Here is a 144,179-nt window from a genome sequence, read left to right on the forward strand (position 1 = left end):
CTTCACCCACAGTAACACAGGATACTTTTGGTTTATTTTTTTCTGAAAGTATTTTCTCTATATAATATTTGAGTATCATATACTTGCATAGTTACATCGCTTCTAAAAGGAGTTGTATATGCATCATCAGCCAGGTCTAATGCTCCCTCACCCCTCCTGTGCTTAATATGTGCCCCCATATCTGCTCACCCTCCCCACACCACAGCCCCCCATGCTCAACCATTGCATCAGGTCTTGTCTCTGTGAAAGCACAACATCTGTGCATCACAGCTAAAAATGAAACAAATAGGAAGAAAGAAGAGACCATCAACAATATTTTTAGAGCTAGAGAAGAAATTTGTATTGTGGAACAAGGGAGAACTATTTGAGCTTAGAGCAAATTCAGGTTGGGTCAAAGGTGGATCAACTGATCACATATTGCATTAAACCCTGGTTTGATCAACCAAAATTGAGGGCACAACCATCTCTGTCTGACATGAAAGCTCACAGTACAGTGAGTTCCTGGCCTGTGGCTTGCCGGAGGCTTCATCTGACTAGACAGTCTACAGTTGGATTTGGGGCTCCCACGGTCCTCCACAGCCTTCTACAAATTGGGTGTTCACAGTTTCAGCTCTGATACTTTTGCCCCCATCACATTTGGCCTTTAGGATTGTCATCTTTGGAAGAGACCCTATGGACACATATGGACACACCATATGGACTTAGTTGATGCCTCACTTAATGGCTCTTTGTTTGAATATTCCCCTAAGCAGTGTGCCCCAGAATTGCACCCATGCACCATGGCTCCTTATCCCCTCGCCCCCGGCTTGTCATTTCTTACAGGTGCCAATCCTTGTTTCTGAAATTAAAATCTGTCATTCTCAGTGAACCTGTAGGACATGGTAGACTGACACCTAGGGCTTCCAAGGCTTTGATCTTAATAAAAGTAGACAGCCGCATCTTTCCATGGGGAACAGTGGGTGGTCTTCAATCACCAAGCTTTGAGTCAGCAGTGTGTTCTTAGATGCCAAGCCACCAGGGCCCCTTCCTTCAGGACTTGGGTGGCTCTCTTGTCCCAGTATGAAGCAACCAGAAATTCCAACTCCCACCACTGACCACAGAGGGCTCTGAGTCAATAGCAGCCACCACAAGGTCCCCTACTGGAAACAGGGTTTGTGTGGGCTGTGGACCGAGTCCTTGTCCTACCAGACCTGAAGCTCTGGGACAAGGATTGGTGGGAGACTAGAATTCAGAAGTGTAGCTGGACCCGGAGAACAACTGGGAGAGTGCAGGAGGGATGGAGTGTGCCCTGACCCCTCATCATGTCGCCTCAATGGAGCTATGACTGGTTAAGGTCTAATGAGCAGAGTCCAGTTAGCTTTCGGTGTCAGATGGAGAGTGATTGCTTCTGATATATACTCTCTGAAGTTTGGCAACCTTGTTTTCTTCTTGTTCAAAGTCATCTGATACCATATGCACTGAATGCTGGTGCCCTATACGCTTCTCAGTGGCAGAGAATTTTTTTAGAATGAGTTTGCCAAACATTTCTTTGGAGGCTCCTCTGAGTGTATTTTTAACTGCCCTCTTCTGATTTGTGGCTGAGCACTTAACCAGTTGTACTACCTAGAGGCTCCAAGGAATATGCACTGTAGGTAAATCCATTTGGATATAGATGATTCTATTTTGTCACTTGGCAAACTGATAGCAAGTGAAATCCTGAATGTTCATTTTCACAGTAATCAAAAGATCTGGGGCCGCCTGGAAAAGGGCCAATAGTGCTTTTGGGTGCCACTCGAGGCACCGCAAGCTCCTTGCTTGGATTCTGCAGGGCCCTGGTCCTTGAGCACTAGGAGCAATCCATGCAAGTGACTGCCACCAGACCCTCCTGACACCTCAACTGTCAGAGCCTTGCAAGAAACACCATCGCAACCAGCGTGGCTGAGCCCACAACCTGCATGAGGTGCTACTGAGAAACTTGCTCTCCATCGTGCCTGACTGGATTCCTGGAGCCATTAGGGGAATAAGGTGCTCAAATATGTCTTTGTTTTGTAGCATAATTTTAGTTGTGGTTCTTGAGAATACACAGAGCAACGCACACGTGAATTCAGCGGCATCTCTGCATACAAAACAGTGAGGTTGATGGATGACATATTTTGAGTTAAGAGACCATCCTAAACCATTTAACAATATGATCCTCCCCCATTCACATAAACTCACTGTCCTTCATGTTTCTTGTGAAAAAATCCCCAGAGCTGCTCTTCTTAGTTTGATTCCATAGAGATTCTTCTAAGAGCACCGAGCCCCAGGCCACATGCTTGTCTAATTAACCTCAGGTGTTGCGAGCTTGTTTTTCAACCATGTTTTTACACAGAGGCCAGGTCTCAGATGTGGAGCCCCAGGGCAAGATGGGACCCAGGTGTTCTTACCCTCAGAAGTGACCATTTGGGACTGGCCAGAGGGAGCAAGAGAAAGAGCAGGACACGGCAGCTGGGGTCACAGTGGCACTGAGGGCAAATGAATATATATCTGGGGCTCTCTGCTTCCAGCACTGCCCTCCTGCTGAGCAACTTGCCAGTCTTGTCTCCGTGGCTGAGGGAGCAGGCAACCTCATCAGTCTCCTGCACAGCTACAGCTTTTCCCTGCAGCAGGCGGACTTGTCTGCTCTCCAGTTCTTCTCCCCGTTCACTAGGGACTCAGGGCTCTGCCTCAGGCTGGTGAGTTGTGGCTGGGATGCTCTCTCTGCTCTTTTTGATTCTGTTCTGCCAGATTCCGCCTAAGATACCCAGCATGAACGTTTTTGACTGCATCGATTACATTCAGCCCAGTGTCTACAGGGATGGGGATCTGGTGCTCGGGGGCTTTTTCCCCCTCTACACGCTGAAACACAACTCAGACGCAGAGTGGAAATTCTTTGTGACCAGTCCAAGACAAAATGTGACATTTAACCTGTAAGTCTCTGAGTGTCTATGTGTGAATGGGGAACTTGAAAGCTACATTGAGATTCTCCCCGAGCTGTGATTCATAAGTTCTTCCCTCTCCTTGCTTGGATGACTTTGAGTCTGTTCTGGCTTCAGGTGGCCGTATTTGCTGCAGAATGAAATGCGGGGGGACCTGCACCACATTCTTGGTCCTGGGTAGGTTTCTAGCCTTTGTTGCAGCCACTGTCTCTACCTGTCCCCTGGCCAATGGCCCTCATTTTCATGGATTCCCCTCGTGACCAAACCTGATGTTCTCTTTTTACTCTAATCACCATTTTGAATCTCCCCCCCCCCCTTTTCCTTTAGGTGTATTTTTCTTCAGAGTAGAAAATATTATGCCGCTGTAAAAAATGTAAACTTGCTGTTGTTGAAACAATTCTGACTTCTGAATCCCCATGTGTTACAGAGTAGAACCGACTCCTTGGGGTTTCCTTATTTGCCTTTTCCACAGAAGCATATCACCAGGCAGTCCTGCCATGCCTCTGTTTGGTTGATTTGAACCTTGAACTCTGCTTAGGCACCAAACACTAACCATGTGTGTCACTCAGAGACTTAACCTCCCAGACCCGTGACCCATATACCCTGTCCTATTCCTGACTTATGATGTGAGAGGTATGAGACTCTGGATTTAAACATAGTAAACTCTGGGCTGGCGTTTAGTGCTAAAGGAAAGTCATTGAAATACAGTTTTCAAATTAGGAGGAAGCCATCAAGTTGCCCTCTCAGGGCGATCACTGTGTTTGTCTCCGCAGCAAGGTCTTCATGTCCTTTGTAGAGCAGCCAGAAAGAATCAACGGACAAGGACTGAAGAGCACTGGTCGGCAGGTTTCTCTGTGTGAGTCAGACTGCTTTTCTCCACTAGGCCACGGACAGATTCCCTGACAAGCAGGGCCAGCCTAGGCTTTCTTATGCTTACTTACTAATCTGTAGTGAACAAATTCACATGGGTTTCCCTGCATGTGAAAATACAAGTGTCAGTGTGCCCTATAGATTAGGAAGGAAACATACGGAAGCCTGTGTTTTCCACTTATTGGGCAATGCCTCCCACCAGCGTTGGTAAACTTGAAGAGACCTAGCTCTGTAGGAGGATTCTGTGGGATTGGAAGAAAAGAGATGTCAGTTAAATGTAGAAGCAGAATCTGTGCTATGATGACATGCTTTCTTGTTCACTGTGTAATTACCACTGCCCAAGACTACATATGTCTTCAGGTGACATTTCTCAGCTGCTGGTGATCTGTCCCATAAAATTATGAGGCACACTGTATCAGAAGTGTACTTTTCAAAAATTCTGAGGATATTCTCTGGGGCCATGGAGGTGACGTGAGCCACCTCAACCTATTGTGTTGAGGAAATATTTACCTGTAAATCTTAAATCAAACTGTCCTCTGAATCATCATTAAATGCAATAAAAGAAAGAGAAATGGTTTATCTTTATAATTAAAGAAAGTCTGCCTTGAGCAATGTGCTCTTGTGAAGACCTCTTTGTGTGAAGTCAGAATGATAATGACAACTGGAAAGGTTAGTAGAGAAGCTTAGGGGGCACGGGGTTGAAGTGAAGAATGGGGGAATAATCTGTGAGAAAAACAGGGTGTGTGCACAAGGGGGAGAATACCATCAGAATCAAAGTGTTGTTTGTGTAGATCTCGCTCAACTGCTGTCTGACTGTGGGCTTCTTCACCAAGAAATGCTGATGATTCCATTGTGTCCTCAAGCTGTTCTTCCTCCAAGCTTTCTCTGTTGCCTTCCCTGTTCCTGCCTGGCTTCATTATGTGGATCACAATCATTTGCTTTATCGAGTTGTCTACTTCCCACGTTCTTAACGCACTGGCTTTTTTTGAGTCAACTCCAAAATTCAGCGTTTGACAAGTAAACATACATACAAGTGAAAGACTTCCTTTGTAATCCCTTCTCCTCAATGAACTCATGTGTTTTTAAAATTAACTCACTTTAGGAAATCTTTGTCTCTTCTCCCACTGTAGGATTTTAGGTGTGAACCTGCTGATGCTTTAGGAACAGCATGCACAAAAGCTGAGTACCCAAAGCTATAAACACAACATTTTCTGTGCACTAACATTTCAGTCAAAACCTCTCAATAGCTCCTCTTGGTTTGGGACAATCATGCCTTTTAAAAATTGCAGATTCTTAATCAGAACAGCTCCATACAGCAAGTCACAATATTGATTTTTCCTCGTACGTTGCACTGCATAACCAATTTGGGTTGACACTAGACTGTAGCCTACTAAGAATTGACCTCCAATGGTCACAGGTTAGATTACAGTGAGACTTAAGCACTGTGGCACAGAGACATGAAGGGAGCACACACTTTTGGAAAATCTTGTTGTTGGACCTGATCAATGCACACTTGCCACAAAGCTTCAATTTTGAAAAAACACAGAATATCTGTGTATCATAATTAAGAGAAGTCTGTGTAGGATTTTAAGTGTATCCTTTTTATTTCTAAAGTGCATTCATTTTTTGACCTTTTCCAGGTTGAATTTCCAAAATTATGGTTATGTTCTGATATTTCTTTTTGCCATTGAGGAGATTAACAAGAGTCACCTGGTACTCCCCAACATATCCCTGGGTTTCCGGCTTTACAATGCCTTTCCTAGTGTTTTCAGAACTCTGGAGAGCGTCCTCGGATGGCTGTCAGAAAACGAACCCCCCACCCCTAATTACACCTGCGAGACACACACCAAGAACATGGCGGTCATTGCAGGAATCCCCTCTGAGTTTTTTGTGCAAGCAGGGCCCCTGCTGGAACTCTACAGGACACCACAGGTATGAACACTGAGGAAGTGGACCTTTCCTTGCTTATTTTGCTTATTCTGGCACTTAAGTGGAAGAGAAGAGAGACAAACGTACTGCCCATTGCTTTTAAATGAGTTGTAAAAATTATTCTAGCTTGAAAATGAGACAGGTAGAAATGTACTGTTGCTTCTGGGCCAACCCAAAGTGTCTTCTTGAAATTCTGTTGCTCAGATCCTCTCTGACCTGCAAACTAGCTGTCTGGAATACGTTGAAGCATAAACACCCTAATGGAAGAATTAATTCCATGATCCTTCATTAAGTTATTTATTTCTTCTTCCACTTAAAATTGTTAGAACTAACTATGTGCTGTGTGGGCGTTGCCTTAGTTACTTAGTGCAGTGGTAACAAATACCACAAAGCAGTGGTTTTTAAAATGGGTTTTCATTTCTCACACTAGAGGCTAGTGTCTGAATTCAGGGCACTGAATTTAGAGGGAGGCTCATGATTTCTCACTCTGGGAGGTGATCTTTTTCTCTCTTCAGTGTTTGTTCCCTGATTCCTGAGCTATCCTCACATGGGATCATTTCCCCACATATGTGTTTGCGCATCCATGTCTGTGCTGCCCTTTACAACACTGAGCAGTGACAGGCTTAGGACAAGCCCTACAGATTTGGGTTCATTATAATAACAGACAAGCCGTTTCTTAAACGGATTGGGTCCACAGGTGTAAGTGTTAGGACACCCACATAAATTATGAGAGAATACAATGTTATCCTTAGCGCAATTTAAAATGCTTTTCATGGACTAACACACACAGCCCCAGTCATGAGGAAATGACAAGGCACGATGATTAGGACAGCGATTGGAAATGTGCAAACTATGATGTACAGTACTTATCTAACCTGCCTGAGGTCATTGAACTACACTCAATAGAGTCGGAAATTGAACCCGGTACATCTGATTCTCAATGTTGCTTCACACCCACAGGGTTCTATTCAGCAGTGTAAGGTTGGCTAAAGGAGCCCTGTTCATGCAGCTGCTGAGGGCTAAGCTGTTAACTGAAAGGTCAGCAGTTTCAACTCACCAGCTTCTCCATGGGAGAGAGACGTTGTCATCTGTTCCCACAGAGATCCAGCCTAGAAAACGCTGTGAGCAGTCCTGCTCTGTGTTACTCTGAGTCTAAGTTCACTGCCCCACTCACACACCACCTATGAGGTCCCTGACACTCTGCCTCCAGTGGTCACAGTGATGAAGTCAGTGGAGCACAGCTCTGCTTTGTACACATGACATCACTATGTGTCAGCATCACGTGAAACTACAGTTCTGTTTTTCACTTTGCTTCTGCGAATTCACATGGCATATTTCTCTCTTCTGATGCAGATATCCTATGACACTTTGGATCCTTTGTTGAAAACGAAGGACCAGTTTTCCTCTCTCTATCAAATTTCCCCCAAACACAGTTTTCTGGCGTCAGCCCTGGTCTCCTTATTGATCCATTTTGGATGGACATGGGTTGGCATCTTAGTGCCAGATGAAAAAAATGGTGAAGAGTTCATTGGGTACCTTATCAAAGAGATGACTATCAAAGGTGTGTGTGTGGCACTCATAGAAAAAGTTCCCGTGACCAAGATCATAAACTCACAAAGAGATGTGAACTACCTCCCCAGAGTCCTGAAATCAACAGCAAATGCATTCATCGTTTACTGTGAGACCAGTACATTAGTAAGTATGAGTTTCATCCATAACTATAATTTAATAACCCACAAGATATGGATCATTACATCCCAGTGGGATATTAGTCCCTTACCAATGACTAATTTATTAGATATTTTCCATGGGGCTCTTTTCTTTTCACACCAGAGCTCTGAGATACCTGGTTTCAAACACTTTCTCAGGACAGTGACTCCTTCCAAGTACCCAGAAGACTTCTTCTTTACCAAGTACTGGTTCTACACTTTTGAGTGCTCACTTGCAGGAACTGTATGTGGGGAAATTTCGGTGTGCCCACCCAATGCCTCCTTGGATCAATTGACTGAGGAAAAATTGGACACGACCATAATGAAATCCAGCAATGATCTCTATAATGCTGTCCACCTGGTGGCCCGTGCCCTGCACGACATGATTTTCATGGGCGAGGAAACCAGGTACCACATGGGCGCAGAATTCCCTGCGCTTCTCCCTTGGCAGGTAAAACTTCCTTTGCACGTGATTCTTATTAAGGGATTGTTAGTAGCTGAGATTTAATTTGTTGAGTAAAAAATTTATGATTCCACCTTGCTGGCATAGTGGTTACCATTGGGCTGTGAATCACATGGTCAGCAGTTTGAAACCAGCAGTAGGATAAAGACCGAGCTTTCTCCTCCTGTAAAGAGTAGAGTCGTTATGATTTAGCATTGACACGATGGCAGTGAGTTTTATTTTTGTAATCTAATGTAGTCTTCATATTAAGTGATGGTTAATATTTCCTAATTTCAAGTCATGCTAAAGAAGTATGGAAAATAAATCATGGGTTGTTGGAATCCAGGGGCTTAAGTGGAGTGCAAATGTTTTGAGAATGATGAGTGCAGGGAACGTACAAATGTTCTTTACACAATTGATATATGTATGGATTGTGATAAGACTTGTATGAGCCCCCAATAAAACGATTAAAAAAACATTCATAGGGACAATTCTACGCTGATCTCTAGGGTCATTATGAATCATAATCAATTTGACAACCCGGGATTTTCTGAGAATGCACTTGAGTCACTGGCTGGCAGTGAGTTTCTTTTCTGGTAGGTGGGAGAAAGCCTACTAGTCAAATAATCCACAGATCATTGTATGAGAGGGAAGCCAACACTTGTGATAATAGATATATCTCAGATTCACTACGATTAAGTCATTGCTGACTCAAGTGAACCTCTGTGGGCTTATGAAACTGTAACTATTTATGGAATTAGAAAGCCCTTAGAGTTGCTAGTGGTTTTGAGTGGCTGACCATGTGAACAGCAGGCTGATGCTTAACCATTACAGCACAGGGGACCATAGTAGACATATCCACCAAAGGAATTAAAACTCCAGAAAGGAATCCATCCATCTATGTTCAACTGTCTATTGACAAGGAATCTTTGTCTCTTCCTGAATGTGCTGAATCATCTGAGGAGCCCTGTGAAAGCCAATGGTTGGGGTTGACTATCTTGATTCCTAATACAGTCAGTAGCAGTGAAGTTTTCTAGAAATGTATAGGGATTATTCCCGAGGCACAGGTAGCACAAATTATTTTATTTTCTCTTGACTACTAGGCTAAATGTTGGTGATCCCAACTTACTCAACTTCACTACAGAAAGAACAAAAATCCCCAAATAGTCTGGCAAGTATGAAGAAGAAAACCAGATGTAGCAGTTCATTCTGTTAACAACTAGTGTTTTTGTGAAACACACTTGTTTAATTTTTATGGCTTGAAGTTTTCATTTCCCCGAGCTAGGCTAGAGTGCTCTTCCTGAACATGCAGAACAGTCGGTGAACATCCTGAAATGATACCTGTTCAGAAAGGGAGATAGACACACATGAAGAAAACCTGTGTAACTGCTTGGCAACTACACATCCCTTTAGTTCACACCGGAATGTTTTGTCTCTAATGTCCATGGTAATCTCCTTTGTTAATGATTTCTCTCCTTAGCTCCACCCATTCATAAGGACTACGCAGCTGGAAAACAGTGCTGGAGATCATGTCTCCCTGAATGAGAACAGAAACTGTGTGTCACGATATGATATTCTGAACTTTGTGAATTTTCCTGGTGATCTTGGCTTTCCCATCAAAGTCGGAGAGTTCATCGCCCAGGGTCTACGTGGGCAAAGTTTGGTGATCCAGGAAGAGCTGATAGAATGGGCTTTTGGGTTCACTGAGGTTTGGATGAATTCCTCATATATATCCCAAAGCAAAAACAATTCATGATAATAATCCTCTGGCCACGTAACCCATTACAAAATCACTATTGTTTAATGTGGTCTGGTGGGTTTTTTTTGAGGGGGGTTCTTGCTCTAAAGGATATGAGGGACCACCTTAACCTAGGCAATGCCATATGTTACAGAGTGGAATTTCTCCCTAGGATTTCTAGGCTGCAATGTTCACAGAGGCAGGTGGTCAAGCTTTCTTCTTTGCTATCTGTGTTTGTGTTAGTATTGAGTGCATGTGCCACCACTTGTCAGAATAAAGTTGAGGCATTTGTATATAACATAGAATATATAATACAAATAATATCAAAATATTTTATATACCAGACTAACACGACAATACTAATGATTCAGCAATATAAACTAATTTAAAAATTCAATTTACATCTTTCTCAGATAAGTTGAGAGAGTACTCACTGATTTTGGTTGAATTTATTGTTTGAAAGCCATGAACTCCAACACCAATTATAAAAAACAAACAAACCTCAAACCTATTTTTGTCCGTTAATCCTGATTTATGTGTTTTCTTATTGAGGTTCCTTGGCTCTAATCTTTACGGAAGTAGGTCTGCTTCATTCTGTGGTGTTTTGACGTGACTTCAGACAGCCCACCTTTCAGTTAGTAGTTGACCAAAAGTCCTTCATGTCCCATTGCCTTGTTGTTACTGACAGGTGCCATCGAGTCAGTTCCAGCCCATAGCAACCACGTGCACCATAGAAGCAAACACTGCTCTCTCAGCCCTGCTGCATCCTCACAATGGTTTCTACTCTTGAGCCCATTGTTTCTGGGTGACCTCCACTTATGATAGCACGCATGTACAAATCAAATCAAACTTCCTCATTTCCTTTTTTCTTGTAAAAATAAATTTTATTCTATTTAACTTGCATCCTCAGGATGGATCATTATTTTGCTTGACATCACTGTATGCACCCAGCAAGGTCAAAGTATGAGGGTATCTAAAAAACGCTTTTATACGTTATCAGACTGGTGGTGCAGCAGTTAACATCTTGGATACTAACTGGAAGGGTGGTGATGGGACCCTACATTGGCTCCAACAGAGGAAGTCCTGTTGATCCGCTTCCTGAAGAATACAGACTTGGATCCTGATGGGGCTGTTCTACTGTGTGTTATAGGAGTAGTATCGTTGTGAGGCAGGATTATTTGGGCCCTTATGAGTCAGGATCATTAAAGAAAACAAAACATCGTTATGCACGATGATCATATTCTATGGTAATATGATCGATTCATACAAGACAACTGGACTATTATCATTGACTTCTTTGTTACAGACTCCTCACTCTGTGTGTAGCAATAGCTGTGATGCAGGATTCATGAAAATCCCTCAGAAATGGAAGCCTATTTGCTGTTTTGATTGTATTTCATGTCCCGAGGGAGAAATATCTAATCAAACAGGTAAGAATTGACAAAACACCACAGTCAGCTTCTCTCACTTCTAACCAGCCTCCTGGAGTCCTGGGTGGCACAAACAGGTAAGCACTAAAGCACATTCTGAGTTTTCCGAAAGGGTATCTCAGAAGACAGATTCTCCTATCTATGTCCAGGAGATCAAAGTTACAGAAACAACCTGGAGTCCAGTTTTGTTCTGCCCTCATGGGCGCACTACGAGTGGAATACACACAAAAGTCACTAAGGAGGACTATTGTAAAATGTCACATAATTCTTCATAGACAGCTGATATGGGGTTTATAAAAAGAAATAGGAAGTTGCCAGATGAGGTAAAGATGAAAATTTCAAAACACAGTCCCTTCTGTCCAGCACAATCTACCCGTTGAAACACGGTTTTCCTTTCTCTCTTTACACTCCTTTCCAATTTTCTCACCAGATAGTGATACCTGTAAGGAGTGCCCTCAAAGTCAGTATCCCAACATGGAGAGGAACCGCTGTCTGCCCAGAATTGTGATCTTCCTGGCTTATGATGATCCCTTAGGGATGGCTCTGGCTTGTACAGCCCTGGGTTTCTCTCTCATCACTGCAGGGGTCTTGTGCATCTTCGTGAAGCATCGAGACTCCCCCATAGTCAAGGCCAACAACCGGACCCTCAGCTATGTCCTGCTCCTCTCCCTCCTCCTCTGCTTCCTCTGCTCCTTACTCTTCATTGGCCGTCCCGACACAGCCACCTGCATCCTCCGGCAAATCACCTTCGGAGTTGTGTTCACTGTGGCTGTTTCCACGGTTTTAGCCAAAACCATCACTGTGATTCTGGCATTCAAGGCCTTGACACCTGGAAGAACCATGAGGCGGTTGCTGCAGTCTGGGGCTTCTAATGCTGTGGTTCCCATCTGCTCCTTGATCCAACTCATAATCTGTGTTCTCTGGCTGGGCACCTCTCCCCCTTTTGTGGACATAGACACACACTCAGAGCCCAGAAACATCATCATTGTGTGTAACAAGGGGTCAGTCACTGCTTTCTACTGTGTCCTGGGATTCCTGGGCTTCTTGGCCCTGGGGACATTTTTCTTGGCTTACCAGGCCAGGAACCTGCCTGACACCTTCAATGAGGCCAAGTTCCTGACCTTCAGCATGCTGGTGTTCTGCAGTGTCTGGGTGACTTTCCTCCCTGTCTACCACAGCACCCAGGGCAAGGTCATGGTGGCTGTGGAGATCTTCTCCATCTTAGCCTCCAGTGTGGGGCTTCTAGGCTGCATCTTTGCCCCCAAGTGCTATGTCATCTTCCTACATCCAGATAGGAACACATCAAAAGGCTTAAGGAATAAAACATGCTTTGAGAAAAAGTGACCAAATATTACTTGTTTGCGTTTAGTTTCTGTACAGTTGGTTCCTGTTCCTAGCGACCCTTGGTGCAAAGGAACAGACCACTGCTCTGTCCTGCACCATCCGCAAAACTGTAGCAGCCACTGATTCATCTAATTCTGCGTCCCCCTCTATGTTGCAGACCTTTTGCTTTACAGAGTATTTACTCCTTCCCTAAAGACTGGTGCTTCTTCAAAAAAAAATCATTTTATTGGGGTCTCAGACAACTCTCATCACCATCCATATACACATGAATTGTATAAAGGACATTTGTGCATTCATTACTCTCACCATTCTCAAAACCTTTGCTCTCCACGTAGGCCCCTAGCATCGGCCCCTCATTTTCCCCCAAACTGCATATGCCACCCTCTCCCATGAACCCTTGATAATTTATAAATTATTTATTTGGTCATATTTTACACAGTATGACGTCTCCCTTTACCCACTTCTCTGTTGTCCGTCCCCCAGTGAGCAGGTTATATTTAGATCTCTGTAATCGGTTCCCCCTTTCGACCCCTCCCTTTGTCCACCCTCCTGGTATCGCCACTTTCACCACTGGTCCTGAAGGGATCATCCGTCCTGGATTTCATGTGTTTCCAGTTCCTATCTCTACCAGTGTACATCCTCTAGTCTACCCAGGTTTTTAAGGTCTAAAAGGGATCATGATAGTGGGTGGAAGGAAGCATTTAGGAACTAGAGGAAAGTTTTATATTTCGTCATTGCTACCCTGCACCCTGACTGGCTTGTCTCCTCCCAGTGACCTTCCATAAGGGGATGGCCAGTTGTCTACAGATGGGCTTCTGTCCCCACTCGGCACTTCCCCTCATTCACAATGACATGATTTTTGTTTTCTGATCACTGATACCTCATCCCTTCGACACCTCGTGATCACACAGGCTGCTGAGCTTCTCCCATGTGGACTTTGTTGCTACTGAGCTAGATGGTCGCTTGTGTACCTTCAAGCCTTTAAGACCCCAGGCGCTATATCTCTTGATAGCCATGCACCATAAGCTTTCTTCACCACATTTGCTTATGCACCCGCTTTGAAACTGGTACTTCTTGTTAACAAGTCCAAAGTACATGAGATAAAGGCTTTCCATGCTCACTTCTAAGAGCATTCTCACTGATCTTCTTTGAAATATTTTTTTTCTTTTCTATGGCTGTCCTTCGTTTATTTGCTTTTCTTCACCAACACTATCATTCACACGAATCAATGATTTCTACACTTTTTGATTTGCTCTCCAGTTCTGACATGTATATGAGGGGATTGAAAATACCATGGCTCCCATCAAGAGCATGGTAGTCCTCAGAATGAAACGTTTTCTCTTTCCCATTTTATTTATTTATTTTATTTTTTTTTTTGATATCAAATATTGGTTACATTTATTTACCAATTCAATGGTACATTAAAACTGTACATTGCAGTAGCTCTTTTTTTTTTAACAATTTATTGGGGCTGATACAATTCTTTACACAGTACATACATATACATACATCAATTGTATAAAGCACATCTGTACAGTCTTTGCCCTAATCATTTTTTTCTCTTTTCTTCTTTTACATTTTATTAGGGACTCCAACAACTCTTACCACAATCCATACATATACGTACATCAATTGTATAAAGCACATCCATACATTCCCTGCCCCAATCATTCTCAAGGCATTTGCTCTCCACTTAAGCCCCTTGCATCAGGTCCTCTTTTTTCCCCCCCCTCCCTCCCCTTTCCCCCCTCCCTCATATGCCCTTGGTAATTTATACCTCGTTATTTTGTCATATCTTGCCCTATTCGGGGTCTCCCTTCCCCCCTTCACTGCTCTCCCTCTCCCAGGGAAGAGGTCACATGTGGCTCCTTGTAATCAGTTCCCCCTTTCCAACCCACTCACCCTCCACTCTCCCAGCATCGTCCCTCACGCCCTTGGTCCTGAAGGTATCATCCACCCTGGATTCCCTGTACCTCCAACCCTCATATGTACCAGTGTACAGCCTCTGTCCTATCCAGCCCTGCAAGGTAGAATTCGGATCATGGTAGTTGGGGGGAGGAAGCATCCAGGATCTGGGGGAAAGCTGTGTTCTTCATCGATACTAACTCACACCCTAATTAACCCATCTCCTCTCCTAAGCCCCTCTATGAGGGGATCTCCATTGGCCGACACTTGGGCCTTGGGTCTCCACTCTGCACTTCCCCCTTCATTTAATATAATATATATATATACACATACATATACACATATATACACATACATACACACACTTATATCTTTTTTTTTTTTTTGCATGATGCCTTATATCTGGTCCCTTGGGCACCTCGTGATCGCACTGGCCGGTGTGCTTCTTCCATGTGGGCTTATTTGTTTCTGAGCGAGATGGCCGCTTGTTCACCTTCAAGCCTTTAAGACCCCAGACACTATCTCTTTTGATAGCCGGGCACCATCAGCTTTCTTCACCACATTTGCTTGTGCACCCATTTGTCTTCAGCGATCCTATCATGGAGGTGTGCAGTCAATGATATGATTTTTTGTTCTTTGATGCCTGGTAACTGATCCCTTCGGGACCACTCGATCACACAGGCTGGTGTGTTCTTCCATGTGGACTTTGTTGCTTCTGAGCTAGATGGCCGCTTGTTTATCTTCAAGCCTTTAAGACCCCAGTCACTATCTCTTTTGATAGCCGGGCACCATCAGCTTTCTTCACCACATTTACTTGTTCACCCACTTTGGCTCCAGTCGTTGTGTCGGGAGAGTGAGCATCATAGAGTTCCAATTTAATAAAAGAAGGTATTCATGCATAGAGGGAGTGTTTGAGTAGAGGCCCAAGGTCCTTCCGCCACCTTAATACTTGACCTATAAATATCGACACAAAGATCTATTTCCCCAACCTCCTATATATATTTGCATGTACATGTCTTTGTCTAGACCTGCATGAATGCCCTTTGACTCCTAGCTCTTTCCTCCATCTCCCTTGACCTTCCTCCTGCCCTACTACCATGCTTCATCGCCCCCTGGGCTAGAGTATACCTCTTCTCTAAGCAACCTTACCCTTGATCATTTCCCATCAGGCCTGCCACTCCCCCTTCTCTACCCTTTGGGGTCCCATGTTTTTCCCTTGTCCCTGGGTTTGTTAACACCACTTCCTTACCCCCCCTACCCCCCACCCCAAGTCCCCCCGGAACTGTCGGTCCCGTTGTTTTTCATCCAGATAGTTCATCCAGCCTGTCCTATTCAGACAGACCTGTGAAGTCACTAACATGCACGAAAACTAGACAGAGGAACACAAAGCAACAGTATACAACCAGACAACAAAACAACCAAAACAAACCACTGAAAAAGAACAGAACAAAACAGTTCACAAGAGAAAAGCTTGTAGTTAGTTCAGGGATCTTTGCTGGCCCTTAGGAGCGTTTTCCAGTCCAGTCTGTTGGGGCACCACGCCCTGGCCCCAAAGTCCACTTTCAGCATTCCCTGGGGACCTTGCCACTCCATTCCCTTGCTGTTCCGCTGCACTCCCCCAATGATTTGCCTCGGTGTGGTGGGATCAGGTCAGGTGCAATTCCCACACTGTGTCTCCGGTGCTGTCCCCTGTATCGCCCTTAGTCACTGAGGGGCATCATGTCTCATAGTAGGGCCAGCCATGTTGTTCTCTCTGTGGACTGGCTGCTCTACTCAGGAACACCATCATCACGGCCTGGTGGGCCAGGCTGTGCTCCACTCTCTCCTCCTGACCCTTCATCTGCTCCCGTGTGCTCTGATCAAATATGTCCATCTCCCATAGCTGCAGGGTCAATGTCGTCCTTTGGAACAAGTTCTTTTCGGGGGAGGGGCAGGAATCCACTTAATTTATGGTGCTGGGGCTAGCCTCCCAGACCTCTCCACCGGTTCCGTCCTCCACGCCGGGATATTGCATTCACACCTTGCGACACTGGGTTGAAGTCTGGTCCCACTTTCCCTGTGGAGATATAAACCATACCCTCCCCTTGGGTGGATTAATGCCCCATTTCTGTCATGCTGATTGTACTTACCTCAGGGGACTCATGTTGTACCTGTCCCTTTGGGTCTGGCTTACCTCGCTTAACATAATTCCTTCCAGCTCTTCCCATGAAATAACGTGTTTCATGTGCTCATCGGTGCTTTTTAGTGCTGCATAATACTCCATTGTGTGTATGTGCCAAAGTTTGCTAATCCACTCGTCTATCGATGGAAACTTAGGCTGTTTCCAAGTCTTTGCTATTGTGAATTGTGCCGCAATAAACATTGGAGCGCATATGACTGGTCGTGTTTTATTTGCTGCTTCAACCGGGTATATGCCCAGTAGAGGGATGGCTGGGTCGTAAGGTAGATCAATTTCCATTTTCTTTAGGTATCGCCAGATTGCTTTCCACAGTGTCTGTACAAATCTGCACGACCACCAGCAGTGGAGGAGGGTTCCTATTTCACCACAGCCCCTCCAACACTTGTTGCTCTCTGATTTACTGATCTGAGCTAGCCTGAGGGGTGTTAGGTGGTATCTCATGGTTGTTTTGATTTGCATTTCTCTTATGGCAAGGGACTTCGAGCACTTTCTCATATATTTATTGGCCATATTGATCTCCTCTCTAGTGAAAGTTCTTCTCATTTCTTTTGCCCACTTCCTTAGGGGGTTAACTGTTTTCCTCTTTTTGCAGGTCATGATGGTGTTGTAGATTTTAGTAATGAGCCCTTTGTCTGACGTGTCATTACTAAAAATCTTCTCCCAGTCTGTGGGTTGCCTTGTCACCCTCTTGGCAAAGTCTTTCGAGGTGCACAGGTGTTTTATTCTTATTAGATCCCATTTGTCGATTTCCAGATCACCTGTGTGTGTCCCCTTCCCTGTTGCAGTGAGCCTATGTGCTCCCTGGGCCAGTGCTCTGAGATTAGTCCCAATTCCCTCCTTAATGGTCCTGATGGTTTGGGGTTTGACTTCTAGATCTGTGATCCACCTTGAGTGTATTCTTGTGCATGGGGTGAGGTAGACGTCTTGTTTCAACTTTCTACATGTGGATATCCATTGTTTCCAGCACCACTTATTAAAGAGGGCATCTGCTTCCCACTTGACGTTTTTGGGACCCTTGTCGAAGATCAGTTGTCTATATGCTGATGATTTTACTCCTGGGCTTTCTATTCTTTTCCACTGGTCTGAGTGTCTATCATTGTGCCAGTACCATGCTGTTTTGACCACTGTAGCTGTGTAGTAGGCATTAAAATCAGGTAGGGCGAGTCCTCCAATTGTGTCCTTCTTCTTGAGGAGTTCTCTGCTAATTCTGGGTTTCTTCCCTCTCCATATGAAGTTGGTGGTCAGTTTTTCCAATTCTTTGAAGAAGGTTGATGGTAATTGGATTGGTATAGCATTGAACTTGTAGAGTGCTTTAGGAAGAACTGTCATCTTTACTATGTTCAGCCTACCTAACCATGAGCAGGGGAGCTTCATCCATTTGTGAAGGTCACTTTTGGTTTCCTGTAATAGGGTTTTATAATTATGCTTATATAGGTCTTTAGTATTTTTTGTTAAGTATATTCCTAGGTATTTCAGTTTGTTCTTGGCTACTGTGAAGGGTACTTCCCTCTTAATCGCCTCTTCCATGGCCCTGTCCGATGTTTATAGAAACCCTACCGACTTCTGTTTATTGATCTTGTATCCTGCTACTCTTCCGTATTCCTCTATTGCTGTAAGTATTCCAACTGTGGAGTTTTGGGGGTCTTCAATGTATAGGATCATGTCATCTGCAAATAACGATAGTTTCACCTCCTCCTCTCCCAACTGGATCCCTTTGATGTCCTTCCGCTGTCTTATGTTGTTAGCCAGAACCTCCAAAACGATATTGAATAGAAGAGGGGACAAGGGGCATCCTTGTCTTGTACCCTTTTTCAGTGGTATTGTTCTTGTCTTTTCTCCATTGACTATGATGTTGGCTGTTGGTCTTTCATAGATAGCTTGTATGAGCTTGAGGAACTTACCTTCCAATCCTATCTTCATGAGTGTTTTGATTAGGAATGGATGCTGGATGTTGTCAAATGCTTTTTCTGCATCTATGGATATTATCATATGGTTTTTATCCTTTTTCTTCTCGATGTGGTGAATGATATTGATGGATTTTCGGATGTTAAACCATCCCTGCATCGCTGGGATGAATCCTACTTGGTCGTGGTGAATGATATGTTTGATGTTCCTTTGTATTCTATTGGCCAATATTTTGTTAAGGATTTTTGCATCTATGTTCATTAGAGATATTGGTCTATAATTCTCTACGCTTGTGGGGTCTTTTCCCTGTTTGGGTATCAAAGTAATGCTGGCTTCGTAAAATGAGTTTGGGAGCTTGCCGTTCTTTTCTATGTTATGGAATACTTTGTGGAGGATCGGTGTCAGCTCTTCCCTGAATGTTTGGTAAAATTCTGCTGTGTAGCCATCTGGCCCTGGGGCCTTTTTCCTTGGTAGGTTTTTGATGACACTCTCTATTTCTTCCTTCGCTATGGGTTTGTTGAGGTTCTTGATCTCTGTCTCAGATAATCTAGGGATAGATTGTTTTTCTAAATATTTATCCATGTCTTCCAGGTTTCTGAATTCATTAGAATACAAACCTTCATAGTACTTTGTGATTATCCTTTTTATCTCATTGGGGTCTGTTGTTATTGCCCCCAATTCATCCCTCATCCTGGCTATTGATGATTGTTCCTTTCTATCTTTGGTAAGCTTTGCCAGGGGAGTGTCAATTTTATTAATTCGTTCATAAAACCAGCTTCTAGTTGCGTTAATCCTTTGCATTGTTCTTTTGTCTTCCCACTGGTTTAACTCCGCCCTGATTTTTATTATTTCTTTTCTCTTGCTATTGGAGGGGTAGTTCTGTTGACTCTGTTCTAGTTGTTGGAGGTTTTGTGTTAACATATCTGTCATACGCCTTTCTTCTTTTTTCATGTATGCATTCAGTGATATCAAGCTACCTCTGATAACTGCCTTTGCAGTGTCCCATAAGTTTTGATATGTTGTGTGCTCGTTCTCATTAGTTCCTAGAAATTTCCTGATATCCTCTCTGATCTGGACCTTAACCCATTCATGTCGCAGGAGATCGTTGTTTATTCTCCAATTGGTGGCCCTTGCTTTTCTGGGTGCCCTCCTATTAATCTCCAGCTTTATGGCATGGTGGTCTGAGAAAGACGTCTGGATAATATCTATGTGTTTGAATTTACTCAGGCTGGCCTTGTGCCCCAGCATGTGATCTATTCTTGAGAAAGATCCGTGTGGATTGGAGAAGAATGTGAAACCTTTTGCTTTTGGACGAAAGGCTCTATAGATGTCTATCAGGCCCTGTTGCCTAATTACATTGTTTAGCTCTCTGGCCTCTTTGCTGAGCTTCTTTCCCTGTGACCTGTCTTTCTCTGATAGTGGAGTGTTGAAGTCCCCCACTATTATTGTTGTTTCCGTGATTTCTTCTGTCATTTTTTTAATAGTTTGTTTGACGAAATTTGCCGCACCATTATTAGGTGCGTAAATATTCAGTATGCTTATTGCTTCCTGGTTTACTGAGCCTTTGAGCATTATGTAATGTCCCTCTTTGTCTCTTTTTATGTTTTGGATCTTGAGATCCATTTTGTCGGAGATTAAGATAGCCACTCCTGCCTTCTTGGAGTTACCATTTGCTTCGTAAACTTTCTGCCAGCCCTTTATTCTCAGCATATGCTTGTCTGCTTGCTTAAGGTGTGTCTCTTGCAGGCAGCAGATTGATGGGTTATGTTTTCTAATCCAATCCTCCAGCCTCTTTCTTTTAACATATGAATTGAGCCCATTTGTATTCAAAGTGATTATTACAATCTCTGGCTTCATGGTTGCCATATTCTGTTTTGTGTTTTGGGTCTTTGCCTATCTTCCTTCATATCAGTGTACTGCGTTTGAGTGGAGGGTTTCTATCCTGTCCTCTTTTCCATCTGAGACCGTGTTGTCCTGGTACGTGTTGCTGGCATGTTGGCTTCTAGATGGAGATGGGCTATATGGTGGTCTCCTGGTGGTTCTAGCTGGAGCTTGATCTTCTGGCCATAGTGAGTCAGCCAGTATGTTCTGCAGGGTTGGGTGACTTGCAGTATATTTTTTGAGTTCTTCCTTGTCCTGGAAGACCCTTATCTTACCCTCTATCTTAATGGATAACTTGGCAGGGTATAGGATTCTGGGGGAGGCATTTTCATCTTTCAGTTTTTGGAAGATGTTGCTCCATTCTCTCCTCCTCTTCATGGTTTCTGCTGATAAGTCTGAACATAACCTTACCCGCGCTCCTTTGTATGTGACTGTCTTCCTTTCTCTTGATGCTCGTAGAATTTTCTCTTTTTCCTCTAAGTTGGATAATTTTACAATTATATGCCTTGGCGTGTTCTTCTTGGTGTTTAGCTTAGCCGGCGTCCTCTCTGCTTCCTGTATGAGAGTCGGATTCTCCTTTGTTAGGTTGGGGAAATTTTCTTCCAGGAATTCCTTTGCTATCTTGGCGGTCGATTTGTGTGTTATGTTGTGTTCCGGTAGACCGATTATTCGAATATTATTCCTCTTCATAGCATCTGTCATTGATCTCAGGCTGTCTTCTGTTTCTTTAATTTTTCTATCTGATTGTTTTTCTCGCTTGCTTCGTTTGGTTTGAGCGTCCTCGAGTTCACTGATACGGTTCTCAGCCTCCTCAAGCCTAGATATAGCTTCTGTGACCTTTTGTGTGGCCTCTGCTACCTCCTCTGTTAGTTTCTGCAGTTCCTTTTGGTGGATAGTATTCATCCCCTCTATTGTGGACTTCATCCCCTCTATTGTGCATTTCATCCCTTCTATCGTTGCATCCTTATTTTGGTTTGCTTCTCTTAGCTCCTATATTACTGCAAGCAGAGTTCTGAAGATTTCCTTTTGTGGCTGATCTATATCTGTTTCTTCTATGAGTGACGTTAGGTCTGTTAAAGTGCCTCGTTTTTCTGATTTTTTTGTTGGGAGTGATGTGGTCTGTTGATTTTTCCTTGATCCTTTAATAGGCCCCATGCTTCTGGGAGACAGGAGTAACCTTACTGTGTGGAGGCTCAGGCCACTGTGCCGTCTCCTGTGGTGGCTGGGGCGGGCTGCGGCAGGCTTAGGGCTGGCACTGGGGACCCAACAGGGCCCCAGGTGGTGAGAGCTGGCTGGAGCTCACTGACGGCTCCTCAGGGACTGCAAAGCCGAGACCCAGGCTCCACTGCAGGTGGAGTGTTTGATCTGCCCGGGCTGTGAGCAGGCGCGGGGAGGCCCCTTGGATAGCTGCGCAGGCAGCTGCGGGACACTGCAGGGAACAATGGTGTTCGCTCTCCGCCCTTTTGGCGCGAAACCGCAGGGGGTAATGGCGCCGGCAAAGGAGGCTTGGCGTGAAACCGCAGGGGGCAATGGCGCCCTTCCTCTGCTCAGGCTCAGAGTCGCGGCCGCCGGGGTCCCCGCAGCACCCTGGGGAGGGCACCTACTCTTGTGCCTTGCGCAGGGGGGGGCCCTTGGTGGGCAGACTCAGCAGCGCGGGGCGCGGCGCTCCGCGGAAGCTCAGGGTCCGGGACAGGCGCGGGTTGGGCTATGGCTCCTGTTGGCGGGAAGTGCTCAGCACAGGGTCCCCGCCAGGAGTGGAGCTGGCGCTAGGCTGCCAGGGGCTGGCGGGGGTGGGCGGGGGTGGGAGGCCAGCGCACGGAGGGCAGGTGGAGAGGTCCGCGGCAGCGGTGCGGGTGGATGGTCCCCCGTGGGGGTCGCCGGACAACCCGCGGGTCCGCTCCCCTGAGCTTGGATGAATGGAGGGAGGGACGTGGGCCCGAGGGCAGATCGCTGCCCTGTGGGGAGAGGGGAACTGCGGGAGAGGAAAGCTTCTCTCCCAGTGGGGATCCGCGATAGGGAGTGGGGAGTGGGCCGCTGGAGTAGGCAGGGCAGGCAAGCGGCTCTGGGCTGGAGTCGGGTTTGGGGATGGAGCCTAAACCGGTCGCCAGTGAGCTCACGGCAGCTTAGTGGCCAGAGATGTCCCACTAGTCCGGTCCTCTTTCACCTAGACCCCTGCTCCGGACAAATACGTGGGGTAGGACTGGGGTGCTGACCAGGGGGATATTTCACTCACCAGACTCTTACTATTCAGCTACCTGGTCGCCAATCCCGCTTTGTTTGGAGGAGCTCTCAGAGTATGCGGGTGTCCCTGTCGGCCATCTTCCCCCTCCTCTCTTTCCCATTTTAAATGATCGTTTGGCAAATGTACTCTGTTCCATAGTATTGCTACGGGTCTGTATCCACTAGATGGCAGAACACTTTATTTATTTCTATGTTTTGCAAATTTGTCCCATGCAATGTGTCTTTTTGTTTCTTTTTCTGCAAATTTGCCTGTTTGTCACTAAATTCTCCAAGTCCTCTTTCGTTTTCCTGTTATTTTATGTTTCTCCCACTCAGACTATTATTGGAGTTTAAGGGACTAGGAAGCTGGTGGGATTTTTACAAATTAATCAATTATAGTTTCTTTTTTAAAATAGCACGTTGTTTCTATTTGCATGGCCCATCTCAAGAAATGAAATCAAAAGTTATTCTCTGTTAGCACTCTCCCTTCTTCCTCAGTATCCTATCCCACCCTTACCTCCTCTTTCTTGCCCCTTTTTCCTGGCCATCTTATAGCTTTCCAAGCCTTATCTTTTCTTGTATAATCCACATTTCTTTGTTTTTCCTTATATTAATGGTGTTATTAAATATTTACCTATGTAAAATTGGCCAAGTTAGCTCAGCATAATATTCTCTAGCTTTGTCCTTTGCAAGCAGTGTATAGAGTTGTTTTGTTTGTTTTTATAAACGTAATATTCCATTGTACATATGTAATCCCGTGTGTTCATCCATTCCTCTATAATAGGGGATTTTGGTTGTTTTTAGACTTAGATATTATGGAAACTGTTTCAATAAACATAGATGTGCATATGCCTGTTTATGTTGTATTCTTTATGCCTTTAAGGTATATACCCAGTAGAGAGATTGCTGGGTCATAAGACATTTGTATTGCATTTGTTTAAAGAAGTGTCGTACTGATTTCCTGCATGTTGGTACAATTCTACCGTCCTACTAGCAATGTGATCGCATTTTCATAACTCCACATTCCCTCCAGCACTTATTATTCCTTCTTTCATGGACTTTTGCTAAAAGTGTGCTTTTAATTTGTATTTCTCTTACTATGAATGAATGTGCATGTTTCTTCATGGGGTTGTTGGCCAGCTGGATGTCAAATTTTGTTAATTGTCTATTCATGTCATGTGTCCATTTTTGACTGTCTTATTTATATTTTTGTGTTTTAGATGTTGTAATTTTCTTTATATTTCAGAGATAATCCCTTCATCTGATGTGTTATAACTGAGTATTTTTTCCTATCTATGGGTCCTTTGTTGACTGTTTTCATGAAATCATTTGATGTGCATTCATAGTGCATTTTCAGTAGGTCCTCGTTTTTATTTTCAATTTCCATGTATTATGATTTTTGGAGTTTATCTCTCTGTGGTTGATTTCTAAATGTATGGCCTTGTGATCTCACATGACGGTTTGTCGTACATCAATGTTTTTTTAATTTACAGATGCTTCTTTTGTGATCTAAAATATGATTTGTTGTAGAATAGCTACCATAAGGAAGAGAAGGAATTTTGCTAGAGAAGGAAGAGAAAGGAATTTTGTTGGTGAGGTGTTCTATATCTATCTGAGAGCAAGTTGACTATTGTTTCTGTGTCCTTGTTGGTTTTCTTTAGAGTTGATGAATCTTTAGTTGAAAGTGATGTACTCAAGTCTCTCAGTCTTATATAATTTAATTTATTTTTCTCTTCATTTCTGTGAGAATTTGATTGATATGTTTTGATGCTTTTTCATTCGGTACATTGATATTAATGAAAGTAATGGTGTCTTGATAATTTAAGACTTCCATAATTATCTAGTGACCTTCTTTGCCAGTTATTATATCATTAAACTAGATGTCTATTTTGTCTGAGATTAATATTGCTACATCTTTCTTTTGATGACTAATAGGTTGGTATTTTTTCCATCCTTTCATTTTGAGTCTATGTTTACCTTTATTTCTAAGGCATGTTTCGGCTAAGCGGCATATTAAAGTCCCTTGTTTTTTTAAAATCCATTGTATTAGTCTATTTTTTAATCGTTTTATTAGGGGCACATATAACTCTTATCACAATCCATACATAACAGCAATTGTATAACACATATTTGTACATTCATTGGCCTCATCATTCTCAAAACACTTGCTCTCCACTTAAGCCCCTGGCATCAGGTCATCATTTTCCCCTCCTTCCCCAATCCCCATTCCCTCATGAACCCTTGATAATTTATAAATGATTACTTTGTCATATCTTGCCCTGTCCAGGGTCTCCCTTCACCAACTCTTCTGTTGTCAATCCCCAGGGAGGAGGTCACATGTAGATCCTTGTAATCGGTTCTCCCTTTCCAAATCACCCTCTCTCTACCCACCCAGTGTCGCCACTCACACTACTGGTCCTGAAGGGATCGTCCGCCATGGATTGTCTGCATTTCCAGTTTCTATCTGTACCAGTGTACATCCTCTGGTCTAGTCAGAGTTTCCAGGTAGAATTGGGATCATGATTGGGGAGGCGGGTAGGAGGCTGCATTTAGGAACTAGAGTAAAGTTGTATTTTTCATCGCTGCTACATCATATCCTGACTGGCTCGTCTCCTCCCCGAGACCCTTCTGTAAGGGGGTTTCCCGTGGCTTAGAAATGGGCTTTGGGTCTCCACTCTGCACTCCCCCATCATTCACTATAATAAGAATTTTTGTTTTGATAATGCCGGATACCTGATTCCTTCGATGCCTCGTGATCACACCCACTGGTGTGCTTCATCCATGTGGGCTTTGTTGCTTCTCAAATAGATGACCGCTTGTTTACCTTCAAGCCTTTAAGACCCCAGACGCTATATCTTTTGATAGCCAGGCACCATCAGCTTTCTTCGCCACAATTGCTTATGCAACCAAATGTTTTCAGTGATTGTATCATACAGGTGAGCACAGAATAATATGATTTTTTGTTCTTTGATGCCTGATAACTGATCCCTTCGACACCTCATGATCACACAGGCTGGTGTGCTTCTTCCATGTGGGCTTTGATGTCTTTCAATGATGATATTAGTCCATTTATATTCAGAATTGTGATTGATAAATATGAGTTTGTTGGTTTCATTCAATTATGTTTTTTATTGTGTGATCGGGTTCAGCTTTCGTGTTTTTTTGTGTGTGCTTCGTACCTTTCGTCTCTTGGTTGTCTAGTGGATTCTCTACTTTTTTGTTTTCTTATTGTTTGCCTTGCTTAGATGATTTTCCTTTTGTTAGTTTTATTGAGGTTTTAAAATCTTCTCTGAAAGTGATTTGTTCATGTGGTTGTCTTTTCAATTTCAAAATAGTTTCTTTATTTGGAGAATGGTTCAAAATCTTTTTTGACTATTTTTGTCTATGTCTATTCCCCCTGCTTCCGTGTGTTTACTTGTCTATTTATAACTCTATAGCAGAATGTTGCCTATGATTCCTTGATTCAATTTTTGTCTGCTTCACTTTTTTTTAAATTTTAACAATTTATTAGGGGCTCATACAATTCTTATCACAGTTCATACATATACTTACATCAATTGTATAAAGCACATCTGTATAGTCCCTGCCCTAATCATTTTTTTCTCCTCTTTTCTTTTTTTACATTTTATTAGGGACCCATACAACTCTTATCACCATCCATACATATACATACATCAATTGTATAAAGCACATCCATACATTCCCTGCCCCAATCATTCTCAAAGCATTTGCTCTCCACTTAAGCCCCTTGCATCAGGTCCTCTTTTTTTCCCCCTCCCTCCCCTTTCCCCCCTCCCTCATGTGTCCTTGGTAATTTATACCTCGTTATTTTGTCATATCTTGCCCTATCAGGAGTCTCCCTTCCCCCCTTCTCTGCTGTCCCTCTCCCAGGGAAGAGGTCACATGTGGATCCTTGCAATCAGTTCTCCCCTTCCAACACATTCACCCTCCACTCTCCCAGTATCGTCCCTCACACCCTTGGTCCTGAAGGTATCATCCACCCTGGATTCCCTGTACCTCCAGCCCTCATATGCACCAGTGTACAGCCTCTGTCCTATCCAGGCCTGCAAGGTAGAATTCGGATCATGGTAGTTGGGGGGAGGAAGCATCCAGGATCTGGGGGAAAGCTGTGTTCTTCATTGATACTACCTCGCACCCTAATTAACCCATCTCCTCTCCTAAACCCCTCTATGAGGGGCTCTCCATTGGCCGACACTTGGGCCTTGGGTCTCCACTCTGCACTTCCCCCTTCATTTAATATGGTATATATATGCATATACATATACGTATATATACACACACACTTATATCGTTGTTGTTTTTTTTTTGCATGATGCCTTATACCTGGTCCCTTGGCACCTCGTGATCGCCCTGGCCGGTGTGCTTCTTCCATGTGGGCTTTTTTGCTTCTGAGCTAGATGGCCGCTTGTTCACCTTCAAGCCTTTAAGACCCCAGACACTATCTCTTTTGATAGCCGGGCACCATCAGCTTTCTTCACCACATTTGCTTATGCACCCATTTGTCTTCAGCGATCCTATCATGGAGGTGTGCAGTCAATGATAAGATTTTTTGTTCTTTGATGCCTGGTAACTGATCCCCCTGGGACCACTCGATCACTTCCATGTGGACTTTGTTGCTTCTGAGCTAGATGGCCGCTTGTTTGTCTTCAAGCCTTTAAGACCCCAGTCACTATCTCTTTTGATAGCCGGGCACCATCAGCTTTCTTCACCACATTTACTTGTTCACCCACTTTGGCTCCAGCAGTTGTGTCGGGAGAGTGAGCATCATAGAGTTCCAATTTAATAAAAGAAGGTATTCATGCATTGAGGGAGTGTTTGAGTAGAGGCCCAAGGTCCTTCCGCCACCTTAATACTTGACCTATAAATATAGACACATAGATCTATTTCCCCATCCTCCTATATATATTTGCATGTACATGTCTTTGTCTAGACCTCCATGAATGCCCTTTGACTCCTAGCTCTTTCCTCCATCTCCCTTGACTTTCCTCCTGCCTTACTACCATGCTTCATCGCCACCTGGGCTAGTGTATACCTCTTCTCTAAGCAACCTTACCCTTGATCATTTCCCACCAGGCCTGCCACTCCCCCTTCTCTACCCTTTGGGGTCCCATGTTTTTCCCTTGTCCCTGGGTTTGTTAACACCACTTCCTTAACCCCCTAACCCCCCACCCCAAGTCCCCCCGGAAGTGTTGGTCCCGTTGTTTTTCCTCCAGATAGTTCATCCAGCCTGTCCTATTCAGACAGACCTGTGGAGTCACTAACATGCACGAAAACAAGACAGAGGAAAACAAAGCAACAGTATACAACCAGACAACAAAACAACAAAAACAAACCACTGACAAAGAACAGAACAAAACAGTTCACAAGAGAAAAGCTTGTAGTTAGTTCAGGGATCGTTTGCTGGCCCTTAGGAGCGTTTTCCAGTCCAATCTGTTGGGGCACCACGCCCTGGCCCCAAAGTCCACTTTCAGCATTCCCTGGGGACCTTGCCACTCCATTCCCTTGCTGTTCCGCTGCACTCCCCCAATGATTTGCCTCGGTGTGGTGGGATCTGGTCAGGTGCAATTCCCACACTGTGTCTCCAGTGCTGTCCCCTGTATCGCCCTTAGTCACTGAGGGGCATCATGTCTCATAGTAGGGCCAGCCATGTTGTTCTCTCTGTGGACTGGCTGCTCTACTCAGGAACATCATCATCACGGCCTGGTGGGCCAGGCTGTGCTCCACTCTCTCCTCCAGCCCCTTCATCTGCTCCCGTGTGCTCTGATCAGATATGTCCATCTCCCGGAGCTGCGGAGTCAATGTCCTTTGGAACAAATTCTTTTCGGGGGAGGGGCAGGAATCCACTTAATTTATGGTGCTGGGGCTAGCCTCCCAGACCTCTCCACTGGTTCCCTCCTCCACGCCGGGATATTGCATTCACACCTTGCGACACTGGGTTGAAGTCTGGTCCCACTCTTCCTGTGGAGATATAAACAATACCCTCCCCTTGGGTGGATTAATGCCCCATGACCCCACTACCCTTTTCTTCCTTGTATTCATCCTTTTGTTTTCCTTTCCCCACCTCCTCCACTATTGTCTACCATGTACATCCCTGGTTTTGGTCTGGTCTCTTCCATACTACACCGTCTTCACCCCTAAAATGTTTGTATACAGTAGCTTTTTTCCCTATGCCACTTTTGCTTTTAAAAAAAAATTTTTTTTTAATTCTTACCTCAGCGGACTCATGTTGTACTTGTCCTTTTGTGCCTGACTTACCTCGCTTAGCATGATTTTCTCCAGTTCTTCCCATGCCGCTATGTGCCTCATACGTTCATCACTGCTTTTTAGTGATGCGTAGTATTCCATTGTATGTATATACCACAGTTTTTTAATCCAATCGTCAGTTGATGGAAATTTGGGTTGCTTCCAACTCCTTGCAATTGTGAACTGTGCCGCAATGAACATTGGAGCACAGATGTCTGGTCTTGGTTTGTTTCTTGCCTCTTCTGGGTATATGCTCAGTAGGGGGATTGCTGGGTCATATGGTAACTCTATTTCCATCTGTTTTAGGTATCGCCAGATTGATTTCCATAGTGGCTGTACGTACTTACAGTCCCACCAGCAGTGGATGAGAGTTCCTGTCTCCCCACAGCCCCTCCAACACTTGTTGCTTTCTGATTTTTTGAATTGGGCTACCTTTGAGGGTGTCAGGTGGTACCTCATTGTTGTTTTAATTTGCATTCCTCTTATGGCTAAAGATCGGGAACATTTTCTCATATGTTTGTTGGCCATTCGGATTTCTGCCCCTGTGAAACTTCTGTTCAAGTCCTTTGCCCATCTTTCAAGTGGGCTATTGGTTTTTTTCTTTTTGGAAGCTAGCAAAGTACTGTAGATTTTAGTAATAAGGCCTTTGTCTGATGTGTCATTGCTAAAGATGTTTTCCCAGTCTGTGGACTCTCTTATTACTCTCTTGGTGAATTCTTTAGATGTACCCAAGTGTTTTATCTTCAGTATATCCCATTTGTCAATTTATGCCTCCTCTGTGTTTGTGTCCTTCCCTATTTCTGATAGCCTGTGTATTCCCTGCGCCAAAGTTCTCAAGTTGGTCCCAATTCCCTCATTGATGGCCCTAATAGTTTGGGGTTTAACTTCAAGGTCGTCTGCTTCACTTTTAGTATTGCATGTATAGAATTTTTTGTGACGCTTTCTTTTCTAATGTTTTTATAGGTTGCTCTCTATTGTTGTTAGATTTATCAACCCATCTAATTCCTTTTAATACATTAGTAAAGGTGATTCTATTTTCATAAAGTCCTTTCATTTTTACTCATCTGTAATTACTTTAATTTCTCTCTCATAATTTTGCTAAATATAGCATTTTTATTGAATAATTTTTTTCCTTCAAAATTTTGACAATATCATTCCATTGCCATCTTGCCTGAATGATCTAAGTGGAAAAATCTGCACATATCCTGATAGCATGGCCTTTCTTGATCACTGCTCTTGTTTTGTTGGATTGCTCTTGGGATTGGTTCCTTTTCTTTAACGTTGGAAAGTTTGATTATTATATGTCAACATGATTTCCTTTCAGGGCCAATTTTGTTTGGAGTTCTATGGAGTTTCTGCTTAGTTATTTTATGTTCCATTATGATGTTAAGGAAGTGCTAATTTCTTAGAAGCTCAGTATTTATTATCTCTTCTTTTCTTTTCTGGGACATTTATCAGAAGTATATTGTTCATTTTCATAGTGCCCCATTGTATTCTTAGGTTATTTTATATATATATATAATTTTTATAATTTGGGTCTTATAGTTTGTTCTCGAGCGATTTATCTTCCAGATCACTGATTATTGTTTCCAATGTTTCTGTCCTGTTGTTTTGTTTTCCACAATGCTGTTGAGTTACACTATTTTAACATCTGTCTATTGTGTTTCTGTTACAAGGTACATTATGATTGCTAACTTTTCTTTCCTTTTATCAGAATATTCCTTTAAAGAATTCACGAGTTACTGGATTAGGGCTTTTGTTTCTACTCCTTTCTCTCTATTTTTCCTCCATCCACTTAAAGTAACTGGAGATCGAATCTGTCATCTCCCTTGTGGGAAGCTCTGAGTCCTTTTCTCCTTCAGGAGCTCCTCCGGGTCAATCTCATATGCTGTAGATTGTTGTGCTGTTTTTCCTTTTTCCTCCAGTGTACAGAGATAGACTACTCCTTCCAAGACACGATCCTATTGATTGCCATTTGATTTATGTTTGACTAAATACACACAGCCCACAGACTCTTTGACATTGAGAATGGCAGGCAATTCTGCGCTAGCCCAGCCACAGTAGGGGCCAAACTCAGCAAACTATTCAACATGGGTTCCAACAAAGGCAGGGTGTGGATGCAGATCCCCATGTCTCCATTGGGTCTCTGACAATGATTGATCAAATCAGCATTTTGAGAGAGAAGCAACCAGTGAAAAATTAGTGTTCACCAAAATTATCTCCTGCAGCATCTGGACGAAGGTGTTGGGCCCAGCTTCTGTTTGGAGATGGACCCAAGGGCAGGCTGGTGTTAGCACTTGAGTTCTGGGCCCATGGAGAAATGCCCACCCACTACTGAGTCTGCTGCCTCCCCTAATAGGTATCCTATAGATTCTACACCTGCTTGGACACTGCCAGTCCCACTGATGATCTGGTGAAACTACCAAAATCCAAACACCAAGGTTCCATTCAGTCTACTGCAGCCTCAGGTTTCCCAAATCTGGCTCGCTTTCCATGAGCCAGTTGTTGGTGCTCTTCTGGTCTTGGGCCTAATAAGACTGTGTATCATCCTGGCCATGCTCCCACTCAACCTCTCTCAATGATGCTGTGGGAGTGTATTTGACCATTGGCAGGAGATGTGGAGGGGGCTATACACTCCCCCCTTTTGTCTGGAGCCACAGATTTCTCAGAAGCATCCTGCCCACGCTGAACATTACCCTTCGATTCTCCTCGGTTCCACTTTTGAGGATTCTTCTCGTTGGTTTCTCCTCTTGTCCCTTTATGGCAGTTGCTGGCTTTTCCCAGAGGGTGGTCTGGAAGTCAGGCTTCTACCGTTTTTCCCACAAGTTTTTCTGGAGAGAGGGGTGAAGAGCGGCTCTGTCCACTCATTCATGTTGTTTTCCATAGGCCTGTGTTGTTTGATCTCTTGACTGTTGTTTCCAAGACCCTTGATTGTGGATCCAAGCAAGATAACATCCTTGGGAAATTCATTTCCCCCCCTAAAGCCCATTGAAATCAGTGGAATCCTGCATCTTCACTTTGTAGAGTACACTTATCTATCAGCTTCCTACAAATTTTCCAAAAGGAAAACTTATCCATCAGCTTCCCACATAGTGACAGCCTGGTCATGCTCTCAGCCACATGGGAAGGTTGCCTGCAGCCTCTGAGAAGACCGAGCTTTACCAGGATGTGGAATGTCACACAGGGTGGAACACTGAGAAGAGGAGGAACAGAGATCTCTCTCATAAACCAAAACTGAGCAGTTGCCTCTACGTCAACTCGGACCTAAGACAACCCCAGATATGTCAGAGCAGGGCTGTGTTACACAGGGTGTTCAGTGGATGCTTTTAAAATATAGATTGTTAAGCCTCCCTTTCCCCATGACTGAGTGGAATTGAACATCCTAGAGTAAGGCTAGGACCTGAATGCTTAACCACAAGCACCTCAGAGTCTCTTGGTCAATCCCTTTGTCTCCCCGTTACAAGTGGTTCCCCTTTCCCTCTGCAGCATTATGCAGATGGTTCACATCTTGGAAGGAGAGCCAATTACTAGTGAAGCTTACACTATGAACACTGGTTTCCAGGGTCTAATAACTAACTAATGAAATATGCTGCTACCCAGTCAGCATTTACTCAACACTGACTGTTTAACAAAAGAACACTGAGATCTGTAATGTTTTCTTGACTGCAAATTTTGGGAAATTAGAATTTGTGGTAGTTGGATGCAGATGTGTTGGTTCTTCATGATAGCTACACAACACAAAACCGATGGATGCTGCACCATTTTCACATTTGTTGTATGTGAGTCAATGATTGGAGCCATTATGACAGTACATCTTGTGGTGGGGTCCCTCTTCTCCACTGTCCCTGTGCTTTACCAAGCAGGATGGTTTATTTGTTTTCCCCCAGAAACTGGTCTCCCCTGTTGACATGTCCAAAGTAGGTGAGACAGCATTTCCCCAATCTTTCATTGCTTCTAAGAAGGATTCGAGCTGTACTTCTTCCCAGACAGATATGTTCATTATTTAGACAGCTGTGTTAGGTTGGGCAGTCTATGGAAACAAACCAGTGTCCGTGCAGCTGCTCAGCCTGTCATCCACCCAGCTAGATCCAGAACAGGGGGAAATCGGTCCAGATAGTTGGTGGACTGTGCTCTGCTGGCTAATTCCAAGGGTGGATGACAATGGGGAATCTATCAGTATGCTTTGCTGCTCTATATTTTAATAAATTTATGTGTATTTAGCTTTAGGCTAAAAATCTGTAGGTCTGGAAGTATAAGATATTTCTCTCCGTGGCTTGCGGAGCTAGTCTCTGCGTGCACCCTCGTACATGTGCTACTCGGTGGTCATCTTGCTCCTTCTCTGTCTTTACTCTAATCTTTATGGAAGCAGATCTCCAGCGTCCCATGGCACCTTTTTATGCTTTTCACTTTATTATCATATTCTCCATGTTTCCATAAGCATTTATATATTTATTTTATTATTTGTAGTATTTCATACTTTCCATAAGCTTTTTAAAAGTTTCTCCAACAGTTTTATTGACATGTAATTTACATGCCATACAGAACAATGGTTTAAATATGTTAACAAGAGTTGTGTGATCATTAGCACAGTGGGTTTTAGAATATTTCTTTCTTTTTTTTCCCACATGGAGAATTTTTTTGAGTCTCTGGAATAGAAAGTGAGCTCCACTAGCTAGCATGGCTATGTCTGTGCCTCTCTCTCTGTACCAGCCACTGTGAAACTGTTTTGTTGTTGTTGTTATTTTATTCCATTGAAGGTGTCCAAATGATTATTTTTAAAGATAATTTTATTGGGGGCTCGTACAATTCTTATCATAATCCCCAGGACTCTTCTTGGTGATTGTTGACAGTCACTTTCCTGTTTGTAGTTCAGTGAAAACACCGTGTGCCATCCCGGTGTTCACGTGGGCAAAAGCCGTATGGAATATATTCTGGTGATCTATAGTTATGATCACATGCATGCACCATTCAAATCATGTTTGTTCATTTGCTTTTATGCCCGCAAAGTAATTTTATTCGCATTAACTTGTATGAAAAGGATAGATCCTAATTTGGTTTAGACCTATCTGGGTGAGTGCATCATGGTGAAATTTTCCAGGGGATGTGCTAATTAGTTTTTCTTCATTATAAACATGGTGTTGCCTACTACCCAAATGGTTCCTGTTAGTAACCTACGTGGGTTCCAACTGAAGAAGTTCTCTTGAACTGCTTCCTCTGGGGATGTTCTCCTTTGCTCTATAGGGTCATTATGAATTAGGATCACTTGGGGTCTTATGAGGCAGGATCTCTCAACAAAATCAAATGTGTTTTATCCAAAATTACTACTATGTAAGATAATGTGATTCATTCACACACCACAACTGAACTGTGATCAGTGATTCCCTTCTTACAGATTCCACACTCAGTGTGTAGCACAACCTGTGACACAGGATTTGTGTAAATCGGTCAGAAAGGGAAGTATATTTGCTGTTTTGATTGTATTTTGTTCTCAGTGAGGAAAGTCTCTAATCAAACAGGTACAAACTGCAAAAATGAGCTACTCTCACTTCTTATCAGGCTGAGCTATGTCCTGCTCTCTCCCTACTCCTCTGAATCCTCTCCCCATTACCCTTGCCAACAAAGCCACCTGCATCCTCAGACAAATCCCCTTCATTGTTGGGTTCACTGTGGCTGTTTCCACTGTGCTGGCCAAAACCATGAGTGTGATTCTGTTAGACAGGTTTCTCTAGAGAAAAAAGCCTGGACACTTGTGTATATATATATATATATATATATATATATATATATATATATATATATATATATATATATATATATATATATATAAAAGTAACAGCTAATTTGTCCACACAGCAGTACAGAGGGCTTAGTTCAACTCACTTCTGTAGAACAGTTAATATATTTGAAGAGCTACAACACACGAGGGCTGCTCGGTCCAAGGTCAAGGAAACAAACAACTGAGTCTTCTGTAGTACAATGCAGGCAGCCCAATGCCAAACAGCAAACAGGAGGGCAGATCAACAACAGTCAGCCAGACTACACGATCCCACAATCTCAAGCTCAAGTGATGCACACACCCGCAGAGGGGTAAAGCAGTTTTCGAAGGATCCTCAAGCTCTGGCAACAGGATCCATCGTATGGGTTTCCTACCGGCAGTGTAGCTCACAAGTGGAAGCAGCAAACCAGCTAAGGCAGGTGCAAACTAGTTTGCTCACCAGAGAGCTAGAGGGAGAGAGATGGGGCTTGCTGAGCCATTTATCTCTTTGTCCTCCAATCAACCTGTGACCTTATTAGTCCCACATGTTCTTATTGGCCAGGTTGGCCGAATAAACCTACCTATCATGGTAAGGCTGGCATTCATTGCCTTGAAACCTGGAATAAACCTGGTGGCAAATGTCTGGGGCTTCTACCTCTGTGGTTCCCGTCTGTCCACCCATCCAAGTGACACAAACGCAGAGTCCAAGAAAATCATCATTGTGTGCAAAACGGTTCTGTCTCTACCTTCTTCAGTGTCCTGGGATACCTGGGCTCCTTGGCCATGTGGATCTTTGCTTTGGCTACCTGGCCAAGAACCTGCCTGACACCTTCAATGAGTCCAAGTTCCTGATGGTCAGCATGCTGTGGTTCTCAAGTGTCTGGGTCACCTTCCACCCAAGGGAAGGTCATGGTTGTTGTGGAGATCTTCTCTATCTTGGCCTCCAGTGTGGAGCATCTAAGCTGCATCTTTGCATAAAAGTGCGATATTATCTTCCTAAGGGCAAATGGAAGCACATCAAATGGGGTAATGCATAAAATATGCTAGAGAAGAAAGTGATCATAAGGTCACATGTGTTTTTCATAGGTTTTACAAAAAATAAAAAGCCTAAGCCTAAATAGGAACGACTACTTTTTCAGTCAGCTTTTATATAGTGGAAGCATCAGATTACATCTCCCAGTGCTTGTTGTTCTGAAGTTCTGTGTAGTGAGTTGCAATTCAGAGCAATCTCGAATAAAAAAAAAACAAAACTGTAGCTGGTGAGATGCCATTCTCATAATGTTCGGTATACTTGATGGTTGCATTCATTTTGCCAGTCATCCAAGTGAGGGTCTTTCTATTTCTTGTTGATTTTTTCCCCCTATATCCAACATGTCATCCTTTGCCAGAAACTGGCCCCTCTCGGTAACACGTCCAAAGTAAATGAGATGAATCCTCACCATCCTCCCGTCTAAAGCGCATTCTCAACATGCTTCTTTCAAAACAGACTTTCTAGTTCTATTGACATTGAATATACTTCATTTTCAGAAAGTGTCTTTGGATACACTCAGGGATTCTGTTCGTGTTTTCATTGTTCCATCCTGGTTAAGAACTAGGGAATGTCTCTTTAATGCACTATCTTCTCCCTGTGAATCTGTGAGTGACAAAAATCATTAACACACTTGACTGGTAATTTTCAGTCGGGGAATTTTAATCTCACAAACGAAGATCCTCAGAAAGACCTGGAAATCTACTTCTGAATTATCACGCAGGCATGGGAACCCAGTGCAGCACCAATCTACTTGAGCACATGGAGGTATTTTGGTTGGAAGTCACCTTAATGGATGGTACATTTGTGTTTCATGATTTTCCGTATGTTCCACCGTGGATTTCTACAAATTTGAATTCTGTTCTTATAAAGATGACACCTCTGGGGAGATTCTTTTACACAGAGAGAACCACAAGAGGAGAAAAGAGTGTCCTTGCATCAGGAAGGAAAAGGACTCCTTTGGATTGTTTAATTTCCAGGGTGGGACGTTTTCCCATTTCTTTATTAGGAGCTCTCACAGAAACCATACCATTACCTAGATGAAACAAATGGAAATTGAGCTACTGTATGACCCAGCTATCTCTCTACTCGGCTTAAACCCAGAAGAAGTAAGAAATAGACCACGACGTCTATGTTCCAATATTTATTTATCATTTATTTCATTATTTTTTTAACCTTTTATGGTTTTATTTTTATTAACCATCTTATTGGGGGGCACTTACAAATCATATAACAATCCATCTTTCAATTTCAACATAACCTTTTGTACACTTCAATCCATAACAAGTAACATTAATCTACGAGGTTTAGATAAATATATTTACATATACCCTGAGGTAGGACATCTACCACAAATTAGATCGAAATATCATTATGAATATGCTCAAAGATCATTTTCTAGCTTATAAAGAGTATGGCAGTCTAGTTTAATTCCTATATTACAAACCTCTTGTGTATTTACTTTGTGTCTTCATGGTGCAAGCAATGAAAGTGTGTGTTTGCTAACTGAAAGCTTGGCATTTCGAATGCATCCAAAGGTACCTCAGGGGATAGTCATGGCAATCCAGTTCTGAAAATTAGTGACTGGAAGTCCCGTGGAACCCAGTTCTACTCTGAGGCAAATAGATTCTCTAAATGTCAGTGTCAACTCGGGAACAACTGGTTTGGTTAGTGTAAACCCCTCAGGAACAATAATGAGAGTAGCAACACCAAGAGAATAAGAGGATTATTGGGGGAGAAAAGGGGAACAGATCACAATGATTGACATGAAATCCCCTCCCAGGGGGATGAACAAGAGAAAAGTGAGCGAAGGGAAAGAGTGGGAGGGGTGTGTAAGACATGAAGAACCTAATTTATAAATTATCCAGTGTTATATCAGGAGGGCGGGATGGAGGGTGGGGAAATGAGCTCATACCAGTGACTCAAGTAGAAAGAAAATGTTTTGAAAATATCATTTATTTATTTATTGAAATTATTTTATTGGGGGCTCCTACCACTCTTATCAGCACAATCCATATATACATCCATTACGTCAAGCACATTTATCCATTTGTTGTCATCATCATTATCAAAATATTTGCTTTCAACTAGATCCCTTTGGTATCAGGTCCTCGTATTTCCCCTCCCTCCCTGTTGCCTCTCCCTCATAAACCCTTGACCATTTAAAATTATTTTAGCATATCTGAAACTGCCTAATGTCTCCTTTCACCCACTTTTCTGTTGTCCATCCCCCAGGGAGGAGGTTACATGTAGACCCTTCTAATAAATTCCCCCTTTCTTCCCCACCTTCGCTCCCAACTCCCGGTATCACAGGGTCTCAAAGGAATAAGGTATCAAGCACCAAAGATTTTAAAATCATATCACCGTGAATGAGGAGGAGTGTGTGGTGAAAACCAAGGCACATCTGTAGGCAACTGGACACCCCTTTGCGGAGGGTGCAAGGGGAGTAGATGAATGCAATGTAGCATCAATGAAACACACAATATTCCTCTAGTTCTTAAATGCTTCCCCCCCCCCCCCCACTACCATGATCCCAATTCTACCTTAAAGACCTGGCTATACCGCAGGATGTGCACTGGTGAAGATAGGAACTGGAAACACAGGGATTCCAGGACACATGAACCAGTCAAGACCAGTGGTGAGAGTGGCGATATGCTCCAATATATACTGCAGCAAATTGCACAATGACAAAGAATAGGAAACCATCTCAATTTCTATTGCTAGACAGTGGATTAGAAAACTCTGGCACATACACACAATGGAGTACTATGCATCACTAAAGAGCACTGATGATCGCATGAAGCACATTGCCTCATAGGAAGAGATGGAGGAAATTATGCAAAGTGAAGTGAGTCAATCACAAAAGAACAAGTACAACAAGAGTCCCTTGAGGTAAGTACAATCAGCACGGTAGGTATAGAAGAGAAGCCACTTCTCTCACACTATATGCCTTGAGGTACAGGCAGTTGGGTGGGGGAAAGACCAAACACAAGGAGGTTCATGTCTCTCCAGCACGAAGTAGGGACAAGGGGGGAAGAGAGATGGAGAAAAGAGAGTGGGATGGGAAAGAGGATAGCACTGGGAGAATAGGACACTAACCTGCTAAAGTGGAGAGTATTGATTATGTCTCTAAAGAATTGGGAATGTGTATGCAGACCACACCCTAGCGTGCCAAACCTTGAGGGCAACACAACCACATGCAGCTATTCATGAGCAGCGTGGGCTTCAGGGCTGCCCCAATCAGAGACAAAGTGACTTCCTCCCTAGAAGTGTGCTACGGAAGGCAACACACAAACTACCAGTTGCGGAGAAGGGCCGACCTGCCCTACCGACACCGAAGCAAACCAAGAAGGAAAAACAGAGAGTGAGGATCTAGATCCCATATTGGCACACCAAGTCCTGAGGATGATATCCCTTCACAGGGCTGCTAAGGCACAGAGAGGACATTAGGGCCGACAATATCTTAGACATCATGACCCCTTGCTGGAGCACATGGCAACACAGGGTAATACTGGGGACACAATGCAGGGAGGGACTCCGGTCTGAACCCCCCACAGCGGGGCAAACCAAGAAAAGAACATAATAGATCAGCAAGGGGAGCAAAGGCAAGCCAAAAAGCACCGTTGAACCCCCAGATAGACTTTAGGCTAGGAGAAGCATTGGAAGAGAAATCATAAAGGTGAATGGACAGACCTGGAAGTCTTTATTTTTATTAGTTATTATTTTTTTTCTCTTTTTATTCAATCTTTTGTCTTTGTTATTTTTGTTTTGCCTACCTATGTAAGATAGGCATTGGAAGGAAGGTCAAGGTGAAAGTAATGTGACCCTCGGTTCAGAGTAACATGTGAGGAGGAGGAGGCTGGGAAAGGGAGTGTTGAGCAAACAACGCCGTAGACAGGTGAACAACTACGGTATTAAAATCAACAATGAGTAGGATGTAGAGATCCTGGGTATGTTGGAGCAACAACAATCTAGCTGAGAGGGTTTAGTAAGAGGCTCCGGAGCGTGAACATGATGGTGAGTAAGGAGGATGCTCTAGGAAGCACAGCTATGGATAGAGGTGTTGACGTAGGTGCATATATGCATAATTACAGCAATTCGTGAAAATAGAGGCAGTGGTGTACATGTATATGTTTATATGGCAATACATTGAGGCAGTGGATGGACTTTAGGCCTATGCTCAAGCTCTGCCTCAACACAAGACTGCTTTGTTCTAACAACCTGGCATTCTACGATGCTCACCCTCCTCCCATGATCGCAGAAGACAAAAAGGGTGCTCAAGCAAATGTGGGGAAGAAAGCTGGAGGTGCTGCGCTATCAAAAGATATAGCATCGGGGGTTTTAAGACTTAAAGTTAAGCAGGCATGTAGCAAAAAAGCAACAACCCACGTGGAAGAAGCACACTAGTCAGTGCAATCACGAGGTGTCGACTGGATTGGGTAACAGCTTCAGAAAGTCCAAAACCAACCAACAAAAACATATTATTGAGAATGGGGGGAGGGGGGCATGGCGCAGAGAAGCAAAACCCATCCATAGACTGTTTGGGGCTGTAATCTCAGTGGTTCCCATCTGTTCCCTTATCCAATTGATTATTTGTGGCATCTGGCTGGGGCCCTCTCTACCATACATCGACAAGGACACATCCTCTGAACCCAGGAGCATCACCATTGAGTGCAACAAGGGTTCTTTCCCTGCCTTTTATCGTGTCCTGTGATACCTGGACTTCTTGGCTGTGGGAGCCTTTTCCTTGACTTATCTGGCCAGAAACCTGCCAGACACCTTCAATGAGGCCAAGTTGCTGACATTCAGCATGGTGGTGTTCTGCAATGTCTGAGTCACCTTCCTTCCTGACTACCACAGCTCTCGGGGCAAGGTCATGGTGGCTGTGGAGATCTTCCCCATTTTGGCCACCAGCATTGGACTTCTAGGCTGCATTTTTGCCTAAAGTGCTATGTTATCCTCCTGAGGCCAGGTGGAAACACATTAAAAGGGTTAAAGAGTAAAACACAGCTGAGGGGGAAATGATCAGGATCGGTTTTGTTTGTTTTCCTCATAATGTTCATGAGAAAGAATTCATGTAAGCCAGGAAACTACACTACCACGTGCTCAGAGCCAGATTTAAAGTCATTCTTGCATGTCTTTCCATGTCTCCAATTTTCGTTTTTTCATTGTTGTTAAAAGAAAACTACTAAGGTAGGATGAAAATGAGTGTTTCTTTTCCCATAAAGAATTATAGTCTTGGAAACACACAGAGACGACTTCTTTCAGTCCTTTAGAAACTTTATGAGCTTAATTGGGTGGCCGTGGATGAGTTGCTTTAGAGTCAGTTCCTACTCATGGCTGTCCTGTGTATGAAGAAACAATCAAACTAATTGGTCCTGTACCGGCCTCACGGTTATCGTCATATTGGAGCCCAAATTTGTAGCCGCTGTTTAGTCCATCCCATTGATGATCTTTCTTTTTCCCCTAACACTTTGCATTCCCAAACATGAAGTCTTCTCCAAAAGATGTGTTCCTATTGATAATAGGTCCAAAGTACGGTGAGATGATGTCTTTTCATCATCAGAGACTCTTTTAAAAAATCATTTTATTGGGGGCTCGTATACTTGGACATAACCGATGTCTTGTTGAAGATTAGGAATTCCCGTCTTGGCTTTCTCATGGGAGGAGGGTAGTAATCCAGACAAATCGTGAAGAGATTTTGTAAGCTTAACATTTTACCTTTTATGTGTTCCAGATTTGTCAGCTTAATTTTTGTATCTTGGATTTCAGCCTCTTGGGCAGCATCCCATGCTAAATCTGCAATGCCAAAAAGTGTCCCTGCCATCAAGCCTAGAGACAGGAGTTCTCTACATCCCCCCGGTACTGATTGGCGATTCCTGGTATTGGACGTTATTAGCATGTGGTGAACATCAGGGATATAATTTTTTAATCTTGAAATCCTCAATGTTTAATGTATATCGAATCCTAAGCAACTCAGGTTTGACATATATCAGCTTGGTCTGGTCAAAGATTGCCAGGGAAGCTGTTGCTGTAGACGTGGATGGCGGTGGAGCTGTATGGCCAGTAGTCCTTTCATTTCTGTAATGTTCAGTTATCAGGCAATGGGTTTACTTGAAACAGTCTCAATGTATTCTACATGGTCCAATGCTGTTGCTAGCACGTGTCCCATGAAATTGGCACAATCCAGATGGGTAATATCGGTTCCCTCTCTCCGAAGCTAGTGTGCTTATTTGTCCAGATTTCATTCATCCATCGTAATCCATCATAGAATAACAATGGGATATTTACATTATCATTAACCTTAAGTCTTTTAAAATTGGTTTCAAACCCCCAATTATTCCACCATTGATATGTTTGGTGTTTTAATCTGGAGCCATTATAAGATAAGTCAATCTTGTGATTTTCAGTATGGCAGCGTAAATTTGAGTTTTTCCTATAGGTTGATGCAAACTTGCTGTTTAATATGTCAGGGGTAGAATGAATTTCCTCAAAGGTTGCCCCACATATAAAGGTCCAATTGTGGGCCTGATTTTGAGAGGCGCAACTCTTATATGTTATACTATTCTGGCATTCATGGGATGGTAATTTGGAGACTACATTTATTAGGCCTACGAAAAATGAGGGTCAACAATCTCGAGTACCTTAATTTTTTCTTTTATATTTCCCCGATCTTCATCAGTGAGCATAATATAAAGCTGATTTCCAGACTGGGTTCCTTCCAAGAGTATTTCTATATTTGCTCCGGTGAGTGTAAATCTGACTTTTGTGTTATTTGGTCCCCAAGTATAATTTTTATTCCATTTTTCTTCCCAATTCTCTAGATCACCATATGCTATATACCGAGCAATTATATCTAGGGATATGTTGGGGGTTTCCAATTTTCAGGCAAAGGAGTTGTTTGCGGAAACCTTTGCCAATAATTATAGTGCCTTTCCATCAGCTTCAAACTTATTTTAGCCTTATTTACTGCTGCACATATTTTGATTTTATAGACTTTCAATTTGTCCCGGGGTGGGTCCCTCCATCTGTACTGGTGGTAATATTAAGTGCTCTCTTATTGATGATGGTGTCAGTACAGATGTGGCTGGGGTGAGCACACATTAACCTGCCACAGAGGGTAAAGTATTCTTCATCGGCTTCATGGGTGCTATGGTCGGGGTCATTGTAAATAATCATATGAGGTAAATTTTAAGTGGTCCAATTATAGTAGTATAGATATTCCTTATAATAGTTTCCAGATGTAAAGATATTTTCAGAATTCTGCTTGGATTCATACAGGATATGAGGGAAACAATACAGAAAAAGGATAAAATGATGGAGGAGAAAAAGGTCTTATACCAAAGGGAAATACAGGAGCTTAGGAATGAGATAATAAAAACCAGTAGCAGGAACGCGGACCCGGAGAATCGACTCAAGGAGGGAGAGAACCACATCACTGACTTGGAGGACAGCCAAGCAGACTTTACCAAATGTGAACAAAAATCTAATAAGATCATCAGAGATGTTGAAGAAAACCTAAGAGCTACGTCTGATGCTATGAAGGTGAAATAGTATTCAAATTATTGGCTTACCGGAGGAAGAGACAACAAAGAAATCATCTGAAACAATATTGATCGAATTCTTGGAGGAAGAATTTCCCAAGCTTAATGAATGAATACCCGGCAGCCATTTCAGGAGGCTGAAAGAACACCAACCAGACTGAATCAAAAGAAGAAGTCACCAAGGCACATAATAAACTATCCAATTTTGAGGAAAAGGAGAAAATCATGAGAGCACCTAAGGACAAACAAGCAAACACATATAAAGGTTCCTAAGTAAGGATGTGCTCGGGCCTATCAGGAGAAACTATGAAGAAGAGGAGAGAGTCTGGGACGATATTCCAAAAATTGAAGGAAAACAAAGCAATCCAAGAATAGTCTATCCAGCCAAATTATCTCTCAAGTTAGATGGCGAAGTATGAGTCTTCCCAGACAAGGAAAACTCAAAGAATACGTTAGAAGAAACCCAGACCTACAAAAGATCCTTCCTGACCCAATATGGACAGAACAAAAACACTCAACAAGCATAAAGTAGAGACCACCATATAGAACAACCTCGCCCAAAGGGCAACGAAGAGAAAATAGTCCTCAAGATTGGATTGGCTTAAGGATGGAAAGAGCTCAAGAATGATACATACATACACATGCACAACACACTAATAAGAAAGGGAAGTAGGAAAACACCCAATACAAAAGGTATAAGATGATATCATAGAGTGCACAGATGGAGATAATAACGCTGAATATCAATGGCCTGAACTCGGGCATTAAGACTGAGACTAGCAGATTGGCTTACAAAAGACAACCCATCAATCTGCTGCCTAGAGGAGACACATCTCAAGGCTACAGACAAAAAGAGGCTGAGAATCAAAGGATGGAGAAAGGTATATCAAGCAAACAATTCAAAAAGAGCAGGGGTTGAAATCGTAATCCCAGATAAAATTGACCGTAAAGTGAAAACCATAAAAGGAGATAAGGAGGGATACTATATAATGCTCAAGGGAAAGGTAGACAAAGAACCACTAAGCATTCTACACATATATTCCCTGAATGAGAGACTCGTTGAATACATCAACCAAACCGACAAAAGATCAAAAAAGAAATCACTGCATCAACAATTAGAGTGGGTGATTTCAACACACCACTCTCTGAGAAAGGTAGGTCACAGGAAATGAAACTCAACAAGGAGGCTAGAAATCTAAACACTACAATTAGACAATTTGACCTGATAGATATTTATATAGGTAGTCATCCAAATACCAAAAAACTCACATTCTTTGCAAGCTCACATGGCACATATTCGAAGATAGACCACATGCTGAGCGTAAGGTGAATCGAAATAAATATCCTACACATCTCTCTCTCTCTGTCCACTGTGCCATAAGGCTGGAAATCAACACAATGAAGACGAAGACAACAAGAGGAAACAATTGGAGGATGAATAACTCTCTACTGTAAAAGAAGTGCGTACTGGCACAGATCAGAGATGAAATTAGGAAATTTATAGAAACCAACAAGAATGAGCACACAATCTACCAAAGCTTATGGGACACAGCAAAGGCAGTTATCAGAGGAAGTTTCATAGCAATGCATGCACACCTGAGAATGTAAGAGAAAGTCGTGATTGATATTCTGGCACAAAATTTAGAACCACTAGAGCAGAGTCTGCAGAACAATCCTACTAATAGCAAAAGAAAAGCAATTATAAAAATCAGGGTTGAGATTAAGGAGAGGCAAAATAGGAAAATCATGGGAAAAAAATAATAGTGCTGAAAGTTGATTCCTTGAAAGGATAAACAGAATTGACAGAGTGCTGGCAAATCTACCCAAAGAAAGGAGGGAACCAATTTCAATAGCAAGGATAAGGGATGAAAGAGGGGACATTACAACAGATGTAATAAAATCAAAAGTATAATAGCACAGTACTATGAAGGATTATACTCCAATGAATTCAAAAATTTGGAAGACATGGACAATTTCTTGGAAAAACAATCCCTACATCGACTGTCTTCGAAGGTAGTCGAGAATTTCTACACACTCACAGCAATAGAAGAACTAGACAAGGTTATCAAGGGGTTACCAACAAAACTATCCCCTGGGTCAGAATGCTTCACTGGTGAATTCTATAAAGCATTTCGGGAAGAACTAACACCAGTCCTACACAAACTCATCCAGAACATAGAAAGAGATGGGAAACTCCCGAAATCCTTTTATGAAGCTAGTATAATTCTTATACCAAAACTGGGCAAGGATCCCACAAGAATTGAGACCTAAAGAGCAAAATCCCTAATGAACATCGATGCAAAATTCCTTGCCAAAATACTAGCCAACAGAATACAAAAGGATATAAGCCTAATAATTCACCATGACCAAGTGGGATTTAAACCAGGGATGCAGGGATTGTTCAACATATGAAAGATCATTAGTATTATTCATCACATTGACATGAAAAACTATAAGAACCACATGATAATATCGATAATGCAGAAAAAGCATTCAACAACATTCAAAACCAATTCCTGTTTGAGACACTTGAGAAGACAGTAATGGAAAAAAAGTTCCCCAAGACAATACAAACTCTATATAAAAAACCGACAGCCAACGTGGTAGTCAATGGAGAAAAGACTAACACAATCCCAATGAAAAGGGCACCAGACAAGGATGCTCCTTGTCCCCACTCTTATTTAATATCATGCTGCAAGTGTTAATTAGCAGCATAAGGCAAAGAAAAGACATCAAAGGTATTCATCTGGGGAAAGAAGAGGTGAAACTACGGTTGGTTGCCAATGATATGATTTTATATATGGAAAATCCCAAAAGTTCTACAAGGGGAATACTGGAAGCAATAGAGGAGTTTGGCAGAGTGGCAGGATACAACATCAACAAATAGAAGTCAATCAGACTGTTCTACACATCAGAAAAGACCACATAATATCCAAACACAAACTGAAATATCTAGGGATATATCTGACTAAAGGAACAAAAGATCTATATGGGGAAAATTACAGAACACTATTACAAGAAACTAAGAGCCAACTCAACAAATTGAAGAATATCCCATGCTTGTGGATGGAAGAATAAATATAGGCAAGATGTCAGTTCTACCCAAGGCACTATGTAAGTTTACTGCAATCCCAATACAATTACCCTCACTTTCTTCAAAGACAATGAAAAACTGATTGCCAACTTCATACGGAGCAGGAAGAAACCCAGGGTTAGCAGACAACTCCTTAAGAAGGACACAGTGGGAGGGCTTGCTTTACGTAACTTTAGCACATCCTATACAGCCACAGTTGTCAAAAACGCATGGTATTGGTACAATTACAGATACTCAGAACAATGGAAAAGAACTGAAAACTCAGATATAAAATCATCAACATACAGACAACTAATCTTTGTTAAGAGCCCAAAAAACATCCGATGGGAAGGAGATGCCCTCTTTAACAAGTGGTGCTGGAGAAAACGGATATGTACTTGCAGAAAAATGCAGCAAGAGCCTTATCTCATTCATTGCACAAGAATAAACTCAAGTTGGATCACAGACCTTGACGTTAGACCCCAAAATATTAGGGCCATCAATGAGAGAATTAGGACCAACTTGAGAACTTTGGCACAGGGAATACATAGGCTATCAGATATAAGGAAGGACAAAATCAGAGGAAGTACAAATTGACAAATGGGATATACTGAAGATAAAACACATGTGTACATCAAAGGAATTCACCAAGGGAGTAATAAGTGAGTCCACGAACTGGGAAAACATCTTTAGCAATGACACATCAGACAAAGGCCTTAATACTAAAATCTACAATACTCTGCTAGCTTTGAATAGAAAAAAAGTTAATTGCCCAATGAGGAGGTGGGCAAAGGACCTGAACAGAAACTTCATGGGGGCAGATATATGAATGGCCAACAAAAATGTGAGAAAGTGTTCCCCATCTTTAGCCATAAGAGAACTGCAAATTAATACAACAATGATGTACCAGGAAACACCCTATAGGTAGCCCAATTCAAAAAATCAGAAAGTAACAAGTGTTAGAGGGGATGTGGGGAGACAGGAACTCTCATCCACTGTTGGTGGACCTGTAAGTAGCTACAGCTACTATGGAAATCGATCTGGTGATATCTAAAACAGACAGAAATTGAGTTACCGTACGACCCAGCAATCCTGCTACTGGACATATACCCAGAAGAGGAAAGAAACAGACCACGGCCAGACATCTGTGCTCCAATGTTCATTGCGGCACAGTTCATAATTGCAACGATTTGGAAACAACCCAAATTTCCATCAACTGACGATTGGATTAAAAAGCTGTGGTACATACATAAAATGGAGTACCACGCATCGCTAAAAAGCAGTGATGAATGTATGAAGCACATCGCTGCATGGGAAGAACTGAGGAAATCATGCTAAGCGAAGCTAGCCAAGCACAAAAGGACAAGTACAACGTGAGTCCACTGAGGTAAGCTTTAAAAAATGCAAGAGGGGCACAGGGAATAAGCTACTGTACACAAATATTCCTGGGTTGAAGACCAGGTAATATGGCATGGACAAGAGCAAATTTAGGGATACATATGGTAGACAACTAAAAAGGGGTGAAGGGGCAGGTGTCCACTTAGTAGTTGGGATTGTCCCCCCACCCCCGACCTCTCCATGGTTCCCTACTAAACGCCGACATGTTGCATTCACAACTTGGAGCGCTGGGTTGACATCTGGTTCCCTCTTTCCCTGTAGAAATATAAACAATAAATACCCTCCCCTTGGCTGGTTAGTGCCCTGTGCCCCTGCTACCCATTTCTTGTAGCCAAAGCCATAAGTCCACATGAGACAGGTTGCTTTGATTACTACGGAAACCTTACTGTCTGTTATAACCACGTCCACCCTGTCTCTGTTGATTCAGTGCTGACACCTGCCTTCTACCATCATGGGGCCCAATCAGCCCCATTGTTGGTGAATGCCAGAGTTTGTTTAGGGCAGTTTCCACTGTTAATCCTGGTGCATATTAAATAGCAATGGCAGGAGTCTTCAGAGATGCTGGGGCCCACTTCACAAACTTGTTCCTTATGGTTGCGGTGAAGGGTATGTCCTCAGGACACCCTGTTTATGGGACTATGATTATATTCTGGTAGATGCATTCCAACAGACCAAGTTCCCTAAGATTTGGGATCCCTTCCTCAACAGTGTACCAAGTAGGTCAGGCACCTCAAGTTGGTCTAACCTAGGCTATCTGGTAGTCCATGCGTCAACGAGCCAACCAAATAAGGAATTAGATCCTCTCTTAGCCTCTCTCACTGAGACATTGAAAGAAATATCTGTGCTTAGGGGTCCCATATTCAGAAACTCAGACTGGTCTAATATTACATTTCTTGCACCAGTATCCCACAGCCTTAGAAACCATTCCCAGGGATATTTCCCAGGCTTCAGCTCGTACATATTTGAAAACTCGAGCAGATCTTTGTGAGTATGGTGCACTTCTTCTTGGGCAATCACCTCAACCTCATCTGTAGGACCTTTCTGAGCCTAAATTTTAGTTACAGGTCTAGAGGAAATAATGGGTGGTGAGGGTGTTTGGCGGGTGATCTCAGCAATATCTTGTAAGGCATCTCCCTCAAGCAATGCTACACATGCAGCCCAACCTTGCATTTCAGGTTGAACAGTTTGCTTAATCTGCTCAGGTGTGGGTTGTTCTGTTGACAGTGGATTAATACCTTCATCTGGGAGGGGTGGATCTATTGACTGGGGTGGCTCAATTGTTCCTAGGGACTCAATATCCTCCTCTTTTGGATCATCAGCCCATATGTTCCCATCCCATTTTTCAGGGACCCAACACTTTTCTATGAGTATCCTTACTTTGATATCAGACACTGCTCTAGATCTGCAATTCAGCTGACGTTGTAATTCAGCCACTCACATAATTAGACACTGGACCTGATTCTCAGCAATGTCAGCTCTATTGCTAGAGGAGAGAAGGCTCTCCTTTGTAGCACAGGTGGGAGCTTTTAAGTCTACAGGTTGGTGCCCGAGGAGCGCTTCTAAAGCCCTGAGACCACCCCTCTCCTTGATCACACTTTCCATTGTAAGAAGGACCAGCCAACCAGCTTCCCTATCCTTGCTATCCTGACAAAACAGCTGGAAAATGTCAAACGTAGGATCGCCCAGAGTCTCTTCTTTAACCGGCACCTCAATGATTGGTGGTGCGACTGTAGATATCAGCTTTGATATTTCAGACCATGTAAGAGTGGTAGATTTTCCATGCCTTTGGGTGTAGAAGTAGCATTACTAGTGCTGTTAAAACTAATCAGACTTGAGAGCCTATTTAAAAAGCTCATGTTTATGATTTTATATCTCTGGAAGCACTCCTGGTACCAAATAGGTTAGACAGGGTTCTCTAGAAAAACAAAATCCAGACACTAATAATTTTATTTATATTTATATAGATAGATAACATAATAACTAAACAACTAATCTAAAAAGCAGCATAAGTGGCTCAGTGCAACTCACTTCTGTGAGACAGCTAGAACACTGGCCATCATTCAAGTCTTGAGGGCCAGGGGGTAGTCCTCCGTAGAGCAATTCATGTCCTAAGGCCACAAGGTCACCAACAGTCAGTCAGATCACAGGTTCTGACAGTCCCCAGCTCAAGGGATATACATTCCAGTAGTGTGGTGAAGCGGGTCTTGAAAGAACCTCAAGTTACAGCGACACAGTCCTCAGGTTGCATGTCCCACGGGTAGTGTAGCTTGCAAATGGAGGCATAGAACAAGCAAGGCATCCACACACTGGTCTGATGATCAAAGAGCAAGAGAAGAGGTGAGGCTCAGCGAGCCGCTTATCTCTCAGCCCTTCAATTCATCCCACATGTGTTCATTGGCCATGTTGGCACAACGAACCTAACTATCACAAAAGGCTTATTAATAACACGCAGTATGCACGTGAAATAACATTGCCTGCTGAAACTGAGAATGGCTAGAGAAATTTCCTGGTGAAGATCAAGGATTGCAGCCTCAGTATGGATTACATTTACAATTCAATGTGAAGAAGACCAGATCATCAAACCAGGACAAATATATACCATCAAAATCAATGGAGAAACGGTTGAAGTTGTTAAAGATTTTGTCTTTTGTGGATCCACAATCAACACTCACGGAAGCAGTAGTCAGGAGATCCAATGCTGAGTTGCAATGGGTAAATCTGCTACACAAGACTTCTTTCGAGTATTGAAAATCAAGGATGTTATTTTGAGCACTAACATGTATCTGATCTTAACCATGGTATGTTCTCTTGCGCATACAAGGAATACTATGCATCATTAAAGAATAATGGCGAAAAGCCTCATGACCTGGATGTATTTGTAAGACATGAGTGGAGTGCAGTTATACAATTACAAAAGTACAAATGTTGTATGCCACGTTTGGAAAAAGTCAAGGCAAGTATATCCTACAAAATATGTTAGTCTGAGTTGACTACAAAAACAAATTCCTTGACAATCAAATATATATAAGACAGGGATTTATGTAAAAGAGCAATTGAATATTGAGAAAACATCCCAGCCCAGTCCAGATCGAATCCATAGTAAAGTACTAGTCCATAGGTTCGATACTAGTCTATAAATTCCTCTGTGGCTCACACAGCGCATGCAATGACAGGGAATGCAGGAGGATGTCAGGCCAGGGAGTGGAAAGTCTTGTGGAACCAGTGGCAGTGGAAGCAACTCCAGACCGGCATATGTCTCAGTGCGTCTCCTCCAGCTCTCTGAGTGATGCAACAGCAGAAAAGATAAGGCAGAGAGTGTGTGTCTCGCTTTCAGGGAGGAAGACAGGAGTCCCAAGATTTCTCAGGAGAAGGTCTTGCCCACACACAGGCATCATTGGCTATGAGCTGATGACAGGCTAGACGCCACCCCTTCGCTCACGTCAACAGGAGATTATGTAACTGCCAGAAACACAAAAGCAAACAAACAACGTTGATGGTTACAAAGGGATGGAGGAGAAGGGAGAGGAGATGAAGTAGTAGGTCAGAGGGTGGACAGGTGTTAACGTAGGGGAAGGGAGAGATAATTTACTACAAAAGGGAGGCAGGGGGGAAAGGAGAGGAAGGGAACAAGGCAAGATTTGAGAGGTTTGATATGTTGTGTAACCTGTTTGTGCAAAATAGGATGATATGGTATATAAACTCCATCTAATTCACACTTTAAAGTTTTATACAAGAATTAATGCATTTGAATGATGGGGTTAGAGAAGAGTACTGAGCAAATCATGAGCTGTCAGTAGAACTAGTTAAATCCAGGTTTGAATAATTACATTCATAAGACTCCATGAGTATGGGAAGACTTCATCTCATGTACTCGGAACCTGTAATCAAGAGGTACCCATCCTTTGGGGCAGACATCATGTTTGGTAAACCAAAGAGTCAGGAGAAAAGAGAAAGATCCTTAGAAAGATTGACTGAAACAGTGGCTACAAAAATGGTCTGGAATATTAAAACAACCGTGAGGATGGCCCAGGAGCAGTTCTCTTCATGTTTCCTTTCATAGACAGGACTGCCAAGAGCAGTTACTGACTCGGAATCAACTAAAGAACTGTCAGCTAATCAATTATCACTCAAAGAACCCCTAAAACACTGAGCAGAATAATCGCCTCTGTGGGTTCCCAAGACTGTAACTCTTTGTAGCCCACTATTCCACGAGGTGTCCTACTGTCACTCTCTATGGGAATAGAAACCCTCCTTTTTCTCCAACCAATCCTCCTTTTTCTCCAACCAATCCTCCTTTTTCTCCACCAATGAAGAAAAAAATACTCAACACATGCCATAAGGATTTTAAAACTGGATCTGAGCATGTGGTAGATTATTTTTCTAGCTTACACTAATTCTTTCTCACAAAATATATGCGGAAAACAAACAAATAAAGGAGATAATTTTCCCCCTCAAATATATTTTATTCTTTAACCCTTATAATGTGTTTCCACCTGGCCTTAGGAAGATATCATAGCACTTTGGGGCAAAGAGGCAGCCTAGAAGCCCATACTGGAGGCCAAGATGGGGAAGATCTCCGCAGCCACCATAACCTTCCCCCGAGAGCTGTGGTAGACAGGCTGGAAGGTGACGCAGACACTGCAGAACACCAGCATGCTGAAGGTCAGGAACTTGGTCTCATTGAAGGTGTCAGGCAGGTTTCTGGCCAGATAAGCCAAGGAAAAGGCTCCCAGGGCCAGGAATCCCAGGTATCCCAGGACACAGTAGAAGGCAGAGACAGAGTCCTTGTTGCACTCAATGATGATGCTCCTGGGTTCAGAGGATGAATCTATGTCAATGAAAGGGGGAGATGTTCCCAGACAGATGCCACAAACAACCCATTGGATAAGGGAACAGATGGGAACCACCGAGTTTACAACCCCAGACACCAGCAGCTGCCTCAGAATTCTTCCCAGTCTCAAGATCATGAAGGCCAGAATCACAATGATGGTTTTGGCCAAAACGGTGGATACCGACACAGAGAATATGACTGCGAAGGAGATATTGCTGAGGATGCAAGTGACTTGGGTTTGGACACCGATGAAGAGTAAGGAGCATTGGAAGCAAAAGAGGAGGGAGAGGAGGAGGACATAGCTGAGGGTGTGGTTGTTGGCCTTGACTATTGGAGAGCCTCTGTATTTCACAAAGACCCAGAAAACCATGGCAGAGATGAGAAGGAAGCACAGAGCTGTGCTGGCCAGAACCATCCTCAGGGGCGGTTGATAAGCCAGGAAGGTCACAGTCCTGGGTAGGCAGCGATTTCTCTCCATGTTGGGATACTGACTCTGGGGTCACACCGTATATTGATCGCTACCTAGAGAGGAAAGTGAGAGGGAATATGAGTCAGAACATAGAGCCACATCTTTCTCATTTCACTGTGGTCACGGAAAATTTTTAGTTTTGGTTTATTTTAATTTTCTCTACATCCACCTGACAACTCTGATTTTAACACCCCAATATCATCTGCCCATGATAAGTTATTTGACAGGTCAAAATAGTTTTGTGTTGCCTTTGAGTGAACTCCACCCATTCCATCCCCACAAGTGCAGGGCAGAACATTGCTCCATCGGATGTTCTGTGTCGTTGATCTCTAGAAGCAGATCAGTGGTCTTTTTTATCTGAGGCACCTCTGAGTGGGTTGAGAATATAGTTGAGTGCTTAATACTTTGTGCTCCGCAAGCTTCTTAAGTCTCATAAGATGTTACAGAAATTGCTCATGGAATTTTGTCAGTTCATACCTGTTTGAATACATATTCTTCTTTCTGGGCACAAAATACAATCAAAGCAGCAGCAAGGCTGCCCTTCTGAGGAATTTTCATGAATCTCAAGCCACAACTGTTGCTACACACAGTAGGGAGTCTGAAAGAAAAGATTCATTGATAATGGTTCGATAATATTGCATGAAAGGATAGTCTCTTACCATTTAATAGAATTGACTAATAATGTTTTGTTGTTACTGATATTGAATAATATTTTGTTGTCATCAGGGGATCCTGACTCGTGCTGTCTCTAGTGATCCCGACTGGTAATGACCCTAGTGATCCTGACTCAGTGGCCTTAGAAGACAAAGTCCAATTCCCCATTTGCATTCCAAGACTGTGATCTTTACATAAGCAAACCACAGCCTTTCTTCTCTTATAACTGCAATAGGTTCCAACTGTGAACCTTTCAGGTAGCAATCAATCCCTTAACTTGTGCATCCCCAGATCTCCTCAACACACCTTTCAATGCATCACAACTTACCTTTGAAATTTTACTGTAATGGATCCGCACAGGGAGGTAAAAGCTATACACGGATCCGTCCTGTTGGTTCAAGACAAATACAATACATTATCTGTGCTCGGGGAGCGGGATGGAAAGCCAGCTTCAAATGTATGTACAAGTCATCAGAATTCTACCTCACCAGATTATGTCCTGCCCGGTATCTGGACACAGTGGTCCCTGGGTGGTTTGTGCTCAACTATGGACTGAGCTTGGCTGTCTGTGCCCATCTAGAAGGAGCAGAGGGTGTGGGAAATCTGCTTCTAAAGATTGATCAACTCTAAAGAAAACCTATAAAGACACAGAGAAAGAAGTCCATGTGATCTCAGATATATACGGAACATCTTACCAACAAAAATTCCTTCCACTTATATTAGATCATAAAAAAGAAGCATGCGTAAAATTAAAAACATTGATATACTACCAAGCATCATGTCAGATCACAAGGCCATAAATTTAGAAATCAAACATAGAATGATCAACTCCAAAAATTATAATAAATGGAAACGGAAAACAAAAAAATAAGACCTACTGAAAATGCATTATGTATGCACATCCAAAGATCTCATGCAAACAGTCAACAGAGAACCCCTAGATTGGGAAAAATACTCAGTGATAATACATCAGATGAGGGCATTAGCTCGAAAATCTACAGAAAACTGCAACATCTTAACAATAAAAATATAAATAAGAGTCAAAAATGGACAAAAGACATGAATAGACAATTTACCAAATTTGACATCCAGGTAGCCAACAACTCTATGAGGAAACATTCCCATTCATTCGCAATAAGAGAAATACCAATTAAAAGCACACTTTTAGCAAAAGTCCATGAAAGAAGGTGTAATAAGTGTTGGAGAGAATGTGAAGAGATCAAATTGCAATCACATTACTGGTAGGACTGTAGTATTGTACCACCATTTTGGAAATCAGTATGGCACTTCTTTAAACCAATGCAAATACAAATATCTTATGACCCAGCAATCTCTCTACTGAGTATATACCTTAAAGAAATAAAGAATACAACATGAACAGGCATATGCACTTCTATGTTTATTGCAGCAATTTCCATAATGTCTAAGTCTCAAAAGAGCCAAAATCCCCTATTATACAGGAATGGATGAACAAACTGGGATACATACATAATGGAATATTATGCTTAAAAACAAACTGAAAACTCTTATACGCTGCATGAAAAGGACAAAGCTAGAGAACATTATTCTGAGCTAACTTGGCCAATTTTACACAGGTAAATATCTAATAACACCATTACTATAACGAAAAACAAAGAAATGTGGCTTTTACAAGAAAAGACAAGGCTTTGCTGACTATGAGATGGCCAGGGACAAGGGGCAAAGAAAGAGCAGGAAGAGAGTGGGAAAGGACACAGAAGAAAAAGAGAGAGGGCTAAGAGATTATTACTTTTTATTTCATTTCTGGATATGGGCCATGTAAACACAATGTGTGCTCTTTTGAAAAACAAAACATACTTAATTAATTTGCAAAAATCCCACCAGATTCCTGATCCCTTAAACTGCAATAATAGTCTCAGTGGGAAAATAAAAGGAAACCCAAAAAGGACTTGGAGTCTTTAATGATAACCAGGTTCATTTGCAGAAAAAGAAACAAAAAAAAAAACATATTGCATGGGGCAAATTTGCAAAATATAGAAAAAAATAGGGTGCTGTGCCATCTAATGGATTGAGACCCATAGCAACACTGTGGGAGAGAGTACATTTGCCAAACGATCTCTTTCAAATGTGAAAGAGAAAAAGTTTTATCTGAGCAATAAGATGCACTTGATGGGAGCCATGGTATTTTCAATCACCTTATATGCATGTCAGAACTGGAGAAGAATCGAAAAAAGCAGAAACCATTGATAGATGTGAATTATAGTGTTGGTGAAGAATAGCAATTAAAAAAGGACAGCCATAGAAAAGAGAAACTTATTTCAAAGAACTACATCCAGAATGCTCTTTAGAAGTGAGGATGGAAAGCCTTTATCTCATGTACTTTGGACTTGTGAACACGAAGTACCAGTGTCAAAGTGGGTGCATAAGCAAATGTGGTGAAGAAAGCTGATGGTGCCCAGCTATCAAAAGATATAGTGTCTGGGGTCTTAAAGGCTTGAAGGTAAACAAGTGGCCATCTAGCTCAGAAGCAACAAAGCCCACATGGAAGAAGCTCGGCAGACTGTTCAACCATGAGGTGTTGAAGGGATGAGGTATCAGGGATCAAAGAACAAAAATTCATATCATTGTGAATGAAGGGGAGTGTACAGTGCAGACGTAAAGCCCATCTGCAGGCAACTGGACATCCCCTTATGGAAGGGTCATGGGAGGAGGGTGCAGGGTAGCAATGATGAAACATACAACTCTCCTTTAGTTCCTAAATACCTCATCCTCACCCACTATCATGATCCCATTTTTACCTTATAAATCTGGCTACACCAGAGGATGTACACTGGTACAGATAAGAACTGGAAACACATGGAATACAGGATGACCATCCCTTCAGACCCAGTGGTGAGAAAGGCGATACCAGGAGCGTGGAGGGGGAGGGTAAAAAGGGGGGGAATCAATTACAAGGTGTACAGATACCCTGTTCACTGGGGGGATAGACCGCAGAAATGTGGGTGAAGGGAGAGTCACAGAGTGTGAGATATGATAAAATAATAATTTATAAATTATCAGAGATCGTGAAGGAGGATGCAGCACGGAGGGTTGGGCAAATATGGGGACCTGATGACAGGGGCTTACATGGAAAGCAAATATTTTGAGAACTACGAGGGTAATGAATCTACAAATGTGCTTTATACAATTGATGTATATGTGGATGGTAATAAGAGTGATCTGAGCCCCCAATAAAATGATTTTTTAAGAGGTACCAGTCTCTAGGGAAGGAGGAAATGTTCCGTAAAGAAAAAGGTTCACAACATAGAGGGGGACGCAGAATGAGATGAATCAGTGGCTGCTACAGGGAATGCTGCAGGATGCTACAGAATGAATCAGTGGCTGCTACAGAGGATGGTGCAGGACAGAGCAGTGCTCTCTTTTGTTTTACCAGGGGTCGCTGTGAATAGGAAGCAACCCCCCAGAAACTAAACACAAACAAGTAATATTTGGTCACTTTTCCTCAAACAAGTTTTATTCCTTAAAGCTTTTGAGGTGTTCCTATCTGGATGAAGGAAGATGACATAGCACTTGGGGGCAAAGATGCAGCCTAGAAGCCCCACACTGGAGGCTAAGATGGAGAAGATCTCCACAGCCACCATGACCTTGCCCTGGGTGCTGTGGTAGACAGGGAGGAAAGTCACCCAGACACTGCAGAACACCAGCATGCTGAAGGTCAGGAACTTGGCCTCGTTGAAGGTGTCAGGCAGGTTCCTGGCCTGGTAAGCCAAGAAAAATATCCCCAGGGCCAAGAAGTCCAGGAATCCCAGGACACAGTAGAAAGCAGTGACTGAGCCCTTGTTGCACACGATGATGATGTGTCTGGCCTCTGAGTGTGTGTCTTTGTCCACAAAAGTTGGAGAGGTCCCCAGCCAGACCCCACAGACCATCAGTTGGATCAAAGAGCAGATGGGCACCACAGCATTAGAAGCTCCAGACAGCAGCAACCGCCTCATGGTTCTTCCAGGTGTCAAGGCCTTGAATGCCAAAATCACAGTGATGGTTTTGGCTAAAACAGCGGAAATAGCTACAGTGAAAACAACTCCAAAGGTGATTTGCTGGAGGATGCAGGTGGCTGTGTTGGGACGGCCAATGAAGAGTAAGGAGCAGAGGAAGCAGAGGAGGAGGGAGAGGAGCAGGACAGAGCTGAGGGTCCGGTTGTTGGCCTTGACTATGGGGGAGTCTCGATGCTTCACAAAGACCCACAAGACCACTGCAGTGATGACAGAGAAGACCAGAGCTGTACAGGCCAGAGACATCCCCAAGGGATCGTCATGAGCAAGGAAGTTCGCAAATTTGGGCAGACAGCGGTTCCTCTCAATGTTGGGATACTGACTTTGAGGACACTGCATACACGTATCACTCTCTGGTGAGAAAAATGAAATGGAGTTTAAAGAAAGACAGGAATGACTTGTTTCAAAGATTGAAATGTGCTGGGTAGAAGGGGTTGGATTTAAAATTTTTCATCTTCGCCTTATCTAGGAACTTCCTATTTCTTTGTATAAACCGAGAGTCAGCTCTCTATGAATAAATATGTGACATTTTACAATCATCCTCATTGGTGGCTTTGAGTAGCCTCCACTCATGGTGTCCCCATGAGGGCAGAAAAAACTGGACTTCAGGCAGATTTCTGTAACTGTCATCTCCTGGAATTAGGTTGGGGAATCTGTGTTCTGAGCTACCTTTTGGAAAAACTCAGAACCTCCTTTGGTGCTTACCTCTTTGTTCTGCCCAGGAACTCCAGGAGGCTGGGTAGAAGTGAGAGAAGCTGACTGTGGTATTTTGTCAATTCCTACCTGTTTGATTAGATATTTCTCCCTCTGGACATGCAATACAATCAAAACAGCAAATAGGCTTCCATTTCTGAGGGATTTTCATGAATCCCGCATCACAGCTATTGCTACATACAGAGCAAGGAGTCTGTAAGAATGATATCAATGATAATACTTCAGTAGTCTTGTACAAATTGATCATATTACCTTAGAATGTGATCATAGGGCATAACAAGGTTTTGTTTTTATTTAATGATTCTGACGCAGAAGACCCGAATGATCCTATATCACAATGACACTACTCCTATAACCCAGAGTAGAACAGCCCCATCAGGATCCAAGTGTGTGTCCTTTAAGGAAGCTGATCAACAGGACTCCCTCTGTTGGAGCCAATGTAGGTTCCCATCACCATCCTTTCAGTTAGCATCCAAGATGTTAACTGCTGCACCACCAGTCTTATAACATATAAAAAGTTATTTTTGAGATACCCTGCCAACTTTGACCTTGCTGGGTACATACAGGGTGGTCAAGCAAAATCCCGATCCACCCTTAGGATGCAAGTTAAACAGAATACAGTTTAATTTTCCAAGAGACAAGGACATGAAGAAATTTAATTTGACTTGATTTTTGTATGCATGATATCATAAGTCATTGTCACCAGAATATACACTGTGCTAGTTATGTCCACGGAAGGCCCTGCAACAACGAGCTCAAACATCAAAATAACTGCGAGGATGGAGCAGGGCTGAGAGCAGTGTTTAATTCTAATGCACATGTGGTTGCTGTGGGATGAAACTTACACAACAGTCCCTGTCCACAACAACTAGGTCATGGGGAAACAAAGTATTTTTAGTAAACTACTAACTGAAAGTTGGGTATCTGAAGTCACCTAGAATCACCCCAGAGAGCAGCAGGTGTGCTTCCATAAAGATTAGAGCCAAGGAAACTACGGGATTCAGAAAATTAACTGGACAAAAAAGGGTTTGAGGTTTGTTTGTTTTAAAATTGGAGTCAGAAGACATGGTTTTTGAACAATAAACTCAACCAAAATTTTGAGCCCTCTCTCAACTTATCTGAGAAAAAGGTAAATTGAATTTAAAATCAGTTCATATTGTTGAATTAGTACCATCACTCTGTTACTTTGATATACAAATATTTCTATACTATATGGATTCTATAACCTATATTATATATTATATATATATATATCCCTCAACTTTATTCTGACAAGTGGTGGCACATGCACTCAATACTAACACAAACACTGATAGCAAAGAAGAAAGTTTCACCACCTGCCTCTGTTAACATTGCAGCCAAAAACCCAAGGAGAAATTCTACTCTGTAACACAGTGAGTTGTCTAATTCAAGGTGGTCCCTCATATCCTTTAGAGAGAGACCCCACCCCACAAAATACCATAATAATCAATAGAGATTTATTACTGAGTTATCTGGCCAGAGGATTATTCTCATGAATTGTTTCCACTTTCGGATATATATGAAAAATCCATCCACACCTCCGTGAATCCAAAAGCCCATTCTATCAGCTCCCCCTGGATCATCAAACTTTCTCCATGTAGACCCTGGGGGATAAACACTCCGACTTTGATGGGAAAGCCAAGATCACCAGGAAAATTCAGAAAGTTCAGAATCTCATATCGTGACACACAGTTTCTGTTCTCATCCAGGGAGACATGATCTCCAGCACTGTTTTCCAGCTGCGTAGTCCTTATGAATGGGTGGAGCTAAAGAGAGAAATCATTAAGAAAGGAGATTACATTGGACATTAGATACAAAAACTTCAAGTGTGAACTAAAGTTATGTGTAATTGCTAAGCAGTTACACAGGTTTTCTCCATATGTGTCTATCTCCCTTTCTGAACAGGTATCATTTCAGGATGTTCACCGACTGTTCTGCATGTTCAGGAAGAGCACTCTAGCCTATCCCAGAGAAATGAAAACTTCAAGCCATAACAATTAAGCAAGTGTGTTTCACAACACTAGGTGTCAAGAGAATCAACTGCTACATCTGGTTTTCTTCTTCATACTTGCCAGACTATTTGGGGATATTTTTGTTCCTTCCGTAGTCAGGGTGAGTAAGTTGGAATCACCAACATTGAGGCTAGTAATCTAGAGAACATCAAATAATTTGTGCTACCTGTGCCTCAGGAGTAATTCCTATACCTTTCTCAGAAATTTCACTTCCGGTGACTCTATTAGGAATCAAGATTGCCAACCCCAGTCATTAGTTTTCACAGGGCTCCTGAGGTGATTCATCAAATGCAGGAAGAGACAAAGATTCCTTGTCAATAGACAGTTGAGCGTAGATATTTGGATTCCTTTCTGGAGGTTTAATTCCTTTGGTCTATATGCCTATTATGGTCCCTGTGTGCTGTGATGGTTAAGCATCAGGTTGCTATCCACATGGTCGGCAGTTTGAAACCACCAGCAGATCTGAGGGAGAAAGACTGGGTTTTCTTCTTCCTTAAACAGTTATAGTTTCATAAACCCATAGTAGGTCACTTGGGTCAGCATTGACACAATGGTAGTGAGTTTGTGATAGATCTATTATCATATTTGTTGGCTTCAATCCCATCCCCTATATGCGGATTATTGGATTAACAGGCTTTCTTGCACCCACCAGAAAAGAAACTCACTGGCAGCTAGTGATTCAAGTGCATCCTCAGGAAATTCAGTGTTGCGATTTCGATTCCGACTCATAGTGACACTAGAGCTCAGCATAGAATTGCCTCTATGAATTTTTGGGACTATGACTGGTTACAGAAGTCCAAAGCTCATCTTTCTCCATTACAGAATCTAGTGGTTTCTATTACTGATCTTGTAGTTAACAGGGAAACACATAGCCCACTATGCCTCAGGGGTCCTGTTCAGATTCATAGCAATGCTATCTAGGGTTTGTGTAGTTGCAAATCTGAATAAGGATATATGCCTTTGCATTCCATCTGTTGAGGTACTTGTGGTTTTCAGCAACCCAAGTTTTAATGTATATACCTCTTTACCATGATTTGAAATTAGGAAATATTAAGGGACTGGCCCCTTGCAGCTCTCTGTGAAAGTATTAGGGTTCAGCTACATTGTTACTTTTTTCCCCAACACTTCCCTTTATCCCCCCCCCCCCCAACAGTTTTGGAGGGTTGCCAAGGGCCTTTTTCTCAACACAGCCACAATTTGTTGCAGCCTCATGGGGCAAACAAAACCCTTGCAAATCCATGGGCAGTGATTGAGACTCAGCTATATTGTTGCTTTTGTTTCCCTCTCTACACTATATTCCAGCGGAGTCTCAACAGGTTTACTTTTTAATTTTTGGCTCCTCTTTGTCTCTTTTCTGTTCTCTCACACTCCACTACTGAATGCCAGACCACTACCCTTAGTCTAGAGCATGTATTACTGTGCCACACTCAGCTATGTGAGCTCCACTCTGTGTAGATATCCCGAGGTTTCGGAAAGCCCGGCTTGTCTCCACCAGAAAATACTCTGCCCAAATTCTTTCCACAGAATTCCTGTCTGTGTGCATGGGGGCCGAAGGCAGCTCCACCAACACAAGTCAACATTTAAGTTGCTGCAGAAATCTGCACAAAATCTCCACAACACCAAAGCAGGCAACCCACCAGCCTTCTGGGGCACTCCCCTGAGAGCGAAGCCATAGGAGGATAAAGTGGTAGGTTATTCCATAGTGAAATTACCTGTGGACGGTTCGAAGAAGCATTCCAGAGTGAATTATTGCTCTTCAACTCCCTGGAATATGGCACCTGGATCATCTAAAACAAAGGAATGCAAACAGACATCAGCCCCAACACCTACAACGAAAAAACAGAAGAAAAAAAAGGCTATGGCAGAAGATCTCCTGAACATAATGACATGCATAAAAGCAGCAGACATGGAGCTGCCACAGAAAGATATTTTCAGAATTCTGCTTGGATTTAGACAGGATATGAGGAAACAATACAGAAAAAGGATGGAATGATAGAGTAGATAAAGGTCATACACCAAAGGGAAATACAGGAGCTTAGGAAGGTGATAATAAAAACCAGTAGCGGAAACACGGGTCTTGAGAATTGACTAGAGGAAGCAGAGAACTGCATCAGTGACTTGGAGGACAGCCAATAAAACTTTTAAAAAATGCGAACAAACATCTAATAAGATCATCAGAGAAGCCGAAGAAAACTTAAGAGCTATGTATGATACTATGAAATAGAACAGCATTCAAATGATTGCCTTACCGGAGGAAGAGACAACAAATAAGTCAACTGCAACAATTGTGGGAGAATTAGTGGAGGAAAGCTTCCCCAGCTTAATGAATGAAAACATGGCAACCATTAGGGAGCTTGAAAGAACACCAGGTAGACTGAATCCAAAGAAGAAGTCACCAAGGCACATAATAGTTAAACTTTCCAAGTTTGAGGAAAAGGAGAAAATCATGAGAGCAGCTAGAGAAAAGTAGTCAATCATACATGAAGTTTCCCAAGAAAGGATATGCCCAACCTATCAGCAGAAAATATGAAGTAGAGCAGAGAGTTGAGTACCATATTCCAAAAATGGAAGGAAAACATTCAAACCCAAGAACACTCTTCCCAGCCCAATTATCAATCAAGACAGATGGAGCAGTAAGAGTATTCCCAGACAAGGAAAAACTCAAAGAATACATTAGAAGAAACCCAGACCTACAAAAGGTCCTTCCCGACCCAATAAAGACAGAACAAAAACACTCAACAAGCACAAATAAGAGACCGCCACATAGAACAACCTCACCCAGAGGGCAACAAAGAGAAAACAGTCCTCAAGATTGGACTGGCCTAAGGATGGAAAGAAGTCAAGAATGATACACACGTGCACATGCACAACACACTAAAAAGAAAGGAAAGTAAAATATCACCTAACACAAAAGGTGTAAGATGACATCACAGAGACATCAGATGGAGATAATGACGCTAAATATCAATGGCCTGAACTCAGGCATTAAAAGACTGAGACTAACAGACTGGCTTAGAAAACACAACCCATCAATCTGCTGCCTACAGAAGACACATCTCAAAGCTACAGACAAAAATAGGCTGAGAATCAAAGGCTGGAGAAAGCTATGTGAAGCAGACAACAATTGAAAAAAAGCATGGGTTGAAATCATAATCTCGGATAAAATTGACCTCAAAGTGAAATCCATAAAAAGATATAAGGAGGGACACTATATAATGCTCAAGGGAATGGTAGACAAAGAACCACTAAGCATTCTAAACATATATTCCCTGAATGAGAGACCCGCTGAATACGTCAACAAAACACTACAAAAGATCAAAAAAGAAATCACAGCCTCAACCATTATAGTGGGTGACTTCAATACACCAGTCTCTGAGAAAGATAGGTCACGGGAAATGGAACACAACAAGGAGGCTAGAGATATAAACACTGCAATGAGACAATTTGACCTTATAGATATTTATCTAGCTAGTCATCCAAATACCTAATAAATTGACATTGTTTTCAAGTGTACATGGCACATATTCGAAGATAGGCCAAATGCTGGGGCATAAGGGAAATCTACACAAAGTTAAGCACATTGATATCCTACAGATCTCTCTCTCTGACCACTGTGCCATAAGGCTTGTAATCAACACAATGAAGACGAAGACAACAAGAGCAAACAATTGGAGGATGAATAACTCTCCACTCTAAAAGAAGTGCGTACTGGCACAGGTCAGAAATGAAATTAGGGAACTTACAGAAACCAATGAGAATAAGCACACGACGTACCAAAACTTATGGGCCACAGCAAAGGCAGTTATTTGAGGAAGTTTCATAGCAATGCATGCACACCTGAGAATGTAAGAGAGTCATGATTGATAAGCTGGCACAAAATTTAAAACAACCAGAGCAGAGGCTGCAGGACAATCCTACTAATAGCAAAAGAAAAGAAGTTACAAAGATCAGGGTTGAGATTCAGGAGAGGGAAAAGAAGAAAATCATTGAAAAATTTAATACTGCTGACTGTTGATTCCTTGAAAGGATAAACAGAATTGACAGACTGCTGGCAAACGTAACCAAAGAAAGGAGAGAACACATTTCAATAGCAAGGATAAGGGAAGACGGAGGGTACATTACAACAGACCCTAATAAAATCAAAAGTATAATTACACAATACTATGAAGGATTGTACTCCAATGAATTAAAAAAAATGGAAGACATATGCAAACAGTTGTAAAAATAATCCTTTGCTAGACTATTCGATGGAAATCAAGAATATCAACAGAACCCACAGCAATAGAAGAAATAGACAAGGATATCAAGGGATTACTAAGAAAAATATCCCCTGGGCAAGAGTGCTTCAATAGTGAATTCTATCAATCTTTTAGGGAAGAATTAACACCAATCCTACACAAACTCAGCCAAAACATAGAAAACGATGGCAAAACCCCAAACTCCTTCTATGAAGCTAGTATAACTCTGATACCAACACCGGTCAAGGATCCCACAAGGATTGAGACCCACAGAGCAAAATCCCTAATGAACATCGATGCAAAAATCCTTAACAAAATAGTAGCCAACAGAATACAAAAGGATATAAAACAAATAATTCACCATGACCAAGTGGGATTCGAATCAGGGATGCAGAGATTGTCCAACATATAAAAGACAGTTAGTGTTATTCATCACATTGACATGAAAAGAACCACATGATAATAATGATAGATGCAGAAAAAATATTCGACAACATCCAACACCAGTTCCTGTTTAAGACACTTGAGAAGATAGAAATGGAAGGGATTTTCCTTAACACAATACAAGCTATATGTGAAAAGCCAATAGCCAACGTGGTAGTCAATGAAATAAAGACTAATACAATCCCACTGAAAAAGGGGACCAGACAAGGATGCTCCTTGTCCCTATTCTTATTTAATATCATGCTGGAGGTTTTTGATAACAGCATAAGGCAAAGAAAAGACATCAAAGATATTCGTCTGGTGAAATAAGAGTTGGAACTATCGTTATTTGCAGATGATATGATTTTATATATGGAAAATACAAAAAGATCCACAAGGAGAGTGCTAGAAACAATAGAGGAGTTTGGCAGAGTGGCAGGATACAAGATCAACAAAAAGAAGTCCATCAGAGAGTTATACATATCAGAAAGGACCACATAATAGCCACACACAAATTGAAATATCTGGGGACATACCTGACTAAAAGAAAAAAAAAGATCTACATGGGGAAAACTACAGAACGCTATCACAAGAAACCAAGAGCCAACTAACAAAATGGAAGAATATCCTATGCTTGTGGATTAGAAGACTCATTATAGTCAAGATGTAATTTCTACCAAAGTCGCTATGTTAGTTTAATGCAATCCCGATACAATTACACTCATCTTTCTTCAAAGACATGGAAAAACTAATTACCAATATCATCTGGAGAGGGAAGAAACCCAGAATTAGCAGAGAACTCCTCAAGAAGGACACCATGGGAGGGCTTGCTTTACCTGACTTGAGCCCATACTATGCGACCACAGTTGACAAAAACGCATGGTATTGGTACAATTTCAGATACTCACAACAATGGAAAAGAACTGAAAACCAAGAAATAAAATCATCAGCATACAGACAACTGATCTTTGATAAGGGCCCAAAAAAATCCGATGGGAAGGAGATGCCCTCTTTAGCAAGTGGTGCTGAAGAAAATGGATATTTACTGCAGAAAATGCAGCAAGGGCCTTATCTCACACCTTGCATACGAATAAACTCAAGGTTGATCACAGACCTTGACGTTAAACCCCAAACTATTAGGGCCATCAATGAGGGAATTAGGACCAACTTGAGAACTTTGGCACAGGGAATACATAGGCTATCAGATATAAGGAAGGACACAAATACAGAGGAGGTTCAAATTGACAAATGGGATATACTGAAGATAAAACACAGGTGTACATCAAAGGAATTCACCAAGAGAGTAGTAAGTGAGTCCGCCATGACACATCAGACAAAGGCCTTAATCCTAAAATCTACAACACTATGATAGCTTTGAAAAGAAAAAAAGTTAATTGCCCAATGAGGAGGTGGGCAATGGACCTGAACAGAAGTTTCACAGGGGCAGATACCTGAATGGCCAACAAACATATGAGAAAATGTTCCTGATCTTTAGCCATATAGAGAAATTAAAATTAAAACAATAATTAGCTACCACCTAACACCCTCAAAGGTAGCCCAATTCAAAAATCAGAGAGCAACAATTATTGGAGGGGTTGTTGGAAGATAGAAACTCTCATCCACTGATGGTGGACCTGTAAGTAGGTACAGCCACTATGGAAATCATCTGGTGACATCTAAAACAGATGGAGATCAAGTTAACATAGGACCCAGCAATCCCCCTACTGGGCATCTACCCAGAAGAGGAAAGAAACAGACCACGGCCAGACATCTGTGCTCCAATGTTCATTGTGGCACAGTTCATAATTGCAAGGATTTGGAAACAACCCAAATTTCCATCCACTGACATTGGATTAAAAAGCTGTGGGACATACATATAATGGAGTGCTGTGCATCGCTGAAAAGCAGTGATGAATGTATGAAGCATACATATCGCTTCATAGGAAGAACTGGAGGAAATCATGCTAAGTGAGCTACGTCAAGCACAAAAGGACAAGTACAACACGAGTCCACTGAGGTAAGCTTTAAAAAAAAATGCAAAACGGGCACAGGGAAAAGCTATTGTACACAAACATTCCTGGGGTGAGGACCAGGTAATATGTCAGGGACCAGATGAAATACAGGGATATACATGGTAGACAACTAAAATGGAGGTGGGGAAAGAAACAAATAATAAAAAGAAATAAGTAGTGGGGGGGGGCACATGGCACTAACCCACCCAAGGGGCGAGTATTGTTTATAACTCCACCGGGAAAGAGGTACCCAATTTCAACCCAGTTCTCCAAGATGTGAATGCTACATGGCAGTGTGGGGTAGGGAACCAGTGGAGAGGTCGGGTGGTGGGGGGAGAAGGCGCGGCTCCAATCCCAACTACTACGTGGACACCTGCTGCTCCACCCAGAAAAATTTATTTCAAATGATAGCATTGAATCTGCAGCTCTGGTTGAGGGCCCTATCTGATTGGAGAACACGGGAGCAGATGAAGGGGGAGGAGGAGACCGTGGAGTACATACTGGCCCACCACCGGTGAGGACGATGTTCCCAATTAGAGCAGCCAGTCCACAGAGAGGACCATATCGCCGGCCCCGCTATGAGATAAGACGCCCCTCACTGACCCATTGCCCTACAGGGAACAACACGTGAGACATAGTGTGGAAATTACACCCGATCTGATCCCACTACACTTAGGCAAAACACTAACGGGGTGCAACATTACTGCAAGGGAATGGAGCAGCGAGGTCTCCATGGAATGCTGAAGGTGGACTTTGCGGCCAGGGCATGGTGCCCCAACAGACTGGACTGGAAAACACTCCTAAAGGCCAACAAACAGTCTTTGAAGTAACTACATGCTTTTCTTCCTTATTGTGTTTTTTGTCTTTGGTTTATTGTATATTGTTGCTTGGTTTTGGTCTGTCTTGTTTTTGTGCATGTTATTATCTCCGCATGTCTGTCTAAATAAAATAGATTGGATGAAGAATCTGGAGGAGAAAATATCAGGACCGACAGTTCTGGGGGGACATGGGAGAGGGGGAGGTGGGACGAAAGGTGTTAACAAATCCAGGGACAAGGGAACAACAAGTGATCCAAATTGGTGGTGAGGAGGGTGTAGGAGGCCTGGTAGGGCATGATTGAGGGTAATGCACCCAAGAGCAATTGCTGAAACCCTGGTGAAGACTAATCATGATAATGGGCAGGAGGAAACTCAAAGGAAATACAGGAAAGATCTGGGAGGAAAAGGGCATATATAGAGCTCCAGAAAACGACATGGACAAATTCAAATATATTTCTATATGAGATGGGGTAATATATCTATGTGCATATATTTGTAGGTGTAGTATTAAGGTACAGATGGACATTGGGCCTCCACTCAAGTACCCTGTTTCCCCAAAAGTAAGACATCCCCCAAAAATAAGACCCACTTACAGTTTGGCCTCTTGCTGAAATATCAGGCATTCCCCAAAAATAAGACCTCCCTCAAAATAAGGTCCCCCGACTCTACCGTAACTCTGAACTCTGGACTCTAGTGGCGGACACCACTGCACAGGTCACTGTTGGACACAGCACAGTGGGAGTAGACAGGAAGTGTGAGTTCCCTTTAATAAAACAATAGACAATAAATGTGTATTGTATTCTTCTTCATGGAAAAATAAGACAAACCCTGAAAATAAGACCTATTACATCTTTGGGATCAAAAATTAATATGACACTGTCTTATTTTCAGTGAAACAGAGTATTCCCTCAGTGCAAGAATACTTTCTTCTATTAAATTGGCATTCTATGATGCTCACCTTCCCTACACAACCGCTGAAGACAAAGCAGGTGAATAAGCAAATATAGTGAAGAAAGCTGATGGCGCTGGCTTTGAAAAGAGATAGCGTCTGGTGTCTTAAAGGCTTTAAGGTAAACCAACGGCCATCTAGCCCAGAAGCAATGAAGGCCACATTGAAGAAGCACACCAGCCTGTGCAATCATGACATGTCAAAGGGATCAGGTAGCAGGCATCATCAGAACAAAAAATCTTACCATAGTGAATGAGGGTTGCAGGGAGTGCGGTGTGTAGACCGAAAGCCTATTTGTAGGACACTGGATATCCCATTACAGAAGAGTCTCATGTCGGAGATGAGCCAGTCAGGGTGTGATGTAGCAATGATGAAAAAGACAACTTTCTTCAAATTCCTAAATGGTACTCCCTCACCCCCCCCCCCCACTATCATGATCCCAATTCGACCTTGCAAGTCTGGCTAGACCAGAGGATGTACACTGGTACAGACAGGAACTGAAAACACAGGGAATCCAGGGTGGATGATCCCTTCTGGACCAGTGATGTGAGTTGTGATACTGGGAGGGTAGAGGGAGGGTGGGTTTGAAAGGGGGAACCAATTCCAAGGATCTACATGTGACCTCCTCCCTGGAGGATGTACAACAGAAAAGTGGGTTAAGGGGGATGTCAGACAGGGCAAGTTATGACAAAATAATAATTTATAAATTATCAAGGTTTCATGTGGGAGGGGGGAGCAGGAAGGAAGGGGGAAAATGAGGACCTGATGCCAGGGTCTTAATTGGAGAGCAAATGTTTTCAGAATGATGAGGGCAATGAATGTACAAATGTGTACACAATTGATGTACGCATGGATTGTGATAAGACTTGTATGTGCCCCTAATTAAATGATTCAAAAAAACAAAAAGATACCTACTGTGCATTAAAGATTGCACAGTTCTAATAGCTGTACTAATCATCATGCCTTGTCATTTCCTTAGGATTGGGACTGATTGTGTTAGTACGTGAAAATCATTCAAAAGTGTGCTAAGGATCGCATTATATTCTCTCATAATATGTGTGAGTGGGCGAACCTACACCTGTGGACCCAATCCGTTTTAGGAATTGGGTTGTCTGTTATGTCAATGAGCCTCCATCTGTAGGCCGTGTCCCAAGCCTGTCAATGCTCAGTGTTGTAAAGAGCAGCATAGACACAGATGCGCAAACGCAAATGTGGGGAAATGATCCCATGTGAGGATAGCCCAGGAATCAGGGAACAAACAGTGAAGAAGGACAAGGATGACCCCCCAGAGATGGCAGAGCATGTGCCTCCCTCTAGATTCTGTGCCCTGAATTCAGAGTCTAGCCTCTAGTGTGAGAAATAAACATCTATTTTTGAAAACCATCACTTTGTTGTATTTGCTACCCCAGCACTAAATAACTATGGCAATACCCATACACCACAGCACACAGTTAGATATAACAATTTTAAGTGGAAGATAAAATAATTAACTTAGTGAAGGGGTCATGGAATTAAATCTTCCATTAGCGTGTTTACACTTCAACCTATTCCAGACAGCTAGTTTGCAGGTTTGAGGATCTGAGATACAGAATTTCTAGAAGCCAGTTTGGGCTGGCCCAGAAGAAATAGCAGTCTTTAGCAGATTCCTTACTGTCCCAGTTTCAACCCAGTAAAATTATTCCCTGTTCTCTTCCACTTAAGTGGCCGGAGAAGCAAACTCAGGTAGGAAAGGTCCACTCTCCCAGCACCCGTGCCTGTGGCGTCCTATAGAGCTCCAGCAGTGCCCCAACTTACTCCAAGAACTCAGAAGGGTTTCCTGCAATGATAGCCATGTTCTTGGTGTGTGTCTGGCAGGTCTAATTAGGGATGGGGGGTCTCCATTTCTGACAGCCATCTGAGGACGTTCTCCAGAGTTCTGAAAACACTAGGTAAGGCATTGTAGAGCCTGAAACCCAGGGATATGTTGCGGAGGACGAGGGGACACCTGTTAATCTCCTCAATCGCAAAAAGAAATGTCAGAACATAACCATAATTTTGGAAGTTCAACCTGGAAATGGTCAAAAAATAAATACACTTTAGAAATTAAAGGGATACACTTCAACTCATAAACAGGATTCTGTTTGTTATGCTGCACAGATATGCTGTGTTTTTTCAAAATTGAAGCTTTGTGGCAAGTCTGCATTGATCAAGTCCAATAACAAGATTTTCCAAAAGTGTGTGCTCCCTTCTTGTCTCTGTGCCACGTTGTTGTAAGTCTCACCACAATCTAACCTGTTCCCGTTGGCATCACATTCTTAGTAGGCTACAGTCTAGCATCAACACAAATTGGTTATGCACTGGGAATCAAAAAGGAAAAACAAAATATTGTGCCTCGCTGTATTGAGGTGTTTTGATTATGAATCTGCAATATTTACAAGGCATGATAGTGCTAATTCAAGAGGAGTTTTTGAGAGGTTTTTGACTGAGATGTTATTGCACAGAAAATGATGTGCATCAGCAGGTTCACACCTAAAATCCCAGATTGGGAGAAGAGAGAAAGATTTCCTAAAGCGAGTTAATATTAAAAACACACGAGTTAATTGAGGAGAAGAGATTGCAAAGGAATTATTTAACTTGTACTTATTTTTACTTGTCAAACGATGATTTTTTTTTAATGGACTGAAAAAAAACAGTGCGTTAGGAACATGGGAAGTAGACAACTCGGTGAAGCAAATATTTGGGATCCACACAATGAAGTCAGGCAGGACAGGGAAGCCAACAGAGAAAGCTTGGAGGAAGAACAGCTTGAGGACACAATGGAATCATCAGGAGTTTTTGGTGAAGAAGTCCACAGTCAGTCAGCATTTGAACGAGCTCTACATAAACAACGCTTTGATTCTGATGGTATTCTCCCCCTGTGCAAACACCCTGTTTTTCTCACAGATGATCCCCCCATTCTTCACTTAAACTCTGTGCCCCCTAAGCTTCACAGCTAACCTTTCCAATTGCCAATATCAATCTGACTTCACACACATAGTTATTTACAAGAGCACGTTGCTCAAGACAGACTTTTTAAAAATTATAAACATTAATCATTTCTTTTTCTTATATTGCATTTAATGAAGATCCAGAGGGCAATTTTGGTTTAAGATTCAAAAGCAAAGATTATCTCAAGACAATACGTTGAGGGGTTCATCTCGCCTCCATGGCTCCAGAGAGTATCTGCAGAATTTTTGACAAGTACACTTCGGATACAGGACACAGCAGCTGGGGTCACAGGGGCACAGAGGGCAAATGAATATGTATCTGGGGCTCTCTCCTTCCAGCACTGCCCTCCTGCTGAGCAGCTGCCAGTCTTGTCTCCGTGGCTCAGGGAGCGGGCAATCTCATCAGTGTCCTGCACAGCTACAGCTTTTCCCTGCAGCAGGCGGACTTGTCCAGTCTCCACTTCTTCTCCCCGTTCACTAGGGACTCAGGGCTCTGCCTCAGGCTGGTGTGTTGTGGCTGGGATGCTCTCCCTGCTCTTTTGGTTTCTGCTTTGCCAGCTCCCTTCTCAAGAACCCACCATGACTATTTCTGACTGTATCGAATAGATTAAGCCCAGTGTCTACAGGGATGGAGATCTGGTGCTCGGGGGCTTTTCCCCTCTCTACACGCTGACACACAACTCAGAAGCACAGTGGAAATTCTTTGTGACCAGTCCAAGACAAAATGTGACATTTAACCTGTAAGTCTCTGAGTGTCTATGTGTGAATGGGGAACTTGAAAGCTACATTGAGATTATCCCCGAGCTGTGATTCATAAGTCTTCCCTCTCCTTGCTTGGATGACTTTGCGTCTGCTCTGGCTTCAGGTGGCCGTATTTGCTGCAGAATGAAATGCGGGGGGACCTGCACCACATTCTTGGTCCTGGGTAGGTTTCTAGCCTTTGTTGCAGCCACTGTCTCTACCTGTCCCCTGGCCAATGGCCCTCATTTTCATGGATTCCCCTCGTGACCAAACCTGATGTTCTCTTTTTACTCTAATCACCATTTTCTATCTTCTCCCCCCTTTTCCTTTCTGGTGTATTTTTCTTCAGAGTAGAAAAATTGATGTCCCTGTACAAAACCCAAACTTGCTGCTGTTCAAACAATTCTGACTTCTGAAGCCACGTGTGTTAGAGTAGAACCGACTCCTTGGGGTTTCCTTGGTTGCCCTTTCCACAGAAGTACATCAACAGGCAGTCCTGCCATGGCATTTCTTGGTCGATTCAAACCTTGAACTCTGCTTAGCCACCAAACACTAACCATGTGTGTCACTCAGGGACTTAACCTCCCACACCCATGACCCATATACTCTGTCCTATTCCTGACTTGGGATGTGGGAGGTATTAGTCTCTGGAATTAAAAATATTAAAATATGGGCTGGAGTTTAGTGCTAAAGGAAAGTCATTAAAACACAGATTTCAAATTAGGGGGAAGCCATCAAGTTGTCCCCCCAGGGCGATCACTGGGCCTGTCTCCGCAGTAAGGTCTTCATGTCCTTTGTAGAGGTGCCAGAAAGAATCAACGGACAAGGACTGAAGAGCACTGGTCGGCAGGTTTCTCTGTGTGAGTCAGACTGCTTTTCTCCACTAGGCCAGGGACAGATTTCCTGACAAGCAGGGCAAGCCTAGGCTTTCTTATGCTTACTCACTAATCTGTAGTGAACAAATTCATGAAAGTTTGCCCGCATGTGAAAATCCAAGTGTCAGTGTGCCCTATAGATTAGGAAGGAAACATAAGAAAGCCTGTTTTCTGCTTCCTCGGCAATGTCTCCCACCAGGGTTGGTAAACTTGATGAGACTTTGAATCTGTAGCAGGATTTTGTGCGACTGGGAAGAAAACAGATGCCAACTAAATGTAGAAGCAGGATCTGTGCTGTGGTGAAATGCTTTCTTGCTTATTGTGTAATCAGCACGGCCTAAGACTACCCTTTGTCTTTAGGTGACATTTCCCTGCTTCTGGTGATCTGTCCCATAAAATTATGAAGCACACTGTATCAGAAGTGTACTTTTCAAAAATTCTGAGAATACCTCTGGAGCCTTGGAGGTGGGTTGAACCCCTCAAACTATTGCCTTGAGATAATCTTTACCTTTAAATCTTAAACCAAAACTGTCCTTGGAATCATCATTGAATGAATTAATGTTAAAAATGGTTAATCTTTATAAGTAAATAGAGTCTGTCATGAGCAAAGTGGTTTGTAAAGAACTTTGTATGTGAAATCATATTGATAATGGCAACTCCAAAGGTTAGTTGAGAAGCTTCGGGGGCACTGAGTTGAAGTCAAGAACGGTGACCGGTATTGAGGACAGTGTTTGTACAAGTGGAAGAATATCCTCAGAATCACAGCATCGATCACGGACAGCTTGTTCAAATGTGGACATGTTGACCAAAGAAATGCTGATGAATCCATTGTATCCTGAAGCTGTTCTTCCTCCAAGCTTTCTTGTTGCCTCCCTGTCCTGCCTGGCTTCATTGTGTGGATCACGAATATTTGCTTCGTCGAGCTTTTTGACTTTCCATGTTCCTAACACACTGTTGGTTGGGTCAAATCCAAAAATCCATGTTTCACGTGTAAACACAATACAAGCGAAATACTTCCTTTGTCACCCCTTCTTCCCAATGAACTCTTGTGTTTCTAATATTAGGTCATTTTAGGAAATCTGCCTCTCTTCTCCCAGTCTGGGATTTTAGGTCTTAACCTGCTGATGTGTTAGGAACACCATGCACATATGCTGAGTTCCCAAACCTAGAAACATAACATTTTGTGTGCACTAACATCAAAGTCAAAACATCTCAATATTTCCTCTTGGTTTGGGACAATCATGCCTTGTCTTAATCAAATCACCTCAGTACAGCGAATCACCACATTTATTTTTCCTTGTATTTCCCAGGGTATCACCAATTTGTGTTGATGCTAGACTTGCCTACTGAGAATGCAATGCCACTAGGCATAGGCTAGAACATGTTAAGACTTACAACACTGTGGCACAGAGACACATAAAGAGCAGACACTACTGGAAAACTTTGTTGCTGGGCCTGGTCAACGCAGACTTGCTATAAACATTCAATTTCGAAAAATTACAGAATGTCTGTGTAGCATAATAAATAGAAGCCTATATAGGAGTTGAAGTTTATCCCTTTTATTTCTAAAGGGCATTTTTTTCCTTTGACCTTGTCCAGGTTGAACTTGAAAAATTAGAGTTATGCCCTGACATTCCTTTTTGCCTTTGAGGAGATTAACAGGAGTTAACAGAAGCCAACAATTATAATAGATCTATCTCAAACTCACTACCATTGAGTCATGGCTGACTCAAGTGGGTTTATGAAACTCTATGGGTTTATGAAACTGTAACTGTTCATGGAAGTAGAGAGCCCAGTCTTTTTCCCTCAGAGCTGCTGGTGGTTTTGAACTACCAACCATGAGGATAGCAGCCTGATGCTTAACCGTCACAGCACATGGGCACCATAATAGACATATAGACCAAAGGAAATAAAACTCCAGAAAGGAATCCATACATCTATGTTCAACTGTCTATTGACTATGAGTCTTTTTCTCTCCCTGCATCAGATGATACTCTTCAGGAGCCCTAGGAAAAACAATGATTGGGTTTGATGATCTTGATTCCTAATGCAGTCACCAGAAGTTAAATTTTCTGGAAAGGTCTAGAAATTACTCCTGAGGCACAGGTAACACAAACTACTTGATTTTCTGCAGAATACTAGCTGAATGGTGGTGATTCCAACTTACTCATTCTCACTATGGAAGAAAAAGAAACAAACAAATAGTCTGGGAAGTATGAACAAGAAAACCAGATGTAGCAATTCATTCTCTTAACACACAGTGCTATTGTGAATCAGAATTGCTTAATTGTTATGGTTTGAAGTTTTTATTTATCTGGGGAAGGGTAGAATCCTCTTCCTTGAACACGCGGGAAAGTCAGTTAACATCCTGAAATGATACCTGTTCAGAAAGGGGCATAGACACACGGATGAAGAAAATCTGTGTCACAGGTTGGCAACTACATATGCCTTTAATTCACACCTGCGTTTTTGTCTCTAATGTCCATGTTCATCTGCTTTCTTAATGATTTGTCTCCTTTAGCTCCACCCGTTCATAGCGAACGCTCAGCTAGTATACAGTGCTGGAGAACATGTCTCCCTGAATGAGAACAGAAACTGTGTGTCACGAAATGAGATTCTGAACTTTCTGAATTTTCCTCGTGATCTTGGCCTTCCCATGAATGTCGGAGAGTTCATCTCCGAGTCTGCATGGGCAAGGTTTGATGATCCAGGAGCTGATAGAATGGCCATTAAGATTCACCAAGGTTTGGATGACTTCTTCATATGTGTCCCAAAGCAGAAACAATTCATGAGAATAATTCTCTGGCCACTTAACTCATTACAAAATCCATATTGTTTCATATGGTCTATTTTTTTGTCTGCTGTCAAAGGGCTATAAGGGACCACCGTGAAGTAAGGCAACCCCATGAGTTAATGTGTAAACTTTTCCCCTATGCTTTCTAGGCTGTCATGTTAACAGAGGCAGGTGGTCAAACTTTCTTCCTTGCTATGAGTGGTTGTGTTTGTATTGAGTGCATGTTCCACAACTTGTCATAATAAAACCATATATATTTATTCTATTAAATATCATGAATATATATATTCTGTATAATATATAGGATCTATGATACAAATAATATAGAAATGTTCTGTACATCACACTAATATAGTGATACTAATGATTCAGCAATATGAGCTGATTTAAAAATGCAATTTACCTAGTGCTTAGATAAATTGAGAAAATACTTATCACTTTGGGTTGAGTTTATTGTTTGACAATCATGACGTCCAACCCCAATTATAGAAAACAAACCTCAAACTAATTTTTGTCCAGTTTGTTCTCAGTCATGTACCTTCTTCTGAATCCCATAGAGGTTCCGTTTTTCTGATTTTTATGGAAGTAGATGTGCTGCTTTCTGTGGTGATTCGAGGTGGCTTCAGGCAGCCAACCTTTCAGTTAGTAGTTGACTAAAAATACTTTGTGTCTCCATGGTCTTGTTGTTGACAGGTGCCATGGAGTCGGTTCCAACCCATAGCAACCACGTGTACAATAGAAGGAAACATTGCTCTCCAAGTCCTGCTTCATCCTGAGAATTATTTCTATGTTTGAGCCCATGGTTTCAGGTCCTTATGTGGACCTAACTAGTGCAGACTATATTCTGGTGACCTTGACTTATGATAGCATGCATACAAAAATCAAACCAAACATCCTCATTTCCTTTTTTCTTATAAAAGTCAATTGTATTCTATGTAACTTGCATCCTAAGGATGGATCATGATTTTGCTTGACCACACTGTGGACACCCAGCAGGGTCAAAGTTTGCAGAGTGTCACAAAACTAACTTTTTATATAAGGCTAGTGGTGCAACACTTGAAGTCCTGGATGCTATGAAGGAAGAGGATTTCTACTTCTCGGTGGTTGTGATCGATAACGTTATGAAAAGAAGCAGGCATGTCGGATATAGTGCCAGAAGGCACTCACTATTCATAGGCCAGAAGATACTTAAAATGTAAGTGAAGATGTGCTGTCTTCTAGAGCAGAGTTGATTATAATGGCCTAAATGGAGTACAGCTTTCACCGTCCTCACTTGCTCATGGTGCATGACTCAAAAGAAGAAGAGTTGCACGTGTCCTCAAACTTAATGAAGAACACAGTATTGGTGTTGCAGCACTAGCGAGCTGAAATGAACGGGTATTGGCAATTTCAAATGAGAAAATCATATCGTCTATGGTGCTGGGAATGACAAATTCAAGAGGGATATTTCACATTTACTGTCAAAAGGAAATTCAAGTAAGACTTGTTTTAAAGTACAGTGCTTTGTTTGATAGGATAACATCTATACCTATTCAAGAAAGTCCACTAATACAACCAATTTTCAATTGTATATTCAACAACTAAAGATAGTGATGAGGAATTGAAGAATTCTACCAACCGCTGCAGATTAATATTGAAAAATTATGCAAACAAGTGCATTGATAATTATTAGCAATTGGAAAGAAAAAATTACAAACAAAGAGGAAGGCTCTTACTTAGTGCGGCACTGTGCTTGATTAATATAGCTTTGGTTATACAAAGGATACTGGAGAGCAAATGATAGTATTTTCCAAGACCGAGACTTCTTTGCTGCAAGAATCTTTTTTTCTAAAATGTAAATGTTATCTGTCAGATAGAATTTGCAATTTCCAGATATAATACAGAGGAATTAAGTTGACTGTACCTATATTATTGAAAAGGTCTGAGCCATCAACCTAAACAAGGTCAAAAGCTGGTGTTCAACGGACAATGAATGGTTATACGCCAAGTTCAGGTTGAAACATAAGGTTTTCAGAAGTCTATGGCAGGCACAATATGACCTTGAGTATATCCTATATGGATTAGACAAGCTATGGAATGGTAACAAGAGCATCATCTATGGAGAAAACAAAAGATCACTAATAGGACAAGGAAGAAAAAAAGATCAAAGTGGATGTCAAAAAGTCTCTGAAACTTGCTACGGATCATAGAATAGCTAAAGCAAATGGAGAAATTGATGAAGCAAAAGAACTGAACAGAAAGTTTCTAGGAGCGGCTCAAGAAGAAAACATATTCTATTGAAATGTACCCAGACCTGGAGTTAGAATGCCACAAGGGAAGAACACGCTCAGCATATAAAAAGCTGAAAAAAATGAAAGGAAAAAATTGTCATCACAAGTTGCAATATTGAGCAACTATTGAATGATACCGGGAGCAACAGAGAGTCACTGCACCAGAAAGAACTACTTGGCATACAACGATTTCAGAGGTAGCATGTGATCAAGAACTAATGTTACTATTGAAGGATATCTAAGATTCATTAGAGGCACTAGCAAAGAACAAGATCCAGGAATTGACAGGATGCCATGTGAAATGCTTTCATACGCTGGTGAAGGCCCCCGATAAGACGGATTGCCACAGGGCTGCCACAATGGAGTCAATCACAGGAACAATTGTGAGGGTGGCACGGGACCAACAGTTTTTCCCCTTTGGGTACATCAGGTTTCTGTGAGTCTGAATCTACTGGACAGAACATAACAACAACTAGGGCATCATATTTCAAAGTTAACACCTTTTGAAAATCATTCAATTAGGGTCTGATTGTAGGCTCTGATTATTACAAAATGGTCTAATGGATTCTTAGAGCTCTCTTGTTAAAAATAGAAGCCTAGGTAGGATACCATCCATTACAACAAATTTATCGGTGAGGAAATGTTCCCAAAATGCCTAGAAGATTTAACACATCACTCATCTGGAAGAACATGTTCTGTGTAGTGTTATGAATATTTAAATTAGCTTCACAGTCATTCTTACATCAGTTAAAATCGGTGTTCCTTTGTAGTTGCGAGTTTCTAGATTCATTAAATAGTCTCAGCAAGAACACAACTGATCCAAATTTTTGCTAACAGTGGAAATTGTGTCAATGACAAATTAAATCTACTCACCTCATATGTTCATCTTCTTGAGCCAGAAAAACTCAAACTCGCTGATACTGAGTCCATTCCAGCTCATAATGACCCCATAAGACAGAGAAGAACTGTGCATGTGGGATTTCTGAAACTGTAATTCTTTACAGGAGTAAAACTCCTCTTCTTTCTCCCTTGGAGCCTCTGGCAGTTCCGAACTGCTGACCTTGCTGTTAGCAGGCCAGTGTGTAACCCACTATGTCCCCAGGGATCTTAATTTTATATCCCAGAGCACTTCATTCTATAATCTAATCTGATACTACAAGGAGTACACATTTAGAAATGTTAACACCAGTCCTAGGCACAGATAGGCTGAGAGGACAAGGACCGGAACAGATACAATATTTCTTGGGAACTTTACAGTCTCTACCCTGCAGGTGATGGGAGGGGGCGGTATCTTTTTCCAGACTTCATACATAATCCAGTGGCACTCACTCTCCTGCCTTCTTCCTTTAATGAAGACATGATGGTGACAAGACCACAGGACAACCAGTGTCTTCCCCTAATGACCTCTCCCTTTCTGTACCCCATCAGAGCATGTGATAGGGGCATCTCTAATTTTAAAACTGCACAGGAAAAAAAGTTGCCTAGGGATAGCCAAGGAGAGGTTTAAAGTGAAGGGGCAAGATGGATCTGGGGGCCCTGAGGCTCAGCCTCTGCAGTTTGAGTTTCTCCAATCTTCAGCTCTAGAGAGAATCTGTTATTCAACTCAGAGTCCCAATGCCCAGGATGGAATGTGAAGGCACCATAGTACCACCTCCATGAGTCAAATTATGAAAGGTAACCCCAGGTATGCAAGGCATGAGGTTCCCAATGTTATTTGGCAAATTTTCCACTGTTCGGAGGGGGAGGGGGATATTATTCAACCTACCTTCTGGCAATTAAAAAAACTTGGATACTATAGCATATAATCCAGAATAAAGTGTAACTCTACCAATTGAAGCACTCCCAAGTGGGCAGTGCTGCCCACTGAGGGAAACACTGGTATAGATGGAGGTCCTGGAAAGAGTGGACCAGGGCCTTCAGATGCCTATCAGGATGTAGTCTTTGGGCTCTGCTACCACTGTTCCCTCACACAAGAGACAGAGCACAGAGCTGGGCATCGACAAATTTATAAACACCCCCCCCACACACTTTTCCCAAGAACTAGCCCTTTCTCTTTGTGAGTTGCCATTTTCAAGGTCATGTCTCAAAATCAAATTATATGTTCTTTGTCAGTCCTACAAGCTAATTAAGAAGGTAGGCAGTGGACGTAAGGCCACTAGGCAGTCTGAAGGCAGATGAAGTGTGATCCACACAGTCTTTGAAATTCTCACTCCTGATCACATGGATAAGCAACGTTTCCATTATCAGTCTCCAGCTGCCTAGACTGGATCTGTCCTCTCCGTGGTGTGCCTGGACCCTGGAGTGAGAGAAGGATGAGGAGAGAGCGGTGTTGAGTAAACAGAGTGACTGGTACTTCGTGAGCCCTCTTGAGATTGTTTAGCCCTGTCACAATTTACGTCAGACAAAATCCAATTGGCCATAAAGTTTCTGGCAAATCAGCATGAAAGTTCTGCCTGAGGGGGGTCGACTCAACCTCTAAAAGGACTTTGTTTATTCAGAGTTGCTGAGAAATTAAAATGCAGGAAACCCTGGGGGAGATTACCTTACTAAATGGGGGTGCTTACACCGGGGCATGCAAAGCATTGCTTGTTCCAGGAAGGGGGTGAGGGCTGAGGCAGCAGGAAAGTTTCCAAGAAAGGTGGCTTTCTGGGGTTCCGTGGTATACAAGGAGTGAGCCTTGCCAAAGAGCCCTGGTGGTATATTAGTTAAGCATCGAGTTGCTATCCGAAAGGTCAGCAGTTCGAAACCAGCAGCAGCTCTGCTGCTGAAATACAGGGTTTTCTATTCCTACAAAGAGTTACAGTCTTGGAAACCCACAGGACCAGTTCTAAGCCGTCCTATAAGGTCCCTCTGAGAAGCATCGACTCAGTGACAGTGAGTTTGAGTGAGACCTGCCAGAAACCCCTGTAACTCAGCTCAAGGGGAGGGGGCTGGAGGCATTCGCGCTGCCTCTGCTGTGCAGTGGTGCCCTGCATGGTGGGGGTGGGGGGGAAGGTTATTTTTCAGGTGGCCCACCCCAACGGCTCACCTGGAGGGCCTGCTTAACTTGAGGGCCATGTACAGAGTGTTAGCTCGTACTGCTTTACAACCAGAGAATTCCTTCATTGTGCTGAAATGTTCGGTTTACCTGAACATTTTCCTAATGAAATTGGGATGAATGGGAAAATAAATTTACATGATACTTCTAACCGATGGTTCTTCCTTCCTGCTTCTTGAAGACCTATAACCATGGCAGATGAGGGGAGGCATCCCCACCATACTCTTACTTTTTGCAAGTCCGGCCATATTGCAACAGCATCCTGCCCTGGAGAAGCACAGTGGGGCAAGGGCTGCCCTGAGAAAGGGGACTGGGGATTCAGGGGACAGGCCCCCCACGCCCACGAAGCCCAGACTCACCAGTCCTCACAGGTTCCCAGGGGCGTGGACACTAAACTTCTGCAAACCACACAGTCGTTTAGCAGCTGACATATCTGACCTGGAAACGCACCGAGCACCGGCGTGAAGGCCGCGGGACCCAGCTCTGAGACAGGAAGCGCCCTGGGAAAGCAAAGAGGTTGAGACTGAGCTCCACAGCAGGGGCGGAACCCTTCTTCGCCAGCCGTGCTCCAGCGCAGCGGCTCTCCCGGAAGTGAGCGAGGCCGGACTAATATGGAAGGGACTGGAAGTGGGAGAAGGAAGGGACGAAACAGGGCACCAGTACAAGCGCACACTTCCGCTTCCGGTTGCCCTGCCATGCGCAGTGTGTTGTCGGGGGGTATTTATGTCCGGACCCAGAGTGATTACTTACTGGATGTTCACTATTATAATGGTTTTTATGTTGTTAAAACAATTCTAACGTATGAGACATTGTGTTGTAAGGTGGGCTTTAAGCGGCCCGCATTGCCTGGCCAATGTTAACAGATTACAGAAGGCAAATGAACTCCAAAGATTCTAATTTTTATTTTCACATGGACAGGAAAGGAGAACAGGGGATCCTGACTTTCCTCCAAAAGCTGGACTCTCCATCTTTGCCACACGGGATATTTCCTGCATATACACACACACAGGCTGAGTGAAACAGTTTCTCAGACAGACACAAATCTGGGGCCAAGCACTCTCAAACTCACTGCTATAGCCTCAATCACACCATGTAGATGACATTAAAAGGAATAATATTGAAAAATAATAAAAAGAAACTATATATTGAAGAATAGTAGGAATTAATTATAGTGTCATGAACCTGGGAACATGAGAGTAAGATCTAAAATTAATCATCAGCAGGGGCTTTCCTATAAGGAGAGGAGGAGGGAGCAGGTAACCTAGCTGCCAGCTTTCTTTGATAGGAGGGGGAAATGGACAAGTCAACCAGCAACTAACAAAAGTGGAGTTTGTTTTGCTCCTCTGCCTCACCTCTCCAGACTGAAAAGTGGCCACAGGTCCTGGAGTACCAGGGGGGTGCTCTGTGTTGAGTGCTCCTGGCCCCTCTTTATTTCTCCCCATCACCATCTCTGGTGACATAGGCCAGGCATTTAACTTTACGCACAACAGGCATTGCTCCAAGGTGAGAACAAGAGGGCTGCTTGTCAATCTTCCAACTCTGCTTGGGTTCTCCTCATGCAGAGCAAGCGTTTAGTACAGGGGTGTAGTATGGAGAGCAAACATAAGAGGCCAGAAGGGAATCAAACTGGATATAATGACCTATATGGGTACCTGGAGCTGAGCTCAGAGAGGATCCTCTGAGGAACCCAGTAGAACAGTGCTAAGAATTGTGTACCCACAATAAAAAAAGGAAAGCATGCTGGCCTATAGGACTACTTTCCCCCAGTGGGGCCAAAAGGTTGTACATGGTCACCATCAAGGAAAGGCGAGAGGTCTGTCCTAATTAGACTCAAGATTGATTTCAAAGGAGAGACATTGATTTTCTCTGGCCCCAGGAGGGGGCCTGGGTGGTATTGGAACTGGCAGATCTGTTTTCATCTGGGTGAGTCTTTCTGCTAATGACAAGGGTTCACTCCATGTCTCCTGGAACAGAAAAGGGACGTCACAGTGGAAACACTAGTGGCAGCCCATGAAGTCTGCAGTTTCTCAGTTGTGACAAAGGTACCTTGTGATGCAAAGTGATGAGAGAGGGAGAGCTGCTGAGGGATGTTGGAGTCTCCTGTGGCTCAGGAGCCCAGGGCCACATAGTGTGACTTCATTGCGATGGGGTTTCTATGTAAAATATTGACCTCATGAGTTGAAATCAATGTGCCAACTGCTTTCTTCTGGAGGCTCTATGGGATTGCCACCCCCAGCGCTGATGGCATTGTGGGGTAGTGTTGGAACAGCTGATGACGATGCTGACACCAGAAATCTACCATCTGCTAAAGGAAGAAAATAAAGATTTCTCTTCCCTTAAAGAATTACAGTTTAATGAAAAGAATAATTTATGATTTATCAAAGATTCACGAGGGAGAGCAGGTGGAGAGGGGGGGAAATGAGCTCATACCAAGGGCTCAAGTAGAAAGTAAACATTTTGAAAATGATAATGACACCATATGTAAAAATGTGCTTGACACAATGAATGTATGTATGGATTGTGATAAGACCTGTGATAGCCCCCAACAAAAGGATTTTTCCATACAATTCCAAACTCTAATCAAATCTCAGAGGGTTGTAAAATCATTACCACAATTTTAAAACATTTTCTTCGTCCTTTTATTCTTTGCTATTCATGTAATTATAATTTTTAACTGTGGCAAAAATAGACAGAAGACAACATTGTCCAATTCAACAACTTCCTTTTGAAAAATACACTGCCATTGATTATATTCTTTGTGTTGTAGGACCATTATTGATTTCCTTATTCAAATTATTCCATGACCATTAACATAAACCCAATGCCCACCAAGCAAAAACTCTCCTTCACCCACAGTAACACAGGATACTTTTGTTTTATTTTTTCTGAAAGTAGTTTCTCTATATAATATTTGAGTATCATATACTTGCATAGTTACATCGCTTCTAAAAGGAGTTGTATATGCATCATCAGCCAGGTCTAATGCTCCCTCACCCCTCCTGTGCTTAATATGTGCCCCCATATCTGCTCACCCTCCCCACACCACAGCCCCCCATGCTCAACCATTGCATCAGGTCTTGTCTCTGTGAAAGCACAACATCTGTGCATCACAGCTAAAAATGAAACAAAGAGGAAGAAAGAAGAGACGATCAACAATATTTTTAGAGCTAGAGAAGAAATTTGTATTGTGGAACAACGGAGAACTATTTGAGCTTAGAGCAAATTCAGGTTGGGTCAAAGGTGGATCAACTGATCACGTATTGCATTAAACCCTGGTTTGATCAACCAAAATTGAGGGCACAACCATCTCTGTCTGACATGAAAGCTCACAGTACAGTGAGTTCCTGGCCTGTGGCTTGCCGGAGGCTTCATCTGACTAGACAGTCTACAGTTGGATTTGGGGCTCCCACGGTCCTCCATAGCCTTCTACAAATTGGGTGTTCACAGTTTCAGCTCTGATACTTTTGCCCCCATCACATTTGGCCTTTAGGATTGTCATCTTTGGAAGAGACCCTATGGACACATATGGACACACCAAATGGACTTAGTTGATGCCTCACTTAATGGCTCTTTGTTTGAATATTCCCCTAAGCAGTGTGCCCCAGAATTGCACCCATGCACCATGGCTCCTTATCCCCTCGCCCCCGGCCTGTCATTTCTTACAGGTGCCAATCCTTGTTTCTGAAATTAAAATCTGTCATTCTCAGTGAACCTGTAGGACATGGTAGACTGACACCTAGGGCTTCCAAGGCTTTGATCTTAATAAAAGTAGACAGCCACATCTTTCCATGGGGAACAGTGGGTGGTCTTCAATCACCAAGCTTTGAGTCAGCAGTGTGTTCTTAGATGCCAAGCCACCAGGGCCCCTTCCTTCAGGATTTGGGTGGCTCTCTTGTCCCAGTATGAAGCAACCGGAAATTCCAACTCCCACCACTGACCACAGAGGGCTCTGAGTCAATAGCAGCCACCACAAGGTCCCCTACTGGAAACAGGGTTTGTGTGGGCTGTGGATTGAGTCCTTGTCCTACCAGACCTGAAGCTCTGGGACAAGGATTGTTGGGAGACTAGAATTCAGAAGTGTAGCTGGACCCGGAGAACAACTGGGAGAGTGCAGGAGGGATGGAGTGTGCCCTGACCCCTCATCATGTCGCCTCAATGGAGCTATGACTGGTTAAGGTCTAATGAGCAGAGTCCAGTTAGCTTACGGTGTCAGATGGAGAGTGATTGCTTCTGATATATACTCTCTGAAGTTTGGCAACCTTGTTTTCTTCTTGTTCAAAGTCATCTGATACCATATGCACTGAATGCTGGTGCCCTATATGCTTCTCAGTGGCAGAGAATTTTTTTAGAATGAGTTTGCCAAACATTTCTTTGGAGGCACCTCTGAGTGTATTTTTAACTGCCCTCTTCTGATTTGTGGCTGAGCACTTAACCAGTTGCACTACCTAGAGACTCCAAGGAATATGCACTGTAGGTAAATCCATTTGGATATAGATGATTCTATTTTGTCACTTGGCAAACTGATAGCAAGTGAAATCCTGAATGTTCATTTTCTCAGTGATCAAAAGATCTGGGGCCGCCTGGAAAAGGGTCAATAGTGCTTTTGGGTGCCACTCGAGGCACCGCAAGCTCCTTGCTTGGATTCTGCAGGGCCCTGGTCCTTGAGCACTAGGAGCAATCCATGCAAGTGACTGCCACCAGACCCTCCTGACACCTCAACTGTCAGCGCCTTGCAAGAAACACCATCGCAACCAGCGTGGCTGAGCCCACAACCTGCATGAGGTGCTACTGAGAAACTTGCTCTCCATCGTGCCTGACTGGATTCCTGGAGCCATTAGGGGAATAAGGTGCTCAAATATGTCTTTCTTTTGTAGCATAATTTTATTTGTGGTTCTTGAGAATACACAGAGCAACGCACACGTGAATTCAGCGGCATCTCTGCATACAAAGTAGTGAGGTTGATGGATGACATATTTTCTGTTAAGAGACCCTCCTAAACCATTTAACAATATGATCCTACCCCATTCACATAAACTCACTGTCCTTCAAGTTTCTTGTGAAAAAATCCCCAGAGCTGCTCTTCTTAGTTTGATTCCATAGAGATTCTTCTAAGAGCACCGAGCCCCAGGCCACATGCTTGTCTAATTAACCTCAGGTGTTGCGAGCTTGTTTTTCAACCATGTTTTTACACAGAGGCCAGGTCTCAGATGTGGAGCCCCAGGGCAAGATGGGACCCAGGTGTTCTTACCCTCAGAAGTGACCATTTGGGACTGGCCAGAGGGAGCGAGAGAAAGAGCAGGACACGGCAGCTGGGGTCACAGTGGCACTGAGGGCAAATGAATATATATCTGGGGCTCTCTGCTTCCAGCACTGCCCTCCTGCTGAGCAACTTGCCAGTCTTGTCTCCGTGGCTGAGGGAGTGGGCAACCTCATCAGTGTCCTGCACAGCTACAGCTTTTCCCTGCAGCAGGCAGACTTGTCTGTTCTCCAGTTTTTCTCCCCGTTCACTAGGGACTCAGGGCTCTGCCTCAGGCTGGTGAGTTGTGGCTGGGATGCTCTCTCTGCTCTTTTTGATTCTGTTCTGCCAGATTCCGCCTAAGATACCCAGCATGAACGTTTTTGACTGCATCGATTACATTCAGCCCAGTGTCTACAGGGATGGGGATCTGGTGCTTGGGGGCTTTTTCCCCCTCTACACGCTGAAACACAACTCAGACGCAGAGTGGAAATTCTTTGTGACCAGTCCAAGACAAAATGTGACATTTAACCTGTAAGTCTCTGAGTGTCTATGTGTGAATGGGGAACTTGAAAGCTACATTGAGATTATCCCCGAGCTGTGATTCATAAGTTCTTCCCTCTCCTTGCTTGGATGACTTTGAGTCTGTTCTGGCTTCAGGTGGCCGTGTTTGCTGCAGAATGAAATGCGCGGGGACCTGCACCACATTCTTGGTCCTGGGGAGGTTTCTAGCCTTTGTTGCAGCCACTGTCTCTACCTGTCCCCTGGCCAATGGCCCTCATTTTCATGGATTCCCCTCGTGACCAAACCTGATGTTCTCTTTTTACTCTAATCACCATTTTGAAGCTCCCCCCCCCTTTTCCTTTAGGTGTATTTTTCTTCAGAGTAGAAAATATTATGCCGCTGTAAAAAATGTAAACTTGCTGTTGTTGAAACAATTCTGACTTCTGAAGCCCCGTGTGTTACAGAGTAGAACCGACTCCTTGGGGTTTCCTTATTTGCCTTTTCCACAGAAGCATATCACCAGGCAGTCCTGCCATGCCTCTGTTTGGTTGATTTGAACCTTGAACTCTGCTTAGCCACCAAACACTAACCATCTGTGTCACTCAGAGATTTAACCTCCCAGACCCGTGACCCATATACCCTGTCCTATTCCTGACTTATGATGCGAGAGGTATGAGACTCTGGTTTAAACATATTAAACTCTGGGCTGGAGTTTAGTGCTAAAGGAAAGTCATTGAAATACAGTTTTCAAATTAGGGGGAAGCCATCAAGTGGCCCTCTCAGGGCGATCACTGTGTTTGTCTCCGCAGCAAGGTCTTCATGTCCTTTGTAGAGCAGCCAGAAAGAATCAACGGACAAGGACTGAAGAGCACTGGTCGGCAGGTTTCTCTGTGTGAGTCAGACTGCTTTTCTCCACTAGGCCACGGACAGATTCCCTGACAAGCAGGGCCATCCTAGGCTTTCTTATGCTTACTTACTAATCTGTAGTGAACAAATTCACATGGGTTTCCCTGTATGTGAAAATACAAGTGTCAGTGTGCCCTATAGATTAGGAAGGAAACATACGGAAGCCTGTGTTTTCCATTTACTGGGCAAGGCCTCCCACCAGGGTTAGTAAACTTGAAGAGACCTAGCTCTGTAGGAGGATTCTGTGGGATTGGAAGAAAAGAGATGTCAGTTAAATGTAGAAGCAGAATCTGTGCTATGGTGACATGCTTTCTTGTTCACTGTGTAATTACCACTGCCCAAGACTACATATGTCTTCAGGTGACATTTCTCAGCTGCTGGTGATCTGTCCCATAAAATTATGAGGCACACTGTCTCAGAAGTGTACTTTTCAAAAATTTTGAGGATAGTCTCTGGGGCCATGGAGGTGATGTGAGCCACCTCAACCTATTGTGTTGAGGAAATGTTTACCTGTAAATCTTAAATCAAACTGTCCTCTGAATCATCATTAAATGCAATAAAAGAAAGAGAAATGGTTTATCTTTATAATTAAAGAAAGTCTGCCTTGAGCAATGTGCTCTTGTGAAGACCTCTTTGTGTGAAGTCAGAATGATAATGACAACTGGAAAGGTTAGTAGAGAAGCTTAGGGGGCACGGGGTTGAAGTGAAGAATGGGGGAATCATCTGTGAGAAAAACAGGGTGTGTGCACAAGGGGGAGAATACCATCAGAATCAAAGTGTTGTTTGTGTAGAGCTCGCTCAAATGCTGTCTGACTGTGGACTTCTTCACCAAGAAATGCTGATGATTCCATTGTGTCCTCAAGCTGTTCTTCCTCCAAGCTTTCTCTGTTGCCTTCACTGTCCTGCCTGGCTTCATTGTGTGGATCACAATCATTTGCTTTATCGAGTTGTCTAGTTCCCACGTTCCTCCCGCACTGGCTTTTTTGGAGTCAACTCCAAAATTCAGCGTTTGACAAGTAAACATACATACAAGTGAAAGACTTCCTTTGTAATCCCTTCTCCTCAATGAACTCATGTGTTTTTAATATTAACTCACTTTAGGAAATCTTTTTCTCTTCTCCCACTGTAGGATTTTAGGTGTGAACCTGTTGATGACTTAGGAACAGCATGCACAAAAGCTGAGTACCCAAAGCTATAAACACAACATTTTCTGTGCACTAACATTTCAGTCAAAATCTCTCAATAGCTCTTCTTGGTTTGGGACAATCATGCATTTTTAAAATTGGAGGTTCTTAATCAAAACAGGTCCATACAGCAAGTCACAATATTGATTTTTCCTCGTACGTCGCAGGGCATAACCAATTTGGGTTGACGCTAGACTGTAGCCTACTAAGAATGCAATGCCAATGGGCACAGGTTAGATTACAGTGAGACTTAAGCACTGTGGCACAGAGACATGAAGGGAGCACACACTTTTGGGAAATCTTGTCGTTGGACCTGATCAATGCACACTTGCCACAAAGCTTCAATTTTGAAAAAAACACAGAATATCTGTGTATCATAATTAAGAGAAGCCTGTGTAGGATTTTAAGTGTATCATTTTTATTTCTAAAGGGCATTCATTTTTTTTACCTTTTCCAGGTTGAATTTCCAAAATTATGGTTATGTTCTGATATTTCTTTTTGCCATTGAGGAGATTAACAAGAGTCCCCTGGTACTCCCCAACATATCCCTGGGTTTCCGGCTCTACAATGCCTTTCCTAGTGTTTTCAGAACTCTGGAGAGCGTCCTCGGGTGGCTGTCAGAAAACGAACCCCCCATCCCTAATTACACCTGCGAGACACACACCAAGAACATGGCGGTCATTGCAGGAATCCCCTCTGAGTTTTTTGTGCAAGCGGGGCCCCTGCTGGAACTCTACAGGACGCCACAGGTATGAACACTGGGGCAGTGGACCTTTCCTTGCTGATTTTGCTTATTCTGGCACTTAAGTGGAAGAGAAGAGAGACAAACGTACTGCCCATTGCTTTTAAATGAGTTGTAAAAATTATTCTAGCTTGAAAATGAGACAGGTAGAAATGTACTGTTGCTTCTGGGCCAACCCAAAGTGGCTTCTAGAAATTCTGTTGCTCAGATCCTCTCAGACCTGCAAACTAGCTGTCTGGAATACGTTGAAGCATAAACACCCTAAGGGAAGAATTAATTCCATGATCCTTCATTAAGTTATTTATTTCTTCTTCCACTTAAAATTGTTAGAACTAACTGTGTGCTGTGTGGGCGTTGCCTTAGTTACTTAGTGCAGTGGTAACAAATACCACAAAGCAGTAGTTTTTAAGATGGGTTTTCATTTCTCACAGTAGAGGCTAGAGTCTGAATTTAGGGCACTGAATTTAGAGGGAGGCTCATGCTTTGTCATTCTGGGAGGTGATCTTTTTCTGTCTTCAGTGTTTGTTCCCTGATTCCTGAGCTATCCACACATGGGATCATTTCCCCACATTTGTGTTTGCGAATCCATGTCTGTGCTGCTCTTTACAACACTGAGCAGTGACAGCCTTAGGACAAGCCCTACAGATTTGGGTTCATTAACATAACAGACAAGCCATTTCTTAAACGGATTGGGTCCACAGGTGTAAGTGTTAGGACACCCACAAAATTATGAGGGAATACAATGTTATCCTTAGCGCAATTTAAAATGCTTTTCATGGACTAACACACACAGCCCCAGTCATGAGGAAATGACAAGGCACGATGATTAGGACAGCGATTAGAAATGTGCAAACTATGATGCACAGTACTTATCTAACCTGCCTGAGATCATTGAGCTACACTCAATAGAGTCGGAAATTGAACCCGGTACATCTGATTCTCAATGTTGCTTCACACCCACAGGGTTCTATTCAGCAGTGATAGGTTGGCTAAAGGAGCCCTGGCCGTGCAGCTGCTAAGGGCTAAGCTGTTAACTGAAAGGTCAGCAGTTTCAACTCACCAGCTTCTCCATGGGAGGGAGACGTTGTCATCTGTTCCCACAGAGATCCAGCCTAGAAAACGCTGTGAGCAGTCCTGCTCTGTGTTACTCTGAGTCTAAGTTCACTGCCCCACTCACACACCACCTATGAGGTCCCTGACACTCTGCCTCCTATGGTCACAGTGATGAAGTCAGTGGAGCGCAGCTCTGCTTTGTTCACACCACATCACTATGTGTCAGCATCACGTGAAACTACAGTTCTGTTTTTCATTTTGCTTCTGCGAACTCACATGGCATATTTCTCTCTTCTGATGTAGATATCCTTCGGCACTTTTGATCCTTTGCTGAAAATGAAGGACCAGTTTTCCTCTCTCTATCAAATTTCCCCCAAACACAGTTTTCTGGCGTCAGCCCTGGTCTCCTTATTGATCCATTTTGGATGGACATGGGTTGGCATCTTAGTGCCAGATGAAACAAAAGGCGAAGAGTTCATTGGGTACCTTATCAAAGAGATGACTACCCAAGGAGTGTGTGTGGCACTCGTAGAAAAAGTTCCCGTGACCAAGATAATAAACACACCAAGAGATGTGAACTATTTCCCCAGAGTCCTGAAATCAACAGCAAATGCATTCATCGTTTATGGTGAGACCAGTACATTAGTAACTATGAGATTCATCGATGACTATAATTTAATAACCCACAAGATATGGATCATTACGTCCAAGTGGGATTTTTATTTCTTACCACCTGCTTTTTTATTAGATATTTTCCATGGGGCTCTTTTCTTTTCACACCAGAACTCTGAGATACCTGGTTTCAAACACTTTCTCAGGACAGTGACTCCTTCCAAGTACCCAGAAGACTTCTTCCTTACCAAGTACTGGCTCTCTGCTTTTGATTGCTCACTTGCAGGAACTGTATGTGGGAAAATTTCGGTGTGCCCACCCAATGCCTCCTTGGAGCAGTTGACTGACAGATTATTAGACATGACCATAATGAAATCCACCAATGATCTCTATAATGTTGTTCACCTCTTGGCCCAAGCCCTCCATGCCCTGATTTTCATGGGCGAGGAATCTAGGTACCAGATGGGCGCAGAATTCCCGGTGATTCTCCCTTGGCAGGTAAAATTTCCTTTGCAAATGATTCTTATTAATCGCTTGTTAGTAGCTGAGATTTAATTTGTTGAATTAAAATTTATGATTCCACCTTACTGGCATAGTGGTTACCATTGGGCTGTGAATCACATGGTCAGCAGTTTGAAACCAGCAGTAGGATTTCTCCTCCTGTAAAGAGTAGAGTCGTTATGATTTAGCATTGACACGATGGCAGTGAGTTTTATTTTTGTAATCTAATGTAATCTTCAAATTGAGTGATGATTAATATTTCCTAATTTCAAATCATGCTAAAGAAGTATGGAAAATAAATCATTGGTTGTTGGAATCCAGGGGCTTAAGTGGAGTGCAAATATTTTGAGAATGATGAGTGCAGGGAACGTACAAATGTGCTTTACACAATTGATGTATGTATGGATTGTGATAAGAGTTGTATGAGCCCCCAATAAAACGATTAAAAAACATTCATAGGGGCAATTCTACGCTGATCTCTAGGGTCATTATGAATCATAATCAATTTGACAACCCGGGATTTTCTGAGAATGCACTTGAGTCACTGGCTGGCAGTGAGTTTCTTTTCTGGTAGGTGGGAGAAAGCCTGCTAGTCAAATAATCCACAGATCATTGTATGAGAGGGAAGCCAACACTTGTGATAATAGATATATCTCAGACTCACTACGATTAAGTCATTGCTGATTCAAGTGACCCTCTGTGGGCTTATGAAACTGTAACTATTTATGGAATTAGAAAGCCCAGTCTTTCTCCCTTAGAGTTGCTAGTGGTTTTGAACGGCTGACCATGTGAATAGCAGGCTGATGCTTAACCATTACAGCACAGGGGACCATAGTAGACATATCGACCAAAGGAATTAAAACTCCAGAAAGGAATCCACACATCTATGTTCAACTGTCTATTGACAAGGAATCTTTGTCTCTTCCTGCATGTGCTGAATCATCTCAGGAGACCTGTGAAAGCCAATGGTTGGGGTTGACTATCTTGATTCCTAATACAGTCAGTAGCAGTGAAATTTTCTAGAAATGTATAGGGATTATTCCCGAGGCACAGGTAGCACAAATTATTTTATTTTCTCTTGACTACTGGCTAAATGTTGGTGATTCCATCTTACTCAACTTCACTACAGAAAGAACAAAATATCCCAAATAGTCTGGCAAGTATGAAGAAGAAAACCAGATGTAGCAGTTCATTCTGTTAACAACTAGTGTTGTTGTGAAACACACTTGCTTAATTGTTATGGCTTGAAGTTTTCATTTCTCTGGGGTAGGCTAGAGTGCTCTTCCTGAACATGCAGAACAGTCGGTGAACATCCTGAAATGATACCTGTTCAGAAAGGGAGATTGACACACATGAAGAAAACCTGTGTAACTGCTTGGCAACTACACATCCCTTTAGTTCACACCGGAATGTTTTGTCTTTAATGTCCATGATAATCTCCTTTGTTAATGATTTCTCTCCTTAGCTCCACCCATTCATAAGGACTACGCAGCTGGAAAACAGTGCTGGAGATCATGTCTCCCTGAATGAGAACAGAAACTGTGTGTCACGATATGATATTCTGAACTTTGTGAATTTTCCTGGTGATCTTGGCTTTCCCATCAAAGTCGGAGAGTTCATCGCCCAGGGTCTACGTGGGCAAAGTTTGGTGATCCAGGAAGAGCTGATAGAATGGGCTTTTGGATTCACTGAGGTTTGGATGAATTCCTCATATATATCCCAAAGCAAAAACAATTCATGATAATAATCCTCTGGCCACGTAACACATTACAAAATCGCTATTGTTTAATGTGGTCTGGTGGGGTTTATTTGGGGAGGGGGGTCTTGCTCTAGAGGATATGAGGGACCACCTTGAATTAGGCAATGCCATATGTTACGGAGTGGAATTTCTCCCTAGGATTTCTAGGCTGCAATGTTCACAGAGGCAGGTGGTCAAACTTTTTTCTTTGCTATCTGTGTTTGTGTTAGTATTGAGTGCATGTGCCACCACTTGTCAGAATAAAGTTGAGGGATATGTATATAACATAGAATATATAATACAAATAATATCAAAATATTTTATATACCGGACTAACACGACAATACTAATGATTCAGCAATACAAACTAATTTAAAAATTCAATTTACATCTTTCTCAGATAAGTTGAGAGAGAACTCACTGATTTTGGTTGAGTTTATTGTTTGAAAGCCATGAACTCCAACACCAATTATAAAAAACAAACAAACCTCAAACCTATTTTTGTCCGTTAATCCTGATTCATGTGTTTTCTTATAGAGGTTCTTTGGCTCTAATTTTTACGGAAGTAGGTCTGCTTCATTCTGTGGTGATTTGACGTGATTTCAGACAGCCCAACTTTCAGTTAGTTGTTGACCAAAAGTCCTTCATGTCCCATTGCCTTGTTGTTGCTGACAGGTGCCATCGAGTCAGTTCCAACCCATAGCCACGACGTGCACCATAGAAGAAAACACTGCTCTCTCAGCCCTGCTGCATCCTCACAATGGTTTCTACTCTTGAACCCATTGTTTCTGGGTGACCTCCACTTATGATAGCACACATGTACAAATCAAATCAAACTTCCTCATTTCCTTTTTTCTTGTAAAAATAAATTTTATTCTATTTAACTTGCATCCTAAGGATGGATCGTTATTTTGCTTGACATCACTGTATGCACCCTGCAAGGTCAAAGTATGAGGGTATCTAAAAAACCCTTTTATACGTTATCAGACTGGTAGTGCAGCAGTTAACATCTTGGATACTAACTAGAAGGGTGGTGATGGGACCCTACATTGGCTCCAACAGAGGAAGTCCTGTTGATCCGCTTCCTGAAGAATACAGACTTGGATCCTGATGGGGCTGTTCTACTGTGTGTTATAGGAGTAGTATCATTGTGATGCAGGATTATTCGGGCCCTTATGAGTCAGGATTATTAAAGAAAAACAAAACATCATTATGCACGCTGATCATATTCTTTGGTAATATGATCGATTCATACAAGACAACTGGACTATTATCATTGATTTCTTTGTTACAGACTCCTCACTCTGTGTGTAGCAATAGCTGTGATGCAGGATTCATGAAAATCCCTCAGAAATGGAAGCCTAGTTGCTGTTTTGATTGTATTTCATGTCCCGAGGGAGAAATATCTAATCAAACAGGTAAGAATTGACAAAACACCACAGTCAGCTTCTCTCGCTTCTAACCAGCCTCCTGGAGTCCTGGGTGGCACAAACAGGTAAGCACTAAAGCACATTCTGAGTTTTCCAAAAAGGTAGCTCAGAAGACAGATTCTCCTATCTATGTCCAGGAGATCAAAGTTACAGAAACAACCTGGAGTCCAGTTTTGTTCTGCCCTCATGGGCGGACTACGAGTGGAATCCACACAAAAGTCACTAAGGAGGACTATTGTAAAATGTCACATAATTCTTCATAGAGAGCTGATATGGGGTTTATAAAAAGAAATAGGAAGTTGCCAGATGAGGTAAAGATGAAAATTTCAAAACACAGTCCCTTCTGTCCAGCACAGTCTACCCGTTGAAACACAGTTTTCCTTTCTCTCTTTACACTCCTTTCCAATTTTCTCACCAGATAGTGATACCTGTAAGGAGTGCCCTCAAAGTCAGTATCCCAACATGGAGAGGAACCGCTGTCTGCCCAGAATTGTGATCTTCCTGGCTTATGATGATCCCTTAGGGATGGCTCTGGCTTGTACAGCCCTGGGTTTCTCTCTCATCACTGCAGGGGTCTTGTGCATCTTCGTGAAGCATCGAGACTCCCCCATAGTCAAGGCCAACAACCGGACCCTCAGCTATGTCCTGCTCCTCTCCCTCCTCCTCTGCTTCCTCTGCTCCTTACTCTTCATTGGCCGTCCCAACACAGCCACCTGCATCCTCCGGCAAATCACCTTCGGAGTTGTGTTCACTGTGGCTGTTTCCACGGTTTTAGCCAAAACCATCACTGTGATTCTGGCATTCAAGGCCTTGACACCTGGAAGAACCATGAGGCGGTTGCTGCAGTCTGGGGCTTCTAATGCTGTGGTTCCCATCTGCTCCTTGATCCAACTCATAATCTGTGTTCTCTGGCTGGGGACCTCTCCCCCTTTTGTGGACATAGACACACACTCAGAGCCCAGAAACATCATCATTGTGTGTAACAAGGGGTCAGTCACTGCTTTCTACTGTGTCCTGGGATTCCTGGGCTTCTTGGCCCTGGGGACATTTTTCTTGGCTTACCAGGCCAGGAACCTGCCTGACACCTTCAATGAGGCCAAGTTCCTGACCTTCAGCATGCTGGTGTTCTGCAGTGTCTGGGTGACTTTCCTCCCTGTCTACCACAGCACCCAGGGCAAGGTCATGGTGGCTGTGGAGATCTTCTCCATCTTAGCCTCCAGTGTGGGGCTTCTAGGCTGCATCTTTGCCCCCAAGTGCTATGTCATCTTCCTACATCCAGATAGGAACACATCAAAAGGCTTAAGGAATAAAACATGCTTTGAGGAAAAGTGACCATATATTACTTGTTTGTGTTTAGTTTCTGTACAGTTGGTTCCTGTTCCTAGCGACCCTTGGTGCAAAGGAACAGACCACTGCTCTGTCCTGCACCATCCGCAAAACTGTAGCAGCCACTGATTCATCTCATTCTGCGTCCCCCTCTATGTTGCAGACCTTTTGCTTTACAGAGTATTTACTCCTTCCCTAAAGACTGTTGCTTCTTCAAAAAAAAATCATTTTACTGGGGGCTCAGACAACTCTCATCACCATCCATATACACATGAATTGTAAAAAGGACATTTGTGCATTCATTACTCTCACCATTCTCAAAACATTTGCTCTCTACGTAGGCCCCTAGCATCGGCCCCTCATTTTCCCCCAAACTGCATATGCCACCCTCTCCCATGAACCCTTGATAATTCATAAATTATTTATTTGGTCATATTTTACACAGTATGACGTCTCCCTTTACCCACTTCTCTGTTGTCCGTCCCCCAGTGAGCAGGTTATATTTAGATCTCTGTAATCGGTTCCCCCTCTCGACCCCTCCCTTTGTCCACCCTCCTGGTATCGCCACTCTCACCACTGGTCCTGAAGGGATCATCCGTCCTGGATTTCATGTGTTTCCAGTTCCTATCTCTACCAGTGTACATCCTCTTGTCTACCCAGGTTTTTAAGGTAAAAAAGGGATCATGATAGTGGGTGGAAGGAAGCATTTAGGAACTAGAGGAAAGTTTTATATTTCGTCATTGCTACCCTGCACCCTGACTGGCTTGTCTCCTCCCAGTGACCTTCCATAAGGGGATGGCCAGTTGTCTACAGATGGGCTTCTGTCCCCACTCGGCACTCCCCCTCATTCACAATGACATGATTTTTTGTTTTCTGATCACTGATACCTCATCCCTTCGACACCTCGTGATCACACAGGCTGCTGAGCTTCTCCCATGTGGACTTTGTTGCTACTGAGCTAGATGGTCGCTTGTGTACCTTCAAGCCTTTAAGACCCCAGGCGCTATATCTCTTGATAGCCATGCACCATAAGCTTTCTTCACCACATTTGCTTATGCACCCGCTTTGAAACTGGTACTTCTTGTTAACAAGTCCAAAGTACATGAGATAAAGGCTTTCCATGCTCACTTCTAAGAGCATTCTCACTGATCTTCTTTGAAATATTTTTTTTCTTTTCTATGGCTGTCCTTCGTTTATTTGCTTTTCTTCACCAACACTATCATTCACATGAATCAATGATTTCTACACTTTTTGATTTGCTCTCCAGTTCTGACATGTATATGAGGGGATTGAAAATACTATGGCTCCCATCAAGAGCATGTTAGTCCTCAGAATGAAACGTTTTCTCTTTCCCATTTTAAATGATCGTTTGGCAAATGTACTCTGGTCCATAGTATTGCTACGGGTCTGTATCCACTAGATGGCAGAACACTTTATTTATTTCTATGTTTTGCAAATTTGTCCCATGCAATGTGTCCTTTTGTTTCTTTTTCTGCAAATTTGCCTGTTTGTCACTAAATTCTCCAAGTCCTCTTTCGTTTTCCTGTTATTTTATGTTTCTCCCACTCAGACTATTATTGGAGTTTAAGGGACTAGGAAGCTGGTGGGATTTTTACAAATTAATCAATTATAGTTTCTTTTTTAAAATAGCAGGTTGTTTCTATTTGCATGGCCCATCTCAAGAAATGAAATCAAAAGTTATTCTCTATTAACACTCACCCTTCTTCCTCAGTATCCTATCCCACCCTTTTCTCCTCTTTCTTGCCCCTTGTCCCTGGCCATGTTATAGCTTTCCAAGCCTTATCTTTTCTTGTATAATCCACATTTCTTTGTTTTTCCTTATATTAATGGTGTTATTAAATATTTACCTATGTAAAATTGGCCAAGTTAGCTCAGCATAATATTCTCTAGCTTTGTCCTTTGCAAGCAGTGTATAGAGTTGTTTTGTTTGTTTTTATAAATGTAATATTCCATTGAACATATGTAATCCAGTGTGTTCATCCATTCCTCTATAATATGGGATTTTGGTTGTTTTGAGACTTAGATATTATGGAAACTGCTTCAATAAACATAGATGTGCATATGCCTGCTTATGTTGTATTCTTTATGCCTTTAAGGTATATACCCAGTAGAGAGATTGCTGGGTCATAAGATATTTGTATTGCATTTGTTTAAAGAAGTGTCGTACTGATTTCCTGCATGGTGGTACAATTCTACCGTCCTACCAGCAATGCGATCGCATTTTCATAACTCCACATTCCCTCCAGCACTTATTATTCCTTCTTTCATGGACTTTTGCTAAAAGTGTGCTTGTAATTTGTATTTCTCTTACTGTGAATGAATGTGCATGTTTCTTCATGGGGTTGTTGGCCAGCTGGATGTCAAATTTTGTTAACTGTCTATTCATGTTATGTGTCCATTTTTGACTGTCTTATTTATATTTTTGTGTTTTAGATGTTGTAATTTTCTTTATATTTCAGAGATAATCCTTTCATCTGATGTGTTATCACTGAGTATTTTTTTCCTAATCTATGGGTCCTTTGTTGACTGTTTTCTTGAAATCATTTGATGTGCATTCATAGTGCATTTTCAGTAGGTCCTCGTTTTTATTTTCAATTTCCATATATTATAATTTTTGGAGTTTATCTCTCTGTGATTGATTTCTAAATGTATGGCCTTGTGATCTCACATGACTGTTTGTCATATATCAATGTTTTTTAATTTACAGATGCTTTTTTTGTGATCTAAAATATGATTTGTTGTAGAATAGCTACCATAAGGAAGAGAAGGAATTTTGCTAGAGAAGGAAGAGAAAGGAATTTCGTTGGTGAGGTGTTCTATATCTATCTGAGAACAAGTTGACTATTTTTTCTGTGTCCTTGTTGGTTTTCTTTAGAGTTGATGAATCTTTAGTTGAAAGTGATGTATTCAAGTCTCTCAGTCTTATATAATTTAATTTATTTTTCTCTTCATTTCTGTGAGAATTTGATTGATATGTTTTGATGCTTTTTCATTCGGTACATTGATATTAATGAAAGTAATGGTGTCTTGATAATTTAAGACTTCCATAATTATATAGTGACCTTCTTTGCCAGTTATTATATCATTAAACTAGATGTCTATTTTGTCTGAGATTAATATTGCTACATCTTTCTTTTGATGACTAATAGGTTGGTATTTTTTCCATCCTTTCATTTTGAGTCTATGTTTACCTTTATTTCTAAGGCATGTTTCGGCCAAGCGGCATATTAAAGTCCCTTGTTTTTTTTAAATCCATTGTATTAGTCTACTTTTTAATGGTTTTATTAGGGGCACATATAACTCTTATCACAATCCATACATAACAGCAATTGTATAACACATATTTGTACATTCATTGCCCTCATCATTCTCAAAACATTTGCTCTCCACTTAAGCCCCTGGCATCCGGTCGTCATTTTCCCCTCCCTCCCCAATCCCCATTCCCTCATGAACCCTTGATAATTTATAAATGATTACTTTGTCATATCTTTCCCTGTCCAGGGTCTCCCTTCACCAACTCTTCTTTTGTCAATCCCCAGGGAGGAGGTCACATGTAGATTCTTGTAATCAGTTCTCCCTTTCCAAATCACCCTCTCTCTACCCACCCAGTGTCGCCACTCACACTACTGGTCCTGAAGGGATCGTCCGCCATGGATTGTCTGCGTTTCCAGTTTCTTTCTGTACCAGTGTACATCCTCTGGTCTAGTCAGAGTTTCCACGTAGAATTGGGATCATGATTGGGGGGGGGGGAGGGTAGGAGGATGCATTTAGGAACTAGAGTAAAGTATTTTTCATCGCTGCTACATCATATCCTGACTGGCTCGTCTCCTCCCTGAGACCCTTCTGTAAGGGGGTTTCCCGTGGCTTAGAAATGGGCTTTGGGTCTCCACTCTGCACTCCCCCCATCATTCACTATAATAAGAATTTTTGTTTTGATAATGCCGGATACCGGATTCCTTCGACGCCTCGTGATCACACCCACTGGTGTGCTTCTTCGATGTGGGCTTTGTTGCTTCTCAGGTAGATGGCCGCTTGTTTACCTTCAAGCGTCTAAACCCCAGCGCTATATCTTTTGATAGCCAGGCACCATCAGCTTTCTTCGCCACAATTGCTTATGCACCCAAATGTCTTCAGTGATCGTATCATACAGGTGAGCACAGAATATCATGATTTTTTGTTCTTTGATGCCTGATAACTGATCCCTTCGACACCTCGAGATCACACAGGCTGGTGTGCTTCTTCCATATGGGCTTTGATGTCTTTCAAAGATGATATTAGTCCATTTATATTCAGAATTGTGATTGATAAATATGAGTTTGTTGGTTTCATTCAATTATGTTTTTTATTGTGTGATCGGGTTCAGCTTTCGTGTTTTTTTGTGTGTGCTTCGTACCTTTCGTCTCTTGGTTGTCTAGTGGATTCTCTACTTTTTTGTTTTCTTATTGTTTGCCTTGCTTAGATGATTTTCCTTTTGTTAGTTTTATTGAGGTTTTAAAATCTTCTCTGAAAGTGATTTGTTCATGTGGCTGTCTTTTCAATTTCAAAATAGTTTCTTTATTTGGGGAATGGTTTAAAATCTTTTTTGACTATTTTTGTCTATGCTATTCCCCCTGCTTCCGTGTGTTTACTTGTCTATTTATATCTCTATAGCAAAATGTTGCCTATGATTCCTTGATTCAATTTTTGTCCGCTTCACTTTTAGTATTGCATGTATAGAATTTTTTGTGACACTTTCTTTTCTAATGTTTTTATAGGTTGCTCTCTATTGTTAGATTTATCAACCCATGTAATTCCTTTTAATACATTAGTAAAGGTGATTCTATTTTCATAAAATCCTTTCATTTTTACTCATCTGTAATTACTTTAATTTCTCTCTCATAATTTTGCTAAATATAGCATTTTGGGTTAATAATTTTTTCCTTCAAAATTTTGAAAATATCATTCCATTGCCATCTTGCTTGAATGATCTAAGTGGAAAAATCTGCACATATCCTGATAGCATGGCCTTTCTTGATCACTGCTCTTGTTTTGTTGGATTGCTCTTGGGATTGGTTACTTTTCTTTAACGTTGGAAAGTTTGATTATTATATGTCAACATGATTTCCTTTCAGGGCCAATTTTGTTTGGAGTTCTATGGAGTTTCTGCTTAGTTATTTTATGTTCCGTTATGATGTTAAGGAAGTGCTAATTTCTTAGAAGCTCAGTATTTATTATCTCTTCTTTCTTTTCTGGGACATTTATCAGAAGTACATTGTTCATTTTCATAGTGCCCCATTGTATTCTTAGGTTATTATATATATTTATATATAATTTTTATAATTTCGGTCTTATATTTTCTTCTCGAGCGATTTATCTTCCAGATCACTGATTCTTGTTTCCAATGTTTCTGTCCTGCTGTTTTGTTTTCCACATTGCTGTTGAGTTACACTATTTTAACATCTGTCTATTGTGTTTCTGTTACAAGGTACATTATGATTGCTAACTTTTCTTTCCTTTTATCAGAATGTTCCTTTAAAGAATTCACGAGTTACTAGAATAGGGCTTTTGTTTCTACTCCTTTCTCTCTATTTTTCCTCCATCCACTTAAAGTAACTGGAGATCGAATCTGTCATCTCCCTTGTGGGAAGCTCTGAGTCCTTTTCTCCTTCAGGAGCTCCTCCGGGTCAATCTCATGTGCTGTAGATTGTTGTGCTGTTTTTTCTTTTTCCTCCAGTGTACAGAGATAGACTACTCTTTCCAAGACACGATCCTATTGATTGCCATTTGATTTATGTTTGACTAAATACACACAGCCCACAGACTCTTTGACATTGAGAATGGCAGGCAATTCTGCGCTAGCCCAGCCACAGTAGGGGCCAAACTCAGCAAACTATTCAACATGGGTTCCAACAAAGGCAGGGTGTGGATGCAGATCCCCATGTCTCCATTGGGTCTCTGAAAATGATTGATCAAATCAGCATTTTGAGAGAAAAGCAACCAGTGAAAAATTAGTGTTCACCAAAATTATCTCCTGCAGCATCTGGACGAAGGTGTTGGGCCCAGCTTCTGTTTGGAGATGGACCCAAGGGCAGGCTGGTGTTAGCACTTGAGTTCTGGGCCCATGGAGAAATGCCCACCCACTACTGAGTCTGCTGCCTCCCCTAATAGGTATCCTATAGATTCTACACCTGCTTGGACACTGCCAGTCCCACTGATGATCTGGTGAAACTACCAAAATCCAAACACCAAGGTTCCAGTCAGTCTACTGCAGCCTCAGGTTTCCCAAATCATGCTCGCTTTCCATGAGCCAGTTGTTGGTGCTCTTCTGGTTCTGGGCCTAATAAGACTGTGTATCATCCTGGCCATGCTCCCACTCAACCTCTCTCAATGATGCTGTGGGAGTGTATTTGACCATTGGCAGGAGATGTGGAGGGGGCTATACACTCCCCCCTTTTGTCTGGAGCCACGGATTTCTCAGAAGCATCCTGCCCACGCTGAACATTACCCTTCGATTCTCCTCGGTTCCCCTTTTGAGGATTCTTCTCGTTGGTTTCTCCTCTTGTCCCTTTATGGCAGTTGCTGGCTTTTCCCAGAGGGTGGTCTGGAAGTCAGGCTTCTACCGTTTTTCCCACAAGTTTTTCTGGAGAGAGGGGTGAAGAGCGGCTCTGTCCACTCATTCATGTTGTTTTCCATAGGCCTGTGTTGTTTGATCTCTTGACTGTTGTTTCCAAGACCCTTGATTGTGGATCCAAGCAAGATAACATCCTTGGGAAATTCATTCCCCCCCCCCCCCTAAAGCCCATTGAAATCAGTGGAATCCTGCATCTTCACTTTGTAGAGTACACTTATCTATCAGCTTCCTACAAATTTTCCAAAAGGAAAACTTATCCATCAGCTTCCCACATAGTGACAGCCTGGTCATGCTCTCAGCCACATGGGAAGGTTGCCTGCAGCCTCTGAGAAGACCGAGCTTTACCAGGATGTGGAATGTCACACAGGGTGGAACACTGAGAAGAGGAGGAACAGAGATCTCTCTCATAAACCAAAACTGAGCAGTTGCCTCTACGTCAACTCGGACCTAAGACAACCCCAGATATGTCAGAGCAGGGCTGTGTTACACAGGGTGTTCAGTGGATGCTTTTAAAATATAGATTGTTAAGCCTCCCTTTCCCCATAACTGAGTGGAATTGAACATCCTAGAGTAAGGCTAGGACCTGAATGCTTAACCACAAGCACCTCAGAGTCTCTTGGTCAATCACTTTGTCTCCCCGTTACAAGTGGTTCCCCTTTCCCTCTGCAGCATTATGCAGATTGTTCACATCTTGGAAGGAGAGCCAATTACTAGTGAAGCTTACACTATGAACACTGGTTTCCAGGGTCTAATAACTAACTAATGAAATATGCTGCTACCCAGTCAGCATTTACTCAACACCGACTGTTTAACAAAAGAACACTGAGATCTGTAATGTTTTCTTGACTGCAAATTTTGGGAAATTAGAGTTTGTGGTAGTTGGATGCAGATGTGTTGGTTCTTCATGATAGCTACACAACACAAAACCGATGGATGCTGCACCATTTTCACATTTGTTGTATGTGAGTCAATGATTGGAGCCATTATGACAGTACATCTTGTGGTGGGGTCCCTCTTCTCCACTGTCCCTGTGCTTTACCAAGCAGGATGGTTTATTTGTTTTCCCCCAGAAACTGGTCTCCCCTGTTGACATGTCCAAAGTAGGTGAGACAGCATTTCCCCAATCTTTCATTGCTTCTAAGAAGGAATCGAGCTGTACTTCTTCCCAGACAGATATGTTCATTATTTAGACAGCTGTGTTAGGTTGGGCAGTCTATGGAAACAAACCAGTGTCCGTGCAGCTGCTCAGCCTGTCATCCACCCAGCTAGATCCAGAACAGGGGGAAATCGGTCCAGATAGTTGGTGGACTGTGCTCTGCTGGCTAATTCCAAGGGTGGATGACAATGGGGAATCTATCAGTATGCTTTGCTGCTCTATATTTTAATAAATTTATGTGTATTTAGCTTTAGGCTAAAAATCTGTAGGTCTGGAAGTATAAGATATTTCTCTCCGTGGCTTGCGGAGCTAGTCTCTGCGTGCACCCTCGTACATGTGCTACTCGGTGGTCATCTTTCTCCTTCTCTGTTTTTACTCTAATCTTTATGGAAGCAGATGTCCAGCGTCCCATGGCACCTTTTTATGCTTTTCACTTTATTATCATATTCTCCATGTTTCCATAAGCATTTATATATTTATTTTATTATTTGTAGTATTTCATACTTTCCATAAGCTTTTTAAAAGTTTCTCCAACAGTTTTATTGACATGTAATTTACATGCCATACAGAACAATGGTTTAAATATGTTAACAAGAGTTGTGTGATCATTAGCACAGTGGGTTTTAGAATATTTCTTTCTTTTTTTTCCCACATGGAGAATTTTTTTGAGTCTCTGGAATAGAAAGTGAGCTCCACTAGCTAGCATGGCTATGTCTGTGCCTCTCTCTCTGTACCAGCCACTGTGAAACTGTTTTGTTGTTGTTGTTGTTTTATTCCATTGAAGGTGTCCAAATGATTATTTTTTAAGATAATTTTATTGGGGGCTCTTACAATTCTTATCATAATCCCCAGGACTCTTCTTGGTGATTGTTGACAGTCACTTTCCTGTTTGTAGTTCAGTGAAAACACCGTGTGCCATCCCGGTGTTCACGTGGGCAAAAGCCGTATGGAATATATTCTGGTGATCTATAGTTATGATCACATGCATGCACCATTCAAATCATGTTTGTTCATTTGCTTTTATGCCCGCAAAGTAATTTTATTCGCATTAACTTGTATGAAAAGGATAGATCCTAATTTGGTTTAGACCTATCTGGGTGAGTGCATCATGGTGAAATTTTCCAGGGGATGTGCTAATTAGTTTTTCTTCATTATAAACATGGTGTTGCCTACTACCCAAATGGTTCCTGTTAGTAACCTACGTGGGTTCCAACTGAAGAAGTTCTCTTGAACTCCTTCCTCTGGGGATGTTCTCCTTTGCTCTATAGGGTCATTATGAATTAGGATCACATGGGGTCTTATGAGGCAGGATCTCTCAACAAAATCAAATGTTTTTTATCCAAAATTACTACTATGTAAGATAATGTGATTCATTCACACACCACAACTGAACTGTGATCAGTGATTCCCTTCTTACAGATTCCACACTCAGTGTGTAGCACAGCCTGTGACACAGGATTTGTGTAAATCGGTCAGAAAGGGAAGCATATTTGCTGTTTTGATTGTATTTTGTTCTCAGTGAGGAAAGTCTCTAATCAAACAGGTACAAACTGCAAAAATGAGCTACTCTCACTTCTTATCAGGCTGAGCTATGTCCTGCTCTCTCCCTACTCCTCTGAATCCTCTCCCCATTACCCTTGCCAACAAAGCCACCTGCATCCTCAGACAAATCCCCTTCATTGTTGGGTTCACTGTGGCTGTTTCCACTGTGCTGGCCAAAACCATGAGTGTGATTCTGTTAGACAGGTTTCTCTAGAGAAAAAAGCCTGGACACTTGTGAATATATATATATACATATATATATATATATATACATATATATATATATATATATATATATATATATATATATATATATATATATATATATAAGTAACAGCTAATTTGTCCACACAGCAGTACAGAGGGCTTAGTTCAACTCACTTCTGTAGAACAGTTAATATATTTGAAGAGCTACAACACACGAGGGCTGCTCGGTCCAAGGTCAAGGAAACAAACAACTGAGTTTCTGTAGTACAATGCAGGCACCCCAATGCCAAACAGCAAACAGGAGGGCAGATCAACAACAGTCAGCCAGATGACACGATCCCACAATCTCAAGTTCAAGTGATGCACACACCCGCAGAGGGGTAAAGCAGTTTTCGAAGGATCCTCAAGCTCTGGCAACAGGATCCATCGTATGGGTTTCCTACAGGCAGTGTAGCTCACAAGTGGAAGCAGCAAACCAGCTAAGGCAGGTGCAAACTAGTTTGCTCACCAGAGAGCTAGAGGGAGAGAGATGGGGCTTGCTGAGCCATTTATCTCTTTGTCCTCCAATCAACCTGTGACCTTATTAGTCCCACATGTTCTTATTGGCCAGGTTGGCCCAATAAACCTACCTATCATGGTAAGGCTGGCATTCATTGCCTTGAAACCTGGAATAAACCTGGTGGCAAATGTCTGGGGCTTCTAACTCTGTGGTTCCCGTCTGTCCACCCATCCAAGTGACACAAACGCAGAGTCCAAGAAAATCATCATTGTGTGCAAAACGGTTCTGTCTCTACCTTCTTCAGTGTCCTGGGATACCTGGGCTCCTTGGCCATGTGGATCTTTGCTTTGGCTACCTGGCCAAGAACCTGCCTGACACCTTCAATGAGTCCAAGTTCCTGATGGTCAGCATGCTGTGGTTCTCAAGTGTCTGGGTCACCTTCCACCCAAGGGAAGGTCATGGTTGTTGTGGAGATCTTCTCTATCTTGGCCTCCAGTGTGGGGCATCTAGGCTGCATCTTTGCATAAAAGTGCGATATTATCTTCCTAAGGGCAAATGGAAGCACATCAAATGGGGTAATGCCTAAAATATGCTAGAGAAGAAAGTGATCATAAGGTCACATGTGTTTTTCATAGGTTTTACAAAAAATAAAAAGCCTAAGCCTAAATAGGAACGACTACTTTTTCAGTCAGCTTTTATATAGTGGAAGCATCAGATTACATCTCCCAGTGCTTGTTGTTCTGAAGTTCTGTGTAGTGAGTTGCAATTCAGAGCAATCTCGAATAAAAAAAAAACAAAACTGTAGCTGGTGAGATGCCATTCTCATAATGTTCGGTATACTTGATTGTTGCATTCATTTTGCCAGTCATCCAAGTGAGGGTCTTTCTATTTCTTGTTGATTTTTTCCCCCTATATCCAACATGTCATCCTTTGCCAGAAACTGGCCCCTCTCGGTAACACGTCCAAAGTAAATGAGATGAATCCTCACCATCCTCCCGTCTAAAGCGCATTCTCAACATGCTTCTTTCAAAACAGACTTTCTAGTTCTATTGACATTGAATATACTTCATTTTCAGAAAGTGTCTTTGGATACACTCAGGGATTCTGTTCGTGTTTTCATTGTTCCATCCTGGTTAAGAACTAGGGAATGTCTCTTTAATGCACTATCTTCTCCCTGTGAATCTGTGAGTGACAAAAATCATTAACACACTTGACTGGTAATTTTCAGTCGGGGAATTTTAATCTCACAAACGAAGATCCTCAGAAAGACCTGGAAATCTACTTCTGAATTATCACGCAGGCATGGGAACCCAGTGCAGCACCAATCTACTTGAGCACATGGAGGTATTTTGGTTGGAAGTCACCTTAATGGATGGTACATTTGTGTTTCATGATTTTCCGTATGTTCCACCGTGGATTTCTACAAATTTGAATTCTGTTCTTATAAAGATGACACCTCTGGGGAGATTCTTTTACACAGAGAGAACCACAAGAGGAGAAAAGAGTGTCCTTGCATCAGGAAGGAAAAGGACTCCTTTGGATTGTTTAATTTCCAGGGTGGGACGTTTTCCCATTTCTTTATTAGGAGCTCTCACAGAAACCATACCATTACCTAGATGAAACAAATGGAAATTGAGCTACTGTATGACCCAGCTATCTCTCTACTCGGCTTAAACCCAGAAGAAGTAAGAAATAGACCACGACGTCTATGTTCCAATATTTATTTATCATTTATTTCATTATTTTTTTAACCTTTTATGGTTTTATTTTTATTAACCATCTTATTGGGGGGCACTTACAAATCATATAACAATCCATCTTTCAATTTCAACATAACCTTTTGTACACTTCAATCCATAACAACTAACATTAATCTACGAGGTTTAGATAAATATATTTACATATACCCTGAGGTAGGACATCTACCACAAATTAGATCGAAATATCATTATGAATATGCTCAAAGATCATTTTCTAGCTTATAAAGAGTATGGCAGTCTAGTCTTAATTCCTATATTACAAACCTCTTGTGTATTTACTTTGTGTCTTGATGGTGCAAGCAATGAAAGTGTGTGTTTGCTAACTGAAAGCTTGGCATTTCGAATGCATCCAAAGGTACCTCAGGGGATAGTCATGGCAATCCAGTTCTGAAAATTAGTGACTGGAAGTCCCGTGGAACCCAGTTCTACTCTGAGGCAAATAGATTCTCTAAATGTCAGTGTCAACTCGGGAACAACTGGTTTGGTTAGTGTAAACCCCTCAGGAACAATAATGAGAGTAGCAACACCAAGAGAATAAGAGGATTATTGGGGGAGAAAAGGGGAACAGATCACAATGATTGACATGAAATCCCCTCCCAGGGGGATGAGCAAGAGAAAAGTGAGCGAAGGGAAAGAGTGGGAGGGGTGTGTAAGACATGAAGAACCTAATTTATAAATTATCCAGTGTTATATCAGGAGGGCGGGATGGAGGGTGGGGAAATGAGCTCATACCAGTGACTCAAGTAGAAAGAAAATGTTTTGAAAATATCATTTATTTATTTATTGAAATTATTTTATTGGGGGCTCCTACCACTCTTATCAGCACAATCCATATATACATCCATTACGTCAAGCACATTTATCCATTTGTTGTCATCATCATTATCAAAATATTTGCTTTCAACTAGATCCCTTTGGTGTCAGCTCCTCGTATTTCCCCTCCCTCCCTGTTGCCTCTCCCTCATAAACCCTTGACCATTTAAAATTATTTTAGCATATCTGAAACTGCCTAATGTCTCCTTTCACCCACTTTTCTGTTGTCCATCCCCCAGGGAGGAGGTTACATGTAGACCCTTCTAATAAATTCCCCCTTTCTTCCCCACCTTCGCTCCCAACTCCCGGTATCACAGGGTCTCAAAGGAATAAGGTATCAAGCACCAAAGATTTTAAAATCATATCACCGTGAATGAGGAGTGTGTGGTGAAAACCAAGGCACATCTGTAGGCAACTGGACACCCCTTTGCGGAGGGTGCAAGGGGAGTGGATGAATGCAATGTAGCATCAATGAAACACACCATATTCCTCTAGTTCTTAAATGCTTCCCCCCACCCCCACTACCATGATCCCAATTCTACCTTAAAGACCTGGCTATACCGCAGGATGTGCACTGGTGAAGATAGGAACTGGAAACACAGGGATTCCAGGACACATGAACCAGTCAAGACCAGTGGTGAGAGTGGCGATATGCTCCAATATATACTGCAGCAAATTGCACAATGACAAAGAATAGGAAACCATCTCAATTTCTATTGCTAGACAGTGGATTAGAAAACTCTGGCACATACACACAATGGAGTACTATGCATCACTAAAGAGCACTGATGATCGCATGAAGCACATTGCCTCATAGGAAGAGATGGAGGAAATTATGCAAAGTGAAGTGAGTCAATCACAAAAGAACAAGTACAACAAGAGTCCCCTGAGGTAAGTACAATCAGCACGGTAGGTATAGAAGAGAAGCCACTTCTCTCACACTATATGCCTTGAGGTACAGGCAGTTGGGTGGGGGAAAGACCAAACACAAGGAGGTTCATGTCTCTCCAGCACGAAGTAGGGACAAGGGGGGAAGAGAGATGGAGAAAAGAGAGTGGGATGGGAAAGAGGATAGCACTGGGAGAATAGGACACTAACCTGCTAAAGTGGAGAGTATTGATTATGTCTCTAAAGAATTGGGAATGTGTATGCAGACCACACCCTAGCGTGCCAAACCTTGAGGGCAACACAACCACATGCAGCTATTCATGAGCAGCGTGGGCTTCAGGGCTGCCCCAATCAGAGACAAAGTGACTTCCTCCCTAGAAGTGTGCTACGGAAGGCAACACACAAACTACCAGTTGCGGAGAAGGGCCGACCTGCCCTACCGACACCGAAGCAAACCAAGAAGGAAAAACAGAGAGTGAGGATCTAGATCCCATATTGGCACACCAAGTCCTGAGGATGATATCCCTTCACAGGGCTGCTAAGGCACAGAGAGGACATTAGGGCCGACAATATCTTGAGACATCATGACCCCTTGCTGGAGCACATGGCAACACAGGGTAATACTGGGGACACAATGCAGGGAGGGACTCCGGTCTGAACCCCCCACAGCGGGGCAAACCAAGAAAAGAACATAATAGATCAGCAAGGGGAGCAAAGGCAAGCCAAAAAGCACCGTTGAACCCCCAGATAGACTTTAGGCTAGGAGAGGCATTGGAAGAGAAATCATAAAGGTGAATGGACAGACCTGGAAGTCTTTATTTTTATTAGTTATTATTTTTTTCTCTTTTTATTCAATCTTTTGTCTTTGTTATTTTTGTTTTGCCTACCTATGTAAGATAGGCATTGGAAGGAAGGTCAAGGTGAAAGTAATGTGACCCTCGGTTCAGAGTAACATGTGAGGAGGAGGAGGCTGGGAAAGGGAGTGTTGAGCAAACAACGCCGTAGACAGGTGAACAACTACAGTATTAAAATCAACAATGAGTAGGATGTAGAGATCCTGGGTATGTTGGAGCAACAACAATCTAGCTGAGAGGGTTTAGTAAGAGGCTCCGGAGCGTGAACATTATGGTGAGTAAGGAGGATGCTCTAGGAAGCACAGCTATGGATAGAGGTGTTGATGTAGGTGCATATATGCATAATTACAGCAATTCGTGAAAATAGAGGCAGTGGTGTACATGTATATGTTTATATGGCAATACATTGAGGCAGTGGATGGACTTTAGGCCTATGCTCAAGCTCTGCCTCAACACAAGACTGCTTTGTTCTAACAACCTGGCATTCTACGATGCTCACCCTCCTCCCATGATCGCAGAAGACAAAAAGGGTGCTCAAGCAAATGTGGGGAAGAAAGCTGGAGGTGCTGCACTATCAAAAGATATAGCATCGGGGGTTTTAAGACTTAAAGTTAAGCAGGCATGTAGCAAAAAAGCAACAACCCACGTGGAAGAAGCACACTAGTCAGTGCAATCACGAGGTGTCGACTGGATTGGGTAACAGCTTCAGAAAGTCCAAAACCAACCAACAAAAACATATTATTGAGAATGGGGGGAGGGGGACATGGCGCAGAGAAGCAAAACCCATCCATAGACTGTTTGGGGCTGTAATCTCAGTGGTTCCCATCTGTTCCCTTATCCAATTGATTATTTGTGGCATCTGGCTGGGGCCCTCTCTACCATACATCGACAAGGACACATCCTCTGAACCCAGGAGCATCACCATTGAGTGCAACAAGGGCTCTATCCCTGCCTTTTATCGTGTCCTGTGATACCTGGACTTCTTGGCTGTGGGAGCCTTTTCCTTGACTTATCTGGCCAGAAACCTGCCAGACACCTTCAATGAGGCCAAGTTGCTGACATTCAGCATGGTGGTGTTCTGCAATGTCTGAGTCACCTTCCTTCCTGACTACCACAGCTCTCGGGGCAAGGTCATGGTGGCTGTGGAGATCTTCCCCATTTTGGCCACCAGCATTGGACTTCTAGGCTGCATTTTTGCCTAAAGTGCTATGTTATCCTCCTGAGGCCAGGTGGAAACACATTAAAAGGGTTAAAGAGTAAAACACAGCTGAGGGGGAAATGATCAGGATCGGTTTTGTTTGTTTTCCTCATAATGTTCATGAGAAAGAATTCATGTAAGCCAGGAAACTACACTACCACGTGCTCAGAGCCAGATTTAAAGTCATTCTTGCATGTCTTTCCATGTCTCCAATTTTCGTTTTTTCATTGTTGTTAAAAGAAAACTACTAAGGTAGGATGAAAATGAGTGTTTCTTTTCCCATAAAGAATTATAGTCTTGGAAACACACAGAGACGACTTCTTTCAGTCCTTTAGAAACTTTATGAGCTTAATTGGGTGGCCGTGGATGAGTTGCTTTAGAGTCAGTTCCTACTCATGGCTGTCCTGTGTATGAAGAAACAATCAAACTAATTGGTCCTGTACCGGCCTCACGGTTATCGTCATATTGGAGCCCAAATTTGTAGCCGCTGTTTAGTCCATCCCATTGATGATCTTTCTTTTTCCCCTAACACTTTGCATTCCCAAACATGAAGTCTTCTCCAAAAGATGTGTTCCTATTGATAATAGGTCCAAAGTACGGTGAGATGATGTCTTTTCATCATCAGAGACTCTTTTAAAAAATCATTTTATTGGGGGCTCGTATACTTGGACATAACCGATGTCTTGTTGAAGATTAGGAATTCCCGTCTTGGCTTTTTCATGGGAGGAGGGTAGTAATCCAGACAAATCGTGAAGAGATTTTGTAAGCTTAACATTTTACCTTTTATGTGTTCCAGATTTGTCAGCTTAATTTTTGTATCTTGGATTTCAGCCTCTTGGGCAGCATCCCATGCTAAATCTGCAATGCCAAAAAGTGTCCCTGCCATCAAGCCTAGAGACAGGAGTTCTCTACATCCCCCCGGTACTGATTGGCGATTCCTGGTATTGGACGTTATTAGCATGTGGTGAACATCAGGGATATAATTTTTTAATCTTGAAATCCTCAATGTTTAATGTATATCGAATCCTAAGCAACTCAGGTTTGACATATATCAGCTTGGTCTGGTCAAAGATTGCCAGGGAAGCTGTTGCTGTAGACGTGGATGGCGGTGGAGCTGTATGGCCAGTAGTCCTTTCATTTCTGTAATGTTCAGTTATCAGGCAATGGGTTTACTTGAAACAGTCTCAATGTATTCTACATGGTCCAATGCTGTTGCTAGCACGTGTCCCATGAAATTGGCACAATCCAGATGGGTAATATCGGTTCCCTCTCTCCGAAGCTAGTGTGCTTATTTGTCCAGATTTCATTCATCCATCGTAATCCATCATAGAATAACAATGGGATATTTACATTATCATTAACCTTAAGTCTTTTAAAATTGGTTTCAAACCCCCAATTATTCCACCATTGATATGTTTGGTGTTTTAATCTGGAGCCATTATAAGATAAGTCAATCTTGTGATTTTCAGTATGGCAGCGTAAATTTGAGTTTTTCCTATAGGTTGATGCAAACTTGCTGTTTAATATGTCAGGGGTAGAATGAATTTCCTCAAAGGTTGCCCCACATATAAAGGTCCAATTGTGGGCCTGATTTTGAGAGGCGCAACTCTTATATGTTATACTATTCTGGCATTCATGGGATGGTAATTTGGAGACTACATTTATTAGGCCTACGAAAAATGAGGGTCAACAATCTCGAGTACCTTAATTTTTTCTTTTATATTTCCCCGATCTTCATCAGTGAGCATAATATAAAGCTGATTTCCAGACTGGGTTCCTTCCAAGAGTATTTCTATATTTGCTCCGGTGAGTGTAAATCTGACTTTTGTGTTATTTGGTCCCCAAGTATAATTTTTATTCCACTTTTCTTCCCAATTCTCTAGATCACCATATGCTATATACCGAGCAATTATATCTAGGGATATGTTGGGGGTTTCCAATTTTCAGGCAATGGAGTTGTTTGCGGAAACCTTTGCCAATAATTATAGTGCCTTTCCATCAGCTTCAAACTTATTTTAGCCTTATTTACTGCTGCACATATTTTGATTTTATAGACTTTCAATTTGTCCCGGGGTGGGTCCCTCCATCTGTACTGGTGGTAATATTAAGTGCTCTCTTATTGATGATGGTGTCAGTACAGATGTGGCTGGGGTGAGCACACATTAACCTGCCACAGAGGGTAAAGTATTCTTCATCGGCTTCATGGGTGCTATGGTCGGGGTCATTGTAAATAATCATGTGAGGTAAATTTTAAGTGGTCCAATTATAGTAGTATAGATATTCCTTATAATAGTTTCCAGATGTAAAGATATTTTCAGAATTCTGCTTGGATTCATACAGGATATGAGGGAAACAATACAGAAAAAGGATAAAATGATGGAGGAGAAAAAGATCTTATACCAAAGGGAAATACAGGAGCTTAGGAATGAGATAATAAAAACCAGTAGCAGGAACGCGGACCCGGAGAATCGACTCAAGGAGGGAGAGAACCACATCACTGACTTGGAGGACAGCCAAGCAGACTTTACCAAATGTGAACAAAAATCTAATAAGATCATCAGAGATGTTTAAGAAAACCTAAGAGCTACGTCTGATGCTATGAAGGTGAAATAGTGTTCATGTGGTTGTCTTTTCAATTTCAAAATAGTTTCTTTATTTGGAGAATGGTTCAAAATCTTTTTTGACTATTTTTGTCTATGCTATTCCCCCTGCTTCCGTGTGTTTACTTGTCTATTTATAACTCTATAGCAGAATGTTGCCTATGATTCATTGATTCAATTTTTGTCTGCTTCACTTTTAGTATTGCATGTATAGAATTTTTTGTGACGCTTTCTTTTCTAATGTTTTCATAGGTTGCTCTCTATTGTTGTTAGATTTATCAACCCATCTAATTCCTTTTAATACATTAGTAAAGGTGATTCTATTTTCATAAAGTCCTTTCATTTTTACTCATCTGTAATTACTTTAATTTCTCTCTCATAATTTTGCTAAATATAGCATTTTTGGTGAATAATTTTTTCCTTCAAAATTTTGAAAATATCATTCCATTGCCATCTTGCCTGAATGATCTAAGTGGAAAAAATCTGCACATATCCTGATAGCATGGCCTTTCTAGATCACTGCTCTTGTTTTGTTGGATTGCTCTTGGGATTGGTTCCTTTTATTTAACGTTGGAAAGTTTGATTATTATATGTCAACATGATTTCCTTTCAGGGCCAATTTTGTTTGGAGTTCTATGGAGTTTCTGCTTAGTTATTTTATGTTCCGTTATGATGTTAAGGAAGTGCTAATTTCTTAGAAGCTCAGTATTTATTATCTCTTCTTTTCTTTTCTGGGACATTTATCAGAAGTATATTGTTCATTTTCATAGTGCCCCATTGTATTCTTAGGTTATTTTATATATATATAATTTTTATAATTTCGGTCTTATATTTTGTTCTCGAGCGATTTATCTTCCAGATCACTGATTCTTGTTTCCAATGTTTCTGTCCTGCTGTTTTGTTTTCCACATTGCTGTTGAGTTACACTATTTTAACATCTGTCTATTGTGTTTCTGTTACAAGGTATATTATGATTGCTAACTTTTCTTTCCTTTTATCAGAATGTTCCTTTAAAGAATTCACGAGTTACTGGATTAGGGCTTTTGTTTCTACTCCTTTCTCTCTATTTTTCCTCCATCCACTTAAAGTAACTGGAGATCGAATCTGTCATCTCCCTTGTGGGAAGCTCTGAGTCCTTTTCTCCTTCAGGAGCTCCTCCGGGTCAATCTCATGTGCTGTAGATTGTTGTGCTGTTTTTTCTTTTTCCTCCAGTGTACAGAGATAGACTACTCCTTCCAAGACACGATCCTATTGTTTGCCATTTGATTTATGTTTGACTAAATACACACAGCCCACAGAATCTTTGACCTTGAGAATGGCAGGCAATTCTGCGCTAGCCCAGCCACAGTAGGGGCCAAACTCAGCAAACTATTCAACATGGGTTCCAACAAAGGCAGGGTGTGGATGCAGATCCCCATGTCTCCAATGGGTCTCTGACAATGATTGATCAAATCAGCATTTTGAGAGGAAGCAACCAGTGAAAAATTAGTGTTCACCCCCACCCCATGTCGAGGCCTGGCGGCGAACCCCGCGCCCCCTCCCTGGAGGGAGGGAAAAAAATTTTCCTCTTAATATCGACACCTGACTGAGTTATAAAGTGAGTGGCCAAAACAGTAGATCCTGCTGGAGAGACGGAGTCCAACCTAGTGTCCTGGACTAAGGCCTCAGTCAAGTGTGAAAGCAAAGCTGTGGGGTTTTCATCTGGCTGCTGAGTGATCTCTTGCAGCTTATCAAAATTTACTGCTTTGTGAGAAATGGCTTCTAAGCCAGCCAGAAAACATCGTATCATATGGTCTCAGCTATCCATGCCAGCTCATCCAGACTGGGTATCCATTTGATAAGTCCAGGCCAGCTCCTCTCTAGGAACTGCCTGAGGGCCTTTGGGCATGGAGGCATCTGTGAGGTGGACTACTCTGCATGCTTCTGGGCAGCTCTAACTGACCTCTCTCGCTTGTCAGTAGAGGTGAGGACAATGTAAAGATCATGCTAGGTTAAGTCATCAACTTGGGTGCGATATCGGAAGTCCTTAATGTAGGTGGTGGGGTTATTAGAAGAGGACCCTAGGCGTTTTTCTATTTGAGACATTCGTTAGGGAAAACAATGCATGAACTCAGATATGGCCTTCCACCCTAGCCACTTCACGGAGTGGGCAGAGAGAATGAGACCTGGTATGAGAAGCAACAAGGGAGGGCAAAGGGTCAGGAGAGGGAGGCAGAGGTTGTGGGAACTGTGAAGGCTGAGGAAGGGCCTGTGTAGGCTCTGGACTCATAGGAGACAGTAAGGAATAGGGAATAGGATGGGTAGGTGGAAGGGACAACACTTCCAGGGAGTCAGAAGGATCAGGGATGGTCTGTGATGTGGCAGGAGGTAACTGGAGTTTAGAAGAGGCTGCTGCAGGTGACTGAGCAAGGAAGACTTGGACTGGTTGACAGGAAGTACACAAAGATGGACAAGAGTGGAGGAGAAGGAAGGCCCGAAGGTGCATAATTTCAGACAAGTTTGGGGTTTGGTAATGAAGTTGTCAAGTTGTGGAGAATATTGAAATACAAAATACCGTTTTCTGGACAGCGTGTCTAATTGGTATTGTGGCCACACTTGGTTACAGAAGACCAGGCACTTAGGGAGAATGTCTTGAGCCAGGCCCAGCTACATGAGATTAGCCAGAGGCATCCCAAGGGACCGTCCCTGGCAGGCTTGGAGAGTGAGCTCCCCATGATGTCTTAAACTGCGGGGGGTACGGTCAGAGGAGAAGTACGTCTCCTGGTCCCTGTCCACACCTGTCAGTCAGGAGGTGGCCCGGTAATCCTGAGAGGCATCCTGGTCAGAGCTAGGAGTCCAGTGGGAGTGTCCTGATTCCCTGGAACAGGAAGGTTCCCTAGCCCAGGCCTGTGGCTTTACCTGGCAGACAGGGATTTTGGGTCAGTGATAGTGAAAGACACCTTGGAAATCTAGGGAGGGGGAGGGGCCTGGCTTTGTTCCTGGCTGAATGAAGGGCAGTCGGAAGCCTTCATTTAGGAGGGAGCTGATTTTAGATAAGGTCTGGGAGAAGGCACTGCAGATCTGCCAGCATGAAACACACACACAGGTATAAGAAGTCCAAACTCACTGTCTGCATTGTAGTCCAGTCAGAAGGTGCAGTGACCACCAGCCCCATTGCCAGCAGTACTGGCAGCTGCAGGAATCCCAGGAAGAATACACAGTGACACAAGGCTGATGGCCACCTAAGAGGGAAGATAGATACAGAGAAGAGATGGACACGAGAAACTGGCTTTGTTGTCGCACCCCTTGTGTGGAAAGGCAGTTCTTTTCAGCTCCTCTTGGTACTAGGGTAGAAGAATAAACCCTGCAGTGGCACTATATTTGACCTTCTAGCATTCTTGCTTGTAAGTTTTCAGCTAGTTAGCCGTCCGTGGACCCTACGTTCCCATGTGAGTTTGCTGGTCCTCGGTGTCCAGAAAGACAAACAAAACAGAACAAACATGCACAGAAATACTGACTAGAAAAGCATTTGTGCAGGCAAGCTTCAGAGGTCCGTGGAAGTGGAGGATGGTGCTGTGCACCGGCCAGAGGGAGGCCGGGGTAGGACAGAAGTCCCTCATACAGGTCCGAGGTTTCGGCACCAAGATGAAAGTTTGGAGAGAGAGGTGCAGAAGGAGACAAAGGTCAGTCTGGAATGAGAAAAATAGAGAGGCTTTATTAAGGTGAGGGGAAACTCCCTGACAAATTCCACAACCAATGAGTTAGGTCAGGAAAGTCGTGCCTGGCAGTAAGGTGGTGGGACATATATAGGGCTTGAGCCAAGGACGTATGTGCTGATATGAGGAAGGGAGGACTTCTGATTGCTGCAGTTGCATGGTCTGAGTCAGGATGTGGTCTGTGAGTAAATCATCCAGAACAGTGAGGGGAGGGGCTGTACAGACCCTGTCCGGAGAGATAAGCTCCCTGGAATGCTGTAGGAAGGGACTGCACAGTCCAACTCTGACCTTGAAAGGTGGGAGGAAGACGACGCACAGTCCGGCAGACTATCTTTAGGGAGAGCTGGGGCAAGTGGCTCCATTGTCTGGACCCGGCCAAAACAGTAACCAGCAACATTCTAGAAAAACAAACAAACAAACAAACAAAAGACTCCGGCAATAACAACCAGGAAAACCCCTTGGATCAAATCAACTCTGTAAAACACAGTGTTCTCGTGAGTCAGAATGGCTTCATGATTACGGGCTCGAGTTTTGATTTACCTGGGACAGGGTAGAGTACTCTTTCCTTGAACATGCAGAGCAGTAAACATCCTGAAATGACACCTATTCACAGAGGAACAGAGACGTGGAAAACGTGTGTAACTGCTTGGAAACGACACATAGCTTTAGTTCTCACTTGAGTTTTCTGTCTCTAATGTCCGTGCTCATCTCCTTTCCTGGTGACGTCTCTCCTTTAACTCCACCCATTCTTAGAAAACGCTCAGCTGGAGAACATGTCTCCCTGAAAGAACAGAAATGGTGGGTCACAATTTGAGATTTGGAACTATCTGAAATATCCTGTTATTCTTGACCTTCACAACAACATTGGAGAGTTCATCCCCCAGGGTCTTTGTGGTCAAGGTTTGATGATCCAGGACCTGATAGAATTGGCTTTTGGTTTCCAAAAGTAGGAGAAATTATTCCGATAGCTCAAAGCAGAGACAAGATATGAGAAGAAAATTGTAACCACTTAACCCATTACAAAATCTGTACAGATTAATCTATTCTAATTTTTATGTAATGCCCATCATGTTACATGACATTTTTAATAAGTTGGTTCTATGTGTTACAGAGTAGAATTGGTCCATAGATTTTATTGGCTGTAATCCCTACAGTAGCAGGCGGTCAGGGTTTCTTTTCTGGTATCAGGAACTGGGTTAGGGTTTTTATGACGTTAGATGAGTGCATGGGGTCGTCATTCTTCAGAATCAATTTGAAACTCTGCTATTCAGGGGAATAGCCCCTACTTGCTCATCACACCAACACAGTGAGAGTAAAGTTTCAGTAGCGTGAACTGATTTTAAAATTCACTTTAGTTATTGATCATATATGTTGAAAGCATATTCATTGCATGGGATTGAATGTTTATTGTTTGTCATGCACCATATCCAATCCCAATCAAAACCACACCAAAGCCCAAACCCACTGCTGTCAAGATATATATATATATATATATATATAATATCAGATTTATTAGTACTTAAGTATTTATTAGCACACATCATGAAATTCAAAAATCTTGTCATAAATACAAGGGTTGTAAAATCATTAGCGCAATCAATTTTAAAACATTTTTCTTCTTCCTTGTATTCTTTGTTATTCATGTAATTATAATTTTTAATTGTGGTAAAATATATACACAAGACAACATTCTCCAATTGAACAACTTCTATACGAATAATTCAATGCCATTGATTATATTCTTTGTGTTGTATGACCATTATAGATATCCTTTTTGGAGTGAACCCACGACTATTAACATAAACTTGATGCCCCCCAAGCAAAAACTCTTCCTCCTTCACCCACGGTAACACTGGATAATTTTGTTTTCTTTTATTCTTTAAAAATACTTTCTTGATATAATATTTGTGTATCATACACTTCCATAGTTACATCGCTTCTAAAAGGAGTTGTATATGCATCACCAGTCAGGTCTAATGCTCCCTCACCCCTCCTGTGCTCAATATTTGCTCCCCATATCCACTCACCTTCTCTGCACCACAGACCCCATGATCAACCATTGCATCAGGTCTTGTCTCTTTGAAAGCACAACGTCTGTGCATCACAGATAAAAATGAAATAAAGAGGAAGAAAGAAGAGACCACCAACAATATTTAAAGAGCTAGAGAAGAAATTTCTATCGTGGAACAAGATAGAACTGTTTGAGCTTAGGAGAAATTCAGTTTGCATCAAAGACAGATCAACTGACCAAGCATTGTGTTATACCCTGTTTTGATCCACCAAAATCGAGGGCACACTGTCTCTGTCTGACAGTAAAGCTGACACTAACGAGAATCCCTGGCCTGTGGCTTGCCGGAGGCTTCATCTGACTAGAGTCTGGAGATGGATTTGGGCTCCCACTCTCCTCTATAGGCTTTTAAAAATTGTGTGTTCACATTTTTAGCTCTGATACTTTCCCCTCCACCATATTTGCGTTTTGTTCTTGTCATCTTTAGATTGCATTACATGAACATACCATATGGACTTAGTTGATGCCTCAGTTAGATGACTCTTTGAATGCTCCCGTAAGCTGTGGGTCCCAGCATTGCACCCATGCACCATGGCTCCTCTTCCCCTCTCCCCCGGGCCCATCATTTCTACAAGTGCATAACTTTTCCCCTCAAATTAAAATCTGTCATTCACAGCGACCCTATTGGACATGGTACACCTGATTCATAGGGCTCTCAAGGCTTTAATCTTCATAAAAGTAGACAGCCACATCTCTCCCTCGGGAGCAGCGGTTGGTCTTCAATCACCAAGGTTTGGGTCAGCAGTGTATATTGAGGCGCCAAGCCACAAGGGCCTCTTCCTTCAGGACTAGGGTGGTTCTACTTCCCTAGTGTGAAGAAATTAGCAATTCAATCTCCCACCACTGACCACAGAGTGTTCTGAGTCTATGGAAGCCAGCACAGGGCCCCCTACTGGAAACAAGGTTCCTGTGGGATGTTGATTGAGACTTGTCCTACCAGACCTGAAGCTCTGGGGCAAGGATCTGTGGGAGAATAGAATTCAGGGGTGTAGCTGGACCCTGAAAGCAAATGGAAGAGTTCAGGTGGGATAGAGGCTGGCTTGACCCCCATGATGCTGCCTCATTGGAGCGGAGAGTGATTGCTTCTGACGCTTACTCTATGAATTTTGGCTACTGAAGACAACTTTGTTTTCTTCTTGTTCAAAGTCTACTGATTGCTTTTTTCCCATATGCTTCTCAATGGCAGAGAATTTGTAGAAAGAGTTTCCAGGCCTTTCTTTGGAGGCACCTCTGGGTGTATTTGCACTGCATCCCTGCTGATTTGTGGCTGAGCACTTAACCATTTGTACTACTTGGAGATTCCAAGGAAGACGCAATAGAGGTAAATCGATTTGGATATAGATGATTCTATTTTGTCACTTGCCAAACAGATAGGAAGTGAAATACTGAATGTTCATTTCCTGTGTTGATCACAAAGTCAGTCCTTCAGACAATGATCAATAAACCTCAGGGCAGACCTGATAAAGGGTCAATAGTGCTCTTGTGCACCACTCAAGGCATCGCCAGGTACTTCCTTGGCTTCTTTAGGACCCTGGTCCTTGAGCACTAGGAAGAATCCGGAGGGGCCCATGCAACTGACTGACACAGGGAATCTCCTGATACCACAACTCTCAGTTCCTTGCAAGAAACACCATTGCAACCAAGGTGGAAAAGCTCACAACCTGCATGAGGTGCTTCCTAGAAACTTGCTCTGCATCATGCCTGTTTGGATTCCTGGAGCCATTAGTGGAATAAGGTGGCCAAATATGTCTTTCTCTTGTAGCATAATTTTATGTGTGGTTGTTGAGAACACACAGAGCAAAACAAGTGTGAATTCAGTCGCTTCTCTGCATACACGTCAGTGAGGTTGATGGCTGATACACTTGGGTTAAGAGACTGTCCTAAACCATTTCCCAATATGATCCTCCTCCATTCCTGGGTAGGTTTTTGCCCTTTGTTGCAGCCCCTGTGTCCATCTATCTCCTAGCAGAATGGAATTGATAACAATACGTTTTCTCTTGATTTTGGTGTTGAGCTGGAGTAGGCATAGCAGTAGTCCAGTGGTAGAATTCTCAGGCTCCACAAAGAAAGCTGGTTCAATGTCCAGACAGTGCACCATAATTCCAATGCATGAACTCTTCTTTGGTCTTCTTTATTCATTTTCAACTAATATATATATATATATATATATATATATATATATATATATATATATATATATATGTTGGATTTTATCAGAACCAGCTTTGTCTTACCAAAGTGACACCCTTACCCTTCAACACTGTATAGTGGCTTCGTGGCAGCATATTTGCCTAAAGCAATATGTCTTCTTATTTCTCCACTGCTGCTTCTATGAGCATTGACTATTGATACTCAAAATGACAAGGAGTTGCTCTGTGTTCCCATTGATTTTAAGAAAAGATAACAAGAAATATTGTTGCGGAGGTGGGGAGATTGTAATCCTTGACCATAGCTGTTAGGACTGTAACATGATCCAAAGGGTAATGAAAATGACATAGTGCTTTCTTTGATTGTATTCCATAGACAAGTAAAAGCAGTGATATTGAAAGTGATGTATACAAACAGAGATTTAGATCAAGAAATGGCCTCTTCTTATGGCAGTATCACGGGAGAGGAAGTTCCCAAAATCCTCATGAGAAGCCCACACCCACAGGGAGGCATTATCAGGCTGTGACTTGGTTGACAAACTAGTCTTCACTCCTAAGCCTATTTTTCAAGTTGACATGAAATTATGTACTACCCGAAACAGCCTTTTCTCCCTGTACGTGGGGCACACTTTCTGTCTGCTTCACTTTCTTGCCCTTGATACACTCTCAGAGCTGGAGTCATGTGGAGACCCGCACCAGTGCTGAGACCCACACGATGTTTTACCCACTAGTCTGTGATCTTTCTGCCTGTGGCATCTTTGCATGTTTTGTGTGAGACTGAAGAATAATTTATTGAATAGTATCAGATATATGGGCTATATTCGACTTATGTACCCAATCTGGACTGGGCTAGGATATTTTCTAGATATCCAATTACCCTTTCATGTAAAACTCTTTTATATACACACATATGAGTGTCTCTGGATTTGTTTCCCTAGTCAACCCAGACACCAAACACATCATGGTGACGACAAAGATGTCCCTTATCCCCATTTTCCTTCAACATTGTTCTGGAAGTCCTGGTCAATAACATAAGACAGCAACAACAGACCAAGGGAGTACAATTTGGTAAAGAAATGAAACTTGCGCTATTTGCAGATGATATGATTTCATGTATTGAGAATTCCAAGGTGTCCACAAACGATTATTGGAAACAATAGAAGAGTTTTGAAAAGTAGCAGGATGCAAGTTTAACATACACAAATCCATTGGTTTCCTATATACGAGTGATGAGAAAACAGAAAGGGATATCGAGGGAATGATACCATTCACAACAGCCAAACAGAGCTGAAATACTTACGAATAAACCCAAATATCTCCCCATCCCCGCCTCCAAAAAATTAAAAACCACAAAGACCTGTGCGAAGAAAATGACAGAGACTTACTTTAAGGAATCAGAAGGGATTTACACGAATGGAGGAACATCCTGTGTTGATGAATTGGAAGACTCAATATTGTGAAAATGACAATGCTGCCCAGAGTTATACAGATTCCATTCAAACCTTAGCCAAATGTCACCAACATTTTTCAAACAAATGCAAAAAATGATTACCGACTTCATGGAGAGGGAAGAAGCCCACGAGAGGTGAAGAAATCCTCCAGAAAAAGAACAGAATAGGTGGTCTTGCACCACCTGACCTCAAAACCACTACAACTACAGTTGTCAAAACAGTTCATTACTGGTATAATGATTCATTACAGACTAATAGATCAGGACATAAAACTGAGAAATTAAAATATCTGCATACAGACCACTGATTTTTGACAAAAACCCCCAAACCATAAATGTGAATCAGGTGCCCTCTTCAATAAATGGTGTGGGAAAGGCTGGATATCCACATAGACAAGAATGAGACAAGGGTCCTATCTCACTCCATGCACAAACACAAACTCAAGGTGGATCAAAGACCTCAACATAAAACCTAAAGGTATCAGGAATATCAGTGAGAAAATTGGGACAAAGCTGGGAGCACTAGTGTAGGGAATACAACGGCTACTAGAGTTAACAAACAGAGCACACTCCTTGGGAGATGCACAGATGAACGGGGCCTGTAAGTAGAACACTTATTGTAAATGGAAAGACTTTATTAAAAGAGTAAAAAGAGTCCACAGACTAGGAAAGTATATTTAGTAATGAAATAACAGACAAAGGTCTAATTACTAAATTTCTGATAGCCTATGTATTCCCTGTGCCAAAATTCTCAAGTTGGTCCCAATTCCCTCATTGATGGCCCTAATATTATGGGGTTTAACTTCAAGGTCTGTGATCCACCTTGAGTTTATTCTTGTGCATGGAGTGAGATAAGGGTCTTCCTTCATTTTTCTGCAGGTGATATATCCATTTTTTCCCAGCGCCTTCAGGAGAAGGCCATGCCCACACAAACCTCATTGGCTATGATCTGATTGACAGTCTAGACTCTACTCCTTCAGTCTTAATCCTCTCAAGTCCTAAATTAACCCCAGATTAGGTAACTACCACACAGTCTTTGATAAGAGATTTGTTTACTTCTTAATGTTTTTGTTTGTACCTCTTTCCCCTGGTATACAGGAATCCTATTGATTCCATCTTGCTAATTTTGTATCCTGCTAATTTATCAAATCCCTCGGATCTTTCCAGTAGGGTTTGGGGAGACTTTGTGGTTTTCTCTATATAGGATCATATCCTCTGCGAATCACAACTTTTTACTTCTTCTTTGCCTGCTTCCATTCCTTGATTTTTTTTTTTTACTGTTGTCTGATGGCTTTACCTAAGACTTGCAGTAGAATGTTGACTATCATGATAGGGAACACTCTTGTATGGTTCCTGTATTCAATGCATATGTCTCTAGTTTTTATCCAATTGAGATTAGTGGTGATTGTTGTTTTGTCGTGTGTGACTATTATTCTGGTGAGGAATTTCCCTTCCATTACTATTTTGTTGTATACCTTTTAAAATCAAAAGTAAGAGTTGGGTATATATTTTAAATGATTAATTTATATGTATATAAATATATATTTGAATTGAGGTCTCCTACAGCTCTTATCACAAGCCATACACCAATTGAATCAGGCATGTTTGTACATATATTGCCCCATTCTTTTCTAGACATTTACTTTCTTGTGAGCCCTTGGTATCAGCGCTTTAAAAAATTTTCACCCTTCCCCCCACTCTCATAATCCAGTAATAGACTGTAAATTGTTATTATTTTCATCTCTCACACCAAACGCTGTCTCCCTTCCCCCATGTTTTCAATCATTGCGATCAGTCTCCCTTTCTGCCTTCCTCTCCCGTTCTTCCTCATACCCTTCTGGTATGACTATTCCCACTCCTGTTCCTGCATTCTGTGTGCCGTGAACTACCAGCTGCTTCTCAATTCAGACATGTACACAGGTATATACAGCGAGTTGTATATTGGCAAATGCCTTTTCTGCACCTGTTGATCGAATCATGTCATTTATATTCTTTGCCTTGTTATGTAGCGATTTACACTGATCCTATTTTGAATGTTGAATCATCCCTGCACCCCTGGATTGAGTCCCAATTTTTGATGGTGAATTATATTTTTGTAATGATGTTGGCTTCAAAGGCCAGAATATTTTAGCATCTCTATTTATGAAGAATATTGGTCTTTCATTTTCTACCTTGTAGGGTATAAATTATCAAGGGTCTGTGAGGGATGGAAAAAAATGAGGAGCTAATACCAAGTGCTCAAGTAGAAAGAAAATGTTTTGAAAATGAAGGTAGCAAGAAATGTACAAATGTACTTGCCACAATGGACATTTGTACGGATTGTGGTAAGAGCTGTATGAGCTTCCAATAATTTTTTTAAAGGCTGTGTGAGGAAGAAAAGACTTCGTCACATGTACTTGGGACCTATTATCAATAGGGACACATCCTTGGAGAAGACATCATGTTTGGGAAAGCAAAGTGTTAGGGGAAAAAAACAAAACTCCTTAATGAGATGGACTAAACAGTGGCTACAAATATGGACTCCAATATTATGACATCGGTGATGCCAGTACAGGACAAGTTAGTTTTTTTGTTTAAGAAATCTTTTTATTGGGGCTCATACAACTCCCATCACAATTCATACACACATCAATTGAGCAAAGCACCCTTATACATTCGTTGCACTCGTCATTCTCAAAATTTGCCTTCCACTTGGGTTCCTGGAATCAGCTCGGTTTCCTTTTCCCCCTCCCCCTCCCTCCCTGCTCCCCCCTTCCCCCTGCTCCCTTATAAATAATTATTTTATCTTATCTTACACTGCCTGGCATCTCCCCTCACCCACCTTCCCATTGCCCATCTCCCAGAGAGGAGGTTACACATAGATCTCCAAGATCGGTTCTCCCTTTCTACACCCCCTTCCCTCCCAGTGTCGCCACTCCCACCGCTGGTGTTGAGGGGTTCACCCGTCCTAGATTCCCTGTGTTTTCAGATCCCTACTGCACCGCTGTACATCCTCTGGTATAACCGAGTCCTCAAGGTAGAATTGGGATCATGATAATTGGGAGGGGAGGAAGCGTTCAAGAACTAGAGGCAGGTTTTGAGTTTCATTGTTGCTACACTGAACCCTGAGTGATTCATCTCCTCCCCACTACCCCTCTGTAAGGGATGCCCAGCTGTCTACAGATGGACATTGGGTCCCCATCACGCACTCCCCCTCATTCACGATGATGTGATTCCCACCACCCCCGCCTTTGTTGTTTGAGACCTGGTCTCCTCTGCCCTTCATGATCACCCATGTTGGTGTGCTGCTTTCGTGTGGGCTTCTGGGCTAGATGGCCGCTTGTTTGCTTTCAAGCCTTTAAGTCCCTAGACGCTACATCTCTCAGCAACCGGGCACCATCAGCCTTCTTCACCACACTTGCTTATGCACACATTTGTCTTCAGCGTTTATGTGGGAAGGTGATCCCACAATGATTGTTTTTGTTCCTTGGTGTCTGCTACCTGGTCCGTTCAACACCTTGTATTCGCTTAGGCTGTGTGCTTCTTCTCTGTGGGCTTTGTTGCTTCTGAGCTAGATGGCCGCTTGTTTGCCTTCAAGCCTTTAAGACTCCAGGTGCTATATCTTTTTGATAGCCGGGCACCATCAGCTTTCTTCACCACGTTTGCTTACACACACGTCTGTCTTCAGTGATCATTTCGGGAAGGTGGGTATCGTGCAATGACCGTTTAGCTGGGCGAGGTGCTATTGTATTGAGGGAGTATGCGTGAGGAGGCTCAATGTCCATCTGCTACCCTACTACTACTGAACCTATAAATATATGCATATAAGTCTATTTCCCCCATAATCATAAATATATTTACATATGTACATGTCTGTATTTAGGCTTCTCTGTATGCACTTTGCCTCCTACTCCTTTCCTCTATTTCCTTTTGCTTTCCTCCCGTCCCACTACCATGTTCAGCCTTCATTCTGGTTTCATTAATTCCTCTCAGTTACCTTGCCCTTGGTCACTCCCTACCAGTCCTCCCATCCCCTCCCTCCTCTGGTTTTGAACCACTCGCTGTTCCCTTGTCCCTGTGTTGGCCAACACCTCCTCCCTTCCCCTACCTCCCACGCTCTCATGTCCCTCCAGGACCGTTGGTCCTGTTATTTTCTTCTCTCATTGTTTGTCCAGCCTATCTTGTCTAGGAGGACCTGCTGATATAATACTATGTGCATACAAATGCAGATGACTTTGACAGCACCCAAATGGCACATATGAACATGGATTCAACAGCAGCAATACCGACATGCTGATAAGCAGAAAAGCTGCTAACATACAAAATTTACAAGGTAAAAAAAAGACAAAACAAAAAGATAGCAAAAAAAAAATTGCTAGTAGTTCAAGGTCTGTTTGTTGGCCTTTAGGAGTGTTTTCCAGATGAGACTTGTGTTGTGCCACATCCTGGCCCCAAAGTCCATCCTTTATACTCCCTCGGGATCTCTTTGCTCTGCTTCCCCGGCTGTCCCATTGCACGCCCCCAGTGTTTGCCTCAGTGTGGTGGGGCCAGCTCAGTCGCACATCCCCCACTGTGTCTCAAGTGCTGTCCCGTGTAGGGCCACGGGTTGGTGCAGGATGTCGCATCCCCCAGTGTGGCCAGTTGTATGGTCCTCTCTGTACGATGGGTCCTTCGAGCTGGGCTATCGTTCTGTGGGCTTGGTGGGCCCAGGTGTACTCTACTACGTCCTTTCTCCTTCCTTTGTTTCAGCTTACTTCTCCATGTGGTGTGGTGGGTCAGTTCCTTTCCTACACCAGACAATCTATTTTCATTCTCTGTGGTATTCCCTTCGAATGTGGGGGTCGGGCAAATTCTGGATTGGGCCAGCGTATGGTTCAGCCTCTTTGTGTAGTCCTCCGTACTTTACATTGCCCTCCTTGTTTGGTGTGTCATGGTGGGGTCCGTATGCATGTTCCAGTTCTGTGGGGACACAACCAATACTCACTCCTGGGTGAGTTAGTACCCTGTTCCTGCCCCAAAACCATCCACTCGGATTCTCCCCATCCCAGTTCTCCCTCCCCCTGCCCCACTTCTCCTTTATGCTGGGCTCTCATGTACCTCCCTAACTGTGGCTTGCCCTCCCTCCAACTATCTATGCTTCCCCCCATTTATTGTGAGATGTATGTTTATTCTTCTATTTCTGTCATGCTGATTGTACTTACCTCAGGGTACTCATGTTGTACCTGTCCCTTAGAGTCTGGCTTATCTAGCTTAACAGAATTCCTTCCAGCTCTTCCCATGAAATAATGTGTTTCATGTGCTCATCTGTGCTTTTCAGTGCTGCATAGTGCTCCATTGTGTGTATGTGCCAAAGTTTACTAATCCACTCGTCTATCGATGGAAACTTAGGCTGTTTCCAAGTCTTTGCAATTGTGAATTGTGCTGCAATAAACATTGGTGCACATATGACTGGTCGTGTTTTATTTGCTGCTTCCACCGCGTATATGCCCAGTAGAGGGATGGCTGGGTCATAAGGTAGACCAATTTCCATTTTCTTTAAGTATCGCCAGATTGTTTTCCACAGTGGCTGTACAAATCTACACGACCACCAGCAGTGGAAGAGGGTTCTTATTTCACCACAGCCACTTGTTGCTCTCTGATTTGCTGAGCTGGGCTAGCCTCAGGGGTGTTAGGTGGTATCTCATGGTTGTTTTGATTTGCATTTCTCTTATGACTAGGGACCTCGAGCACTTTCTCATATGCTTATTGGCCATATGGGTCTCCTCTCTAGTGTAAGTTCTTTACAGTCCTTTTGCCCACTTCCTTAGGGGGTTAACTGTTTTCCTCTTTTTGCAGGTCACGATGGTGTTGTAGATTTTAGTAATGAGCCCTTTGTCTGATGTGTCATTACTAAAAATCTTCTCCCAGTCTGTGGGCTGTCTTGTCACCCTCTTGGTGAAGTCTTTCGAGGTGCGCAGGCGCTTTATTCTTATTAGATCCCATTTGTCAATTTCCAGTTTACCTGTGTGCGTACCCTTCCCTGTTGCAGTGAGCCTATGAGCTCCCTAGGCCAGTGCTCTGAGATTAGTCCCGATTCCCTCCTTAATGGTCCTGATGGCTTGGGGTTTAACTTCTAAGTCTGTGATCCACTTTGAGTGTATTCTTGTGCATGGGGTGAGGTAAACGTCTTGTTTCATCTTTTTACATGTGGATATCCATTGTTTCCCGCACCACTTATTAAAGAGGGCATCCGCTTCCCACTTGATGTTTTTGGGACCCTTCTCAAAGATCAGTTGTCTATATGCTGATGATTTTACTCCTGGGCTTTCTATTCTTTTCCACTGGTCTGAGTGTCTATTGTTGTGCCAGTACCACGCTGTTTTGACCACTGTAGCTGTGTAATAGGCATTAAAATCAGGTAGGGTGAGTCCTCCAATTGTGTCCTTCTTCTTGAGGAGTTCTCTGCTGATTCTGGGTTTCTTCCCTCTCCATATGAAGTTGGTGGTCAGTTTATCCAATTCTTTGAAAAAGGTTGATGGGATTTGAATTGGTATATCATTGAATTTGTAAAGTGCTTTAGGAAGAACTGTCATCTTTACTTTGTTAAGCCTACCTATCCATGAGCAGGGGAGGGTCATCCATTTGTGGAAGTCGCTTTTGGTTTCTTGTAATAGGGTTTTATAATTATGCTTATATAGGTCTTTAGTATTTTTTGTTAAACGTATTCCTAGGTATTTCAGTTTGTTCTTAGCTACTGTGAAGGGTACTTCCCTCTTAATCGCCTCTTCCATGGCCCTGTCTGATGTGTATAGAAAACCTACAGACTTCTGTTTATTGATCTTGTATCCTGCTACTCTTCCGTATTCCTCTATTGCTGTAAGTACTCCAGCTGTGGAGCTTTGGGGGTCTTCAATGTATAGGATCATGTCATCTGCAAATAGCGATAGTTTCACCTCCTCCTCTCCCAGTTGGATCCCTTTGATGTCCTTCCACTGTCTTATGTTGTTAGCCAGAACCTCCAAAACGATATTGAATAGAAGTGGGGACAGGGGTCATCCTTGTCTTGTACCCTTTGTTTAGCTCTCTGGCCTCTTTGCTGAGCTTCTTTTCCAGTGACCTGTCTTTCGCTGCTAGTGGAGTGTTAAAGTCCCCCACTATTATTGTTGATTCCATGATTTCTTCTGTCATCTTTTTAATAGTTTGTTTGACGAAATTTACCGCACCATTATTGGGTGAGTAAATATTCAATATGCTAAGTTCTTCCTGGTTTACTGAACCTTTGAGCATTATGTAGTGTCCCTCTTTGTCTCTTTTTATGTTTTGGATCTTGAGGTCCATTTTGTCGGAGATTAAGGTAGCCACTCCTGCCTTCTTGGAGTTACCATTCGATTGGTAAACTTTCTGCCAGCCCTTTATTCTCAGCATATTCTTGTCTGTGCACTTAAGATGTATCCCTTGCAGGCAGCAGATTGATGGGTTATGTTTTCTAAACTAGTCCTCCAGCCTCTTTCTTTTAATGTACAAATTGAGCCCATTGGTATTCAGAGTAATTATTACTATCTCTGGCTTCATAGTTGCCATACTCTGTTTTATGTTTTTAGTCTTTACGTATCTCCCTTCATATCAGTGTGCTGTGTTTAAGTGGAGCGTTTCTATCATGTCCTCTTTTCCATCTGAGACCCTGTTGTCCTGGTACTTGTTGCTGGCATGTTGGCTTCTAGATTGAGATGGGCTATATGGTGGTCTCCTGATGGTTCTAGTTGGAGCTTGATCCTCTGGCCATAGTGAGTCAGCCAGTATGTTCCGCAGGGTCGGGTGACTTGCAGAATATTTTTTGAGTTCTTCTTTGTCCTGGAAGACCCATATGTTACCCTCTATCTTAATGGATAGCTTGGCAGGGTACAGGTTTCTGGGGGAGGCATTTTTATCTTTCAGCTTTTGGAAGATGTTGCTCCATTCTCTCATCCTCTTCATGGTTTCTGCCGATAAGTCTGAGCATGTTCTTACCTGTGCTCCTTTGTATGTGACTGTCTTTCTCTTGCTGCTCGTTAAATTTTCTCTTTTTCCTCTAAGTTGGATATTTTTACTATTATATGTCTTTGCGTGTTCTTCTTGGGATTTAGCTTAGCTGGCGTCCTTTCTGCTTCCTATATGTGTGTCTGATTCTCCCTTATTAGGTTGGGAACATTTTCTTCCAGAAATTCCTTTGCTATCTTGGCTGTCGATTTGTGTGTTATGTTGTGTTCCAGTAGACCGATTATTCAAATATTATTCCTCTGCATAGCATCTGTCATTGATCTCAGGCTGTCTTCTGTTTCTTTAATTTTCCTATCTGATTGTTTTTCTTGCTTGCTTCATTCTGTTTGAGTGTCCTCGAGTTCACTGAAACGGTTCCCGGCCTCCTCAAGTGTGAACGTAGCTTCTGTGACCTTTTTGTGGCTTCTGCTACCTCCTCTGTTAGTTTCTGCAGTTCCCTTTGGTGGGTAGAATTCATCCCCTCTATTGTGGACTTCATCCCCAATATTGTGCATTTCATCCCCTCTATCATTGCATCCTTATTCTGGTTGCTTCTCTTAGCTCCTGTATTACTGCAAGCACAGTTCTGAAGATTTCCTTTTGTGGCTGATCTATATCTGTTTCTTCTATGAGCGACGTTAGGTCTGTTACTGTGTCTCATTTCTCTGTTTTTTTTTTTGTGTTGTTGGGAGTGATGTGGTCTGTTGATTTTTCCTTCATCCTTTCATAGGCCCCATGCTTCTGGGAGACCAGGGTAACCTTATCTATGTTATTGTTAAGGATTGTTTCAGGTGATTGGCTATGACCTACTCTAAGGGTGGGTCAGGCTGTTGTGTGGGCCAAGTTCCCCGACGGCTTAGTGACCAGCAGTGGTGAGATGTTTCAGCAGTTGGAGTGGGGGCTGGAGCCTCGGTGAGGGCCCTCAGGCTGCTTTGACCTTGTTTGACAGGGTACTCTTATCAGGCCCCTTTTCTTGGGGGGGGGAGGGTTAGTAATAAAAAAGATTTAAAAGGTTAACAATTTAAAAATAGTTTTTAACAAAATATTGGGCAGAGGAAGCAAAAAATTGGAGAGAGAGGTAGAATGAGAATCTATAAAAGAGGAGGGACAAGCTGTGATAATAATAGAGGTGGAAGGAGAAGAAAACAAGAGAGAGAAGAATCTATAGAAAAGGGACAGAAGAGAAGTACTAGCAATAATGAAAAAGTAGGAAGGAAGGAGAGAGAGAATACAGCACAGAAAGTAAAAGAAAGGAAAGATTTTAAAAAACAATGCTAGATGGAAGATGTGTAGATCTAAAAATTTCCCCCTTCTTTTCCCTCTAAGCTCTAGTGATGCCTAATAGAATGCGGAGGTGGGTGAGTTCGCGCTGTCCCAAGACATGGTGCTGATCTGGGCTCCGCAGCGGGGCTATGTGGTGGGGGGTGGTGGTGGGAATGCTCTACAGATCAGCAAGCCCTTGCAGGTCCCTGCAGGCCTGTAGAGTTTAGCCTGTGGTTGGAGGCTACACAGGTGGGAGCAGCTCCCCACTGGCGGTCCTCCTGCACTAGCTGGAAAGTGCTAGGGCAGCTAAGGGTGCTGAGAGGAGGCACAGGCCATAGTGCCCGAATCCTGTGGTGGCTGGGGAGGGCTGCGGCAGGCTCAGGAGCTGGCACTGGGGACCCCACAGGGTTCCTAGGTGCTGAGAGCCAGCTGGAGCGCACAGATGGCTCTGCAGGGACTGCCAAGTCGAGTCCCAGATTCCCAAGCAGGCGGAATGTTTATTGCTTAATCTGCCCAGGCTGTGAGCACGCTAGGGCAGGCTGCTCAGCCGAGCCGCACAGACAGCGGTGCCTGGGCGCGAAACTGCAGGGGGCAATGGCCCCCGTCCTCTACCCAGGCTCAGAGCTCAGAGTCTCAGCCGCTGGGATCCCCACAGCACACGGGGGTGCAATGCCAGCCCGCAGAAGTGCAGAGCTCTTTCACTCTTGCTCCCTTTCAGCAGGGGCACCCACTCTTGCGCCTGGCGCTGGGAGGGGCCCTCAGTGGCAGACTCAGTAGCGCGGGAGGCGATGCTCCACAGAAAAACAGGGTCGGGCTTAGGCGCGGTTTGGGTTATGGCTCCTGCGGGAAGTGCTCAGCGCAGGGTCCCAGCTTCGAGTGGAGTAGGTGCTAAGCTGACAGGGGTGGGCGGCGGGGCACACGGAGGACCGGTGGAGAGGTCCGCGGCAGCGGTGTGGGTGGATGGTTCCCCGTGGGGGTCGCCACACAACCGCAGGTCTGTTACCCGGAGTTTGGGTGAATGGGACGTGGGCCCAAGGGCAGATTGCTGCCACGAGGGGAGAGGGGATATGTGGAAGAGGAAAGCTTCTCTCCTAGTGAGGTGCCGGGGTGTGGGCAGCTGGTGTAGGGGATATCATAACCGGCTGTGCTTGTCTAGGCAGTGCAGGAAAGCGACTCTGGTCTGGGGTCCGGTCTGTGGATGGAGCTTAGGCTAGTCGCGGGTGCGATGGCGGCAGCCCAGTGACCGGAGATGTCCCACGAGTCCGGTCCTGTTTCACCGAGGCCCCGGCCCAGGACAAATGTGTGGGGTGGGGTTGGGGTGCTGTCCCATGGGGATATTTCACTCACCAGACTCTTACCATTCTGCTACCTGGACACCAAACCCGCTTTGTTCGGAGACCCCAGGTAGGCCATCTTCCTCACTCAAGTTAGTTTTATTGTGTCTGTCATGCGCAGTGTGGAAATGAGTAGGCACTGATTCTGAAGCACCTAATCCGCTGCCATCTAGTCAAATTGACCTCATAAAGATTCTAAAGGTCTAACCAGGATTGTCTCTGTGGGATCCTAAGACTATAACTCTTTGTGGGAATATAAACCCTCATTTTTCTCTACCAAAATTGTTTTCTCTTAACAACAATGAACAAAATAAAATTCAAGACGCAGAAAGAGATTTAAGAATGACTTTAATTCTGGCTCTGAGCACGTGGTAGTCTAGTTTCCTGGCTTACGTGATTTCGTTCTCATGAACTATGCGAGGAAAACAAACAAAAGAGATTCTGATCATATTCTCCTCAAGTATGTTTTACTCTTTAACCCTTTCGATGTGTTTCCATGTGGCCTTAGAAATATAACATAGCACTTTGGGGCAAAGATGCAGCCTAGTAGCCCCATGCTGGAGGCCAAGATGGAGAAGATCTCCAAAGCCACCATGACCTTGCCCTGAGTGCTGTTGTAGACAGGGAGGAAGGTCACCCACACACTGCAGAACACCAGCATGCTGAACGTCAGGAACTTGGCCTCATTGAAGGTGTCAGGCAGGTTCCTGGCCAGATAAGCCAAGGAAAAGGCTCCCAGGGCTAGGAATCCCAGGTATCCCAGGACACAGTAGAAGGCAGAGACAGAGCCCTTGTTGCACTCAATGATGATGCTCCTGGGTTCAGAGGATGAGTCTATGTTAATGAAAGGGGGAGATGTCCCAAGCCAGATGCCACAGATAATCAATTGGATAAGGGAACAGATAGGAACCACCAGGTTTACAACCCCAGACACCAGCAGCTGCCTCATAATTCTTGCCGGTCTCAAGATCATGAAGGCCAGAACCACAGTGATGGTTTTGGCCAAAACAGTGGAAAGAGCCACAGTGAATATGACTGCGAAGGAGATGTTGCTGAGGATGCAGGTGACTGCGTTTGGACGGCCGATGAAGAGTAAGGAGCAGAGGAAGCAGAGGAGGAGGGAGAGGAGCAGGACATAGCTGAGGGTGTGGTTGTTGGCCTTGACTATGGGAGAGTCTCGGTACTTCACAAAGACCCACAAAACGATGGCTGTGATGACAGAGAAGCACAGAGATGTGCTGGCCAGAGCCATCCCCAGTGGGTCTTGATAAGCCAGGAAGGTCACAATCTTGGGTAGGCAGCGAGTCCTCTCCATGTTGGGATACTGACTCTGGGGGCACTCTGTACATTGATCGCTGTCTAGAGAGGAAAGTGAGAGGGAATATGAGACAGAGCACAGAGCGACACCTTTCAAATCTCAGGGTTTTCATGTGAGAGGGGTTTTGTTTTAATTTTCTCTGTTCTATATCTACCTGACAACCCTCATATTTAAAAACCACATGTCATCTCTCCCTGAGAAATGGTGTGTCTTGGAAAAATTGTTGTTTGATGCATTTTGGATCAACTCGACTAATGGCATCCCCAGAAATGGGAGCAGAACTGTGCTCCACTGGTTGTTCTGTGTCTTTGATCTCTGACAACAAATCAACCAACTTGTTTGTGCAGCACCTCCGGGTGGGTTGAGAACATAAATGATCCCAGAACTGTTTGTGTTACCCAGAACCCTTTTCAGGCTTATACGAAGTGAGAGAAATTGCTTGTGGAATTTTGTCACTTCATACCTGTTTGATTAGTTATTCCTCTTTCTGGACACAAAATACAATCAAAACAGCAGGAAGGCTGCCTTTCCTGAGGAATTTTCATGAATCCCAGGCCACAGCTCTTGGTACACACAGAGTGGGGAATCTGAAGGAAAAGAATCATTGATAACAGTTCATTAATACTGTATGAAGGAATAGTATCATGGAATAATACTGACTAATATTGTTCTGTTGTTATTAGTGATATTGAATAATTTTTGTTGTTGTCAAGTGATTCTGACTCATCATTGCCCTAGTGATCCAGACTGGCAATGGTCCTAGAAGATAAAATCCAATTTCCCATTTGGATTCCAAGACTGTAATCTTTGCATAAGCAAATCACAGGCTCTCTTCTGTTATAGCTCTAATAGGTTCCAGCAATGAACCTTTCAGGTATCCATCAAGTGCTTCACATCGGCACCACCACTGTACCTGAACACTGCTTTCAATGCCTCACAACTTACTTTTGAAATTTTGCCATAATGGATGCACACAGGGAAGTCAAAACAATATGTGGATGTGTCATGTTGATTCAAGTCAAATAAAATACTTCTTGTATGCTGGGGGGGGGCGGGGGCGGGAAAGGGGGGACCAAAGAGTGAAGTCAGTTTCAAAGGTGTGTACAAGTCATGAGAACTCTAGGTCACCAGATTCCTTCCTGCCCTGTTTCTGTACACAGTGGTCCCAGCGTGGTTTGTACTTAACTGTGAAAGTGGATCTCTGCATGGAGCCGGCAGCACCACAATGTGTGGGAAATCTGCGTATAAAAACTCAGGTCAATGGAATCCTATTGTTCCCAGTTCTGCTCTGTCACAGGGCACAGTCATGAGTCAGAATGAACTTCACAGTAACTATTTCAGGGTTTTGTTTTACTTTGTTGGTTGTGCATCTCAAACAGCAAACTTTCAACCACAATCTTGTGTATATCAAGCAGCAAACTTTCAACCACATTCAGTAAATACACCATCTGTTGTACTTCTTCATGGGGTTTCTTTTACTCCCCCCCCCCATTTTTATTAGCATGTAATTCACATATCATACAATTCAAAAGTTCAATCACATCAAGAAGAATTGTACAATCATCATCACCATCTGTTTTGGAATATTATCTTCATAACTGTACTCATTGTTATTAGCCCCCCATTTACTGCAACCTCCCCTACCATACCCCCAAGGAACAACTGCTCCAGGTATTGTCTCTGTAGATCAGTGGTTCTCATCCTGTGGGTCGTGATCCCTTTGGGAGTTGAACAACCCTTTCACAGGGTCACTCAACTCATAAGAGTAGCAAATTTACCGTGATGATGTAGCAACAAACATTATTTTATGGTTGGGCATCAGTACAACATGAGGTGTTAAAGGGCCTCCGCATTAAGAAGGTTGAGAAGCCCTGCAGGAGATGTGCCTCTCCTGGATTTCCCATACGGAAAGACATTTAAAAACAAAGAAGAGCAGCAATAAACTAGCAAGGATAACAAAGTAAACCAGATTGACAACCGCAAATAAGAAGTGGGTGATTGTGCACAGAGTTACATTGCATGTTCAGCACCCTATCATTTGATTTCCCTTAAGATCCATTCAAATTTTTCTGTTTTTAATTTTTTTCATGTAAACATTTTAAACATTTTCTACATTCTTTTCAATAAATATTCTTTCCACTTAGATGAGCAATTACTGAATTATAGTTTTAAGTAAGCTTATTGACCAAAATCTACTTGAGGAAGATATGTCTTCCTGATTGTCATTGACCCTCTACACTCCATCCAAATCCACCCAGTGGTGGTAAGAGAAACGAAACCTGACCACCTGCTTCTCTAAGATCACAGCCAAGAAACGACTATGGAGCAAGTCTATTGTGTAGCACCCTGATCACCTTAGTTAAAAGTATTCTTTAAAACCGTTGGACAGTAACAAGTATATAATGATATGTTAATAAATACAAATTTGATAGTGAGTTATGTGGTTACACAATTATTTTCATATCTTGTCTCTTCTTTTGATGCAGTTGAAATATTCATCTAACCTCTTCGAATCCAATAGGCCATTCTATAAGCTTCTCCCGAATCGTCAAACTGTGGCCATGTAGGCCCTGGGAAACCAGCTCTCCTACTTTCACATGAAATTCAAAACCTTCAGGAAAGTCCAGATAATTTAAAATGTCATATCGTGACATCTCATGTCTGTTTTCATCCAGTGAAACATGTTCTCCAGTGCTGTTTTCCAGTAGCGTGTGTTTTAGGAATTGGTGGAGCTGGAGGAAAAGCATTTTTATGAAATGAGAGGAGCAAGGACATTGGAGGCAGAATACTCAGACAAATTTTTCTCTCCCTCTCTTCCTCCCCTGTTACTGAATATGGTCCCTATTTTGATTATCCACAGAATGGAATGTCCTAACATATCAGAACAGGAAAAAAACAATCCAACCTAAATTCACAGCCACCCATCAATTCTGAGGCATGATAACCCAAAGTATTACAGATCTAAAATACTCCACGGGGGTTCTCCACCAATGCCTGTGAGTGTTTCATACTATGGTGGCTTTTGTGTTATTGTGATCCTGGAAACTATGTCAACAGTATTCCAAAGGCCAGCAGGGGCACCAAAGTCACAGGATTCAACAGGATGTAAGAGTTCAAATCATGTCATTGAGACACTATGCTGCACAGGATTTCTTTAAACTGTTGAAAGGCAAAGTCTTGAAGACCAAGGTGTGTCTGATCCAAGTCATGATATTTTGAATCATCTCACATGTATGTGAAAGGTAGATATTAAATAAAGAAATCCAAAGAGGAATCAATGCATTTAAATTATGATTCAGGAAAAGAATATTGACACTACCATGGATTGGCAAAAGAGCAAACAGATTTGTATCCAAAGAAATACAGCTGGAATGTTCCTTAAAGCCAAGGATTCTGAGATTTCATCTCACTTACTTTGGACTTGCTGTCAGGAGAGACTGGTCCCTGGAGAAGGACAGCATGTGTAGTGAAGTAGCAGGGCAGGGAAAGGGAGGATGCTCTTCAGCAAAACTAATTGACACAGCAGTGGCCGCAATGGGCTCAAACACAAGAGCTATTGTTGGCATGGGACAACACTGGGCACTGTTTCTTTCTGCTCTGCATAGGATTGCTTTCAGTTATAACCACTCAATAGCACCTACCAAGAACTATGGGCATTTTCGTGATGTTCCTGTTTCATTTTGAAAGACCACACTTTAGGCTAGCAGGCTAGAATAAATGCAATCACTTAATCCATCTGTGCCCAAGATCCATCTGTAATCAGTTTAAACTATCTGAAAAAAATCCCAGAGGGTCTCAACCTGTGTGTCATGCATGCTCCCTTTGGGGGGTTGACCAACCCTTTCAATGGAGTCAACAGATTCATACAAGTAGCAAAATTACAGTGATGAAGGAGCAACAGAAACAATGTTATGACTGGGGGGCATGACAACATAAGGAACTGTATTAGAGATTGTAGCATTAGGAAGGCTGAGAACCACTGTCATAAATATATTTCTGATGACTATTGTAGAAATGATCACGATATGAAACTCTGATCATTGGTTTTCTTTAGAGCTCTTGGAGAGATTCTTCAAAATCAAAGAAAGAGCCTTTGCCCAAATCGGTTGGTTGGCCATAGTTGTATGCATTTATTTCTAGAGTTTCAAATATATTCTGTCGGTCTGTATGTCTATTATAAACCAGTACCTTTTGTCTCCTCCTGAGAAACAAGACTAAATGGAAACAAAATCCACTACCTTCAAGTCAATGCAGACACATTGATGCCCTGAACAGTATCTGCTGCTCTAAATCTTTATGGGCACATACCATCTTATTTTCTTCTATATTTGAAACATTGTTTTTACTACTGCAGCTTGTTAGCATGTTTTGAAATGTTAGGTATGTTTAAAATTAGTATGTTTTACTATCTTAGGAAGTATGAATTCTACCTTATTTTTCAAGATTAACTTAGCTATTAAAGGTTTGATAATTTTATAACTCATTAAAATAACATTCATTGCTAACAAGCCATTAGTGTAAAGCAAATGTAAAAAGAATCTTTACCAGCCACACAGGGAACCTGTCATCTCTCAGGGACCCGGCTTCTTCCCCTCCTATAACAATCATTTCATGGAGAGCTTGGGCCACCAGGTGTACAGTGTCGTAGAGATACTGGATGGATTTCATCCTTGCCATGTCCACAAAAGGCTTAGGAAGAGACGCCAAGGAGGTATTGGGTGGGCACTCAGAATTTTCCCCACAGAAAGTTTCTGGAAAGCAGCAATTGAAATGGTTGAGCCACAGTTTGCTAAGGAAGATATCTTCAGGGTACTTGGAAGGATTCACTGTTCTTAAAAAGTGCTTCAAACCAGGAATCTCTGAACTCTGCTGTGTAAAGACAAGGGACCCATGGAAAGTATTTAAGAAGAGGCTAAGTGGTAAGCCAATCTCTTCCCTTTGAGATGTAGTGATCCATAGCTTGTGCCTTGTTAAGTGATAGTCTGCTGCAAAGAACAGGGCATTTGATGTACTTCTGTCACCATAAACAATGACCACATTTGCAGATGAGTCTAATATTCTGAGAATGAAGATCAAATCTTCTGGTTTGTAAATTTCCTTTGTCACTGAAATTTTTTCTGTAAGCGCCATGCAGACACCTTTGAGGGCCATTTCTCTTCTAAGGTCCCAAATAAACCGCTCACCTTTTGCATCTTCTGGCACTAAAGTACTGACCCAGGTCCATTGAAAATGGACCAATAAGGAGACCATCCCGGAAGCCAGACAAGTGTGGCTGGGGGCCATCTGATAGAGGGAGGAAAACTGGTCCTTGTTTCCCAACAAAGGGTCAAAAGAGCCACAGAATATCTGAATGCAAAGAGAGAGATGTTCCATGTAGGTTGTTGAAAGCACAGGTAACAAGAGAATTACAGAAACACAAGCGAGTCCTCCCAGTGTGCAGAGTCCAGCTGTGCTCCACAGGGGTTTCAGAGTGGAGACCTTTGGGGAGCAGTTTGCCAGGGATTGCATCTGCTCAGTGGTTGTTGTGAGGAGCCTTTGAGTGGATCCTGACTCCCAGTGACCCACGAGGACATAGTAAACTGCCCTGGGGGTTCTCACGGCTTCCTGTTGAGAGGAGCAGATCTCCAAGTCTCTCTCTCAGGGAGCAGCTGGTGAGATCCAATGGTAAGCACTTAACCAGTGCATCCTGAGCTCCTTTAGCTGCCTGTTATATTCCCGAAGGTCACCCAGTGGGTAAGAAGCAATATTCAGATTAAGATAAATGGATTTCAAATATCAACTTTGTGAGTAGCTAAGTCACTGTGGACAAGTTAAATAACCTCTGCCATTTTTAATTCTCACATCTCTGTAAGGTGCATAATGTCACCCTGTCATTGTCTTCTCATAGGACCAATCATGTGACTCTTTGTAAATAATTTTAAGATTGTCATTAAAACATGTCTATTTAGGCAGATGGTGTATATCCATGCCATCCAGCAAAAATTAAAACAGAGATAGGTGAATAGGAGGAGGAGGAGAAGGAGGAGGACTTCTGGTACGATGGTGACCAGGTAAGAGGGTCCTGCTGGAAGCTCCAAAGGAATGGCTTATATTGGGGACCAGGAGGCTGAGTGGGGGAGCCAGAGCATATAATTAAGGCTCACAGCACCTGAAGGAATCCATTATCACGCATCAATAACAAAAAATAATATCTTTGTGTGCTTACCTTCCTGATAAGATCGCTAGAGACAAGTGGGTGCATAAATAACAGTGGTGAAGAAAGATGGCGTAGGGCTATCAAAAGATATAGTGTCTGCTGTCTCAGTCTTTAATGTAAACAAGTGGCCATGAAGCTGTGACGCAACAAAGCCCACATGGAACAAGCACACCAGGTTTTGTGATCATGAGGTGTCAAAGGGATCAGACATCAGGCATCAAAGGACAAAAAATCAAATCATTTTGGAGGGGGAATGCCGATTGGGCACCCAAAACCCATCTGTAGGCAAATGGACATCCCCTTACAGAAGGGTCAAGGGGAGAAGACAAGCCAGTCAGGGTGCACTGTAGCAATGATGAAACCTACAACTTTCCTGTAGTTCTTAAATTCTTCCCCCCAACCCCTCTATCATTATCCCAATTCTACCTTACAACTCTGGCTAGACCAGAGGATGTACACTGATACAGATAAGAATTGGAATCACAAGAAATCCAGGGCAGATGATCACTTCAAGACCAGTGCTGAGAGTGGTGATACAAGGAGGGTGTACGGAGGGTGGGGTGGAAAGGGGGAACTGATTCCAAGGATCTACATATGACCTTGATTCTTGGGGATGGACAACAGAAAATTGGGTCAAGGGAGACGCTGGACAGTGTAAGATATGGCAAAAATAATTTATAAATTATCAAGGGTTCATGAAGGAGAGGTGGTGAGAAGGGAGGGGGAAAATGAGAAGCTGATACCAAGGGCTCAAATAGCAAGCAAATGTTTTGAGAATGATGATGGCAACAAATATGCTTGACACAAAGGATGGATGTATCGATTGTGATAAGAGTTGTATCAGCCACCAATGAAGTGATTAAAAAAAAAAGACTCATGGCAAACCGGAGCTCTTCTCCTTCCTGGTGTCGCCCTTCCCCCAAACCCCTACCTGTATGCACTGTGGCCTGGTACCCAGCCACCCTACACCATCGGCCTTCCTGCTGTTGTGGTTACTGCAGAAGCCAGCCTCCTCCTGCTGCCAGAGTCTGCCCACAGTGTGTCCTTCCATCTCCAGTTAGTTTCCCCATATGATTATGGTTCTTGCAGCCAGACCAGAGCCCACGCACTGCCTGCCCTTGGCCCCAACAGATGCCGCCACCTGCCCACAGTACTTCACACTTATTGAAGACTTATGCAGGGCTAGTAGACACAAAACAAAATCAAAGCCATCCAGATTTCAAAGAAGTAAACCACTCTCTGTTTATAGATGATATGATTCTGTATGCACCAAACCCCAAAGACCTGACAAAACTATTACTGTAACTAGTTGGGGATGTTGGCAGTACAGACAGATACATGATCAATATAACAAAATCAACAGGACTCCTGTAGACTAAGGAGAAGGCTCTGAAAAGGAGAGTAAGGAAACGTCACAATAGGCTCTAAAAGATAGGAGACTTGGCAACAAACCTAGCCAGAGAAGCAAGTCTTCTGCACAGAAAATAGACAGCACTACTGTAAGAAACCCAGAGAGAGGTATTGAAATGTGAGAGGGTTCCATGTACGCGGCCTGAAAGGCTCGGTATTGTGAACATGTGGATCCTGCTGACAGCAGTCTATAAATATAGTGCAATTGTGTTCCAGATCAAAGCATCATTCTCCATAGAAATGGAAAAACTAATCACCAACTTTATATAGAAAAGAAACAGATCCAGGAGAAGCATAGCACTACTTAAGAAGAAGAAGAAAATGGGAAAATTCTCACTTCCTGTCTGTAAAACTTATTACAAGTCACTAGTCAAAATACCCTGTTACTGTTACTAGTCAAAATACCCTGTTACTTGTAGACAACTGATGCACTTACTGACTTTACAAAGAGCCAAACCACACTACATGGAGAAGCGATCATCATTCAGTACATGGTGCCATCAAAAAGGAACTCCGTTCTCAAAAAGGAAAAAGAAAGAA

The 144,179-nt window shown here is 42.7% G+C and overlaps 4 protein-coding genes and 1 long non-coding RNA gene across 5 annotated transcripts in view; 2 read left to right on the top strand and 3 right to left on the bottom strand.

Annotated features, from left to right (window-relative positions):
- Positions 1-2,766: 2,766 nt before the first annotated feature.
- On the top strand, positions 2,767-12,398 carry LOC142430076 (vomeronasal type-2 receptor 116-like). The gene is made up of 8 exons (XM_075535162.1): positions 2,767-2,927; positions 3,054-3,113; positions 5,447-5,738; positions 7,089-7,296; positions 7,684-7,895; positions 9,367-9,594; positions 10,931-11,054; positions 11,485-12,398. Exons 1-8 carry the CDS (start codon positions 2,767-2,769, stop codon positions 12,396-12,398), a joined length of 2,199 nt encoding a protein of 732 aa, XP_075391277.1.
- A 42,585-nt stretch (positions 12,399-54,983) lies between these two features.
- Positions 54,984-59,412, bottom strand: LOC142442844 (vomeronasal type-2 receptor 116-like). The gene has a single exon (XM_075544223.1). The coding sequence runs from the start codon at positions 57,871-57,873 to the stop codon at positions 56,950-56,952; it is 924 nt and encodes a 307-aa protein (XP_075400338.1). The 5' UTR covers positions 57,874-59,412; the 3' UTR covers positions 54,984-56,949.
- A 47-nt stretch (positions 59,413-59,459) lies between these two features.
- Positions 59,460-81,982, bottom strand: LOC142442851 (uncharacterized). The gene is made up of 4 exons (XR_012783482.1): positions 81,764-81,982; positions 79,241-80,663; positions 61,994-62,068; positions 59,460-60,035 (listed from the first exon to the last, which is right to left on the bottom strand). It is a non-coding gene; the product is annotated as an uncharacterized LOC142442851 (long non-coding RNA).
- Positions 81,983-87,013: 5,031 nt separating this feature from the next.
- On the top strand, positions 87,014-96,642 carry LOC142430093 (vomeronasal type-2 receptor 116-like). Its single transcript, XM_075535163.1, has 6 exons — positions 87,014-87,174; positions 89,692-89,983; positions 91,333-92,139; positions 93,608-93,835; positions 95,175-95,298; positions 95,729-96,642. Exons 1-6 carry the CDS (start codon positions 87,014-87,016, stop codon positions 96,640-96,642), a joined length of 2,526 nt encoding a protein of 841 aa, XP_075391278.1.
- Positions 96,643-135,160: 38,518 nt separating this feature from the next.
- The window catches only part of LOC142430109 (vomeronasal type-2 receptor 26-like), a 16,697-nt gene continuing 7,678 nt past the window's right edge, over positions 135,161-144,179 (bottom strand). The window contains exons 4-7 of the mRNA XM_075535164.1: positions 140,579-141,379; positions 138,538-138,765; positions 136,497-136,620; positions 135,161-136,074 (exon numbers count right to left, since the gene is read on the bottom strand). Of these exons, the coding sequence (XP_075391279.1) occupies positions 135,161-136,074; positions 136,497-136,620; positions 138,538-138,765; positions 140,579-141,379 (2,067 nt within the window). The remainder of the gene's footprint in view (positions 136,075-136,496; positions 136,621-138,537; positions 138,766-140,578; positions 141,380-144,179) is intronic.

This window comes from Tenrec ecaudatus, chromosome 1 (assembly GCF_050624435.1).
Source record: "Tenrec ecaudatus isolate mTenEca1 chromosome 1, mTenEca1.hap1, whole genome shotgun sequence".
Classification (NCBI taxonomy): Eukaryota; Metazoa; Chordata; class Mammalia; order Afrosoricida; family Tenrecidae; genus Tenrec; species Tenrec ecaudatus.

Bases quoted from the DNA above. Each gene is read 5' to 3' on its own strand.
- LOC142430093 (XM_075535163.1), top strand. From the start codon at position 87,014: ATGAACGTTTTTGACTGCATCGATTACATTCAGCCCAGTGTCTACAGG. The intron at 89,984-91,332 runs GTATGAACACTG...CTTCTGATGTAG, and splicing joins AACTCTACAGGACGCCACAG to ATATCCTTCGGCACTTTTGA. The intron at 95,299-95,728 runs GTAAGAATTGAC...TTTTCTCACCAG, and splicing joins AGAAATATCTAATCAAACAG to ATAGTGATACCTGTAAGGAG.
- LOC142430076 (XM_075535162.1), top strand. From the start codon at position 2,767: ATGAACGTTTTTGACTGCATCGATTACATTCAGCCCAGTGTCTACAGG. The intron at 2,928-3,053 runs GTAAGTCTCTGA...TTCTGGCTTCAG, and splicing joins CAAAATGTGACATTTAACCT to GTGGCCGTATTTGCTGCAGA. The intron at 11,055-11,484 runs GTAAGAATTGAC...TTTTCTCACCAG, and splicing joins AGAAATATCTAATCAAACAG to ATAGTGATACCTGTAAGGAG.
- LOC142442844 (XM_075544223.1), bottom strand. From the start codon at position 57,873: ATGCAGTGTCCTCAAAGTCAGTATCCCAACATTGAGAGGAACCGCTGT.